Here is a 144,179-nt window from a genome sequence, read left to right as displayed (position 1 = left end):
GTGTGTATGTCAAAGCAGGCTCTATAGCGAAATGAGTTGTTTTCTTTCCTCTTCTTCTTCTTCTTCTCCTTCTTCTTCTTCTTCTTCTTCTTCTTCTTCTTCTTCTTCTTCTTCTTCTTCTTCTTCTTCTTTTATTTATTTAATTTTTTTTGCTGACACTGTTAGCTGTTTCCACACATCTTGAAGTAAGGAAAAAAAATCTGTGGAGCTAGACACTCAATCAAAATAAGATTTGAACTATTTTTTGAGGAAAGAACGAAATCACTTCTCCCCAATTGGTTTCTTAACTATTCAGAGGTTATAAAAGAGAAACAATATCTTGTATCTGTCTCTCAGGTGGGCTTGTATTTCTGTAGTGCAGTCAGTTGTGAGTATGCTGTAGAAAGTACAGCTGTGGGCGTCAGGTGGTAGTGAAGTGGGTTAAGCGCAGGTGGTACAAAGCACAAGGACCGGCATAAGGATCCCGGCTCCCCACCTGCAGGGGAGTCGCTTCACAAGCAGTGAAGCAGGTCTGCAGGTGTCTGTCTTTCTCTTCCCCCTCTGTCTTCCCCTCCTCTCTCCATTTCTCTCTGTCCTATCCAACAACAACATCATCAATAACAAGAACAGTAATAACTACAACAACAATAAAACAACAAGGGCAACAAAAGGGAATAAATAAATAAATAAATATTTTTTAAAATTAAAAAAAAAAGAAAGTTCTGCTACTCAAACACTAAATTTTCATGTCCTTTCTATCCTAGGAAGGAAGTAATTCTCAGTAGCACCTGCCACTTTCAGATGGGCAAGTAAAGGTCACAGTTGCAATGACAGTAACTCTATATAAAGTCACTAGCCTGTGACCTCAGGACCCACACTGTTCAGCTCCGTCACTTACTAGCTAGTGCCCTGGGGTAAGCTCTTCACCAACTTGTGGCTCAGTTTTCTACTGTCAAATAGAGTTAATGGCATCCCCAACCTTATTTCAAGATTATGCCTACTGACTAGAGAAAGCAGATGAAGAGTCAGCACAATTTCTAAAGTGAAGATTCCACTTTATTGGAATTTTGAATGTCTTCAATTCACAACAGCCCCTCTCACCTTCTGAAGTAGTTACGCTTAACAGTGAGAAGGAATTAAGAAAGTTTTGAATTTTATGGAAAACCTATCACACTTAGTGGTGAAAGTGAAGGCCTCTTTCTAAGACTTGCCAGGAGATAGCAATGTTTATCAATTCTATTTACCATTGAATTTGCGGTCTGAAGTGTTGCAACACAGCAAAAATAAAATAAGGATATATATATATATATATATATATATATATATATATATATATATATATATATGAAAGAGAGAGGGAGAGAGACAGAGAGATAGAAATCTTTCCAACTTCCAGACTCTTTTCTCCCATACTCATTTTCTGTCACCTACCTCCACACTCACATGCCTTGACCTGAATGTAGCAAGAGTTTGTGTCTTCCTTTCACTCTCTTTGGAACACTCTTGTCCCACATTCCCCACAGGCCATGCATCCATGCACACCCACATGTCTTTGCACCAAAAACACTTACCCTAACACTCATTTCTTTTTCCTTGTTTGTAAGTCATCAGAACATTAATTATGCCTGAAATTAAACTGCATATTTATTCACTTCTTTCATGATGCCCTCTGGACCTGCAGTTTCTAGAGAGAGACTTAGTCTTGCATTTCCAGGCTTCAGACCTACCAAGCGTGTGGAAGATGTCGTCATATGTATACATGCTGAATGCATAGTGGGCAATGCCACATAATGGCAAGATCTTTTCAGGTTATCATCAAGTGATTCAGTTTATTGCTGGAAATGTGAGCTGCTAGATATCTCTACATATATATTTTTAATATTTGATTTATTTATTACTGGAGAGAGACAGAGAGAAATTGAGAGGGGGTGGGAAAATAGAGAGGGAAAGAGACAGAGAGACACCTGCAACCCTGCTTCACCACTTGTGAAACGTTCCCCCTGAAGGTTGGGACCAGAAGCTTGAACCTGTGTGTTTAACCAGGTACACCGCCACCTGGTCCCATAATTCTACATATTAATTTTTGTGGATAGGCCTCTAATTCTTCACACAGGTTTTTTAAATTTTTTCTGTGTTCATAGAAATGTGCTATTCAGTGTTTCAAAGACAAAGAAGAGTGTCGAGTGCAATAACTCTTGACCTCATCTAGGAGTGAAAGTACTTATCAACTAAGATATATCTGACTTGGGTCATTTTCCTTGGAAAATTAAAATACTGTTTAATTTTCAAGAATTCCTCTAGAAAGTTCAGAGGGCAGGCAAGTTGTAAAGATGCCAATGTCATGTTGATTTGTCTTATAGGTAAAATGTACCAGAGTTCAGTTGGTAGCAATCTTACTAACTCTCCATTTATTAACGATATGCCTTCTCAGCAATCCCCAGGACCATTTCCACAGCCAGTTACTGCATTTCACAAAGAAATAGCACACTTTCAAATGGCACTCCCAAGATTTGACAAGTATGTAAGAAAACCTAACTCCCAGACATACTTCTAAATGACTGAGGGGTAATGAGAAAGAATATTGGCTTCCACAACTGAACACCGATGTAGAGATGCAGTTTGAAGCAGCTAGAAAGCCCTCAGTTTAAATGATGTGTAAAAGGCTTCCTCTCATTTCTTTGCTCCATTCTCCCATCTCTATCCTTTTTGTCTTTAGTTGTTGATCTCATCCCCTCCTATCTCAGACAGGCTTTTTTCTGTTAAGATAAGAAATATGACCCATAGTTTTATAGAGCACAATGCAACAGGAAGAAAAAAAAAAACTCCTCTTCCCCAGGACCCCTAGGCCACATCTCAAATAAGTATATAGGTGGGCCCTGTTTTTGTCACGTGTCCTTCAAAAGAACAAATGAAGCCCAAAGTTAGCACAAAGAAGGGAATCATTTTTAAAATAAGAGAAACAAACAAAATATAGATTAAAAAAATCAGTGTAACTAAAAACCTTCCCCCCACTTATGGCAGGGTGGTCAAATTGTTTGCAGTATGGTTGTTAACACATGGGTACAGCTTCTTACCTACCCGTGGTAAGTGTGAAGACCTTTTTTGTTTTTTTACAAAACAAAACTGGTATACATTTACCTAAACTAAGAAAAACGAAAGGAGCCAAATAAACAAAATCAGAAAAGGAAGAGGAATCATTATAAAATATAATATAAAATAGAAATAAAAAATAAGTTACAAGAATACGCTAATAAATTGGATAACCTGGAAGTGTATATATACTTCTGAAAACACACAATTTACCATGACTAGATCTTGAATAGAAGATCCTAAGAGATTAAATTGGTAATCAAAAATTTTCCATCAAGAGGAACAGCCTCTACAAACATTAAGACATAATAAAATATATAGATAAGATAATCAAATGTATGTATGTATGTATTTATTTTTGAGAGAGATGCAGAGAGAGAAAATACAGAGAGAAACACTAGAGCACTGCAGAGCTCTGGCTTATTGCGGAGCAGAGGATTGAACCTGGGACTTTGGAGCCTCAAGCATGAGAATCTCTTTGCATAACCATTATGCTATCTACCCCCAACCCAAATGTATGTTTTTTATTTGTTTGTTATCACTGGGGCTCTGTGCCTGCACTACAAATCCACTGCTCTTGGTGGACATTTTTTCCATTGTTGTTGTTGGATAGGACAGAGAGAAATTGAGAGAGGAGGGGAAGACAGAGAGGAGAATTTTTCTTGTGAAGCGACCTCCCTGAAGGTGGGGAGCCAGGGACTTGAACCGAGATCCTTGAGCCTGTCCTTGTGCTTCTTACTATTTGTGCTTAGCCCAGTAAGCTACCACTCAACTCCCGTATGTGGTTTTCTATTAACTCCTACTTTCAACATAATACCTGTAAAACAAAAGCTTTTGGAAATAATTTGCAAAGTTTGGGTGTGAATTGAGAATTAAATGGTAATAGGGAATTATTGAAAATTCTGTTAGCTGTTATAATGACATTTTGACTATATGGAAAATATCCTTGTTTCATAGAGGCATATTTCAGCATTTGTAAGTAATCTATACTGTTCATCAGTTACTTCTAAATACTAAAAGAAGCAAATATGGAAAAAAAAACAGTAATAACAATTTAAATGATCAGGGTACAAACATTTTCTATGTACTAGTTGGCTCAAGTATTTTGTGTTTTTTTTCAGAATAAGACAGTAAAGTGATCAGATTTGAATTTCATAAATCTCATTCCTTAGTGTATTTGGATGGGAAGAGTGGAAACAGCAGACTAGTTCTTTAAGAGGGAAAACAGAAACTAGTTATAGATCAGTAATTACCACAGTAATTTTGATGAAAGAACAAAGTGCTTTAGATAGGACAGTAAGTGTGGGGAGAAGGTCACTGAAGGGAAGTGTTTTGCAAGTTGAAAGCATAAGACTGAGACTCACAATAGAAAAAGCAAGAGTGTCGTCGAGGTCAATAGCAACAAGAAAGCCCAAGTCAAAAAAAAAAAAAAAAAAAAGGAAACTACCTAGCAACAAAAACCCAGAATTAGAAGTTTTCACAGGTGAATTACATCAAACATTTAGTTTATAATTAACATCGCTTCTCAATTCTTTCCAGAAAACTGCAGTGGAGGAAGCACTTTAAACTTATTTTATGAGGCCAATAACATTGCTATCAAAAGCAGATAAGATTTGGTGTATTGCACCAACGCAAATGACTCTGGGGGGAGTGGCTTTCAGGTCCAGATGCATGATGGTGGAGGACCTAGGCTAGGGGTGAGAGTGTTTTGCAGAAAATTGAGAAACTTTACCCTTGTAGCAACAACCATATCTATTGTAAACCATTAATTCCCCCTTCAATAAAAATGATTTTAAAAAGACATATAAGGACATTATGAAAAAAGTATACACCAAAATTCCAGATGAATATAGATGAAAAATTCTCATCGGGAGTCCGGCAGTAGCACAGCGGGTTAACCACATGTGGCTCAAAGCACAAGGACCTGCGTAAGGACCCTGATTCGAGGCCCCAGCTCCCCAAATGCAAGGGAGTTGGTTCACAGGCTGTGAAGCAGGTCTGCAGGCGTCTGTCTTTCTTTCTCCCTCTCTGTCTTCCCCTCCTCTATTTCTCTGTCCTATCCAACAATGACGACAATAATAATAACTACAACAATAAAAAACAAGGACAATAAAAAGGAATAAATAAAAAATTTTTTTTAAAAAAAGAAAAATTCTGATCAAAATATTAGCACACCTAATTATTTAATTAGTTAATATTAGCATACCTTATTAATTAATATTAAGGTGATAAAATGGGTTGCAGGAATGATTCCACATCTGCAGATCAATCCACAAGACCCATCACTTAATAGAATAAAGTATAAAATTCATATGATCATCTTAATAGGGCAGAAAAAAAACATTGGACAATATTGAGCATGTTTTGTCTAATGATAAAAGCATTCAACAACCTAGAAATTGAAGAAAATTACTCCCACTTACATAGGGTTGTATATGATGAGTTCACAACTAACATCATCCTCAATGGTGAAAAACTACAAGTTTCTCCTCTAAGTTTTGGAGTAAGGCGATGCTGCCCTTTGTTAACATTTCTACTCACTGCAGTGTGCTGGAAATCCTCAAGAGAACAGCTCAGAGTCTGTGCTCTCACACAGTTCCAGAAGGCAGCCTTAAGAGGAGAAAAAAAAAAATTCCTAGGAAACGAAAGTGTTGATCAGTATGAAACAGAAGTTGGTAAATGTTGGTGTTGTCCAAACATGGTGGAGAAATTCCAGCACTGTTCTGATCCTAGCAGCAGCTCCCTAGGACTAAAATTGCTGAGTGTACCTCTGACTCCATATTTGGAAAAGAGCCCCAGAGCAGAGCAGAGTTCCTAAGGAATCTCTAAGTGCCCACTACTGTGATACACAAGTAGAGATGCAGTGTCTCCCAACCCTGAACTCGAAAGCAGTTCACTCCACTAGGGCTAAGTGAAAGGATGCAGGATGGGGCTAGGCAGTGGCACACCGGTTTAAGTATACACATTACAATGTACAAGGACCCATGTTCAAGTCCCTGGTCCCCACCTGCAGGGGGAAGGCTTTGCCAGTAGTAAAGCAGTACTACAGGTGTCTCTCTGTCTCTGTCCCTCTCTCCCTCTCCCTCCCCCTCTCAATTCCTCTGTCTCTATCCAACAATAAATAAATGAAAATATGATTTAAAAATAAACTAAATAAAAGACTGCATAAGGCAGTCTCTCTCTTCACCTGTCACTTTTTAAAGGAAAATTCTAGGCTCATGACGTCAATTTCTAAGCATCTGCTGCTAACCAAACTCTTGTCCTTTCATCACTAAGCTACATTTTTTGACATACAACTATTGCCAGCAATGAAAATAAGCTCAGGGAAGCAATGGGCCCCACCAGTCAGGAGAGCCTCACCCACAGATTGGAGAGACCAGAGCCTCCCATGAGGCTGTCCTCCTGTCTCTCCTGTCACAGTTTGTACATGGCACTGGACTCTTCCTCAGCTTGTTGGTCACCAGAATGCACAGATATACACATACACCCCAGGTTTCAAATTCTTAAAACAAGCTAAGCCATACAACCATATATATATATATATATATATATATATATATATATATATATATATATATATGTCTGAGGTAATACATTGTTGTTGCTATTAATAGGCTGCAATGGAGGGATTTAACTTGAAATTTAGGAAGAACTTTCTAATTATGAGAGTTGTGTATTTCTAAGAAAAATGACTCAGGGCAGTTCTGGTTTCTCTCTGTCAGCATGAGAATAGTCGACTATCCAAAAATCCTTGGTTACACAGAGGCACTTCCATGAAGCAAGGGGATTTTAAAATTTTTTTATCTATGTTTCTCTTGTGGTTTTTGTGTCATAGCATCAAAGAAAATTATATCTGCAAGGAAGCTATAAAAGTGAAAGGTCTAGGTTTCTTGCTTTAGAACATAAGAGTTATTTTTGCCTATAATTTTCTTGGTAGTGAAATTTAAACAATGCAAGAAAAAGGCACTGGATCCTAAACTGGTTCCCAAAAAAAAAAAAGGCATTAGGGCTGACAGTCAATACAGTGGTGGACACGTGCAAAATTTCTCGGTTTTCTGCATAACACTCTAGCCCCCCAAATAGGTCCTCCTCCATCATCATGCTCCAGGACCTGAGCACTCCTCAGCCTCAGAGGACTTTACTTTGGTGCAACACACCAAGCCCAGTCTACGTTCTGCTTTGTGTTTCCTCTTCTGTTATTTCTCAACTTCAGTCTATGAGTGAGATCATCCCATACTCTTTCTGCTTTAACTCACTTAAAATGATTCCTTCAAGCTCCATCCAAGATGAGGTGAAGGTGAATTCAGCAATTTTTCATAGCTGAATAGTATTTTATTGTGCATATAGACCACAACTTTCTCAATCACTCATCTGTTGTTGGACACGTGGGTTGCTTCCAGGTTTTGACTATTACAAATTGTGCTGCTGTGAACACAGGTATCCATAGATGTGTTTGGCTGGGTATGTTTGGTACCTTAGGGCATATCCCCAGGAGAAGAATTGCAGGATCATAGGGTAGGTCCACTTCTAGCCTTCTGAGAGTTCTCCAGACTGCTCTCCACAGGGGCTGGATCAATTTATATTCCCACTAGTAGTGCAGAAGGGTCCCTTTGTCTCCACAGCCTCTCCAGCATTCTTTTTCTCTCTTTATTGGGGGATTAATTATTTACAGTTGACAGTAAAGTACAATAGTTTGTACATGCATAACATTTCCCAGTTTTCCTTTCTTTCTCTCTTTCTTTTTTTTTCCCTCCAGTTTTCCACATAACAATTCAACCCTGACTAAGTCTTCCTCTGTCATCATGATTCAGGACCCAAACCCTCCCCCAACCCTCACCCCCACCCCAGAGTCTTTTAATTGCAGGGTCATAGGCTAGGTTCACTTCTTGCCTTGTGAGGGTTCTCCAGGCTGCTCTCAGGGGTTGAACCAATTTACATTCCCACCAGCAGTGCAGTAGGGTTCCTTTGTCCCCACACCCTCTCAGCATTTGTTGCTGCTGCCTTTTCTGATGTATGACAATTTCACAGGAGTGAAGTGGTATCTCATTGTTGTCTTTATTTGCACTCCTTGGGCAATCAATGACTTGGAGCATTTTTCCATATGTTTGTTGCCTTTTGAATCTTTTCTTTGGTAAACATTCTGTTCCTATCCTCTCCCCATTTTTGGATGGGATCATTTGATTTTTGTTGCTAAGATCTTTATATATTTTGGTTTTAGCCTCTTGTCTCTTGCTTGTGTATAGCAAGTAAGGATTTCTCCTATTCTGTAAGGACCTTCTTTGTTTGGGTGGTAGTTTCTTTTGGTGTGCAGAAGTTTTTTCCATTTGATACAGTCCCGTAGGTTTATTTTTTATTTAGTCTTCCTTGCAATTGGATTTGTATCATTGAAGATGCCCTGTAGATTTAGATTGGCTTACATCAACAAATCAAGAGATGACAAGTTTTGGTGTGGATAGGGAGATAAAGGAAACTCTGTTATGCTGTTGGTGGGAATGTAAACTGGTGGAGTCTCTGTGGAAAACAGCATGAAGAGTCCATAAATAAAAACAGAAATACTCATGATCCAGCAATATCATTTCAAAGGACATGCTAGCACTTACTTAAAGGCATATATGCACCCTATGCTTATTGCAGCTTTCTTTCTGATAGCCAAGGAGTGGAAGCACTCTAAATGTCCCTCAACAGTTGACTGGATGGCAAAATTATGGGACTGTAATACTGTATGGAGTAGTACAGTGCAACTAATGAAAAGATGACATTGTGTCCTTGACAAAATAGATGGAACTTGAAGTAATTATGCTTAGTAAAGTAAGGAAGTGAAAGATAACTACTGAATGGCTTCACTCATATGTGAAATATAGAGAACAGAAACACATAAACTTGAGGTAAAAAAAAAAAAAGGCAGTCAAACTATCTCTGACACATTGTGAGAACTACTATAGTGGTTTTGGCAACAGAGGTGGGTACAGAACTTTGGTGGTGGGTGGAGTGTGGAAATATTTTCCTATGATCTTATTAACCTATAAGCCATTCTTAAGTCACTAACACTGAAGGGGGGAGGCTCTGGGGGGTGGTGCACCTGGTTGAGCACACGTGTTATAATGTACAAGGACTCAGGTTTAAGTTCCCGTTTCCCATCCGCAAGGGGGAAAGCTTTGCTGGTGGTGAAGCAGTGTTGCAGGTCTCTCTGTCTCTCTCCCTCTCTACAACCACCTTCCCTCTTGATTTCTGACTGTCTCTATCCAATTAATAAATAAAGACAAAGAAATTTTAAAAAAAAGAAAGTACTTGATCAATAGTTCAAAGGTATCTTCTTCTTCTAGCGTTTGCCCTTCTTCCGTAGCCAGTCAACAGCGTCAGGTTGAGCCTGATGTAAAGTTTCGAGACCTCCTTTGAATCTGGAGAGGTGGCAGTCGTTGGCTATGTGGGTCACAGTCTGTCTGGAGCCGCAGGGGCAGTTTGGGTCGTCTCTGGCTCCCCAGCGATGGAACATAGCGGCGCACCGGCCATGGCCTGTTCGATAGCGATTGAGGAGGGCCCAATCATAACGTGCTAGGTCAAAGCCGGGTTGACACTTGCAGGGGTCTGTGATGAGGTGTTTGTTCTTTACCTCAGCTGACTGCCAAACGGTATCATCTGTTTTCCATCTACACCATGCCTCAGCCTCGCGTGAGCTTAATGTGCAGCTTGGCGATACGAGAATCCGGCATGAAGCCCAGCCAGTCTATCTTGGCGTTACTCTCGATCGCACTCTGTCATTTCACAAACATCTCATAAAAACTGCAGCAAAGGTGGGCGCGAGGAATAACATCATTGCAAGACTGGCCAGCTCCTCATGGGGCGCGAGCGCTTCCACACTACAATCATCATCTCTGGCATTATGCTATTCCACTGCAGAATACTGTGCCCCAGTATGGTTCCGTAGCCCCCATGTCCACTTGGTCGATTCCAAATTATATTCCTCCATGAGGATCATTTCTGGAACCATCCGTTCCACCCCGGTTCCATGGCTGCCAGTTCTTAGCAACATCGCCCCGCCAGATATTCGTCGGGATGCGGCATCATCTAAGTTCATTTCCCATGTCTACGCTCGACCGGACCTGCCAATATACACGGATATCTTCGCCCACCCTGTCCAACGCTTGATGTCTCGTCACCCAATCTGGTCCCCTATGCCTACACTGAACTTCTCTGTTCCAGTCTCTTGGAAACAGAGTTCAAAGGTATAAAATATCTTAGATCAAGAAATTCTTTATTTAAAAGATATTGTGGTATAACAGACATATGACATTATATTGGCATCAGGTATAGAGTATAAGGTTTTGATATTTCTATTCATTGCAAAATAACTAACACAATAGATCTATCATATGTCACTATACAAAGATAACCTCAAAATCTACTGTTTTAGGAACTTTTCATATTGTTGACTAGAGTCACCAGTATTATACATACCACATTCAGGATTTACTTACAATTGGAAGCTTATACTTCTTGCCACCCCCTTAACTCGTAATGTTCAGCCTCAATATTTCTCCCCAGTGGCAATAACCATTCTGCTTTTTATACTTGAGGGTTTTTTATTTATTAATTTGTTTTATTTTTAAGATTCTATGTAGAAGTGAAATTGTATACTGTTTATGTTTCTCAACCAGACTTATCACTCTTAACATAATTCTCTCAAGGTCTATTTGTGTTGTTACGAAAGGCAAGATTGTTTTCCATTTTTAAATAGCTGATAGTACTATATTGTTATATGTATATAAATATAGATTTACACATTCTGTCTCCTTTAACCATTTATGCATCAATGAAGATCCAAGATTGTGTACAGATCTTGACTATTTTAAGTAATGTTATGATGAACACAGGGGTTTATCTATCATTTCAAATTAGTGTTTTCATTTTCTTAGGATAAATACCCAGAAGTGGGATTGCTGGCTGGTATGGTATTTCTAGTTTTAACTTTTTGAGACACCTCCATACTGGATTGACCTGCCAGTGTCCACTGTCAGCAAAGAAGCAATTACTGAAGGCAGATCTCCCACCTTTTGCACCCCAAAAAGAATTTTGGTCCATACTCGCCACACAGAAGAAATGATAGCAGAAAGAATACCAGAGGGCTGTCAACTCCAACTCTATCAAGACCCAGAGAGAGAAGAGGAAAAGGTGAGGGACATGTGAATGTAGTAATAGCTATATGTGTGACTTAAAAAAGGAAGACAAGACAGGACCATGGGGGGAAAGAAAAAGGAGGGCAAATATATTCAAATATACACAGATAGTTGTAGAAATAATAGTTAACCCATATCTGCAGCCTAGGAACTGCTATAGGTTCCAACAGAGGGAATGGGAATACAGAACTCTGGTGGTGGGAACTGTGTGGAATTATACTCCTGTTACAGTTTTCTAAATCATTAATAAAGCCTTTTAAAACAATGAGAAACTTCTATACTGTTCTCTACGGTAGCTTTACATCCTCACCAATTATATAAGTGGTTCTCCTTTCCTGGACATACTTATGAAAATGTGCTATTAAGCTACTGAGTTGCCTTTCCTTTTTATAGTTTCCTATGCTATGCATAGCATTTTTATTTTGATGTAGTCTCTATTTTTTTTTTTTTGCTTATGTTTGTATTTGCTTTGTATTATTTTTACCAGAGCACTACTCCCCTCTGATTTAGGGACCTTTTTGGAACCTTGCTGATTTAGGCATGAAAATCCATTCACATAGCCAGGAAGCTATCTCCATGATGCCCCCAGCTGTGGACTTGTATTTGAATAGTCAAGCAACTTACCACCTATGTTTTTTTCTTGGAGCCTTATGGCTTTATTATTAAGCCTTTATTCTGAGTTGATTTTTTTTGTGCGCAATATAAAATAATGGTTTAGTTTCTTTTTTCTGTGATTGTCCAGTTCTCCCAACATCATTTACTAAAGCGACCATCTATTGTATTTTCTTGGATCCTTTGTCATAAATTGATCATACATTTGTGGATTTATTTCTCAAATCTCTCTCCTGCTCTATTGATCTATGTGACTGTTTTTATGTTAATAGAATATTTTATGACTGTAGTTTTGAAATCAGGGGCCTCTGTATTCACTTTTCTTTTGATTTATTTAGCAATATAGGGTCTTTTGTAGTTTAGTTTATATTTAGGAAAGTGTGTTCTATTTTCATGAAAAAATATAATTGAAGATAAAGATCACTTTATATGGATATATTGTCTTGAGTAACAAATATTTTGATAACATAAATGCTTTCAGTTCATGCACCAAAATGTCTTTTGCTATGTTAGTATCTTCTTTGCTAAGTACATTTTATCAGTATAATTTTCAGTGAATAAGTCTTTCATATTTTTGGCTAAATGTATTCCAGTTACCTTATTCTATTATGATGTAGTTTTTTTTTCCCCCTGAATTGGGACCTTATGCAATTTCTTTTTTCTTTTTTTTTATATTTATTTTATTTATTTTTTCCCTTTTGTTGCCCTTGTTTTATTGTTGTAGTTATTGTTGTTGTTGTTGGATAGGACAGAGAGAAATGGGGAGAGGGGAAGACAGAGAGGGGGAGAGAAAGATAGACACCTGCAGACTTGCTTCACCGCCTGTGAAACGACTCCCCTGCAGGTGGGGAGCCGGGGTTCGAACCGGGATCCTTATGCCGGTCCTTGTGCTTCGCGCCACCTGCGCTTAGCCCGCTGTACTACAGCCCGACTCCCATGCAATTTCTGTATTGCTTTTTCATTCAAATGAAGAAAGAGACATCCAGAGGCCAGAACTTCCCTCACTGCTGCCATGGCATTCCCATGTGGTGCTGGGACTTGAACTTGGGTCACACGCAGAGCAATACAGTTATTACACCCAGGGAACTACTATCTTTCTGATAGTTTGCTGTTCTTGTTTGTTTAGTTACTTATTTCATTACTGGGGCTTAAGGCCTGTACTACGAATCCACTATTCCCAGCAGCTTTTATTATTATTATTATTATTTTGATAGGACAGATAGACATTAAAAGGAGAGACAGACATAGAGAAAAATAGACACCTGCTGATCTTTGCAAATAGGAAGTGGGGGCTTAAGCTCAGGTCCTCAAGCTTAGGAGTGTGTGAGCTTAACTGGGTGCACCACCCCATAGCCCCCTGCTATTCTTATAATGTAGAAGAGTAACTTATTTTTCAATATTGATTTGATAACCCTGCAACTTTACTGAATTAATTTATTAGTGGGATCATAAGGTTTTCTGTTTATACAATCAAACCCTCCATAATAGTGATAATTTTTGGAGTCAGATGGTAGCGCAGCAGGTTATGCACACGTGGCACAAAGCGCAAGGACCAGCATAAAGATCCCAGTTCGACCCCCAGGCTCCCCACCTGCAGGGGAGTCACTTCACAGGTGGTGAAGCAAGTCTGCAGGTGTCTCTCTTTCTCTCCCCCTCTCTGTCTTCCCCTCCTCTCTCCGTTTCTCTCTGTCCTATCCAACAATGGTGACAATAATAACTGCAACAATAAAACAAGAGCAACAAAAGGGAATAAATATTTTTTAAAAATAGTGACAATTTTGTTCCTTTCCAATTTTAATGTACTTTATTACTATTTTTCTTTCATTCCTTCTTTTTCCTCTTTCTTCCTTTTCCTTTTTCTTTCTTCCTTCCTTTATTTTATTCATTAGATTTTTCTCTTCAGTTACTCTGGTTGTGTTTCAGACCTGTGTCAGATAGAAGTGGTGAGTGTGAGAATCTTTGTATCCTAATTTTAAAGAAAACTCTTTCTTTAAACATTTTATTTTATTTATTTTAGATGTTGTAGAAAGAGATAGTCTCACCTGAAAGAAGATGAGAAGTAGTGCACCACTCAAGCAGATGGGGTGTCAGGAATCAGACCTCAAACCTTAGGCAAGCAAATTCTGCAAGCTGCAGGTTGATCTATGTTTCCAGTCACTGAGGAAAGACCTTCATCCTCTCACCATGTGGTACAGTGTTAGCTGTAGGGCTTGTAATATATGATCCTTACTGTGCTGAGCTACAGAAGGTCAACTAGTTTTTCTATTTCACCTGATAACTATTATTATAGCATGATTAAACTGTATACTCTGATTTCTTCTTCTATTTACACCACTTGAGAGTGGTGCATACTATTTTGAAGTACTGTTATCATATATCTCTCTTCTGATGTGCAAAATTTTTACTGAAAAATATGCTCATAGACTTACAGGGAGTTCTCATATAGGTAATAAGTTACTTTTCTCTTGCTACTTTTAATTTTTCTTACTTCATTCAGCCTGTTGTTAGGCCCAACGAGGGTATTTGAGGGTATTTTTCACATCAGTGGTTATTTTCATGAGTTTTATAACTTCCATTTGTGTCTGTCTTTAATGTCCTTGTTAAATCCTTACTGTGTTCATGCATTCTTCTCCTGGAATCAATAAGCATGACCATTACTTTGATTTACTTAGCATAGCTGTTTTTTAAAAGTGTCTTTCCTGATATTTTTGACATATTCCTTTATTTGGAACACAATCCTCCGTTTTTTTATTTTTGTTTCACTCTATTTGTTTCTGTATATTATGCAAAGCAGCTACCTCTTTCAGTTGTGAAGAAGTGGCATTGTATAATAGGTAATGAAACTTATCCCTGAGTCTTTCCCTTGCTCTAGTATGACTCTGAAAGCTCTATGATTGAACAGACTGACTTATTCTTGGTTGGCCACAGGGCTCAGGCCAAGCCAAGACTTGTCAGCATTCCAAGGAGAGGAATTTGAACCTCTACTGCCAGACAGACTAGAAGCCAGACCCTCAGGCAATAGCTTTTATAGAATGAAAACATATAGTCCTATAGGGTTCTTTGGAAGCCCTCTTGGCCCCCTAGGACAGGAGATCTGAGGGTTTCCTCTGTGTGACAATTGAAGGGGAGAAAAAAAAACTCTCCACCCTTCAGATGAGTATATACATTCTTCTCTAGGTGCTACCAGCAAGCTATAGCAAGACTACCTCAGAGCGCATGGACAGTGTCCCCCTGATTTACTAAGAGCTTCTCCAGAGTCATTAAATGAGTGACGAATCTTTGGTGGTTGGGTCATTATGGAACTACACCCTGTAACCTTACACTCTTGTAAATCACTATCAATAAAAAAAATTTTTTTAAGAAAATTTAAGAAATTCGAGGAAAAAAAAAAAGAAGAAAACTAAATCTAAAGACTTTAAACTGAACCACATTGGCTTTTTTTTCTTTTAGGAAGACCAGTGGTTTGTTTCAGTCTGCTGTCTGAACAGTGCTCTGCAGGTGGTAGTCTGCCAGGAACTGGCAATTTTTTTTTTTAGTCCTGTGAAGCCTAGGAGAGCAAGCTCCATTAGCCTCCAAGGTATCAAGGGGGAAGGGATAACCTGTGTGAACTTTGTGCCCCGTAAGGTATACAGTGGCTCCCGGCAAGCACAGAGGGCAGGAGAAACCTGCTGGAATTAGCAAAGAAGTAGAATAAGGCCTCAGTGAGTCAACAGGAGAGTGCTGTTCCTGTATACTCTGGTTTGAGCCAGCTGGATAAATGGAGAAGTGGAACAACTGAGGTTTACCAGGAGCTAGAAAGATATTTCATGGGTGTGTGCTCTGCCATGTGCACAACACAGGTTTGAACCCTGGCACCACCTGCGAGATGTTGTGTCACTGTGGTATTTCACTCTCTCTACTTCTCTCTCTATAGCTCAATAAAGACATGGTCCAGGGCTGGGGTGGGTAGCATCATGGTTATGGAAAGTGACTGTCATGCCTGAGGTTTCAAAATCCCAGGTTTGCTGCCCCACACCACCATAATCCAGAGATAAACAATGCACTGGTAAAAAGCAAACCAAAACAAACAAGCAAAAATGGTGAAATAGCAAATGCATTACACCCCAGCTCAAAAGGAATTAAAAAATAAGAAATCTTTTTAAAAAATGTACTCAACTTTCTGAAATGACAGTCCAGAGGATCTTATCCAGCAAAATTACTGTTTTACTGGTGAAAAATATATATTCAAATCTTCGGAAATTGTGTGTGTGTGGAGGGGGAGGGGATACAGAAGGAAGGGGCAGATAACATTTTGGTTATGCAAAGAGAGTTCTGTGCCTGAGGCTCTGAATTCCCTAGCTCAATCTCCCACACTGCCATAAACCAAAACAGTGTTCTGGTAAAAATAAGTAAATACAAGGGCAGCAAAAAAGGAAAATAAATAAATAAATAATTTTTTTTTAAAAAAGTAAATAAATAGTCCTAAGGACAAGTAGGTATCTCTCACTTTTAGAAAAATCTGAGTTTTGCTAATTTACTTTTACAAAGGACCTATATTTGTACTGTTTTGCTGACTCAACAAAATTCAAAGAGGACTTCCACATCCATTACAAAAGGCACAAAGCAGACACAGTTCTGTAGCGGCCATGCTGGAGGCCAGAGTAACTGAGTGGTGAGGGTTGGGCTCACCAAGCTTCTCCTTAGGACTGTTGTTCCCAGGTCCTCTACACAGATGTATATGCATCTTATCATTTCCTGCTATCGTCATTGCTGTTTTAGGCTTTATGTGCTATTGAACTTTGATTCAGCAATTTATTTGGGGGGGTATGGAAATGTTCAAAAAGGTCTACACGGTTAATGAAAATTGCTTCTTTTCTTCACACCATCTGGGCTGATGAAAGATTTCACAGGAACACTCCACTTACAGATAACAGGGAAAACCTGTATGACCAGTAGAAAAAAAAAGTCTATTCACAAGAAATGACAAAATTAGAACAGGGTGTCACTTGAGACAGGACCCACTTTCTTCTCCTCCCCAAACTCAGTAGGACAGAAGCTTTTCTCTAGGTGAATGTTGTCAAACTCCCCCGACTCTCGACTCTAGCTGTGCTCACCAACTTCTCCCCAGTTTGGGATCAGTACAGCAGAAGCTCAATACACTTCAACCAAGTAGGAGGCCAAGACTACCATCCCCTTCCATTCACCATGAAGAAGTACCGGCTGAGAAGGAGTAGATTATGCTCTTCAGCTTCTCATTTTCAGTGTAGGAGCAATTTCTTCCCAGAAGAGAGGTAGGTTGTAAGAACAGAGAGCTCCCCAGCCATCTCAATGTGCGCTGATATGTTGGTAAGAATAGAGTTTCTGGAAGTGAGCAGTTTAATTCATTATGATCTGTTATTTATTATTATTGCTACTACGGTTATTTGCTGAGGTTCAATACCTGTGCAATAACTCCTCCATTCCCAGTAACTGATTTGTTTTGTTTGTTTGCTTGTTTTTTTTAACAGGAGAGAGAGAAATTGAGAGGAGAGGGGAAGGTAGAGAAGAAGAAAGAAAGAAGACAGAGAGACACCAATAGTCTTGCTTCACTGTTCCTAAAGCTTCCCCCGCTGCTGCTGGGGACCACGGGCTCGACCTAGGACCCTATAACTTGAGCATCCAACCAGAAGAGCCATTGCCAGCACCCCCTCCTGTTTGTTTTGTTTTGTTTTTGTTTTAAATAACTGTAGCACTGCTCAACTCTGGTTTATGGTGGTGCCAGGGACTCAACTTGAGTGAAACCTTGGCAACTCAGACATGAAAGTCCTTTCGTATAACTATTGTGTTATTTCCCCCTGCTAGACCAGCAGTTGAAAGGAGTCTGGTAAAGTTGATTCTAGTCTGGTAAAGTTATTCTGTGCAACAAGCACAGCATAAACCAGCAAGGAGATTAGCAGAGAGAATCACAGCAAAGGGTAAGCTAGAAAGGATCCTCCTAAGTAGATACAAGCAATTTCTACCTCAGGGTAATACTGAAAACAAAGGAGAAAAGAGTGGGCAACTGAAAGAGGCAAAATAATAATAATAATCAGGCAAGAGCAAAAAATTAAAGGGAAGATTGGAAGAGAAGAAGTCAAACTGTCACTATTTGCAGATTATGCAGAAAAACCTAAAGACCTGCAGGGGGAAAGCTTCATGAGTTGTGACTGCAGGTCTCTCTCTCTGTCTCTTTCCCTCTCCACCTCCTTCTCCCATCTGAATTTCTCTCTATCTCTACCCAATAATAAATAAACAAAAAATATATAAAAAAGAAATACCTAAAAGGTTCCAGCAGAAAGTTCCTGGAAATTATTAGGCAATACAGTAAGGTGTCAGGCTATGAAATTAACATACAAAAGTTAGTGGCATTCCTCTATGCAAACACTTAAATCAGAAGAAGATGAAATCCAGAAATAGTCCCACTCACTATAGCAACAAAACCAATAAAATTTCCTAGGAATAAATTTAACAAAAGAAGTGAAAGACTTACACACTGAAAACTGTGAGTCACTATGCACATGGTGCCAAGAGCAAGGACCAGCCTAAGGATCCAGGTTCAAGCCCCCCTCCTCACCTGCAGGGGGTTGCTTCACAAGTGGTGGAGCAGGTCTGCAGGTGTCTATCTTTCTCTCCTCCTTTCCGTCTCCCCCTCCTCTCTCAATTTCTCTTTGTCCTATCCAAAAACAATGACAGCAATAACAACAATAGTAACAACAACAACAACAATAAAACAACAAGCACAACACAGGGGAAAAAATGACCTCCAGGAGCAGTGGATTCATAGTGCAGGCACTGAACCTCAACAGCCTGGAGGCAAAAGGAAAAAAAGAAAGAAAGAAAAGAAAAAGATACAAAGAAGTGGAAAAAAGAAGGCATCATAAATTCTGTAATTAATTGGATTTAGACCAAATTAGCAGGACAGCTTAGCAGAAAGGCCCAAAGAAGACAGATCCCCAAAACCTATCTCAAGTTGAGCTAAACAAATGATACTCAATGCCTAAACAACTGAGAGAAATCTCTAAGATAATCAGATAAAGAAAGGACTATAGAAGTTGGATAAGGGCAAGAGACTGGCCCACTTAATAATGACCTATTTGGTCAATAACACACCACCTGATCACCTTGGGCCCTAGTTAGGGAATCCTTGGATTTCCATACACATATGATGGGCCTTGACCTTTAAAGGGTCCCTGTCTCCACTACCATTGGTTGTTTTCATAAGGAACAGCATCTTGTGGGTCCTCCCAGGACCTTGGCTCTACCATAAAGCAGTGACAGCAGGGATAGCCCCAGTCTTCAAAGGGAGGCTGGGGGTATCCTGCCCTGCCACTTGAAAAAGACTGGTCCTGAAATGAGTGCAGCCTGCAATGTTCCTCAGATGTGACCATGAGCTATAAGCTCAGACTAATAGGGACTTAGAGGTTACACAGGCTCTGGCGCTAAATATAAATATGCATTTACATATTTCTTTCTGTATTATCTAACAACAATAAAAACAACAACGATAAATAATAAGGACAACAAAGGGGAAAAAATGGCGGCCAGGAGCAGTAGATGGTTGTGCAGGCACTGAGCCCCAGCAATAACCCTGGAGGAGGAAAAAAAAGAAAAGAAAGAAAGCTTTCCTATTCTTTATCTCTCTCGGAGTATGGACCCAGAATCATTATGAAAGTGGAAGGTCTGGCTTCTGTAATTGCTTCATCGCTGAACATGGGTGTTGGCAAGTCCATCCATACTCCCAGCTTGTCTCTCTTACCCTAGTAGGGCAAGGATCTGGGGAGGTGGGTCTCCAGGACATAAAGTGAGGTCGTCCACCCAGCTGTAATTGTGATTTAAAAAATAAACAAGACTCTTGGGTGTAGACATAATAATGGTTATGCAAAGAGACTCTCACGTCCAACTCCAAAGTTCAATCAGAGTCCCAGGTTCAATCAGCCAGAGCTGATCAATGCTCTGGTAAAAAAAAAAAAAAAAAAAAAGAAAGGAAGAAAGAAAGAAAGAAAGAAGAAAAGAAAAAAGAAAAGAAAGAAAGAAGAAAGAAACTTAGTTTAAAAATAAAGATCTTAAAATGGGGTGGGGAGAATAGCATAATATCTATGCAAAAAGACTCATTTCTAAGACTCCCAGGTCCCAGGTTTAATTCCCTGAACCACCATAAGCCAGAGCTGAGCAGTGCTCTGGTTCTTCTTCTAGCATTTGCCCTTCTTCCGTAGCCAGTCAACAGTGTCAGGTTGAGCCTGATGTAAAGTTTCGAGACCTCCTTTGAATCTGGAGAGGTGGCAGTCGTTGACTATGTGGGTCATAGTCTGTCTGTAGCCGCAGGGGCAATTCGGGTCGTCTCTGGCTCCCCAGCGATGGAACATAGCGGCGCACCGGCCATGGCCTATTCAATAGCGATTGAGGAGTGCTCTGGTAAAAAATATATATAAATGAAATGTTCATTAATAATTAAGTTCACAGTGAGGCCGTGTGGTGGTGCACCTGGTTGAGTGCACATGTTACAATGTGCAAGGACCCAGGTTTGAGTCCCAGTCTCCACCTGCAGGGGGAAAGCTTTGCAAGTGGTGAATCTGTGCTGCAGGTGTCTCTCTCTGTCTCTCTCCCTCTCTATCGTCCCTTCCCTCTTGATTTTTGTCTCTATACAATAAATTATACTAATAAAATAATTAAGTTCAATTAATAATTAATAATCATTAGATAGCCAAGATAAATACTCTGATCTAGAGTCAACCCGACCCTATCAGAATCCTTTGTGTGTATATATGTTTACATAAATTGACAACTGATCCTAAAATTCATATGAAAAGGCAAAGTCTATTTTCAAAGCAAACTCATGTTGAAGAATAACAAAATCTAAAAGACTCAAACTTCCCAATTTCCAGGCTTACTATAAAGCCACAGTAATAAATATTCTGTAGTTCCTATGTAAGTATAAATAAGTCAATCTGTGAAATGAAACTGAGATTCCGGAAACAAATCTTTACATGGATCTTCAATGTGAATGTCAAGCTGATTTGATTATGGACAGAATAGTTATTTCAGCATCAACTGTCTTTATGAGTATGTGCATCTGAAAAACTAGAGGTGGACTTTGGTCTCACACAATGAATCTAGAACATAAATGTGAAAATCTTCATTACTTTGGCAATGATTTTTCAGATACAATACCAAAATTTAAAAAAAAATGAGTATTATCAAATCCCCTTTATCCTACAAATGAAACCAACACGAAAGTGAAGATAGCATTTAAAATTGGAGAACTGATTTGTAAATCAATATCTCGAAAGGGACTTATATTCAAGTTATGCAAAGAATTCTGAAACATATCTCAGTGTCAGAGCACAGATTCAAAAGGCCTAAGTCCACAGAGGTCCCCCTAGGTTCAATCCCCAGCCACCATATACCAGAGTTGGAAAGTGTTCTGGCCTATCTGCCCGTTGGCATTCCTCATAAAAATAAATGAAAAAAAAAAATCGTAGGGAAAAAAAAAACAAACTTGGGAGTCGGGTGGTAGTGCAGCTGGTTAAGCACACGTGGTGTAAGGATCCCAGTTCAAGCCCCCGGCCTCCCACCTGCAGGGGAGTCGCTTCATAGGAGGTGAAGCAAGTCTGCAGGTGTCTTTTTCTCCCCCACTGTATTCCCCTCCTTTCTCCATTTCTCTCTGTCCTAACAACGACAACATCAGTAACAACAACGATAACAACTACGACAACAATAATAAAAAAAACTTTTATAACTCAATAATAATATGTGAGACAACTGAACAGTGAGCAAACGACCCTAATTTCTCCAAAGAAGATACACAAATAATTCTTACACACATCCACTTTATTAGTCACAAAGGAAATGCAAATCAAAACTGTGGTATGATTCCACTTCACAGGTACTAGAATGGCTGTAATCAAAATGACATGAGATTGTGAAGAAATTGGAACCCTCCAACATAGTTGGGAGAAATCTGGAAAAAAAAATGGTGAAGCCAATCTGAGAAACACTCTAGTAGCTACTCAAGATGCTGATATTTTGTTAGCATGCTCAGACAACCCAGTAGTAACACTCCAGGTATACTTTCAAGGAAAATGAAAACACTTTCACCCAAAGGTTTATGTACTGGTATTTATGGTGGCGTTACTCATAATAGCCAAAGAGAATATACCAATGAGAGGAGAAATCAAGCCAGTATTTCCATCCAGCGGAAAACTCTTTGGCAATAAATGGGAATGAAATGTTACATGAGCTACGTAAATGAACTCTAAGAACATAATGAATGAGAGAGGTCAGTCACATAGGGTATGGACTAATATGCTATAATATAAACAGAATGCTCAGGATGGGCATAGTTATAGAAAGAGAAAATAGGGTTGAACACCTGGTTGAGCACACATGTTACAACGCATAAGGACCCGGGTTTGAGCACCCAGTCCCCACCTGCAGGGGGAAATGCTTTGCAAGTGGTGAAGCAGTGTTGCAGGTGACTCTCTGTCTCTCCCTCTCTATCACCCCCTTCCCTCTTGATTTCTGGCTGTCTCTATCCAATAAATAAAATAAAGATAATAAAAAGTTAAAAAAAGAAAGAAATAGAAAATAAATAAGGGACGGGAATAGATAGCATAATGGTTATGCAAAGAGACTCTCATGCCTGAGGCACTGAAGTCTTAGATTCAATCCCCTACACCACCATAAGCTAGAGCTGAGCAATGCTCTGGTAAAATAAAAAAAAATAATAATAATAATAGTATTGCCCCAGGGCTGCAGTGGTTATGGTCAGGGACTGTGTAACCTGTAGAGGATGAAGTTCAGGATTACTTTTTTGTAATTAAAAAATCAATATTAAAAAAAAGTCAATATTAAAAATTCTAATATTGACTGTGGTAATAGAAAAATTTTTTATTTATTTTTTTTATTATCTTTATTTCAGCCAGAAATCAAGAGGAAGGGGTGATAGGGAGAGAAACAGAGAGACACCTGTAGGCCTGCTTCAACACTCATAAAGCTTTTCCCCTGCAGGTGGGGACAGGGGGCTCAAACCCGGGTCCTTGAGCATTATAATACATGCACTTAACCAGGTGCACCACCACCCGGCCCCAGAAAAACATTTTGAATACATTCTCTAAAGCTGAATTATACACTTGAAGTGGGTAGATTACAGTGCAAATTCTATTAAAAGCAGATACTAAAAATTGAATCACAGGCTGAAGATAGCTTGCTGAGTAAGGTTAATGCTATGACATGTGTGAGGTCCAGGTTTCAACCCTGACACCATATGAGAAGTCCACTGCAGCAAGGGAAACTATTTAGTATTTTTTCTTTTACCTCCATCTCTCTCTGTCTATCAGAAATAAAAATATTGAAAATATCCAGGGTGGTGAAATTGCCATGAGCTAGGTCTTGACCCTGCAAGAAATAAATAAGATGCAAGATAATGCAAATTAAATTGTACTTAAAACAATATCATAATATATGGTATGAGAAAGATCTCTTGATTAAAGTGATTTTCATTAAGACAAAGTAATCATCTGAACAACTTTCCAATTAAGTAATGAATATTCTTTGTGTTTTTACCACTGGAGTTATCATGACTACTGTTTTCAGTGGCTAGTTTTGTTGTTGTTTGGTTTTTATTCCTTTTTGATAGAAGCTGAGAGACAGTACAAGAAAGGGTTCCACTGATCATAAAATTTTCCCCCTAGAAGTGGGGAATGGGAGTTTGAGCTCAGGTCCTTGTACATGGGAACATAGGCATGCCACTGTGTGAGTCACCACCAGCCCCAGAAATGATATTTTTAAGGGACAATCTCTTATTGCAAATGTATAGATATATATTGAATTATATATGGGAAGTTAATATTGAACATGTAGCATCTCATCCTTTTTAATTTTCAGTGCTTGGGATCATGTTTGGAAATAAAAGATGCAAGTAATTATTTACAGATGGAAATATTATTAAATAAGAAGACAAAAGGTCCCAGAACAGACATCAATTGCTAGAAGCCAAGTGCCCACAAATGGTGCAGGCTTGGGACCATAGCTCCTTCTTTCTGACCCCCGGCCAGTATTCTTACCACTGAGTTTATATACATGTGGTCCATGTTTAAGTCCTATACTTGGTCCTTAGGTCTTTCTCTCTTTCTTTTTGTCTCTCTCACACCTGCCCCCCCCCCCCACTGAGACAGTCCATCATTTATAAGTGAAAAGTCATTTTTTCCATCATGGATGACTTGGAGGGATGATAGGAGAAAGTCATTCTTCCTCCTACTACATCCTCTGACCATTTGGCAGATAGTTGTGACTAGGTCATGTGCATAACAGAAAGAAAACAATTCCTTTTATAATTCTGTCAGGGATCTCTGTCTATGAAGATTAACTTCTGTTTTAAAGAAAAGACAGTGTTATGCCATTGGTTTTTCAAAAGGTAGATCTAGAGCTTTTAAATGGTGACTACAAAAGCCAGGGAGGTAACTCAGTGGGTAGAGCATGACTAAAGCTCTAGATTTGATTCCTATCACTCCATGACTCAGAGTGGACTTTTAATCTCTCCCTCCGACTCCATCCCAGCCCCTGGGTCATAAAATAAATACAACTTTACCAAATAAGAAGAAAGTGGCTTACTTTACTTACTTTACTTTTCTTACTCAAAGTAAACGGAGTTGTGTGGCTTTAATTTTTACTTAAAGTTATTTGCATATAAGTATACCTGATGCTAGCCTAACTTGATAGTTCTCTCCTTTGCCAGTGAGATTTTCTTATTTCAGTAGTTAAGCTACATATACTTTTAGCTGTAATTTACAGGATCCTAGCAAATATAGCATATGTAATATTTGCATCTTAATTTGAATGAAGTAAAAAAATGAAGATATTGCATTCTGTTTTTTTTTTTTTTATCTTATTTTTTTTTATTTTTTATTTTTTTTTTATTTAAATTTTTAATTTAAGAAAGGATTAGTGAACAAAGGCATAAGGTAGGAGGGGTACAACTCCACACAATTCCCACCACCCAATCCCCATAACCCACCCTCTCCCATGATAGCCTTCCCATTCTCTAGCCCTCTGGGAGCATGGACCCAGGGTCGTTGAGGGTTGCAGAAGGTAGAAGGTCTGGCTTCTGTAATTGCTTCCCTGCTGAACATGGGTGTTGACTGGTCGGTCCATACTCCCAGTCTGCCTCTCTCTTTCCCTAGTCAGGTGTGTCTCTGGGGAAGCTGAGCTCCAGGACACATTGGTGGGGTCCTCAATCCAGGGAAGCCTAGCCAGCATCCTGGTGACATCTGGAACCTGGTGATTGAAAAGAGAGTTAACATACGAAGCCAATCAATTTGTTGAGCAAACATGGATCCCAAGATTGGAATAGTGGAGAGGAAGTGTTGGGGAGGTACTCACTGCAAACTCTAGTGTAATCCTGCTTTCAGGTATATATTTTGCAGTAGTTTATGGATACGTGTGCACATACGCTCTCTCTCACAGAAACTGGTGTATGTCTAGGTTATGGGACTTTGTTAGAAAGTGAACTACCTGAGATGAAATTAGAGTGTACTATAAAAGGAAAGGTCTCACCCGAGTAATGAAGCTGAAGGGTTGTCATTCCACACGTGAAGTCTCTGGATACACTCTGAGGTGAAGCATGTTGAGATGGCAATCGTTGCTTTGGTTAGGTTGTGATCGGCGGATGCAATATTATTTGGTATGGATTGGGAGAAGCATACGGGAAAGTGAGCCCTATCCAAGGGTGCCAGGACTGGGGGAAGTAGGGGCTCTATAGTGAAGATGTGAGGTTCCTGCTGTCTTAGGGTTCAAAAAGACAATCAATAGTTAATATTACCCACACATTATTTGTTAATTGGGTTAACTTTGAAAAGTCCCTTTGTTATGGTTTGCTGTACAGTACCCAGTATCTTGTATATAGCTGTGCTATTGGAAGCTTCTAATCTACTTGGTCTAGGCTTTTGAGAGAGTCCGCATATCAAATACGTAGCCTATCTATTAAAAAGATTCAGTTTGTCTTTTGAGAACCTTTGAGACATACAATTGATTTCCCCCTCTCATATTAATTAACTACTGATTTATATGTCTACATTTTGCTAGGAGTGTACATAAACACCATTCCCATCACCAAAGGACCGTGACCCATCCCTCCCGCCCATTCCCACCCCCCACTGGCCCAGGAAGCTACATGTCTACCCCTCACCACTGGGTTTTTACTTTGGTGCCCTACTTACAATTTGATCAGGTCCTGCTTTTAGTTTCCCTTTCAAATCTTCTAAGTCAGCTTCTGTTGATGAGTGGGATCATCCCATACTCATCTTTAACTTTCTGACTTAGTCCACTTAACATAATTCCTTCTAGCTCTGTCCAAGATGGGTCAGAGAAGGTGAGTTCATTGTTCTTGATAGCTGCATAGTATTCCATTGTGTATATATACCACAGCTTTCTCAGCCATTCATCTGTTGTTGGGCACCTGGGTTGCTTCCAGGTTTTAGCTATTATGAATTGTGCTGCTATGAACATAGGAGTACACACCTCTTTTTGGTTGGGTGTTATGGAGTCCTTGGGGTATAACCCCAGGAGAGGAATTATTGGGTCATATGGAAGGTCCATGTCTAGCCTTCTGAGGGTTTTCCAGACTGCTCTCCACAGAGGCTGTACCAATTTACATTCCCACCAGCAATGTAAAAGGGTTCCTCTGTCCCCACATCCTCTCCAGCATTTGTTGCTGCTGTCCTTTTTGATGTATGCCATTCTTACAGGAGTGAGGTGGTATCTTAGTGTTGTCTTAATTTGCATTTCTCTGACAATCAGTGACCTAGAGCAGTTTTTCATATGTTTGTTAGCCTTTTGGATCTCCTCTGTGGTGAGTGTTTTGTTCATTTCCTCTGCCCATTTTTGGATGGGGTCATTTGCTTTTTTGCGGCTAAGTTTGCTGAGCTCTTTATATATTTTGGTGATTAGTTTCTTGTCTGATGTCTGGCATGTGAAGATCTTCTCCCATTCTGTGAGGGGTCTCTCTGTTTGTTTAATAGTTTCTTTGGATGTGCAGAAGCTTTTCAATTTGATGTAGTCCCATTGGTTTGTTTCTGCTTTGATCTTCCTTGCAATTGGGTTTGATTCATCAAAGATATCCTTGAGGTGTAGATGGGAAAGTGTTTTACCAATGTTTTCCTCTAAGTATTTGATTGTTTCTGGTCTGACATCTAGGTCTTTGATCCATTTGGAGTTGATTTTTGTTTCTGGTGAGATAAAGTGGTTCAATTTCATTCTTCTGCATGTTTCAACCCAGTTTTCCCAGCACCATTTATTGAAGAGAGCCTCCTTCTTCCATTTAATCCTTTGGGCCCCCTTATCAAAGATTAGATGCCCATAGGTGTTGGGATTTACTTCTGGGCTTTCAATTCTGTTCCACTGGTCTGTGTGCCTATTTTTGTTCCAGTACCATGCTGTTTTGATGATGATGGCTTTATAATATAGTTTAAGGTCTGGGAGTGTGATGCCTCCATTTCTGTTTCTTTTCCTCAAGATGGTTTTGGCAATTCTAGGTGTTTTCAGGTTCCAGATAAATGATTGTAGTGTTTGTTCTATTCTCTTAAAGAAGCTTGGTGGAACTTTGATGGGTATTGCATTAAATTTGTATATGGCTCTGGGGAGAATGTTCATTTTGATGATATTTATTCTTCCAATCCATGAGCATGGGATATCTTTCCATTTCTTGGTATCAGTTTCTATCTCCTTGAGTAGCGACTCATAGTTTTCAGCATACAAGTCTTTCACTTCTTTGGTCAACTTTATTCCTAGGTATTTGATTGATTTTGCTGAAACAGTGAATGGGAGTGATTTCTGGATGTCTTCTTCTTCAGATTTAGTGTTTGCATAAAGAAATGCCACTGATTTTTGTACATTGATTTTGTAGCCTGATACCTTGCTATATTGCCTAACAACTTCCAGTAATTTTCTACTGGATTCTTTAGGTCTTTCTATGTATACTATCATATCATCTGCAAATAGTGAGAGCTTGACTTCTTCCCTTCCAATCTGTATCCCTTTGATTTCTTTCTCTTGCCTGATTGCTATGGCAAGAACTTCCAATACTATGTTGAAGAGTAACGGTGACAGTGGGCAGCCCTGTCTAGTCCCTGATCTGAGGGGGAATGCTTTCAGCTTCTCTCCATTGAGTATGATGTTGGCTGTAGGTTTGCTATATATAGACTCCACTATCTTGAGGAATTTCCCATCTATTCCCATTTTTTGTAGAGTTTTGAGCATGAATGGGTGTTGGATTTTGTCAAAGGCTTTCTCTGCATCTATTGAGATAATCATGTGGTTTTTGGCTTTGCTTTTATTGATGTGATGAATGACATTGATTGATTTACGGATGTTGAACCAGCCTTGCATTCCTGGGATGAATCCCACTTGGTCATGATGAACAATCTTTTTGATGTGTTGCTGTATCCTGTTGGCCAAGATCTTGTTTAATATTTTGGCATCTATGTTCATCAGAGATATTGGTCTGTAGTTTTCCTTTTTTGTTCTGTCCCTATCAGCTTTTGGTATCAGGGTGATGTTGGCTTCATAAAAGGTGGAAGGGAGTATTCCTGTTTCTTCAATCTTATGGAATAGCTTAAGAAGTATGGGTATTAACTGTTTCCTGAAAGTTTTGTAGAATTCGTTTGTGAAGCCATCTGGTCCAGGACTTTTGTTGTTGGGGAGATTCTTAATAACGGTTTCAATTTCTTTGTCTGTGATTGGTGCATTTAGATTTTGTAGTTCTTCTTGGTTCAGTTTTGGAAGTGCATAGGTTTCTAGGAATTGTTCCATTTCTTCCAGATTCTCTAGCTTGGTGGCATATAGTTCTTTATAGAAGTTTCGCAGAATTCTCTGGATTTCTGTGGTGTCAGTTGTGATATCTCCTGTATCGTTGACAATTCTATTAATTTGAGTCTTCTCTCTTTTTTGTTTGGTGAGTCTGGCTAGGGGTTTGTCAATTTTGTTTAATCTTTCAAAGAACCAACATTTGGCTTCATTGATCTTTTGTATGGTTCTTTTATTTTCGATGTTGTTTATTTCTGCTCTAACTTTAGTGATTTCTGTCCTTCTGGTTGCTTTAGGGTTCCTTTGTTCCTCTTCCTCTAAGTCCTTGAGGTGTGTAGTAAGTTCGTTCATTTGGGCTTCTTCTTGGTGTTTAATATGTGATTGTATAGCTATAAGTTTCCCTCTCAGTACTGCTTTAGCTGTGTCCGCATTCTGTTTTTAAAACTACTTATTTAATTTAATGAGAGCAATACAGAGAGAAAGACAGGTACAGGAAAACCAGAGCACTTCTCAGTTCTGGTTTATGGTGGTGCTGGGGATTGAACCTGGGACCTTTGTCATGAAAGTATTTTTGTTCTTTTTTACTATTATTAATTTATTTACAAAATAAAAAATATCAACAAGATCATAGGATAAAAGGGTTACAATCCCATACAATTTCCACCACCAGAGTTCCATATCCCATCCCCTCCCTTGAAAGCTTTCCTATTCTTTATCCCTCTGGGAGCATGGACCCAGGGTCATTGTGGGCTACAGAAAGTAGAAGGTACAGAGTCGGGCGGTAGCGCAGCAGGTTAAGCGCATGTGGCGCAAAGTTCAAGGACCGGCGTGAGGATCCCGGTTCGAGCCCCTGCTCCCCACTTGCAAGGGAGTCACTTCACAAGCGGTGAAGCAGGTCTGTGGGTGTCTATCTTTCTCTCCCCCTCTCTGTCTCCCCTCCTCTCTCCATTTCTCTCTGTCCTATCCAACAATGATGACATCAACAACAACAATAATAGCTACAACAATGAAATAACAAGGGCAACAAAAGGGAATAAATAAATAAATAAATACTTAAAAAAAAAGAAAGTAGAAGGTCTGACTTCTGTAATTGCTTCTTTGCTGGACATGGGAGTTGGCAGTTCAATCCATACTACCAGCCTGTCTCTATCTTTCCCTAGTGGGGCAGGGCCCTGGAGAGGTGGGGGTCTAGGGCACATTGAAAGCCCAGAAATAAGTGCCTACACCTATGGACACCTAATTTTTGATAAGGGGGGCCAAACTATTAAATGGGGGAAGGAGGCAATCTTCAATAAATAGTGCTATAGGAAAACTGGGTTGAAATATGCAGAAGAATGAAACTGAACCACTTTATCTCACCAGAAACAAAAAGTCAACTCCAAATGGATCCAAGACCTGGATGTTAGACCAGAAATTATCAATACTTAGAGGAAAATATTAGCAAAACCCTCTCCCATATAAATCTCAGGGCATCTTTGATGACACAAACCCAATTGCAAGGATAAGTAAATCAAAAACAAATCAATGGGTCTTTATCAAATTGAAAAGTTTCTGCACAGCAAAAGAAACCATCACCCAGACAAAGAGACCACAGAATGGGAGAAGATCTTCACATGCCATACATCAGACAAGAGACTAGTAACCAAAATATGGAAAGAGCTCATCACACTCAGCATCAAAAAGCAAATGACCCCATCCAAAAGTGAGGAGAGGATAACAGAATAGTCACTACAGAAGAGATACAAAAGACCAACTGACATATGAAGAATTGTTCCACATCACTGATTGTCAGAGAAATGCAAATAAAAACAACAATAAGATACCACTGCAGCCCTGTGAGAATGGCATACATCAAAAATGACAGTAGCAACAAATGCTGGAGAGGCTGTGGGGACAAAGGAACCCTCCTGTACTGCTTTTGGGAATGTAAACTGGTCCAACCCCTCTGGAGAGCAGTCTGGAGAACGCTCACAAGGCTTGAAATGGACCTTTTATATGACCCAGTAATTCCTCTCCTAGGGATATATCCTAAGGACTCAATCATGCCCATTCAAAAAGAGATATGTACACCATGCTCATAGTAGCACAATTTGTAATAGCCAAAAACCTAGAAGCAACCCAGATGCCCAACAATAGATGAGTGGCTGAGAAAGTTGATATCTAGATAGATAGATGATAGATAGATAGATAGATAGATAGATATCACTCAATGGAATACCACTCAACTATTAATCCACTTTCTGTGACCCATCATGGATAAAGTTAAGAGGAATCATGAACCATTACTCTGTCTCACTAGCCCAGGATATTGTATCCTAAATGCTAACGTGTACAATATATAGTCTATAGTGTAAAATGGATCCTATTAAATGTTGAGTAAAGTGATGTGCTATTCAGAGATACCCCTAGAAAAAGAAAGCATCCTTCCTCATTTCCATTCTAAGAAAAATAAAAAAAGGAAGGGTAAAAATTGAAATGTAAAAGTTACCAGTGGTAACCAAAAAGAAATGGAGAACCCTTAATGAGATGAACTTGGAAATGTGCTGGGTCATGTGAAAAACAGAAGTTTGCGAGTATCACAGTGAGGTCACTCTCTCAACTCCCAGAAACCCACATCTCATGAGTCCACAGAGTCCTGATGATTCTCACTCAGCTTTTGAGGGAGGGGAAAGGAGCATTTGCTTATTTGCAGCATCTCTCCTTTTGACAATGGGGTAGTGAAAATGGCTGCAGCGGAAATGAAAAAGGAGTGGGATCAGCTCTTTAGCAGGATTATGTCACTTGTGTAAAATTCTAGGAACATATCACTTGGGGGGAGCTGAATAGCGCAACTGCTTCCTTTCCCACCCCGAGGAGGTGGGGAGCTTGTATGTTCCCTCCAGTCTCATGTGTAAGAGAGTGTATTGAGAGAAGTAAGAGTCCAGCTAACCCCTCCCCAATAACAGTTCAAGCTCAGAGGCCATAGACAATTAGGCATAAAGAAGTTGCTAAGGTGTCAAACTAATTCTGAGGAAGGAAAGATTATGATCTGCTATAAAGATTTAGGAGTTGCCACCGACGGAGAAGCAGAGGAAAAAGAGGTCTGGAAAAAAAAAGGTAAAAGCAATAAATAATTATATTTAAAAGGGGGATGAATAATCAGAATCCAAAAAGAATGCTTTGGATTTCTCAACAGCAGCACTTAAAGCTAGAAGAAAATATTGCACAACGACTTAAAAATCAATGAAAAGGGAGTCGGGCGGTAGCACAGTGGGTAAAGCGCAGGTGGCACAAAGCGCAAGGACAAGCACAAGCATCCCAGTTTGAGCCCCCTGCTCCTCACCTGCAGGGGAGTCGCTTCACAGGCGGTGAAGCAGGTCTACAGGTGTCTGTCTTTCTCTCCCTCTCTCTGTCTTCCCCTCCTCTCTCCATTTCTCTCTGTCCTGTCCAACAACAACGACATCAATAATAACTACAACAATAAAACAACAAGGGCACCAAAAGAAAAATAAATAAATAAATAAATAAATATTTTTTTAAAAAATTGATGAAAAATAATACCTGCCCTAGAACTCCATGCTATTCAAACTACCAATCAAATTTGAACATCGAAACTGTTTGAACATAGAAGTTCTTTAAATTATTGACTTGCATTTCTGGGGAAACTCCTAGAGATTTTGGTGGAGTAAAGTAAGAAACACTTAGGGTGCTGGAGACACAGACTCTAAAATTAAAAAAAAAAGTGAAAAGAAGTACAGAGACAAAGCAAATATTTGAAAAGCTGTCAGCACAGATTGACCAAAATTGTGCCCAAATGTACAGTCCAAATTCATATCACCTTGGTAGTCAAGGGCACATTAAGCTGAGAATTCACCTTAAATTGGGCAAATACAAGTTGCACCCTAGGTCTCTGACAGAAGTCAAAACAAATTCTCTCTGAGAAAGAATTTATTATGTCTAGGCCTCCACTAATCTCCAAAAATAAATTGTTCAAGGGCAATGAGTAACTCAAAGTGGGGGGGAAGCCAGTGCACAAGGAATCCAATAGTTTCCATGAATAAAGCCACTGGAAACAGACAGGAGACTTTAGGGGTTGGAGCTAACACAGCAAATCCAGGGACAGGAATATAAACAACGTGCAGGAAGGGGCCCTAGAGAAAGCACACTGGGGTCACAGAGGACTGGCATGCAAAGATCTCAGGTTTACTTCCAGGTATTACCAATAGGCCTAGCTAAGTGTTGCTCTGATAAAAAATATAATAAAAATTGAATTAAACAAAACAGGCGGGAGTCAAGTGGTAGCGCAGCGGGGTAAGCACAAGGACCAACATAAGGATCCCAGTTCGAGCTCTGATTGCCCACCTGCAGGAGAGTCGCCTCACAGGCTGTTAAGCAGGTCTATAGGTGTCTCTCTTTCTCTCCCCTTCTTTGTCTTCTCCTCCTCTCTCCATTTCTCTCTGTCTTATCCAACAATGATGACATCAATGACAACAGTAATTACAACAACAATAAAAAACAACAAGGGCAACAAAGGGAAAAATAAATAAATATTAAACAAAAAAAAAAAACCAGGCTGCCTGGAAAGTTATACAGTGTATAAAGCGTTCGCCCCTCAAGCATGAGATCCAGAGTTTGATCCCCAACACCTAATATACCCAAGCACTGTTTTCTCTCATAAAGAAATACATCTTTTTAAAAACGAGAAGGAAGAAGGTAAAGGAGAAAGGAAGACTTAAGAAGCCACAGGGAAGACTGGGAAAAAAAACATAATGGTTATATAAATGACTTTTATACCTGAGGTTCTAAAGCTCCAGGTTCAATCCCCATCAACTAGAGCTGAGCACTCTTCTGGTCCCTGTATCTTTCTCTCTGAACCGCTCTCATTAAAATAAATAGATTAAAAAAAAAAAAAGAATCCACATATGGGGAGCCTGGAAGTGGCACACCTGCTTAAGCGCACATAGTGCTAAGCACAAGGACACACAAGGGGGCGGGGGAGACAGCATAATGGTTTTGCAAACAGACTCTCATGCCTGAGGCTCCTGAGTCCCAGGTTCAATCCCCCGCATCACCATAAGCCAGAGCTGAGCAGTGCTTTGGTGTTTCTCTGTGTCTTTCTCTGCATCTCTCTCAAAAATAAAATAAATAAATAAAATATTTTTTTTAAAAAAGGACACACAAGGATCTGGGTTTGAATCCCTGCCCCCCATCTACAAGGGGGAGCAGTAGATTCAAGTGCAGGCACTGAGCAAAAAAGGAGGAGGAAGAGGAAGAGGAGGAGGACAAAATGGAGAAGAAGAAGAAGGAGAAGAAGAGGAAGGAGGAGGAGAAGAAAAGGAAGAAGAGGAAGAAGAAGAGGATGAAGGAGAAGGAAGAGAAGAACCTAAATAGGAAACTTTAAAATGTAACTGTGTTGAAGTCTCCAAGACCCGGGGTTCTCTACAGGGGCTCAAATTACCTGTATAGTCACAACTATGAGCCCCCTTTTCCCCAGACTGATAGAGAAGATATACATTACTGTAAATATATCTAAGGAATACAGCATGTTTACTTGATTTATATATAATATAAAATCACTTGCTAACACTTGTCAAAGAATGAAAAAAATGTCCCCCATGTGATGATAGCTCTCAGGATTGAATCTCTTAATTTTCCTGTATGTCATGCAGTAATGTGAGTTATGGCCATTGTATTGTACTTACTTATCTTATAACAGGAAGTTGCTACCTTTTATCTGCCTTTCTTCAATCCACCGTTTCTCCTGGTAGCTACAAATTTAATCTTTCTTTCAATCGGTATTTATTATTTGTATTATTCTACACAGAAATGAGGTTGTATAGTACTTGTCTTTCATGGTCTGACTTATTACAGTGAAAGATAGAAAGCAAAGTTAACAAAGGACAAGCACAAAGAAAGACCATAAAGACAAAGCAAAATGGGTTGATTTTGGAAGTCCCCCTTCCTCATATGCCCCTCTCCTTCCCCAGACCTTGAGCAACTATATGACATATTTTAAACAACAAGAGACATAGTATTTTTCAAATGTCTCAAAGATAGGCAACAGCACAAGGAGGTCACCTGCAGAGGGATATACAGCCCCATCTCCACTAGTACCTGCTAAGGAAAGAAAATCTTAGTACATTTTAGATCTGTTGTTCACACGTAGATTCTAGATGGACTGGCCATCCAGCAATGACTCCAACCCTGAAAACCTCTGTGTAGAATTCTCCAGACACTCTTCAGAGAATGCTGGCTCTTTTGTCGTCTTGTAGAATCACAGTTGTGTCCAGTGGTCAACAAATGTAACCATAATAAAAGTTCTTCACTTGTCCAAGTAGAAAAGTCTGTGCAGTGAAATGGCCCTGCCTCCAAGAACCTGTTGTACCATTAATGGATCAGACTAAGTAAGGTGAACAGTGCTCCTGCTTTTAGGCCCCTCTCCGTGAAGAAGAAGGATAGAGCCTTCATTCACTGTGACTTGCAGCCCTTCTCTGCTCCCACCTTGGTCAGCTCCACCCACCCATCCCTGAACTCTCAGGCTGCCAGTGCCGGCCCTTCTAGGTGCTTGGGGGACTTGGGGGTCCCTGAGCTCTAAGGATCACCAGCGGGCTGGCAGTCAGGGGGTAGCGTTGGGGGCTCTTCGAATGCATCACCATAGGCAAAGGGGTCACTTAGACTCAAGGGTGAAAGGGTTGAGGGCGCACGGACTGCAGGTACTGCAGGTGCATGGGTGCATGGGCCTGGGGTGTTGGGGACCTGAAGAGCAGGCACAGCGGTCAGGCAGAGGACTGGGGGGGGGGGGGGGGGGAGGCGGGTCTAGGCTACAGGGTGCGGCGGCCGGGAGGAAGTGCGGGTGCCTGCCCGGGCTAGTTAAGGAAGTTGCCCAAAATGAGGAAGCGCCATACACACGGCTGCAGAGTCGCCTTGGGGGCCTGAGGAGCGTAGGGGACAGGTCATCCTGCTCAGGGCCCTGGAGCTGCCTTGGCGGGACCTCCCAGGCCCCGAGCCCGGCACCCCGGCCCGCCCAGAACCCGCGCCAGCCCCGCCCCGACAGCCTCACCTGGTGCAGGTAGGTGTGGCCGCGCGCGCGCTCCTTGTCCCGGCGGGACCTGGAGCCCGCAGGCACCTAGGCTGGAAAGGAGGTTAGAGCAGAAGCTAGAGCAGAAGCCCTCCATAGTCCTTTTCTGTGTGTTCAGACTCACCATGGCAGGTACACTCTGGGCTCTTGAACTTTTAACAAAAGTCATTCGAATAGAACCGGGTAGATCGTGACCTTGTTTCTCTTAAATCCGGTGCTTCTTGGTTCCAGCACCTGCACGGGAAGAGAGGCTGGGGCCGGCCCAGGGGATCAGAGGAGGTCGCGGGTGACTGCTGCGCTGCCTGTGTGGGCCGGGCTCACTAGGGTTGGAATGGTGGACGGGAGAAATTCAGTCTTGTTTGGATCCTTGGTAGGAATCTACTGGAAAATTACACTGTGTTTATCAAAGTGACTCAATGTAGACTCTCCATAAGCCGGCAACGTTTTATTTATTTATTTATGATTTTTTTTACTATATTACAAGACAATGATTGCTTACAAACATGAGACTTTCTGAAGCCTTAGCAAAACGGGTGCGGTCGCTTTTTATTTGGTGTAGTTTCATTGTAAATTTACTTAATTTGCTAAGTAGTGAGTTGGAACAGCAAGAAGGTTTTAGTCAGTAAAATGTAAGAGTTATTGTACTTTTGCAATAGGGTTACAAAATTCTAGGCATTTCTAAATAACATTTTAAGTGCGATGCCTTTATTGTTGGTTCGAATGTCCAAAGTAGATAATATTGAAGAAGTTAAGCGTCTTGAGTTTTTTTTTTTTAATTTGTAAATGATTAGAGATTATCCTCAGTGTGTCTGGGTGCACTTTTTTCCTTAACTTCTTATATTCATGTGTGTGGTTTAGAAAAAGTTGAACATATGGCACATCAGATTATTTTTTTAAATTTATGAGATGACTGAGAATTCCTAGAGAATTGATTCTAGTATCCACTTAATTTTTTTGTAAGAACAGACTAACTGCAATCACACAGGTAGCCTTTTAAAAAGCAAATGCCAAAATACATAGATGTGTCCCGCACATCAAAAGCCCAGATGATGCACTGATAAATTTGTATTTTAGATAACGTCAAAATGCTTGTAGCCTTATACATGTTCTGAGCATATGGATTGAAATAGTTGTATCAATTTGCAGTAAATTAGGAGTTTATTTCTATCATTCTTTTCATTTGGGCTGCCTTTCTGTGTAGGGTTTTATTCACAGCTTCAATAACTAAAATGGTTTTTAATGTTTTAAGTTAGGATAAAACTGATCTCTATTTTAGAACTTTACCTTTTTCACGCTATGTAGCTGCCAGAGAGGTGGTTTTACTACTAGGTTTGTTTTTCAAAAATAGCTCATCCTAGGCTTTCTAGATGCCTACTTAATAGGCAGGTCGGCACTTTCTGGTTTTCAAATAAAATGCTTCCTAGCAAGACACCAAGTATGTGAGATATGGCATGTGCAGGTATATATAAATACTTGGAGCAAAGTGGGGTTTGAAATTTAGCGTTATTCAAAATTTAGAATTCCAGTTCTCAATTCAGCATTGAGAGAGGCATCTCTAAGAATTTATAGTGTCATGTCTGGATACGGATACTGACACTGTCTGAAACAAATGACTTCATTATGCTCCAGGCAGCAACCTGGGGTTCCATTTGTTCGTGTTACTACACAAACAGTGCGACTATCCTCACTAAGTAAAATAAAGACTAAAATAGGTATGTGTTCGATCCTTGCAGCTGTTGCCACTAAATGAGGCCTCCTAAAACCTATCACACAAAAAATAAATTTTTCAGAGCTTTGGAGTTCGACTAAATGGTCACCTGTTTTAAACATCGTGGCACTAGTGTTTGCTTTCGAAAGCAAATTTCATTCCTGTTGCCCAATAACTCACACTTTGCAGTAATTATTATATGGGCAAGTCCCCACTCCTCCTTTTCAGGGTTTGAAATGGCAAGAGTTCACTGAAGTTTCAATGATGTTTAAAATATAGGTCCTCCGACCCCACCAATGTGTCCTGGAGCTCCACTTCCCCAGAGTCCCATCCTACTGGGGAAAGAGAGAGGCAGGCTGGGAGTATGGATGGACCAGTCAATGCCCATGTTCAGCGGGGAAGCAATTACAGAAGCCAGACCTTCCACCTTCTGCATCCCATAATGACCTTGGGTCCATACTCCCAAAGGGATAAAGAATAGGAAAGCTATCGGGAGGGAATGGGATACGGAGATCTGGTGGTGGGAATTGTGTAGAGTTGTACCCTTCTTATCCTATGGTTTTGTTAATGTCTCCTTTTTATAATATATATATATATATGTCCTCCAAGTGAAACCAGCACCTTTACTGATAAACTCCCAGACAGCAGTTCTGACTAACATTGATCTTAGTGTGTGTGGGGGGAGAGTGGGGGTGGCTGGGTGGGGGTGGAAGTAGGTGTGAGAGAAGGGAGTGTACCCACCCATCACAGCTGCATGTATTCCTGGGACAAGTGCTTCCTGTTCAAGCTATAGATGACTATCTCCCTCTACTAAGGAACCTAAGAAATGGCGGGGCATGCTTTATAATGAAAGCTAAAGTTCACGTTCTCTGCTTTTACTGCACTAGATTTTCTTCCAACTCCCCTAACTTACCTCTTCCCTGTTCTTCTTCCCTTGTTGATAGTTTCAGCATTTTTTTCCTTTTGCCCTAGGTTTATAACTAAATGCTATAAATGATGAGGGGAAAAAATTTAGTCAGTAGGGGGAGAATGCTTGTACATGTCTACTTACTGGATTTCCATTATTATTTTTTAAAACAATATGAAACCAAAGCCAGAATCTTAGAGACTGGAATCAAATTGCCTGACTTGTATGTCTTTTTCACTCATACGAACAAAAGGGTTTTGTTTATTTTTCCTTCTTATTGAAGAAGGAAATTTTTTAAAAAGTCAAGTTTAAAAAAAAAAAGGTAAGCTGACTGGATTTTAAAGGAAGAGCTCATTCATTTTCCCTCATATACAACACCCTGCTCAAAGTAGGAATATCTTTCCTACTGACACAGGGGGCTTGACTCCAGAAGCTGGAAGCTGAAGGCTGTGCCCCTCACTGATTTCTGGATCCCTGACGAGGAGTGTGTGTACCTGCGCACGTACTCACCTTCTAGGCTGGCATGCTGAGTGGGAGAGGCTAAGGAGGGAGTGGGGTCTAAGAGCAGTAAATCAGAGCATCTGTGTGAGTGAGGCCTGGATGTAGTCTCACTGAGGCAATGGATTGGAATGGACAGGACCTAGGAGAGAGGTTTAGGAAAAGCCCTCATTTAAATATTGGCTTCATTATACTCTGCATGGCTATAGATTATTTAGTGCTGAGCAAGTGAGATTCTACTTTTGACTCCATTTGTTCATCTTAACGTGGTCATTCTTCATTTTGATAAGCAGCCTGGCAATTCATTAAATTGCTCTCTGTTATGAAAAATATTTTGGTTTGACCACAGGTAGATTTTTTTGTTCTCTGATTTAATTCTAATTAATGCCCAGTTTCTTAATACTCTCCCATCATCTAGTACTTCTCTTCAAAAGCATTACTGTCTCAGTTTGCTTAGCTATGTTATCTAGGATTCCCCTCTTGATTTCCTAATAATAGGCTTATTTACTTGATTTTAGATGTATCAGCTATTTATGTCGCGTACAGACTCTCCACTCTGAGAAACCATCTTTTTTTTTGGGGGGGGAGGTAGGGGGATCCTATTCTACTCACCACCTAGGTGATCATTCTGATAAGTGGGGCTTAGACGCTGTGCTGGAACCTGTCATGATCATATTTGCAGATAAGTGTACGTGCTTTCATTTTCTTGCTTGTACACCTCTGTTTCTTCTTGGGTTGACTCATTTTGTTTCTGTGTTTTCACAGTTGACTCTACTTACTATGATTTTCTTTCTACCTCTCTGATACTCTGACTCAGTTGATCTCAACAAGTCAAATATCTCAAACACTCTGCCATTCTTCCATGTCTCTGACTCCTTGTTGTCTTAGGGAGGAAAATCTAGTGTGGAACCACTGTGCTAGCTTCCCAGCCTATGCTGTTTAATTTAAAATAATATTCCCAAGAGACTTTCAGTGTTCCCATAAATGAGAAATAACTGTTGGGGTAAAGTTAAGTAGGTAGAGATAAGTATTGTGGACTTCTTCAGGGCTGTTGTACAAATGATGTACATGGAAAGATCAAATGATAGCATGATCTCACACCTCTGGAACATGTTGGGGACCATACTCCTGAAATTGTCTTTGGAATACGCTGGATGAGGCAAGAATGTTAGTTATTTTTGTTTTCGCTACTAAGAATTCTTGAATCGTTTAATTGAAAGAATACCTTAAAGTCACATTTATTGAATTCTTCTTCTTCTAGCGTTTGCCCTTCTTCCGTAGCCAGTCAACAGCGTCAGGATGAGTCTGATGTCTGCTTGTTTCTGGCTTTGAAAGTGACTGGGATCCATGTGCATTCAGTCGGCTAGGAAGGATCATCAGTTTCCCCAATAAATGGGTACTCACGGGATGCACCACGAGAAGGTCGATCCAATGCATCCCATTTATTGAATGATTTTTATTGACAACATTGAGAGTTAGAATTTGAGTTCCCACCGTGTTCAAGCCCTGCTCTGTGTCTTTAAGCTGTTCCTTTATTCTTAGTAAGTGGAAGGATCACAGGGCCGTCTCATGAGGCACAACAGAGACCACGTTTGCAGTGCCCAGACCTGCCTGTGGTTAGAACTGACATAACTGTCACAGTCTTTTCCAGGTGGGTGGCTCTGGATATCTGCCCCTGAAATCTGCTTGGTGGCTAATAATGGTGGCATTCCTAAATAGACTGCTATGAGTCAATACTATCTCTACAGTTAGTTCCTCAGGCCTCCAGGATGGGAAACATTTCTACATCTACTTTTTGAGACATGTTCAGTTGCATAACTGATGTACAGGTATTGTCCTTTAGTAAAGAATTCAGGTGTGATAGGCAACTCTGAACCTCTATGATTACAAACTTATCCCACCCCTCGACTCCCACCCCACACCTACCTACACCAGGCGACTGATTTGTTGTATTTTCCTCCAGCCTTTCATTCTGTACATTCAAATATGTGTGTATATGTGCTGATACCAGTATCATCCTGTAACTTTACTTTTTGAACCATCAATAGACCAATATGATTATCAGTGATCAATGTACTTTCCTCAGCAGAGTGGGAAAACATGATATTTTATTGGCAGGTGTTTAGTGTTTTCTTATTTATGATGTAAATATTGCTGGGCTTTTTCTCTTGTTCTTTCTCTCTTTATCACCCTCTGCACTGTGTTTCATAAAACCAGCACACTGAACCCCATGTTTCAACATTAAGTCTCTGGGAGCTGGGCGGTAGGCAGTGGGTTAAGCGCAGGTGGCGCAAAGCACAATGATCTGTGTAAGGATCCCGGTTCCAACCCCCGGCTCCCCACCTACAGGGGAGTCACTTCACAGGCGGTGAAGCAGGTCTGCAGGTGTCTATCTTTCTCTGTCCCTCTCTGTCTTCCCCTCCTCTCTCCATTTCTCTCTGTCCTATCCAACAACGACGACATAAATAACTACCACAATAAAACAACAATGGCAACAAAAGGGAATAAATAAATAAATATTAAAAAAAAAGATTAAGTCCCATCTATCCCATTAGTGGTAATTTTTCAAGCAACGAATCCTGCTTTTTTTTTTTTTTTTTTTGATTCATTAAGCAGTTGCATTCATTCCTGGGTGCACTGAAGACATGATCTTCTTGCACCATGATTTTTATCTGCGTTGGCATGGGCTCATCTACTTGTGGGTGCTTTCCCTTCTGGTATCAGTGTTTCTAAGATATGTAGTAGTTCTACAATGTGTACTGGACTTTTTTTTTTTCAGATGCCTTAGGACTTAGTATTTTCAGACTATGTGTGTTATAACACCTTCTTATAATAGCTTAGCCTCATGGTATAGGAGGAGGGTGAAACGTGCATTGAACAAGATGAACAGTATCCAATGCATGGGCTGCGGGGGTTTCCTGGTCTTGGTAAATGTGGTCTTGCTCCGCCTTTCCCAACACCTATCTTTCCTGAAGAGATATTTCCCTCCCTCCCTCCCTCCCTCCCTTTTTTCCTTTCTTTCTTTCTTTCTTTCTTTCTTTCTTTCTTTCTTTCTTTCTTTCTTTCTTTCTTTCTTTTTCTCTGAATGCTAAGGGCTGAGGAGTTGGATTGTTTTGCTGCTTGACTCTCCACACTTCCTTGTTACCTTACCCAGGCTCTGCCATTTCTAAAGTCCTTGAACCTTGGGTCTTCTCCCACCTTCCCAACTCTACTTGCTTCCTGCACTTGGGCTTCTTGTTGTACATTAAGTCTTTCAGTTGTGCCTTTCAAGGATAGCACTAACTTCTAGCCTATTCCTGAGGTGTCTGCATTGCTGCCCCAATGGATTTATATTGTGCTATTATTTTTTTAATACTGTTTCTTTCCTTTCTCTGCATTTATAGCTACTGCAAATGTTTGAAGCGGAAGTCCACCACTTCCTTTTTAAGAAGTAACATCAATCAGCTGATGGTCACAGCTGTGTGAAGGCAGTTACAGCAGGAGGAAGGCCAAGTGCTCCCTGGACAAAGGGCAGGTCACAGACTTAGGGCTTCTATGGTCTCCACTGTCGTCCTCGAAGCTGAGTCAGTCAGAAGCTCAGGTAGCAACTATGTCCACAATGAAAGCCACATTTCCAGACCCTACTGGTTATTAGGAAAGTGCCTGTTCAATGCCTTACATGTATTAGAAGCATGTTTAGGAAGCATAGGACATTGGAGGTGAATATGGCACCTGAGGGGTCATCTGAAGTCATGAGGCCCAAACAGAGAAGGTGATTCTTAAGATATGGAATTTTGAATGTAGGTAGGTACTTTGACCCAGAGCCAGAATTCATATCCCCTCCTCTAGTAAGAACCAAGAGGGATCTGCTATCATGCTGTGCTGAGAAGACTTAAATTGACTACAGACATAGGGAAGTCTGAGGAGACAGCTGGTGAGCATGAATACAGGTTGACTTGGTGATTTCAACCTCTTACCAGTTGTTCCAGAAAACTTACTGTAATCTTTATAGGTGTGTGGAGACATTAAGCAAATTCACTGGAAATGGGACCAAAAGAAAGAAAGACCAAAGTCAACAAAGTCAATATTGGAGAGAACATTTGATGCTTTTCCACTTGTCTCCTTCAACACTGTTTAGACTTATTCCAAAATGTTCCATCTGGAGTGTTCTGGAGGAGTATGGGAAAGGGGCTTAGAAGGACTCACCAACCACACATCCTTTGAAACATCAGGCCTTCATGTCTTGAAATAATCTGTAAACTGGCTTAATTGTTGCTCTGTGGTTTGGTTAGAGTGGCAGCTTAACAACTGTAGAGAAAGACTGCATTCTATAAAAAAGAGATACTATGTTCAGTTCCCCTGAAGCATCTACCAATGTCTGACAAAACTCTGGAATCTGTATCAGCATCCATTAATTGAAGACTGGTTTAGTTGCTTGCTTAGGTTGTTAGAATGAAGTGCCACAACCTGCTGGCTTACACAGGTATGTATGATCCTCACATTTCTGGAAGCTAGAAGTCTGACATCAAAGTGGGTTTCTCCTCTGGGTTGCCAATGGTGTTCCCTTAGTTACCTCACATGTTTGTCCATGTTTGTCTGTACCCTGGCATCTTCTTATTATAAGAACACCAGTCTGATGACCTCATCTGATCAGCTCCATTAAAGACCTCATCCCCAAATACAGTTCCATGCTGAGGTACTGAGAGTTAGAAATTCAACATATAGGGAGTCAGGAGGTAGCGCAGTGGGTTAAGCGCAAATGGCACAAAGCGCAAGGACCGGCTTAATGGTCCGGGTTCAAGCCCCGGCTCCCCACCTGCAGGGGAGTCACCTTCACAGGCGATGAAGCAGGTCTGCAGGTGTCTCTCTGTCTCTCTTCCTCTGTATCTCCCCCTTATCTCTCAATTTCTCTGTCTCTATCCAATAACAAACAAACAAATAAATAAAAAGATTTTTTAAAGTATTAAAAAAAAAAGAAATTCAACATATAAATTTGAGGGACACAATTCAGCCCATAGGGGACAGTTCAGTGAAGTCTGACTTCTCCTTACAGTGGCCTTTCTGTGGTGTTTTCCTAATATCACAATGGAGAGAGACATCTAAGCCAGCCAAGGTGCCCATGATGCTGAGAGAGACGTCTAAGCCAGCCAAGGTGCCCATGATGCTGAGATGGATACAGAACATTGTGTCCCTGAATAGCAACAAAACTAAGCAAGTTAAAATACTTAAGAGAGGGTCTAGTGATATAGTTCATCTGATAAGTGTCTTGCCATGAGCTTGGTCCAGCACCACATGGGAGAGCCATGCCATGGGAGGAGCCTTCAATGTAGTGGTGTCTCTCCCACTCCATGTGAATGAAGAAAATACCCTGGAAGCAATAAAACTGTACATATGTGATGCTTCAACTCTGTAAAAATAAATACAACACATGCAAAAAAAATAATTTTCAGTTTCCAAGTCAGTGAGTTAATTAAGCACAGTTCAGTAGAAAGCTAAATCAAGGGCATGAAAATCAATTTAAATAGATTATATTTAAAAATAAAAATACTCAAGATGCAGCTTTTATTTTTTAATATGTTTTATTTATTAATGAGAAAGGAGGATAGAGAGAAAGAACCAGACATCAGTCTGGTACATGTGCTACTGGGGATTGAACTCTGGACCTCATGCTTGAGAGTCCAATGCTGTATCCATTGCACCACCTCCTGGACCACTAGCTTTTAGTCTGTCTTAGATTAGCACAAATTAAAGAAAGAAAACCTACTGAGAAGATAGAGAGAAATGATTAAGGTGCAGGTGATAAGAGTAGAGAAATCCCGTAAAATCTTAAGAGCTGCAGGTGAGTGGGCCACAGTGCTAATTCTTTATGTGAAGTTAGTGCATTTCCCATAATTGCATTAAACATAGTCACATGATCACTGATGTCTATTAATTACTCAGACATGAATTAATGGCATTAGGAAAACTGGTTAATAGCTTTTAAAAAATGTTATTTTTATAGATATAATGGTAAAATTGTACAAACACTAAAAAAAAATTGCAGAATTTCAAAATAATTGTGGGGGGCTGGAGAGAAACCATACTGGTTATGAAGTCTTTCACACCAGAGGCTGCAAAGACCCAGGTTCACTTCCCCATACCACCACAAGAACTGAGCAGTGTTCTCAAAAACAAAGCAAACAAGCAAGCAAGCAAACAAACAAACAAAAACAACTGTGAAATGAAGGCCTTTCTATGATAGAAAAAATGAAAATATAGTAGAAAAATACTGATAAGTATTATATCCTCAAGTTTTAACCATGTTCTTAAAATTTATATATATACATATATATGTGTGTGTGTGTGTGTGTGAGTATGTATATACATATACACACAAGTTCGAGAAGATTCCATAAGAGATATTTATTTTCAATATTTGTAGTAAAGGACTAAAAGCCTTAATATGCAATGAGTCCTTTGAGATCATTGTGATACACACAGTTCCATAGCAAGTGGAACTCAAAGGAGTCAGGCGATAGCGCAGCGGGTTAAGTGCACATGGCACAAAGCACAAGGACCGGCATAAGGATCCCGGTTCAAGCCCCCTGCTCCCCACCTGCAGGGGAATCGCTTCATAGGCGGAAAAGCAGGTCTGCAGATGTCTGTCTCTCTCTCCCCCTCTCTGTTTTTCCCCTCCTCTCTCCATTTCTCTCTGTCCTATCCAACAACGACATCAATAATAATAATAAATCAAGGGCAACAACAGGGAAAATAAATATTAAAAAATTTTAAAAAAGAAAGTTATATCAAGGACAAGGACATCAACATCAAATGACTGAAAACACACACACACACACACATACTTAAGCTATTTTGGATTATTTACTACATGTAGATGTGAGTCAGCCTATAAAATGTGTGTACAAATATAAAGAGTCATCTGGGAAAATAAGCCAGCAAACTATGCAGCCTTTATCTGAGGCTAGCAGTAGGAGTGGTTTAGAGAGAAAAATGACATACAGATTGTCACTGGCATACCTATGTTTCTGATATTTACAGTGCTCAATAGAAAGTAAGAAGGTTTGTTTGAGGTGGAGGAGTAAGCAGAATGGGACAAAATTAACTGAGAAACAGAGCATTTGTCATGGCTATTGGAACCTTCAATCTGCAAACCAAACGTTAAACTTGGTGAGGGTGTCGATTATGTAAAGAGATGCAATTAAGTTCTCTAGTGGCCTGACCTCTAACCTTCATCCCACCTTGTCTCAACTAACTGTGCCACGCTGCCTCCCTTGGTCCTGATGTGGTGTGTTATGTGATGGCTGTCTGTAGACATTTACTGTCTCCCCCCAGCTGCTTCTGGAGAGCTCTCACTCAGGCTCAGCCACTGGTTTAAAGTGATTTAGTAGAGTCTTTTTTAAAATTTTAAAAATTTTTTTAGATTTATTTTTTATTCTATTTTGTTGCTCTTGTTTTATTTTTGTAGTTATTGTTGTTGTTCTTGATGTTATCATTGTTGGATAGGACAGAGAGAAATGGAGAAAGGAGGGGAAGACAGAGGGGGAGAGAAAGACAGACACCTGCAGACCTGCTTCACTACCTGTGAAGCGACTCCCCTGCAGGTGGGGTGCCGGGGGCTAGAACCAGGATCCTTCCGCTGGTTCTTGCGCTTTGCACCAAGTGCACTTAACACACTGTGCTACCGCCCAACTCCCTTTTATAGTATACAAACATGCCTTTATTTTTTTAAATTTATTTTTATAAGACTCTTAAAAAAATGTATTCATTTTTATTTGAAAGGACAGAATAATTGAGAGGACAAGAGAGATACAGATTACAGATGGAGAGAGAGACACTTGCAGCACTGCTTCACTGCTTGTAACACTTCCTCACTGCAAGTGGAAACTGGGGGGTTTGAAGCCAGATCCTTGCTGATGGTAGCATATGCACTCAGCCAGGCAGGCCACTGCTCTGCCCCGTAAACACATCTTCAAAGTCTAACTAAACTTCTTTAAAGTTGGAATTTGTTAATGTGCCTTGTGTACCTTTGATTGCATATATGCCTCCCCCCCGTGTGTGTGTGTGTGTATGAGAGAGAGAGAGAGAGACAGAGAGAGACAGAGAGACAGAGAGAGACAAAGGTAGCGAGAGTTCACATACTCGTGTGTTTTCATGTTGTGACACTCTTTCTCAGGAACTGGCATTCAACTTCATAATCCGGAGGCCTTTGGATGTTTGAGAGCTAGTTTCTGGGTGAGAAATTGGAGTATCTGTATGCTGTATGCTTTTAGATAAAGACACAAAGTAATTGTCGAAAAGAATATGTACCACTGGTCTGATAGAAATACCCCACTTGAAACATGTCCTCCGCAAGACGCTATAACTGGTTTCCATCTTTAAGATGACTTTTTTTCAGTATTGTTTCATGTCCACTGAACTTCTATTCTGTTGGGCTGGGGGCCCCTCATCTGTGCCTGTCTGATGTGAAATGTTTTTCTCATGAGCAGGGCATCAAGCGTCACTCCTGGTGAGAACTGGGGCCTTGGTTTCTTGGTGTCTGTGGCTTGGCCTCTGGGCCTCACTGCTGCAGCAGTGTGATATGAAGAGCTTCCCTGACCATGGGACTCTGGGGCAGTTTAAGGCTTTGCTCTCCACCGCAACCCGGCCCCCCACACGTATACATAGACACACTCACATATATACATGGGAACACTGGTATCCTCGCACAGAGAGACCCAAGGACTCAACCTCTACCTGTCTTTATTTTTCATTTTTTAAGAGGCTACATATATATTGAGAGGGAAGGGAACATAGCGAGAGACTGAGAAACACCAGTGGCACTATTTCACTGCCTGTGAAGCTCTCCCTTTGCAGGTGGGGACTGGGAACTGGAGCCTGAGTCCTTGCTAACCGTAAAGTGTGTATTCTAGCAGATACACCACCCCCTTTTTAAATTTTATTTATTTATTTTAACTTACTATTTCTTTTTAACCAGATCACTACTCAGCTCTGGCTTATGGTGGTGCTAGGGATTAAGCCTGGGAGTTTTGGTGCCTTCAGGCATTTAAAAGTCTTTGCATAAACACTGTGCTACCTCCTCAGTTCTCTTGCACCTGTGTTTATACTTTACAATAAAACTCGTAAGTTTCAGTTCTAAGAAGTACCTCTCAGTGACTCTCTTGGGGACAGTGTGGTTGGCAGAAGCTGGCTGGGCACATGGGTCTGGATTGTGTCATCCCTTGAAACTGCTTTGATTTTTGGTTCTTATCTGCAAAATACGATACAAATGCTTATGTGAAGCAAAGGTCTCCCCCTGCAAAGTCCTGAACAGATTATCTTACAAAGAGGCTCCTGCAAAATAGCTATGGCCTAGTGCAGACATTAAGGAGCTCAGCTGCTTCAGGTTACCTGAAGACTGAACAAAAGGAGCTTTTAGGGGCAAGATGACTAGGATTTAACAGAAGGTTTCGGAAACAGGGTCTATGACCAACAGTACGTTTTGTAAAGCAAAAGTGAACTCGTCGTTTATACCTTAGTTATCCATTTGAGGTCCCTGTTCAGTTTTAATAACAATACTTAGTGGGTATCTTCTTCAATCTCTTGTTCCAGCCGTTGCACGAGGATACTCCTTCTCTTACCTGGAAATGTTAATTATGTGACATTAGTTTGGCCCCAATCGTGCACTTTTGGATTGACCATGTGGAGACCAAGGTATAGGCGTATCTGACTCCAGCAAAGGCACCTTGCCTTTGTAAAGTTTCTCCCTTACTTTTCAATATGTCAGATACAATTTTGGGTAGAATGTGCCTCTGCTTGCTTAATGAAGGGAAAGCAATCATATATTCGGCTGAAGTAGGAGAAATATCTAGAAGGGAGAGGTGTTTGAACCACACAGCCTCTTTGTTCAGATGAGTTTATCAGACTTCTTTTGTCCACTTATTGGCCAGTCTCATTCTCAGGGGTTGCTGCATGCTCTGACTGCTCACACAAGTGTGGGTGTGTGGACAGACCTTTACCTCTGCCACAGGTTTCTAACTGTGTTGCTCCATACATCACTGCTGGCCATATATACATTGCACCTACTTGAATAAAAGGTGAGATTCAAGTCTTGGTTTCACTAGCTACACTGCAGGGCCACTGATCAAACATGGTCAGTGACTGTGTGGAGGGTGGAGCAGAATAAGCACTTCTGTCATTGCAGCAGTGTCTTCAGAACAGATCTAGAATTCCAGGTTCTTCCTGGTACACGAAGCAAACAAACTCCTACCCACCCTAACATTGCTCATTGCTGGATCTTAGTGCCAGGCACGCGTGCATGTGAGTGTGTGTGTGTGTAACGGTGAGGCCAGAGGCCCTCATCTTTCATGTGAGAGGTTGTTTGGAGGTTCTAGCAGGGAAGTGCTGCACCTTGTATATCCTCCACCCAAAACTCTATGGCCTTGACTGAAGACCCACCCGTCTCTATTCCGGGAAGGTCGCCCTATTTGACCAACTGTGTAGCTTTGGGATGGATGCGCCTGGAGCAGTGAGGGAGGAAGGTGACACCTGCCTACCAGCCAGATGAACCAAATCAACCCTGGCCAATAATGGGGTGAAAGATGTCACAGCCAGATCGGCCTCACACCCTCACCTTTCACTTGGGGTCCCGGTCTTGTCTGCAGGCTCTGACCTACTGCCTCCTTTTTCTTTTTTCTACCAGAGTGATTGCTGTGGCTAACTACCTATATGCAACTCCACTGCTCATGATGGCTACCTTTTTTTTTTTTTTCCCCTTTTTCTTTGGCTGCTTTTGCCACCTAGTAGGATCTCAGTCTTGGAGATAGTCACTATTAAACATACCTTGAGTTAGGTACATTTGGTTCAGGATGGTTTCTGGAAGAATGAGCTAGATTTTTTTTGTTCAAGAGAATTTTGAGGTCATAGAGAAAAGCTTAGTGTGGGGGAGTGGTGCATCTGATTAAGCACACATGTTACAGTGTGCAAAGACCCTGGTTCATGAGCTGTGAAGCAGTGCTGCAGGTATCTCTCTTTCTCTTTCTCTTTCCTTCCCTATCTCCTCCTTCCCTCTCAATTTCTCTCCGTCCTTAAAAAAAAATGACCTGCGAGAAGTCTAGAGACGACTACACTGTAGTCTCTAGGAGTAATCTGCAGTGTAGTCTAGAGACGCAAATATATATTCACTTTACAGTGAATCGATTTCAAAAACTACTTAGTGAATATAAAAGCAAAAAAAGGAGCGGAGTTTCATCTGAAAAGAGAAGGTTAAGAGGTTTTCTGTTTACATTTGTTTTATTTGTTATGTTCTAACTATGCACGACTCACCTGTCATTTCATGATGGGGCAGTGTTGTGTGGCACAGAAAGCAGTCTCATTGAAGTCTCTAGAAGTCAGATTGGGGCCAGGCTGCCAGAAGTAGCGGCTTCAACACAGAGGCATTAATTTCTAGCATCAAAGCTGTTGGCAATAAAAAAAAAAAGATTAAAAGTAAGCTGGTTCTTTTCTTTGGGTTTCCTCTTATCTTGGGTTCAAATTGAAATTTGCCTGCAGTCCCCGCCTGCAAGGGGAAAGCTTTGCAAGTGGTGAAGTAGGGCTGCAGGTGTCTCTCTGTCTCTCTATCACCCCATTCCCTCTTGATTTCTGGCTGTCTCTATCCAATAAGTAAATAAAGATAATTAAAAAAATTAAAAAGAGAAAATCTCAGGTATTTATTTATTTAAACATGTTCATTTTTATTTTACTGGGCAGAGACAGAGAGAAAGTGAGAGGGAAAGGAGAGCTTGAGAGGGAAAGAGTGGGACCTGTGGTGTTATTGCTCCATCACTCGAGAAGGGTATGATACTTTCCCCTGCAGGTAGGGACCCAGGGTTTGAACCTTGGTTTTTGCACATGGTAACATTGTGTCAAATCAGGTACATCATTGCCCATTCCAGGTTTGTTACTATTATTATTATTATTATTATTTTATTTCTCCGCAGGAAAGAAAATCCAGTATCAGTTTCTCAAAAAACAAAAGGAACCTGAGGTTAATATCAAGAAAGCATAGTTCTGGTTGTGTGTATTCTGTTCTTTAAAATATGAGAACAGAAGACTTTATTTCTGGGAATGCTCACTGTGGGCCTAGAAGCAGAAGCATCCTGTGGGCAACGTAATTGTGAATGAGGATGTGGAGGGATCCCTACAAGTTCATGGGAACCTGCCTTCAGGTGCCTGTGCTTTTTCCAAGCTCAGCTCAGCTTGTGTTCTCTTAGAGGCTGGTGGAGGACAGACACACAGAGTTTGTCTCTCTGCAGAATTCCTGTGTTGCTTAACCGGGAGAGAGATAAAATACCACAAGGGGAACAGCTTGGGAGCCCAAGTGAATTCTTGCACTTCCTTTCATGATTCAGCCTGACATCAGGAAGTGGAGTAACATGTGCACTGTTGTCCTGTGCCTGGGGTGGCCTCATTCCCCAGCCAGCATGTCCACAGCTGGAGAGACCCCACACAGGCTGGTTTCTTTTGCTTTCACTATTAGACTATAAAATTGTATGTCCAGACATGAGTGTGAGTGAGGAAGTTTATTTAATTAAAAATGCTTCCTTGAATGATGTCCTTAATGCTACTTCTTAGGATTCTGTGTGAAACTTCACATTCTTTTTTTTTAATATTTATTTATTTTCCCTTTTATTACCCTTGTTGTTTTTTTATTATTGTTATACTTATTATTGTTATTGATGTTGTTGGATAGGACAGAGAGAAATCAAGAGAGGAGGGGAAGACAGAGAGGGGGAGAGAAAGATAGACACCTGCAGACCTGCTTCACTGCCTGTGAAGCTACTCCCATACAGGTGGGAAGTCGGGGGCTTGAACCGGGATCCTTACAGCGGTCCTTGTGTTTGGTGCCATGTGCTCTTAGCCCACTGTGCTACCGCCCGACTCCTGAAACTTCACATTCTTTGCTCCCATCTTTACATTTCCCCTCCATTTGGTAGCCTGTACTACTGCCCCTTTCAGCAGCATGATCTGTTTGCATCAGTTCTTGATCCTAGAATCTTCCCTACAGAAAGTGATCTCTGTTTGGCTGCAGGACAGAAGCACCTGGACACCTTCAAAAAATACTGCTGTCCACCCTACCCTTATAGGTTCTGAGTTAGTTTGGAGCAGGGTCCTGTGTCCTGTGTCTAATATTAAAAAAAGGAGGGGCGGTGGTGGTTCCTGAGTGATAGTTCACCTGGTAGATCACATGACTTGTTATACTCAAGTTCCTGGGATCATCCCATGGCACTGAATTTAAAATATTAATTTTAGGGAGTTAGGTGATGACTCATCCAGTAAAGTGCACCTGCCAATGTGTGTGAGGACTCGGGATCTGAGTCCAAGTCCGCAGCCACAATCTGTAGAGTGAATCTTTGTGAGTGGTGAACCATTGCTACAGGCGTCTCTCCTCCTCCTCTTCCTCATCATCATCTTCCTTCTCCCTTTTCTTTTACATAGAGACTGATGGAGGGGAGAGAGAGAGAGAGAGAGAGAGGCATAACATTGAAGCTTCCTTCATTGCTGTGGATGCCAGGCTCTGGTGTCTTGACTTCTTTGTTTCCTCTCCTTCTCTATCTCTATTATCTTTATTTAAAGAAAAAAAGGGGGGTCAGGGGATGGTGCACTGGGTTAAGTGCGCATGGCACAAAGCTAGGACCGGTGTAAGGCTCCCAGTTCGACCCCCCGGCTCCCCACCTGCAGGGGAGTCACTTTACAAGTGGTGAAGCAGGTCTGCAGGTGTCTGTCTTTCTTCCCCCCTCTGTCTTGCTCTCCTCTCTCCATTTCTCTCTGTTATATCTAGCAACAACAACAACAATAATAATTACAACAATGATGACAACAACAACAACAAAATGGAAAAAATGGCCTCCAGGAGCAGTGGATTCATAGTGCCAGTACTGAGCCCCAGAGATAACCCTGGAGGCAAAAAAAAAAAAAAAAAAAAAAAAAAGAACCTGCATGGAGTCATGTAGGCACCAAGCCCCAAGCAATAAATGTGGTTGTAGAAAGAAAGAAAGAAAGAAAGAGGAAGGGAAGGAAGGAAGGAAGGAAGGAAGGAAGGAGGGAAGGAAGGAAGGGGAGAGGGAGAAAAGGAAGCTAGTTCATTGAATCTTACCCACGCCCAGGGTGGAGATTACTGTTCCGCTCTAGAACATTTTTTCCCTTGTTACTGTGCATGAGGAACAGTCCATCTTGGGCCAGATATTCTGCATGAACTGATGGCATCCACTTAACTGTATTTTAAACAATCACCCCCCGCCCACTGAGTAGGGGAAAAAAGAAGTATTCGGTATATAGTATACAGTGTTTCACTCTCTCGATCTGACTTATTGCACTAAGCATAATGCCCTCTAGGTCTCCAGTATTACAAATAACAGAATTTCATCTTTTTTATAGTCAAATAACATATACTGCTGTCTGCCAAGCTTTCTTCAGCTGGGCTGTTGTCACTGGGCTGGACACACTTGCTCTTTGAAGATGGTGCTGCCCTGTCTTCTAGCTTTGGAATGTAGGCAAGTCTGAGGCCCAGTAATATATTTTACTTTATTTATTTTTTTAAACATTTATTTAATTCCCCTTTTGTTGCCCTTGTTTTTTTTTTTTTTAATTGTTGTTATTGATGTCATTGTAGTTGAAAAGGACAGAGAGAAATGGAGAGAAGAGGGGAAGACAGAGGGAGAGACAAAGATAGACACCTGCAGACCTGCTTCACTGCCTGTGAAGTGACTCCTCTGTAGGTGGGGAGCCAGGGGGTGGAATCTGGATCCTTATGCTGGTCCTTGTGATTTGCGCCACATGCGCTTAACCCTCTGTGCTACCGCTCAACTCCCTGTATTTTACTTTATAAGCACTTATATAAGTCTTCTAATCTCTGGAAGCAGGTCCTCTTTTATTTCTGGATATTTACTTTAGATATAAGTCCAAACATCTGCCTCACTCCTTTATTTCAGTGCTCTAGTTCAGGGACATTAAACTTGCATATTTTGGGTCACTTTTGTCCTTCTATTTTTCTTTTTTTTTCAGTTATTTCTTATTTTTAAATTTTTAAATTTTAATTTTTATTTATCAAAAGGCAACAGTGACAAAAACCAGAGAATAAGAGGGGCACAACTCGACACAATTCCTACCACCAGAACTCCATATCCCATCCCCTCCCCTGATAGCTTTCCTGTTCTTTAACTGTCGGGGAATATGGACCTAGAGTCATTATGGGATGCAGAAGGTGGAAGGTCTGACTTCTGTAATTGCTTCCCCGCTGAACATAGACATTGACAGGTCATCCATACTCCCAGCCAGTGTCTGTCTTTCCCTAGTGGGGCAGGGCTTTGGGAAAGTGGGGCTCCAGGACACATCAGTGGGGTTGTCTGCCCAGGGAAGTCCGGTTGGCATCATGTTAGTATCTGGAACCTGGTGGCACTCCATTGCCCATGAAGGGCATCTTGTTTACTTCCCTGGTCTCCAGTTTCCTTGTTTGCAAAATTAAAGATAGATCAGAGAAGGTGGAAGGTCTGGCTTCTGTCATTGCTTCCCCGCTGAACATGGGCATTGGCAGGTCGATCTATACTCCCAGCCTGCCTCTCTGTTTCCCTAGTAGGGTAGGGTTCTGGGGAATCGGAGCTCCAGGACACACTGGTGGGGTTGTCTGTCCAGGGAAACTGGTTGACATCATGCTAGCATCTGGAACCTGGTGACTGAAAAGAGTTAACATACAAAGCCAAACAAATTGTTGATTAATCATGAACCTAAAGGCTGGAATAGTGCAGATGAAGACTTGTGGGGGGGTCCTCTTTTATAAATAGCCATTTGTTTCTCCTAATTATTCTTTTCTCCTCCTCCTCCTCCTCCTCCTCCTCCTTCTTCTTTTCCTTTTAGTATCATTGTTTAGAGTCTGAGGGTTGCTTCCTCAACGTGTAAATGAATTAAGACAAGAAGAATCTCAGGATGTGTTCTAGTCTAATAATATCCTCCTCATCCTCAGTAATGCAATGTGGGGAAGAGAAAAAGCTGGGTGACTTTGACAAGAAAGCTGCTGGCCATTCTGAATCTCCTCTCTACCCTTTAAAGATGATTGTGAACCGCAAAGGGCTGGTTACCTAGTGTGGTGAGCCTTAATGCCTGAGGCAGCAGAGGTTTGAGTTCAAACCCCAGTCCCACCAGACTTTGTGCTCTGGTTTAAAAAAAGAAAAGAAAAGAAAAGAAAAGAAAAGGAAGGAAGGTAAGAAAGAAAGAAAGAAAGAAAGAAAGAAAGAAAGAAAGAAGACAAAAGGAAGGAAAGAAGGATGGGAAGAAACAAAGAAAGAAGAGAAGAGGAAAAAGAAAAGAAAAGAAAATTAAGCTCATCATATAGGCACATGCCCTACCACACACTCATACAACCCAGGCTCAAGCCCAGGCACTGCATAGGAGTGCCATGACACGGGAAAGCTCCAGTACCTTAGAGTGTAACATATCACTGTTTTTTGCATAGCTTTCAAAACCATCGTAGAACGAAAGTCTCCTAACTGAGAATTGTTGCTAACTACTACTACAAACTTTTATTTATTTATATTTCTTTAACAAAAAAAGAATTTTGTTGTGAGAAATCATGATTCATAGGACAGTTGTTGACAGCCTTCTTGTTCTTGTATTCATGTTTCTATTATGAAAGAATACTTTTTCCATGGTTGATAGTTTTTTTTTTTCCCAGTAAATATCTTTCTTATAACCAAAGACTGGCTTCAGGGCAAGTTTTTATTTATTATTTATTTATTTATTTATTTATTTATTTATTTCACTGCACAGCTGGAAATCAGTGATGCTACAGTGATACTCAATGCACATCCACTTGGAGATCCCAGGGTTCATGATACTTCGACTCCCAGGTTCTCCCACTTCCTAGTAGGATAGGGTTACGTGGAAGCTGAGCAGGTGCCAGCAGCCTTCTCCTGCAGAAGGTCATTTCTGTAGTGCAAGAAGATAGAGATTGTCCCTGGAATACGCACAGAGAGCCAGGTCTACTTTTGAATGATGTCAGGGCAAAACCTTTAGTTCCCCATCAAAAGTAGGTCCTAAGAATTTGTTTATGTTTTTGACCTAACGTTTGTATTTCTCCTTGTCTGAATACAGTATATACTTTAAGGATTCTAGGTTAAGAATTGGCATCACACTGTAGATAAATCACAAAAAGTATCTCCTGATGTTACCAGTCATCTCTTAGATTGGAAATGTAGAAACACACACACACACACACTTTTTTTTTTTTTTTTATAACCAGAGAACCAGTGAGCTCTGGTTCTTGTTGGTGCTTGGAACTGAATCTTTGTTCTCTTGTATGCAAATCTCATCCCAAATTAATTCTTGTAATAAAGAGGGACATGCCTAGCAAGGTAAACTGTTGTTCATTTTAGCAGTGGGGTTTTTCTGTTAGTAAAATACTTTAGACACTGTATATATGAACCATCATCTGATAGAGAGTTCTTAGTCACATTTCAGTTAATCATTTACTTATTCATCTGGCAAGTACTTGTGGACCAGCTCTTTTAGGATAGATATTAGCTAAGACTGACTAAAAAGAGTCACAGTCTTCCAGTGTCAGCTCCAACAAGTGAAGAGTGTAGAAGTCACCACATCTGTCTTTATAAGAAGCATCTGGACCAGTTGAAATCAGTGGCTTTTCCGAGACTACCAAAGAATGGATGTGTCAGGATACATGGTCATCTGAAAGCTGTAGCCACCACGACAGGTGTAACTAGGGACACCAAACTGCAGTTGTTAGGAGTTGAAGTTGGTGGAGCCTGGTGGAGCTTTTTTCTTACATTGCCCTGGGGCTGTTTTATACATAATTATCAAGAAAATATCAGTAGCAATTCAAGGTCAAGTTCATTTAGTAGAAAGTCCTAGGAGATGTCTTTCCAGGCTGACTTAGCTCCAGTAGACTCAGCCATGTCCACTGACAGTCTGAGACTCAAGTCTGTTCTAGTGGGGCCCATGTCTTTGGGGTGTTGCTTCATTTGGATGTGCAATTAAAAAAAAAAACCTATCTGGCTGTTCGTCTTTACTTCTGCTTTCTGGGTAGTTTTGCTTGCTGAAGCAGGGGAAGAGACCCACTTCCCTAATTGCAGACACCGTTGGTCTACTGCCGTGTTCCAGTTGTAGGCTATACTAAACTTGTGTTGGGATCTAGGGGAGGAAGGTAGATCAAATGTGTGGGAATAAAATAAATTTATCTCTGTGATTCAGAACTCTATACCTCTGTGGATAGGCAGGATCCTGTGCTGATGTTTCAGTGAATTGCCACCTGGCTATGTAAATTCTTTCTGTTTTATCTACAGCTCATCACCTACCAGCTAGTGGCCAGTGGTCGTTATGTGGCTAGCCTACTTGCCTTCCTTTCATGTAACTTTTCACAAGGTACTTTTAAGAGTAGGCATTTTAATGACAGAGTTGTATGGTTACCGTCATAAGCTTCTGTAATATTTTGCAACCATGTGTCACCCACAATAAGAACTGGTGAGAAAAAGAAATAATGGTGATTTCCTATGCACATTCAGCATGTTCTTTTTATTCACATTAGATGAAATGGTTTCACCAACAGCTGCAGGGTCACTATAAAAAGTGACCCCTTCACATGTTGGAGCTGACACTGCGAAGACTGTGGCTCTTTTTAATTAATCTTTGGGTACGAATGAGTTGGAGGGAAGAGTTGGCAAAATCGTGTCCAGAAACTGAAAGCTATCAACCATTTCCAATACAAAAGCACTTGTCTATGACTTCATTCTTTATTATCTTTCCCCAGAGTAGATAAAGAAATGGATGACTTCGGGGACACAGATAATAGTTGAAATTCACAGGGGAGATGGCCTGCTAATTTGCTCCAGGCTTCAGTCCTTTTCTCCTCTGCTAGAGAGAGAACTGGAGGGACATTTCAAAGTGATACCATTAGAGATCATTATTAATGGTTGATCATGACTAAACTTTACTCTTTTCTTGTTTCTGCGTAACTTTTTATTGGGTTGCTGCTCAAATCTGGCTTATAGTAGTGCTGAGGGCTGAGCCTGGGAACCCAAAGCCTCAGGCATGAACATTTTGTATCATCATTATGGTATCTCTCCAGTCCCATAACTCTGTTTTAAACGACTAGTTCTTTGTACATCCCTGCCACCTCATGGTGAGCACTCCCCTGTACTGCAGTGCCTTGGTGTAAAGGTGCAGGGTGATCTGATGCCCTCCCTGTGTATCCAGTTTCAACCTGCTCCCACACTCCTTTTCTGCTACATTCAGGCTCAGCACATGATCGGTGAGCTCTTCTCTCTGCTAATATCACTTGTGGAGTGATTATGGCAGAAGTTTTCAGAGTGCCTGAAAATCTCCAAGAAAGCTGTTTAAAATTCAGACTTCCTGTGACTGAGGAGGTGGTTTAGGAGATAAAACATAGGACTTGTATGAATGAGGTGTTAGGTTTGATCTCCAGCACCCCATAGATGAGAGTGATGCTCTTGTCTTTCTTTATTTCTTACTATCTCCCAGACTCATACAAATAAGCGTTTTAAAACCCCAGACTTTCTGTCTCTTATACTGTGTCCACTGGCTCTGGTCTGCTGGCAGGACCCGTATGGGGCTGAGTTTCGGGAGGGACTCAGTATCTAGGAGTGAGTTTGAGGCAGGGCCCCCATTTCCATGGCAGGATCTGGGTGATGCACTAAGAGCCATACCCAGGAAGAGCAGAACTTGGTGAAGAGAATGCAGGCCAAGAGGCTGAATGTGCCATGATTCTGTTGGATCATATTGAGGGACAAGCAGAATTTAGATAACCAGGGACTCTGTCTTGGCATGTAGAGCAGGGCCACCTAGCCATTGTCCAGAGGCAGGGCTGCTCTCTTTCTGCCCCACATCCCACCCAATAAGTGACTTAACACTCATCAACCATACTGAATGGAATATAGAGTCTGTATTTTAAAGTTAAATCCACTTATTGTGGATAGGCTGCTTATCTGTAGTCAACTAGTTAAATAGATTGATATGTTGATATCCAAACATAATATTTGTGCTAATGATTTTATGGAAAAAATAATAGGTGAGGTAGGGTTTTTTTAATTATTTTTTTTCTTTCTTTTTACCAGAAAACTGCTCAACTCTGATTTATGGTGATACAAGGGATTGAACCTAGGACTTTGGATCCTCAGACATAAGAGTCTCTTTGCATAACCTTTATGCTATCTACCCCCACCCAATAGGTGAGTATTTTTAAGAGGCTCTTAAAAATATCTTATAGAAGCTGAAAATGTCCAGATATTGGTTGAGGTACATGTACTTTTACCAGATACATTTCTTAAAACTTTCAAATTTTGAAAGCTTGATGAAAGAATTCTATTCTGAATGATTATACAATATTTTTAAGTATTGTAATACACCTTAATTTCTAAATAATTAGTAAAAAAAATCTCATTCCTCAGACTTAGATGAACTTTTTGTATACTAACGGAACTTCACACTACTTTTTGTTTATAAAATGTGTTCTTCTGTATCATAAGAAATTCCATTCATGCTCTCAGTGGGCTAGGTTGTTTCCTCTTTTTTTTTTTTTTTCATGAGAATGAATGAAACCCACAGAGAGAGTTTTTGCTCTTACTCAAGTTTGGACACTTAATTTTCTTAGCTTTATGAAAAGGAAATTCCCAGGCAAATTTTATCAGAGCTGTTTTGCATGGAGAAGACTGTGGCTTTCAGCTTGACAAGTTGCTATATCTTGTTTGCATCTTCCAGATTTTGTTCCCCTAAATTGGAGGGTGATGACAGAAATTGTCCCCAGATAGGTTTTGACAGATGATAGGAGGCTCGCCTCTGTGGCCCAGAGATGTGAAATCAGTCACCTTAACATGTTGAGCAGTGGTGCAAATATTCACTACAGGAAGTTGAATAGACTGTGGGAAGACAACACCTGCAGGAGCCATGGTTCGACGAGTCTTAAGAAAAGCAGAAGCTCACTCAAAGGCCTGGGCTGCTGATTACCAGGATAAACATTTTTTTTTAATTAGTGATTTAACAAGTGATGTTTTCTAAAAGAAGAAAGAGGAGGAGGAGGAGGAGGAAGGAAGAAAGCACAGTCTGACTCTTCTGACTCCATGGCTGGCTTACAAGTAGTGAACTGCACACAGACTTAAGGGATAAGCATGTTATGTTGTCTTTAATTACAGTCTTATAACAAGATAACACTGAGTATCTCCATAAAGAAGTTTGGCCATTCAGAAGATGGATGGCAGGGAAAATCCACAGTTAATATTTATTATTCACTGATTCCATGTGTCTACAGGTTGCGTGAAATGTTTTTCTAACCCCCAGGTCAGTACTCATGGCATTTATAGGCATGTGCAGAATGATGAAATGTTTAAACTACTCAACACATGCATCTCCAATTGAAGTGAATCAAACTTTGCCTTCCTGTCTCAACTATTACTGCAAGCTAGGCTCTTTTTGTGATCTGTTGAGTACCTTGTTTTCTACACTTTTGTGCTTTTTCTTGGTGATGCCACTATTCAAAATGATCCAGGAGCATAATACAGTAAGTCTTCACTTAACGTCATCAGTACGGTTTTTGTTTTTTGGGTTTTTTTGTTTAAATGATTTTGATTACTATGAATAAGGTTCTCAAATGACATCCATTGTTGGTCAGGATTCTTCTATATTATAGCAACATGAAGGAAAGATATTTATTTGAAGACTTGTTGTAATGAGCGCTGTTTAGTATCCTTGAGTGTAAGAAGAATGTGCATGGCTTTATAGAAAAGATGGGCTAGATATGCTTTGTTCAGGCATTAGTTATTACTGCTGTTGACTTTGCATTTAATAGTATAAATCAAAGGCATGTATGAAACAGGAACACGCTTATAGAATAAGATGACATATTGATTGGTTGACAAAAAAATGACTAAAGGCTGGCAGAGAGTTGTTTTCCCAATATTCCGGAATGCAGTGTCCATGTGATTTGTTGAACACGACTGTGATGGATAACAAGTCTCCTTTGCACTTTGTTTCATGCAGATGATGAGAGAGAATAGAGGCTCGAGTAGTGAGTAATATTGGCACAGTGAGAGAGGAAGGAGAAAGGGGAAAAGACCGTATGATCAAGTTAAGACGTTAATAACAGTCACATGAATCTCAACTTTGGAACCTGTCTCTGATCCTGGTTCCCAGGCTGGGATATGGTGATCTTGCAGGGCTTGGGGGAAGGCCTGTGACTCATCCATCATACAGGGCTTGAAGCAAAATGACAAAGTGACACACTTAGTGTGCCTCTGGGCGAACAGGTCTTCTCCTCTTTTCCTGACTATAACAGTTTCTTCCTTCCTCCTTCCTCAGACCAGCAAGTTTTATTTTGCCAGAGTCAAAGCCTTTAGTTTAAACTCTTCTAGAATTCATCCTCTAGTTTTCTTTCTCCTGTCATTTGGGACCCTCATTTGCCAACACTTCATTCAGGTATTTCGATGTACTGTTTGCTTCTCTCACATGGCTCTATGCCACATATGTGTTTATACAACAGGTTGCCCTACACTCAACGACCTAACAACAACAACAACAATAAGCATTCACTGTCTTTTCTCATTTATTTATGTGGGTCAGAATTTTAGACATCTTGGCTCCAGTCCATGTTTCCTTAGGCTTCAGTTATACCAAGGCTCAAAGGGTGTGCGACACCTCTTCTCCCAGGCTGGCAAGTCCCTTTTGGTTCTTGGCTGGAGACCTCTTCCCACAGTGATCTGCTTGGAGGTCTTCATGGAACAGCACTCGACTTCCCCCAGGGTCAACAGCCCTCAGAGCCCTTTGGGAAGTTGTATGGACCTTTAACCCACACTGTTGCCATGCAGCTAGCCCTCAGGAAAACTAGCAAGGGGGCTACGCAAGGGTTAGGATACAAGGAAGCAAGGTCCCTCCAACTATCTGGGAGACCTCTTACGCCCTGAGCATTTTACCTCTCCACCAAACTCTGCAGGACAGAGGTAGGTCCATCCTTAAGAGTGGCCTGCGTTTTAGGGCAGAACAGTAAATGCTTATCGGGATGGAATGTCTATTAAATAGTTTGGGAGGTTATGTAGAGGAGGAAAAGCAAAGAGGAAAGTTACAAAACTGAAGGAGGCCCAGGATCAGGGTGGGCAGGTCCAGTGGGAGAACAGAGTTCAGCCCACTTCTTCAAATTGACTTTCACTCTTGTGGTTCTTCTGCAGGGGTGAAATTTCCTTCCACCAGAATTGAAGGTTCCAAATAGCTTAGGCTCCCCCTCAGGCTATGCTTAGAAAGATGACTTTTAAAAAAATGTAGTTCAAATGCCATCTGGAAATAGTGTATTTATGATGTTAAGCGAGTGTAGTAGTGTAATCTCTTAGTCTATGGAACTACTGTCTGATAAGATAGAACGACCCAAGAGATATCTTTAAGCCAAATGTATTTTATAGGGCAAAGGTTGTGCCTGCAGCCTACTTAGTGCTGGGACTGGGGCAATGTAGTTGGAAAGAGACACTGTGATGGAACACAGATTAAGCAAAGTGTGTGGAAGACCAGAGAGCGCCTACTAGATGCAGCGTCATTAGATTTTCCACAAGGTCTTTTTTTTGAAGGCTCCTAGAGGCCTGCTAGCAGTGCTTTTTGGGATAAGGCCCCAAGAAACCAAGTGCATAAGGAATTCTATAGTAAGGGCCAGGTGGTGGCAGCGCCTGGTTAAGTACATATATTACAATGTGGAAGGACCTGGGTTCAAGCCTCCTGTCTCTCCCTGCAGGAGGGAAGCACTGTTCAAAGTGTCTCTCTCCCTCTTTATCTTCCTGTTCCCTCTCAGTTTTTCTCTGTCTGTACTGTGTGTAAAGTCATGACCCATTTTTCTGTGGAAAAAAAATACATCCTGACTTTTCTGGCAACTCAAATATCTTTTTTTTTTTTTTTCCTAGATGTAACTCATCAGAGTGTATCAAATACAGAATGAAACCTCACCAGCATTAAACATAAGGGAACAAACATTGTCTCTGTTTTGGTCCAAATCATGGTTGTCCATCCCCTCCCATCCCCTCCCCTCCTCTCCCCTTTCCTCCCCTCCCCTCCCTTCCCCTCTCTGCCGCTCTCCTCTTTCCTCCCTTCCCCTCCCCTCCTCTCCCTTCCGGTCTCCTCCCCTTCCACTGGTGAGATATTAGTTGCCATGGGCAAACCACCCCCCCCCCCACACACACACACACACTCCCACCTGACTACAGGAACTTTTGGTTTCCCCTTTTCCCTTCTAAGGATGCAGAGCTAAGGCTCTAGCATTCTCTCTCTCTCTCTCTCTCTCTCTCTCTCTCTCTCTCTCTCTCTCCCTCTCTCTCTCTCTCTCCCTTTTTTTTCTGTCTCCAGGGTTATTGCTGGGGCTCGGTGCCTATACTATGAATTCACTACTCCTGGATGCTACTTTTTCCCTTTTGTTGCCCTTGCTGTTTGTCGTTGTTGTTATTATTACTGTCATTGTTGTTGGATAGGACAGAGAGACATTGAGAGAGGAAGGGAAGACAGAGGGGGGAAAGAAAGATAGACATCTACAGACCTGTTCCACCGCCCGTGCAGGTTCGAACTGGGATCCTTACGAGGTCCTTGCACTTTGAGCAATGTGCACTTAACCGGCAGTGCTACCGCCCGGCCCTGGCCACTAGCATTTCTAGTCACGTGGAACAGGGATGGAATGCCAGCCTGCCCAAGGCCCTCAGTACCTGCTGTGCACCCCTGGCCTCCATGGACTCTGACCTCCCCAGGGTTCCTTTCCTCTCTGACACTTCCTGCTCCTTGTCCAGTGACAGTGATGTTGATGAATTAGATAAGGAGACGTTCACATGCCTTATTTATTGGGGAGATGAAAGGGAATTGGAAGTCACACATCAGATTAGTGGCACAGCTAACACAGCGGTTTCCAACCAGGGCTCCTTCTGCCTCTTCCCCTTCCCCAGGGAACATTTTTCAATGTATGAGGATGGTTTGGCGTTGTCACTACTGGGGATATAAAGCTGCTATTGGTGCTAGTGGATGAAGGGAGGGGATGCTGCTAAACAGCCTGCAGTGGACCAGACAGTCCCTACAATGGAAATGGCCAAGTGCCCGAACTGAGAAACCTGAACCAATGTCATGAAAGGAGTGAAACCAGCAAATGCCTGTGAGGACATGCAGCTGTCTGAGGATGCAAATCCAGGTGGGCATGTTCTGCCCCTGTGTGACCCTAACATTTCACTAACCAGAGTGCAAAGTAGACGCTGGGGTGCTGGGGTCTTCCAGAGCATGTCCGTGGACCACCAGGCAGGGAATACCGAGTACTGATCTAGAAAGGCTGTACGCACACACACACACACACACACACACACACACACGTAATTAGGGTTTTACTATACTGGGAAGACTTTTTCAGATAGATAGATAGACAGACAGACAGACAGACACTGAGAAAAAAGAGGAAAAGAGACCACAGCACTAGGGGGCTGGGTTGGAACCCAGGTATTGCACATAACAAAGCAGATGCACTATCCACTTGAACTTATTTTGCTGGCCTAACTGACTCAGCTAACCACTATATTTTTTTCCTTTTTGTTGCCCTTGTTTCATTGTTGTAGCTATTATTATTGTAGTGATTATTGTTGTTATTGATGTCATTGTTGTTGGACAGGACAGAGAGAAATGGAAAGAGGAGGGGAAGACAGAGAGGAGGAGAGAAAGACACCTGCAGACCTGCTTCACCGCCTGTGAAACGACTCCCCTGCAGGTGGGGAGCTGGGGGCTCGAACCGGGATCCTTACAGCAGTCCTTGTGCTTGGTGCCACGTGTGCTTAACCCGCTGCACTACAGCCCGACTCCCACCACTATTTTTTTAAAGACAACCTGGCATAAAATAGAAATATGTCGGGCTAAGACTAGTACAGAGACTTCTCCGGAGATAATGTCATGTGAGGGCAGATGAGCTCTCATGGAGCAGAGCCATGAGCAAAAAGTTGAAGTAGGTTTGGGGGAAAAAAACTGGATGTATTCTGTACTGCCTGTGGACAGTAGAGGGTGAGGGCTGGGGGAGGACAGGCAAGGCTAGGGTAATGCATCACCTCCCACACTGGGTGGGTCCCCTGAGCAGATGAAGTTTGTGCAATCACTGTACTCCATCAGGGGCTGGAGAATCTAGGAGTGCTCTCTGGAACTTTCTATCTCTGAGCTGTGTCTACCACCTGGGCAAAAAGCAACTATATTAGGAGTCTTTTTTTTCCCTTCCTTCCTTTCTTCCTTTTTTTTTTTTTTTCAGAAGCAGGTACATTCACTGCAGAAACTCACAGACGATGGGGCCAGGACGTGGCACACCCAGTTAAGCACACATAGTACTATATGCAAGGAACCAAGTTCGAGCTTGCTCCCCACCTGCAGCAGGGATGAGTGGTGAAGCAAGTCTGCAGATGTCTATCTTTCTCTCTCCCTTTTTCTTCCCCTTCTCTCTGTCCTATCAAATAAAAAAAGAAGAAAAAAAAAAAAGGAAAAATTGGCCACCAGGAGTGGTGAATTTGTAGTACCTGCACTGAGTCCCAGCGCAGCAACTGGAGGCAAAAATAAAATAAAAGAAATAAAGAAAGAAACTCAGAGAGGGCACATCAGTATGCTTTCATTTATAGGTATTTGTAGGCACCTGGGAAACTCCTAAGCACTGTTGAGTGCATCTTTTGACTATGATAAAGAAAATAAACTTTTAATTCTTGTGTGCCTGCAATGAGTAGGCAAGCCTGCTTAGATGGGTCCTCAGCCTATGCAGCTCAGAGGTGGTGACATGAACTGAAACCACAGGACTGAGGAGGAGGAAACTAAGCAGGAGACAGGCTGGCAGCCAGGGACAAGAGAGATTCCAGCGCATCCCAGCAAGAAGAAGTGTGGTGCAGTGGTGTGGACATGCGTATGCGCGTAAGCAGACCATCCTAGTCGAAGGGGCTTAGGCCAGACCAGCCGGGGGTCTATTACACTGGGAGAAGAGTGTTTGGGATGTGACAGGAAGATATTCAGATGGGGCTCCTAGCCTGTTGGGAGGCAACAGGGAGGGTGTGAGTAGCCAGGGCCTTGGGTTCACTTTAAGAAGAAAGAGGATGTGGTCATGGAGGTGGTGCAGTGGTAAAGCTTTGGACTCTCAAGCATGAGGTCCCAAATTCGATCCCCGGCAGCACATATGCCAGAGTGATGTCTGGTTCTTTCTTTCTCCTCCTATCTTTCTCATAAATAAATAAAATCTTAAAAAGAAGAAGAAGAAGAAGAGGAGGAGGAGGAGGAGGAAGGGGGAGGGTGAGGGGAGGAGAGGAGGAGGAGAAGGAGGAGGAGGAGGAGGAGGAAAGGAGAAGGAGAAGGAGAAGGAGAAGGAGAAGGAGAAGGAGAAGGAGAAGGAGAAGGAGAAGGAGAAGGAGAAGGAGAAGGAGAAGGAGAAGGAGAAAGCTGGTGAGAGGACCCTGGAGACCAGCTGGTGCAACCTCTTCCCTTACTCTCCAATCCCATTGGCTCATGGTTCTCACCTGGAGCTCATCTCCTTTTAGGACGACCTGTGCTGGTGTGAGGGGAGCAGGAGGGGACAGCTGTGCTAAAAGCAAACTCTGGTAGGGTTGACCTGCAGTGTGAGTCAAAGGGGTGGGGCATCCAGTAAGTAAGGTCTCATCCTGAACCTCTAGGTGGAAACATTGAGTCAGTGGTGATTCAGATCAGGCACACTGTGGAGTCAGGTGGATGTGGGACCGAAGGACATGCTGTGCATGCTGAAATCCAGGTGTGGTGCTCCATGGAGTGAGAGTCTGCAGCTAGAAAGTCAAGGTTGGGTAATAGAATAAGGAAGGAAGCAGTAAAGGAACAAAAGGAAGGAACCTTGAAGACAGAGGGGGTTGCCAAAGATGAGAGGCTGATCATATAAATAGGGGGCTTGACTTTAAACAGTGCTTCAGTGGGGCTGGGGGTAGGTAGGGCAGTGGATTAGGCGCACTTGGTGCAAAACACAAGGACCAGCGTAAGGATCCTGGTTTGAGCCCCTGGCTCCCACCTTCAAGCGGGGGGTGGGGAGTGGGGTTGCTTCACAAGCTGTGAAGCAGGTCTGCAGGTCTTCTTCTAACGTTTGCCCTTCTTCCATAGCCAGTCAACAGGTCAGGTTGAAAGCTGTCAGGAGCTGCTTGTTGCTGGCTTTGAAAGTGACTGGGATCCATGTGGATTCAGTCGGCTAGAAAGGATCGTCAGTTTCCCCAATGAATGGATACTCACGGGATGCACCATGAGAAGGTCGATCCAATGCATCCCAGGTCTGCAGGTGTCTACCTTTCTCTCCCCCTCTCTGTCTACCCCTCCTCTCTCCATTTCTCTCTGTTCTATCCAACGACGATAACATCATCAACAACAATAATAAATACAACGACAATTTTAAAAAGGGCACAAAAGGGAATAAATAAATAAATATTTCTCTCCTCTCTCGATTTCTCTCTTGTCCTATCCAAAAACAATGACAGCAGCAATAACAACAATGACAAACAACAAGGGCAACAAAAGGGGAAAAAAACAAACAGTGCTTCCAGGAAATAAAACAAGGACAGGCAGGAAGCAGCACCTGTTAGTACACATTGCCCACCCATAGAAGGGAAGTTTCACCAGAAGTGGAGCAGTGCTGCAGGTGTCTTCCTTTTTTTTTTCTATTTCCCCATCCCTTCTCCCCATCCATCAAAGGAAAAGGGGTAAATGACTGTCAGGAGTGGTGGTGCACAGGCACCAAGCCCCAGTAATAATGCTGATGATAAAAAGAAAAAGAAAAGCAAAGCCAGTGGAGTGACCTTGGGTTAAGCACTTAGAGGTTAGTGGCATTGCTCAGAGCAGATTCCTGGAAATGAGAAGCAAGGCCAGGAAGGTGACTTAAATGGATGAGCCAAGAGCTGAGACAGTGGTGTCTGAAGAGCACACAGCACAAGTCAATAAAACTGTCCACAGCACTTCCCCTACACCCACTTTCATCCAAATTTTTGGTGTGTGTATTTTTATATATGTGTGTATATATGACCCTCTGAAAAACCTACATTTGATCTGTGTGTATTATTTTAAGACCTGCTTTTACTTACACCCATTAACTGATATTTTGGATTGCCTGCCATATCCCAGGAACTGTTTCCGGTATCAAGATTTGACGCTTGTGGGAACTGAGGCAGATTAAATGCCACAAAAAGTCCTGATATGTCTCCATATATCTAGTTTCTATTGCTAAACTCACATTTAACCTAAGTCATGAACTGCCCAAAAAGCAAGGGCTGATGTCCAAGAACTCAATAAAGGGCCTCCTTGGACATTGTTCATATTTGAATTCAATAGTCTAAGGATGTGCTCTAAGCCATTGTGATTTATAATCAGAAGTATCATTTCTGCCTTCTATCCCTGCTTCTGGCAGCAAGTTCCTAAAGCTCTTGGAACTTACTGAACAAAGAGCTGTGAAACTGTCTCTTGTAATGTTAATGAGTGACTTTTCAAAAGCCTTGCAGAGCTGCTTACCAATGAAGCCAACAATGTGATTAGAAGAACTACTCAGTTCCAAACTCTGACCCTCCAGGGAGCGGAGAGGGCTTGTGGTTTGAGTGAATCAATGGCCAAAGATTTAAGCAATATTCTTAAGTAATAAAACCTTCATTAAAAAGAGAAAAAAGCAAACAGATAAACCCAAAGAGCTAGCTAGGAACAGTGGTTGCCTTCGCTCTCTCTCTTCCTCTCTGTCTCATGTTTTAACATGTGAATGTTCTCAGCTTTCCCAAATAAAATTTAAAATTCCTGAAAGTCATCCTCTCTCCTTAATTCTTGGTTCAGATAATGTGTGCTGAACTTTTTAAATGTTGACGAGACAAGTGCCAGTCCCCTTCTCCCCAATACAAGAGCACCTGGGAGTTCTGTCCTTTCACCCCTTATCTTGCCCTAGGAATTTCTTGCACTGAACGCTTTCTGAGTAATAGCCTCTTATAATAAACTGGTAACCTAGAGAATTGAATGTTTCTCTGCATTCTGTGAAATGTGCGGCAACTTATTTGATCTAAGTGGTGAGCCATGGGGATCTCCAGACTGTAGCCAATTGGTCAGAATCACCTGGGCTTGTGATTGGTGTTTGAAGCAGTGCAAGGGCCACTTAATGTCTGACACTGTCTCCTGATAGAATTGAGCTGAGTGAAGCTGAATTCTGAGATCCCCTGCTGATAGCCAAGAACTGTTTGTTGGCATGGGGAAACCACCACACTTGGAACTGGACCCGGAAGTCCATTTAACTACTATCTTTGTAATGAGCTGTATCTGCAGTCCAAACCGCTACCACTACCAAGGGCTGAATGTGTCTTCTTTTAGACCTGTGCCTCATGTCACATTAGCACAGGAAGTCACACCATCAGCAGAGAATGCCAGACCTACTTCTCCCAGGGAGACTGAAAAGATGACACCTTGCAAATGAGTCTGAAATCTGCCCCAGACCCATATTAGAGTGCCTCTAGCATGTGTCCAGAGGATGGGTCCTGGCAGGCTGACCCAGAGAGCCTTGTTGCAGTCTGTTTGGTTATGTCCATTTTCCTTGGTGTTTTGCCTCCAAAAGTGCCAGCACCAGTGTAAATGTCAGTGGCAGATCTGTGAGTTGGAAAAAAAAAATGATAGTGGGCTGGGAGATTGCTCAATCAGTAGAGCAGGTACTTGACCATGAATGAGGCCTTGGGTTCAAGCTCATTGTTATGTAGCAGTGCCAAGGTCAACACCAGGAAAGCTTCATGAATGATGGAGCAGTGTTCTCTGTGCGTGTTTTTCTTCCTCTCTCTATATCTACAAAATAAAAGAAGTGAAAAAGTCAGTCTGTGAGCCCTGGAATCATGTACTTGCATGGCCAATGTGCTACAGAAGCAAATGAACAACAACAAAAAAATGTGTTATGACATATACAAATAAGGGCCAGAAAAATATCTCACATGGACTGTGCATTGTTTTGCCACGAGTATGATTCTGGTTCTAGCCCAGCCCTTACTGGATTGAAGGACTCTCTGTGCTATAGTTCCTCTCACTCACTCTTGCTCTTGCTTTTTCTCACTCCATCTCTCTCCTTTTTAATCTGAAAAAGTCAGTCTGGAGTGGTAAAGCTCTAGTGATGACCAAAGAGTGTACATAAATAAAAAAGTATTTGTTAGAGGGGCCAGGCGGTGGCACACCCAACTAAGTGTGCATGGCACTAAGTGCAAAGAATGCGTAAGGATCCTGGTTCGAGCCTCTGGCTCCCTACCTGCAAAAGGGAAAGCTTCTTAAGTGGCAAAGCAGGTCTGTAGGTGTCTCTTTTTCTCTCTTCCTCTCTATCTCCCCCTCCTCTCTCAATTTATCCCTTTCCTTTCCAATAAAATGGAAAAAAAATGGCCGATAGGAGCAGTGGATTTGTAGTGCCAGCAGCAAGCCAGAAATAACCCTGGAAGCAAAAAAAAAAAAAAAGTATTTGCTAGTAACTTAAAAAATTTTAATTGAGATTAATTGGGACCAGTATGTATGGCAGTGTTTATAGTTGCCGTAGTGATATCTGAGGTAATTTCTACGGGACATGGATCAAGGGCATCAGTGCAGGTCAGCTGTGGTCCAGAGTAGCCTGTGGACTGCAGATTGGAAAGTAGATGGAGAAATAAGAGGAAGGGGACACAGACCAGGAGGTCAGGGCACTGCTGTGCAGCTGGTCACCTTGCATTTAGAGCAGGCAGTGGTGATGGGTATCAGAAAAAGGAGCACAGGACTTTGATTATTTGGAAAGGGAGCCCTGATGTGAGCAAGGACTCTCAGGTAACTTCCAGGCTGGGGGAGACAGGCAGCAGAGAGTTCATCTTCTGATAGTGTGGGGATCCCAGGGTTAGCATTCCTGAGGTTGTTAGCAGGGTTACTTGGAAGGTTGAGAGGTGCTGGCTGAAAAGAGATATGTTAGTGGCACAGAGCAGGGCAGCAGTCCAGCACTAGAATACCAGTTAGGGCTGCAGGAACTGCAAGAAATGAGAAAAGTGCAGGGGGATGGCAGGGCGAGGCTACACACTGAATCACAGACAGAGAAGTTAAAAGACAAATGAAAAGTGGATTCTGTATTTTAGAAATAGTATTCTTTTTAAAAAAAAATGTTTTTATTTACTTTTTACTTTTTTTTTTTTTTGGATAGAGACAGAAAGAAATTGAAAAGGGGAGGGGAGATAGGGAAGGAAAGAGACAAAGAGACACCTGCAACCCTGCTTCACCACTTGTGAAGCTTTCCCTCTGCAGGTGGGGACCAGGGGCTTGAACCTGGGTTCTCATGCACTGTAATGTGTGTGCTTAAGCAGATGTGCCACCACCACCTGGCCTCCATAAATAGTAGTTTTAGATTTGAAAGAAAATGTGAAACTTGGGGGAGGGGAACCTTTTACAAATCTCCACAAAGAAGAATTAATCATTGGCAGTCAAATGTTAAGCATTGTAAACAAGAAAGTTCTTTATATTTTGTGAACGTATAATGAGACATATCATATTGGGTTCTAACTCAGGAGCACTGATTTGGCAGTGTTGCCCAGAGAAAATTCTATTACCTGATCAGGCAGGTATGCTTTGTAGTCACTTGCAGTAGAATTCATACTGAAAAATAAAATGGTTTTACATAAACATGCATGGAATAGCAAAGAGGATCACCTGAGGACGTAACAAGATAAGAGTAGGATCGGGAGTCAAGCAGTAGCGCAGTGGGTTAAGCGCAGGTGTGGCGCAAAGGATCCCGGTTCGAGTCCCCTGCTCCCCACCTCCAAGGGAGTCGCTTCACAGGTGATGAAGCAGGTCTGCAGGTGTCTATCTTTCTCTCCCCTTCTCTGTCTACCCCTTCTCTCTCCATTTCTCTCTATTCTATCCAACCACGATGACATCAACAACAACAACAATAAATACAGCAACAATAAAAAAGGGCAACAAAAGGGAATAAATCAATAATTATTTAAAAAAAAGATGAGTAGGATCACACCAGGGACCCACCAAGCCACAGGTGAGTGCAAACACGTGCAAACACATCGACAGAGGGACTTCAGGAGAGACTCCTGGGGCTACACGTCCAACCTACTTGGAGCGACCTATACCAGTCCGGCGGTCTGCCAGTTGAAACACCACCTCCCCGGTCTGAGTATAACCAATAAAAAGACAGCTGAAGGGAGGAGAATTTAAGCCTCACCAAGTGACAAGTATGGGTCCCACTGCTGTTGCCCCTCTGGGTCTGGAACAGCATCAAGGAAGCCCTACATCAACATGCAAGCAGGTGCTGGTATGTCTGTGCATGTCTGTGTTAGTGTGTGCATGAGTGTGTATCTGTTACATGGAAGCTTGTGCTCCTCTTCTGTTAGCTGCACTAATGACTAATGTCATCATCTTAGACAAGTTTCCAAGGATGACAGATCCCTTTTGGTTGAGGATATACATCCTGTGGATACTGTTTTATTCTGACAGTATACATCTTTTGCCTATAGTCACAACAGAAAGCAAGATCCCTGGTAAGCAGTTGACTTCTCTCTTTTCTTCTGAAATAGGTATCTGTTCAGTGTGAGAAGTATCTTCTTTGTGTGTGGCTGGTGTCTTCATAAAATGTGAGACTATATTTTGTCTGTCTGTTTTGCAGTACCAGGGTCTTAAGCCGGTGTGACAACACCACTCCTAGGCTGACTTTTTTGCTTGTTTGTTGTTTTGTTTATTTTTACCAGAGTACTGTTCAACTCTGGCTTATGGTGGTGTTTGTGTATGTTGGGGGGATTTGGGGGGTTGAACCTGAGATTTCAAAGCCTCAGGCATGTGAGTCTGTTTGCATAAACATGGTGCTATCTACCCTTGCCCCTGACTCTTTCATTCTTTTTATTTTAAATACAGCAAGAACTAGGTGTGTGTGTGTCGGGGGAGACACCACAGTGCCACTCCACCATCAGTGGGGCTTCTCCCAGTATTGTGATGCTCTTATGTTGTGCCCACACTCAAACCTGCTGCCTCACACATGGCAAGGCGTGTTTTTTTATCAGCAGTGCTATCCCCCAGACCCTATTATCTGACTCCCTCCAGCTATGGTGACTGGTGCCTAGGGAATGGTCTAGAGAAAGAGAGAAGACAACATGCTGCTTTGAAGTCCAGCCTCTGACAGAATGTTACTTTTATTTTATTTTATTCTTATTATTTTTTTGCCTCCAGGGTTATCGCTGGGGCTTGATGCCAGCACTACGAAACCACTGCTGCTGGAGGCCACCTTTCCCATTTTGTTGTCTTTGTTGTTGCTGTTATTGTTATTGTTGCCATTGATGTTGTTGTTGGATAGGACAGAGAGAAACTGAGAGAGGAGGGGAGATAGGAGGAGAGAAAGTCAGACACCTGCAGACCTGCTTCAGTACTTGTGAAGTGAACTCCTGCAGGCAGATAGAACTGGTACTCTTACTCCAGTCCTTATGCTTTGCGCCATGTATGCTTAACCAGCTGTGCTACCACCCAACCCCCAGAATGTTACTTTTTATGCTCCAGGAAAACAGCCTATTGATTCTGTCTTTCTGCTAGAAGTATGCACCTTGGATCACAGTGTTAATGTCGTCTGTACTCACGGTCAGCAGCTTAGCTTTCTAAATCTGATGTCAGCTGATGACTAGGTGTAGCTCCTCTTGATGATCAGGTAGAATTGATTCAGAAGTGTTTCCACTGAAAACTGAGAAATGTTATGCATGTATAAACGATTGTACTTACCGTCGAATGTTAAATATTAATCCCCCCAATAAAGTAAAAAAAGAAGTGTTTGCCCTGCTCATGTAATTCAGACTAGCAGTAAATTGTATATAATTGTCTCTTTATTTATTTATTTTTCGTTTATTATCTTTACTTATTTGCTAGAGACAACCAGAAATTGAGAGGAAGAGGGATGTAGAGAGGGAGAGAGACAGAGGGACACCTGCAGCACTGCTTCACCACTCACCAAGCTTACCCCCTATAGGTGGTGACCAGGGCCTTGAACTCAGTCCTTGTGTAACATGTGCACTCAACCAGGTGTGCCACCAACCAGCCCCCAATTCTCTCTATCTCTAGAAATGTTTATAGCTCTCCTCTACCCACACCCCACCAGTAACAACAACAACAACAACAATAGTAAGAATAAATAAAAATTTGGCTATGTTTGTCTTATGCTCATTTTGGTTCAAATTAGGAGGGTGTGTGAGAAAATCATATAACTATGTGAGTAGAAAAAATGACAGCTTGTTAGTTTGAACTTGACACTCAAGTCCCAAGTGGGAGAATTTGCCATGTGCACAACCTGGGTTTGGGCCTGACACCCACTACACTGAAGGAGGCCTTGGTGGTGTGGTTTCTTTCCTTCTCTCTCTCTCTCTCTATTCCTTTTTGTTGCCCTCATCATTCTTGTTTAATAGGACAGAGAGAAATGGAGAGAGGAGGGGAAGACGGAGAGGGGGAGAGAAAGACAGACACCTGCAGACCTGCTTCACCGCCTGTGAAGCAACTCCTCTGCAAGTGGGGAGCCGGGGGCTTGAACTGAGATCCTTATGCCGGTCCTTGCGCTTTGTGCCACGTGCACTTAACCCGCTGCGCTACAGCCCAACTCCCCTCTCTTTCTCTCTCTGACTCTTTGTCTCTATCTAAAAAAGTCAGCCCCCCAAAACAATTAAACCAAAAACCAAGGGAGAAGGGCACATCTCCAATTTTGTTCTAGCCAATGTCCTATTTGTTTCTCCCCAGACAGACCTTCTTACATCCTGGACCCCTGAGGAGAAGACATAGGCATGGCTGACAGTGCTAACCACCTGCCCTTCTTCTTCGGCAACATCACCCGGGAGGAAGCAGAGGACTACCTTGTGCAGGGGGGCATGAGTGATGGACTCTACTTGCTGCGTCAGAGTCGCAACTACCTAGGGGGCTTTGCTCTGTCTGTAGCACATGGAAGGAAGGCGCACCACTACACCATTGAGCGGGAACTGAACGGCACCTATGCCATCGCAGGTGGCAGGACCCATGGCAGCCCTGCAGAGCTCTGCCATTATCATTCCCAGGAGTCCGATGGCCTGGTCTGCCTCCTTAAGAAGCCCTACAACCGACCACCTGGAGTGCAGCCCAAGACCGGACCATTTGAGGACCTGAAGGAGAACCTCATCAGGGAATATGTGAAACAGACTTGGAATCTGCAGGTGGGTCGTGAGTAAGCAGTTCTGTGAACACATGCTCTTTTTCATTATCACATGTGAGGGGAAGAGCTGCACATGAAAAAAGAGAGAGGAAGACACACCAAAGCAAAACTCTAGTGTATGTCACTGGAGATCAAACTACGACTTCAGACATGCAAGCCCAGTGTTCTTACCAGCTACATTATCTTCCAACCTAAATGTGTGCTCTTATGCTTATGAGACTGTAACTCCACCATAGACGGACAACCATGTCCTTGTCTATCAACTTGGACCAAGAAAAATCTTGCTCTAAGAAGATAGCACATCCTTTTTTTGTGGGCATGTTCAAGAGGCAGTCTCCTGGGCCACTGATGGTTTCTCCAGTGGAAGAAATCATTGCCACAAGACATTCTTTCAGAAAGGCATCAGCAGGTACCTGCTGTTTTCATTTACCTAAGGGAATTATAGCACACAAAATGGCCTTTGATGTTGTAACATAAATTTCCACAGCTCTGTTTTTGAGAACACATATAATCTCACTAGCCTCTTTTGGGATGCTTCTTATCCTGTCTACTGTGTGCCATGATTTACCTAACTAGTATCTATTGGTTAAACAACTAGTTGAAACACTTCTTTGTTTTCAAATAATCCTGCCAATAGCCTCTCTACTAATTAAGCTTTTATGTACCACCTATAGGATTAATCCTGAGCTGGTTAGGTTTGTAACAGGCAAAGGATGTACATACTTGACCTGGATGTATTGACAATGTCCTATACAGAAAGTGTCCAGGGGATGAGAGTTTAGATCCCTGTGTATACTCAGTCGTCCTAATGTCAGACACCAAGAGGCTAATTGGCAGTCTTCACTGAAAGCATATCTTCAGTCATTACTCTTCATTTCCTCAATGTGTACCCCCCTAGATTTTTTTGTTGAGTTCATTTATACACATAGATGCAAGAGAGTATAATTTTTTGAGGATGATATAATGGATTCTTTTACATTTTTAATTAAAATTTTTTTACCTACTTATTATTGAATAGAGACAGAGAGAAATTGACAGGGGAGGAGGAGATAGAGAGGGAGAGATACCTGCAGCTCTACTTCACCAATCTTGAAGCTTTCCCCCTGCAGGTGGGGACCAGAGGCTTAAACTTACCCTCCCTCATGTGATGTCTGTCTCTATCATCATTTCCAGAATGTCAGGTATAAATGATTACACATGTGTAAAATGTTCAGGATGTCTTCTCTACTCATTGTAGTGGACTTTTGAGTTGACTGCTACTGTGAGTACGGTGGTGATTAGATATTTGTTATAGCTGGGTAATGTTCTAAACCCTCACTCTAACCTCCATTCACTGTGTTTTGGCTGCCTCTCTGGTATGGGAAATTGTCTTCTGCCTGTGAACATGCTAAAATCCACCACACTGCCTCCTCTATGTTCCCTCTTTCTCATCCCTGATTATCGGATGATTATTTTATAAATTTTCACCTGTGGTTCTTTTTATAACCTCAGATTATAAGATTTTAGTTCATCGTTTGCCAGCATGGAGAGTTCTCCCCTCTAAGAACCCCTCCATCAGTCTTGTTCCCATTTTTGCTTTCCATGCTGCTATGTCTATATTGCCAAGGTTCACTTTACTTCCTTGGTGATCACCTCTTGCGCTTACAGCCAACAGACTTAGGAGTACTCAGAGTGAATTCTTGAAGAGAACAAATTTTAAAACACACAGATTCTTTGTTGTTCATTTAAGCTTTATTAGTTATAAGAAATAAGTCCAACACAATATGACGAGTTCTACTGATAGTTGACAACCATGATACTCAAGGGCAGAAGGTTCACCTCTAGACCTCATGAGGTATACCAGATGGTTTTTAAGGCCCTACCCAGCTTTTAGATGCTGTATCTCTGCAGTTTCAAATGAATTTGAAGGTATTTAGTATGAAGATCTCATTGTTTTTTAATTATTGAAAAATGATATATATATTTAATTTTATTAGTGGTCTAATATTGATTTACAAAATTATGAAATAACAGGTTATAATTCCATACTGTTCCCACTACCAGAGTTCTGCATCCTCATTCCCTCCAATGGAAACTGCAGTAGTTCTCCCAAGGTCACAGATATGGATTAACTATTATTTCTATAACTATCTATATATTTATATATTTGCCCCCTCTTTTTATGATCCTGCTTTTTCTTCCTTTCAGAGTCGCAACGGCACTTATTACTACTTCTGAATGTCCTTACTTTTTTTACTCCTCTTTCTCTGGGTCCTATTGGAGTTGAGGTTCAGAACCTTCTGATCATCTTCCCCTAATATTTCTCTCATGCTGGGGATAGCGACCAAAATTATTTATGGGGTGCAGAAGGTGAGAGTTCTGGCTTCTGTAATTGCCTCTTTGCTGGACATGGGCAGGGGCAGATCGATCCATACCCCCAGTCTGTTTCTGTCTTTTCCTAGTGGGGTAGGTCTCTAGAAAGGTGAGGTTCTGGGATACATTGATGAAGTCACCTACCCTTGAAGTTCAGGATGGAATCAGGAGCATTTGCAATAAAATATGAAGCAGGACAAAAATGTTTAATAGGCAGGAACCAAAAAGTGGGATAGAGCAGATGAGAATAGGGATCTTATGGTGGAAACAAGCAAGGAAATTTATTTTAGGTTAGGGGCCCATGAATTTAGTAATTTTTGCTTGAGTTTGATAGCTGACATGTAGGTGGACTAAAAATATTGTCTGGGAAGATGGTGTCAGACTTGAGAATAAGGCTAGAAAGCTGGATTAGTTCAAATAGTAGTTCCCAAACTTAAGGAAAATATATAAATACAATTAAGCATTTACCCCATCTATCTTGCCCAGGGCCCATATATATGTGAATATATGTATTCAATCATATTTTGACACATAAGAACTCAGGACAGATTGCGAATAATTTCTACACTGCTTAATTAAAGAAAAAAAAATAAAGCTATCATCTCTCTGCTCTCCTCTCCTCCTGGCAGGGTCAGGCACTGGAACAGGCAATCATCAGCCAGAAACCTCAGTTGGAGAAGCTCATCGCCACCACAGCCCATGAAAAAATGCCCTGGTTCCATGGAAAAATCTCTCGGGATGAGTCTGAGCAAATTGTCCTGATAGGATCAAAGATAAATGGAAAATTCCTGTAAGTATAGTGTCATTTCCCATTAAGGTGCCCCCTCATCCCCGCCCCATCATGGGGAGCTAAGAGACACTCAGCTACCTTATTGCTAAACTCCACATGATACCAGGGAAGGGGTCATACAGTCATCTGACAGAACACATGCTGACCTGCTGTGAAGGCACTGGGAATCACAACTCTCATCTGCAAGTCAGCATTTGTGTTGCCCAGTTTGATTCCAGAGTGGACATTTCTCTTGGTCATTGAACAAGGCAGTATTTAAAGCAAACATTATTCAGCTATATATTCAGCTTTTAGTGGAAAGCATAAGATGCAGGATAATATCTGTGACTATTCATCTAGAATCAGCACACTAAGTTATCCATTCCCACACCCCTTAGAGCTCTGATTTTAAGTGCCAGTGAGGATGATATTCTCAATGGAGTATTATTCATCAATTAAAAAAATATGCTATTGTGTCCTTTGGGATAAAGTGGATGGAAATGAAGAAGATTATGCTTAGTGAAACAAATAAGGAGGTAAAGGACAACTTTATAATGGTTTCACTCTTATGCGGAATATAGAGAACTGAATATGAGTGTGAACAAAAATGTCAACCTATTAAGACTATGAGAGAACTATAGTTCTGCCCCATGGGAGTGGAAATGGGGATACAGACCTTTGGGTGCAAGAGTGGTGGAAAAAAAAAGACTACACTGTAAACCATTACTTAATAAAAGCTCTGAAGTTGAGAGAGAGAGAGAGAAAAAAAACAGATGATAGGAAAAAGAATTTGCTGGGAGTCATTTTTTGTTGTTGTTGTTTTTTTTTTTTTTTTTTTAATTTTTTTTTTCCTCCAGGGTTATTGCTGGGCTCCGTGCCTACACCATGAATCCATCGCTCCTGGAGGCCATTTCCCTCCCCTTTGTTGCCCTAGCCTTGTTGTGGTTATTATTATTACCATTGTTGATGTTGTTCGTTGTTGGATAGGACAGAGAGAAATGGAGAGAGGAGGGGAAGACAGAGGGGGGGAGAAAGACAGACACCTGCAGACCTGCTTCACCGCCTGTGAAGCGACTCCCCTGCAGGTGGGGATCCGGGGACTGCTGGGAATCATTTTTATGAATAATGGTTAGTGTAGCTATTTGATCAAAACAGGTTTGCACCTCTAGCCTCATAATGTCAGAAATGAGATGTGTGTCAGTGTCACTGATTTCCTTGGTGCTAAATCTGAATCTTAGTATTAGGCCTTGTGACAAGCCACTTCAGGAAAGAATTAGTGGGCAGGAGAAGATGAGAAATCATTCTGGATAGCGGACTGATTTGGCTAAGGTCACAATGAGGTAGACCACTTGTCTTTGTCACTCACTGTGCTATGATATTCCGGATAAAGAGTCAACCTCTCAACTTACTTTGCATGCTTACAAACAGCAGGCATGTGGAGTCAAACCCAGGTGATTCTAAATTAAAAATAGAAGTGTTTACTGAATAGCCATCTATGTAAAGATTTTTCTATTTTACCAAAATGGCTCTTATTAGAGAAGTTTTTTTAAACCAAATACTCTAAAAGAAAAGAAAAAAAAAGTGGTTCTGGAAATAAGGAGAGACATCCTGAATGTTTAGACAGTGATCCCATGGTGGAGAGAAAACTTTTTTTTTTTCTGCAATGTTGTCAGCTCATTTTCCCCCTGAGGTTTGAATTTCTGTGAACTTCTTTAGAATAACTTCCAATACAAATGTCATGGGACTGTCTATATAACTTCCTGGCATCTCAGGAAAGGCCTGATTGCATAATCCAAATAACCAGTCCTTTCCTTCTTGCTGATGTGGTCGCCCGCTCTTAGATTTGGTAGGGGACATCTATGGTCATTGAGACCTGCCTGTTCCCCACTTCTGCCCAGAGCCACTCTGGGGCAGCTGGGAAGTTCAGCTATATGTTGGTTCCTTCCCACTAAGTCTTATGTTACCCCACTGAATGTGTCTCCTGACTACATTCTAGTCATTTAAACCAGTTTATCCAACCCTGGGCCAGCATTCACTAGTATCCATGGTTTTATTGACACAGAATTTTATCCTGGACTTTGGAGATGGAAGCATGTGCTATGCAAAAAACCTGTCTTGTGGGGGTCGGGCGGTGGCACAGTGGGTTAAGCGCATGTGGCGCGAAGCGCAGGGACCGGTGTAAGGATCCCGGTTCGAGCCCCCGGCTCCCCACCTGCAGGGGAGTCGCTTCACAGGCGGTGAAGCAGTTCTGCAGGTGTCTATCTTTCTCTCCCCCTCTCTCTCTGTCTTCCCCTCCTCTCTCCATTTCTCTCTGTCCTATCCAACAACAAAGCAACGTCAATAATGGCAATAATGACCGCAACGAGGCTGCAACAACTAGGGCAACAAAAAGGGGGGAAAATGGCCTCCAGGAGCGGTGGATTCATGGTGCAGGCACGAGCCCAGCAATAACCCTGGAGGAAAAAACAAAACAAAACAAAACAAAAAAAAAACCTGTCTTGTGGAGCTCACATCCCCAGAAGAGAATTAGACTCTTAACAATGAAGCAAAATTTGCACAGCACATTGAAGAAACATAATAGAACATGCTTGGTTGTGGTGGTGGTGGTGGTGGAGGGAACATGCTTGGTTGTGGTGGTGGTGGTGGTGGAGGAGGAGGAGGGGTGTGTGCGCGCCAGGATTCTGCTTTTTGTTTGGTGGCAATGCCCTCCCTGTGAAGGAGACATTTGAGCAGAGACCTAGAATCAGGTGGGAGCCATCCCAGAGAGAACAGTGTTTGTATGTGTAAGGTTGAGAGAGTTTGCTCTGAATCAGTGTGCCTGCAGGCCAGCCACAACCCTAGATCCCTGTAGTTAGTGAAGGGGGAGGGGGCAGGTATAAGAGTTGGGCCTCTGAGGCTTCTCAGGTACTGAGAGAACTTTGTTTTAGATGTGTCGGTTCTCATCTTTGGGAAAATTAGGTGTAATGCCTATAGCTGGGTATAGAAAAGACAGTATGGGGCTAGGCCTGGCACACCTGGTTAAATGCACATGTGCGCAAGGACCAGGGTTTGAGCCCCCACTCCCCCGCCTGTAACGGGGACGCTTCACAAGTGGTGAAGCAGGTCTGCAGGTGTTTATCTCTCTTCGTATTTATCTCCCCTCCTTTCTCAATTTCTCTCTTTCCTATCAAATGTAAGGAGAAAGAGGGAAGGGTGGTGGATATCCACCAGAAGCCATGGTTTTGTAGTATGAACATCGAGCCTCAGCCATAACCCTGGAGACCAAAAAAGGAAAGAAAAAGAGAAAAGACAAGACAATATAGAGACTATGTTATGCACATCCTTATGCACAACACTTGAATCCAATCACAATACTTACTTCTCTGTAATTATCTCTGGGATTTCCCTGTCTCGTGCCTGAACACAAGAGTTATGTTTAGTGGCCTGAGTGCTGTACAGCCCTGCTGAGTGGCTGTGCACTGTCTACCTCTGGTGTGGTTGCTGCTGTATAGACATCCTCCTCTGTGCATGTCTGTGTCGGGGTCATTCGTCTGCATCCTCCACTGTCCTCTGCACATTGCAGAAAGGATAAAGCAAGAATTTCAGGGCCAAGGCTATCACAGAGATGCTGTTCTAGGATGGGTCTCCTCACCTTAACCTTCTCAGGTGATATTTATAGTTCTTTGTCCAGTCTTGTTTTGCCTCATGACACTTCCCCTCGCCCTGCAAGGACTGCCTCATTCTTTTTTGCTAATGGCTTCCTACACTAGTCTGTTTCCACCCTTTTCCGGATATACTGGTGCCCACTCTTCTGTCTCTCATGCCTCTGCTGCTTTCTTCACCCTACCATGTGTGGGGACAATGGCTTCCCTTGTGACCCCATCAGAGACTCATTGAGGCAGCTTGCCTTGCTCCTCCGGCAACATCTGGCAGAATGATAAGAACCCGGGACCCTCTCAGATCCAGAAATAAGAGTCTAATTTCTGTGACTCCTGATGCTGGGCTTCATTAGCTTGAATTAAGCCCTGCCATGAATCATACCAAGCACTTTGTAGAAATTAATTAGAAGCTGCTTTCAAGTCATTAATGAACACAGTTAGCAAGGCCATGGAACACCAGCCTGAAGAGATTGAGTGCTTATAGCTCTTATTAAGAGGGGTCATGGTATTTGTTGAGAAATCTCTGGCTTACATTATAGTTCAGAGTAGCAAAGACCTTGAATGGAAGTGGGTGCTCTCTACTGTTGGTCATGGGTCCTTGCTGTCATGCCTCTGATGCGGCGGCTGAAGCAGTGGAGAGGCCCTTCCCAACGCCCCAGCACCTCTACCCTGTTTCCACTGTAGTCCTTGTTTGGACATACTCTGTAATGGTAGTGTGAGCAAGCCTTTCCTTTCCCATATCACAAATCTGTGAAGACCCTGGAAATGAACACAGATTATTATTTCTAAATAAGCAACAAAGTAAAATAACATGGAGAAAAAATAGATCCCTCAAACTTCAAATTGCCCAACTGGATGGTGTCCTGGAAATAGTGGCTGACTTTGCTTCCAGTCTTCTCATAAAGGAGGTGTGAAATCTATTTCTATTTCTATTGACAGAAAAACTGAGCTAATGTGTCTTTATGCCAATGGGTTCAAATTTATTTTGTTTAATTTCCTTCAAGCAAGAATTGAGGCAGGCACAGCGGAACTTATCTAGAGTTGTCAGGCAAGTGAGAGTTAAGAGTTTGTAGTGTCTGATCATAGCAGTTGAGCTGAGACATCTGTTTGTGTTAAGGCCTAATTAGCCAGTCGTTTTTCTGTTTTTCAGTCTGCTGTTTGTTTTAGTATATGATTGCAAATACATAGATTCAGAGTCTCTGTTCCAGATATAAAACTGTTCAACTTTGGTGTCAACACTTTATATGAAATGGACGACTTAAATAAAAATTCATTATTTCACAAAGGGTGTTTTTACTTTTGTATTTCATGTTTATAGTCTTAAGCTAACCAGTCCTCCCAGGGACTGTTTTTTTTAAATATAAAGATAGAAGGTGAAAGACAAAGGGTGAAAGAGAGTCAGAAAGAGGAGAAACACAACACCATAGCACCACTCTACTGCTTATCAAGTTACCCTTTTGTATGGTGCCTCATGTAGTGGTTAGGGTCTTGAACCCAGACCCTCATACATGGTAAATTGTACACTCCACTGGGTGAGAAATCTCCTGCCCCTCAAAAGTTAATCTTGATAGATAATCTGATTAGAAGGAAAATACTTTTTTTATTATTGATAGATACTATTGTGTCAGCTGGAGAATACTACATTAGAATCAACATTTGTGGAAACTGGATTAAAAAAGTTAAAAAGAAAATTGTTAAAACAGAAATGGTAACATGGCCATTGAGAAATGTCTGTTATGTAGTAGATGGAGAGAAAACATTGGAAATACAGTAGAGTAGAAAAAAAAAGAGTATGAGACTGTATTGATAAAACTGTAACAAAGCAGTTTAAAATGCAGAAGATAGAGGGCAGGGAGATATCACTTCAGAGGCTTTGAGGTTTCAAGTTTAATCTCTGGAACCACCATAAGCCAGAACTGAGCAGTACTCTGGTAAAAATAATAAATAAATAAATAAAGCAGACAATATATCCCCAAATTCAAAAAAAAAAAAAAAGGTTTTTTAAGGCAGATCGGACTGCCTGTGGGTACAGCCCCTGCCTGTTCATTGGCTATATGATCTATTTTTAAAAAATTCTTTTTATTGGCGGTCAGGCAGTAGCACAGCGGGTTAAGCTCACTTGATGCCAAGTGCAAGGACTGGCGTAAGGATCCCGGTTCGAGCCCACCGGCTCCCCACTTGCAGGGGCATAGCTTCACAGGTGGTGAAGCTGGTCTGCTGGTGTCTGTCTTTCTCTCCCCATCTCTGTCTTCCCCTCTTCTCTCCATTTCTCTCTGTCCTATCCAACAACAACATCAATAACAACAATAATAATAACCACAACAATGATAAAACAACAAGGGCAACAAAAGGGGAAAAAAATAGCCTCCAGGAGCAGTGGATTCATAGTGCAGGCACCAAGCCCCAGCAATAACCCTGGAGGCAAAAAAAAAAAAAAGGAAAAAATTTCTTTTTATTATCTCTATTTATTTATTGGATAGAGATAGCCAGAAATCAAGAGAAAGGGGGAAACACTGGGAGACAAACAGAGGGATACTTGATGCTCTGCTTCACCTCTTCCAAAGATTTCTCCTTGCAGGTGGGGGCCGGGGGCTTGAACCCAGGTCCTTGTGAATTATAGCATTTGTGCTCAAACAGGTGCACCACCCAGGCCCCAAATTTTCCAGATGGATTGTGTCTTAGAAATATTAGCCAACTTTGATCCCAGTTTTCTCATAAAGGAAGTACGTATCTATTTGCATTGGCAGAACATCAGAGCCAAGGTGACCATATGTATTGGCTATTATATCTATAACTGTCTCTCTCTCTCTCTCTCTCTCTGTATATATTGGAGGATAGCCCTTAACACTTGCCTTCACAATGCTTACAGTGTAGAGGAACATAAAATTCAAAGTGCGTAACCAAGGACAGCACATCCCATTCTTTACAGTCAGCCTATCTAAATTAATGATACCATGACTACCCCAGTATTATTCTAAATTTTTGTGTTTATTTGGTTACTGCCAGCCTCCTTGGTTCAGAATGCCATGAGTGTGTACTAAGGAAAGGGTGGTATCTACACAGAATCAGGGCTGTGTAAACCAGAGTGATGGGACCACTGTCTTGACTGGCATCTGCTGGAGGTAACAGATGGTAACAGATACTTGTCACCCTGAGTCACTAAGACAATCCCTTTCATCAGTATTATATTAAATACCTTCCCCACTCTCTTTGCACCTTCCAGGGGGATTGGATGACAGGGGTATTCTTTATTTACAAACAGGCTTTAGTAATCCTTTTCAATGAAAATCACCATCAAATGTATTCACAAGGCAGCACAGTTCTTCAGACACAGAGTTAGCTTGTAAGAATACACGCTTGCATTCTCATGAGAAGGGAACGACTGTGAATTAGGAGAAAGAGTGAGGAATAATTTCAGTACCTTCCAGTCAGTTCTGTAGAGCATATGCAGAGTCCAGAGGTGAGGTATCAGCAGTACTATATGTGTGTGTGTGCGTGCGTGTGTGAATAAAACCCTAGGATAGGTCACAGCACTGGAGTCTACCCCTGAATTTTTTGAGCTCACAATGTCTGGTATATTCGTGTGCATTTCTTTCTTTTTTATTTCTTTTAATATTTAGTTATTCCCTTTTGTTGCCCTTTTTTTTTATTGTGGTAGTTACTATTGATGTCGCTGTTGTTGGATAGGACTGAGAGAAATGGAGAGAGGAGGGCAAGACAGAGAGGGGAGAGAGAAAGATAGGCACTGTAGACCTGCTTCACCACTTGTGAAGCGACTCTCCTTCAGGTGGGGTGCCGGGGGCTCGAACCGGGATCCTTACTGCAGTCCCTGCGGTTTACGCCACATGCGCTTAACCTGCTGCGCTACCACCCGACTCCCAGCTTAATGTGCATTTCTAACAACAACAACAACAACAACAACAAAAATCTCTATGTGATGTTGATGCTGCTGTTCTGAAGACAGTCATTTGAAACCTTCTTAGTATTTATCACAGGGTCTGCAACCATGTATATAGTTGGGAATATTACTGTAGTATGTCCCAAATGCTGTATTGTTTGACTGGTGGGATGGAATTCACCTTAAAATAACTTCTATTGACAGAAACCTACGTAAAACCATTAATAAAGCTCAGTCATTTAGTAACTATGACTTAGACCTCAAGTCATCCCTTAGAATCTGGATTTGCTCAGTGACAAAGTGGGGAAGTTCATCTTTATTTCTTTGCCTCCAGTGTTATTGCTGAAGCTCCGTACTGGCACTACGAATCCACTATTCCTGGCAGTCATTTTTTCCCCATTTTTTTTATTAGATAAGACAGAGAGAAATAGAGGAGGGGAAGACAGAGGGGGAGAAAAAGATAGACACCTGCCGACTTGCTTCACCACCTGTGAAGTGACTCCCCCTGCCAAGGGCTCGAAATGGATTCTTTACACTGGTCCTTGTGCTTTGCACCACGTGAGCTTAACCCGCGGCGCTACTGCTGGACCCCCTCATACTTTGTTTCATTACTTATTCTTTTTCCTTTATTTTTCTTATAACACTGTTTAGCTTTTGCTTATGGTGGTGCTTGGGCTTGAGCCTGGAATCTTAGAGCCTCAGGCAATAAATAGTCTTTTGTCATAATCACTATGTTCTCTCCCTACCTTTACTTTGTTTCTTTAAACCTTTTACTTTTCTATTTTTTTAAATATTCTTTTTTAAATTTTATTAGTGACTTAATATTGATTTACAGAATTGAGATGACAGCAGTAGAATTTTGCACCATTCCCATCACCAGAGTTTTGTGTCCCTATTCCCTCCAATGGAAACTTCAGTAGTTCTCCCAAGATCACGGATACGACTTGACTATTATTTCTATAACTATCTGTCTATGTTTATACATATTTGCCATTTTTTATGGTTCTACCTTCTCTTTCTTTTAAGTCACACCTTCCATTTTTTCTCTTCTCTCTCTGGGTCCTGATGGAATTGGAGTTCAGAGCCCTCTGGTCATCTTTACCCAACATTTCCCCCCCCTCTGTGAGTATGGACCAAAATCCTTTAAGGTCTGCAGAAGGTGGGAGTTCTGGTTTCTATAATTGCATCTCTGCTGGGCATGGATGTTGGCAGGTCGATCCATACCCCCAGTCTATTTCTTTGAACCTTTTATATAGGGTCTTTGAGGGTATAAATCTCTAACCCTCCCACCTCTCTTATTCAAGTTTTCTTATGTTTGGGGGACTTTCCTGAGATTCCATTTGACTAATAGTTATTTATGGGAGTGCTGAATCTCCTATGTTATGGTTGCACTTAAGATATCCTTCAAACTCAGAGAGGCTTTCTTCTTCATGGTCTTTGCTTGAGTATGAAAAATCTCTGTTCAGATTTCCTCATGTCTTGCTGCTGAGGCAAGATGGTGCCTCAGGCCCCATCCACTAGAGTGTTCATGTTGGTGTTTGCCCTAAGGTCAAATCCATATGTTTTTGTTCTTATTTATTACTCATGCTTCCTGCTCAAAGATCAACTCAGTTTTTTTTTTTAATAAAGTTAAATTTCAAATGAAATTTATGGGTTTAGAAGAATAAATTTTTTAAAAAGCCTTGTCTTTGTTCGCTAATGAATGAGACTGTATTTGGTTATTGGGAGAATTCCCTGCCACATGAAAAGCACACTTCTATCTGTACCCTCAGATGCTGGCGTCACAGATCAAAGTCCACCATATTATTTGACATCTGTGGTTTTCAGCTGTAGGTCAGCGTAGAGTCATGACTTGTCTGAAGTGAAATTTTCAAAGGGGGCTGTGCTATCAGTAGCCGTGTATTGTCTGATCAAGGTCTCCAAGATGCAGGAAGAAATGAACCATGGCCTAGTTTCACAGGAGCTAGAGCAGAGGAATAAAAAGGGGGAACAGCTGAGAACGTTTTTCAAAGCACTGATGTGTAGAGGAGCAGTGTAGCATGGCTCCAGATGGAGATTCGTGCTCAGTACTGATCTTGCTTCCATTGTTTGTGTGGAATGTGTTGGTGCCTGCATTTATGGTGCAAGGCGGAAGTACCTAGGTGTGGCTTTTTTTTTTTTTTTTTGTCTCTTATGCACCTTTAAGCTGATGACTGTCCTGAGGGTTCTGAAATGAGCCCTCCACAGTCATGTGGTCACCCCAGACCTCTTCCCTCACTAGCTTTCTTTCATGAGAAGGCATTATTGTGTTTTGACTGAAGGCTAGACTGATGTCCCATGGGACAATATCTTCCTTTCTACCTGGATAGTCCATAAATCATGTGAACATATGTACTCTCTATTTGGGATATGTCTTAAAAAAAATCTTAGTAAGTGCACATGGTGTGAAGCGCAAGGACCAGATTAAGGATCCCAGTTTGAGCCCCCGGCTCCCCACCTGCAAGGGAGTTGTTTCACAGGCGGTGAAGCAGGTCTGCAGGTGTCTTTCTCCCTCCCCCTTTGTCTTTCCCTCCTCTCTCCATTTCTCTCTGTCCTATCCAACAACAATGACATCAATAACAACAAGAACAATAAACAACTAGGGCAACAAAAGGGGAAAAAAAGGGGGGGATCCATCACAGGTGCCTCCTGCCCCCACATTCTGCCCTCCCAGTCCACAATGCCCTCATTTGCCATTAGGAAAAAAGAAAAACGTGCTCAGGAAACCAGAATACGAGACGGGTTAGAATGCATTCGTCTGCAGCCGATGCAACACAGTGTCCCTGGACCTTTGTATGAGGGTCCCACCTCTTGCTGGGTCCAAGCTTCCCTGTTAGTGTCAGAGTGTCACCACTGTGTATTCTCTCTGGTCCTGGAAACCAGAGGAAGGTGGTGAAGTGAGTCATTGCTTCTCTTAAGCGTTGGCATCTGTGAAGTACAAGGGTTCACCTCCGGCTACCTTCCCTAGGAGACAGGTGGTCTTCTTGCCCTTGGGCCAAGATGAGTCACCATGCCACAGGATATCAAGAGCCATTTGTGACAGCTTCATGGGCCACCTCCAGTTCAAAACGCTGGAACCCCATGCTCTGTGACACGAAGACACAAATGTATTGTGAACTTCTTGCTAACAAGAGACTCATTGCGAAAAAAATAGTCAGGGGCTTCTGTGAACATGCTTGTGCCCAGCTGACCCCAAGGGCAGAAGACAGAAAATCTGCCAGGAGCAGAAGTTTTGTTCTTATTCTCCCTTCTTTGGGTATCTACATATGATACGCTATGTACATATGACACCTGGTGTGTGTGTGTGTGTGTGTGTGTGTGTGTGTGTGTGTGTGTGTGTGTGTTGAAGACCAGAGGGGAATGCTTTGCATAATACGAGGGGCCAACAAGTAAAGCAACATTGTCTGAATATTAAATTAAAAATAGCCCAGTTGCTGCCAGGTCTTTGCCACCTACAGATGTAGAGCCTGTGGGTTTCTCTTCCCTGACCTCATTTCCTGCTAACAGCTCTTGGAATTTGTGTCTCTTGCCCTGACTTCGGGCCTGCCAGTCCTTGGAGTGTGCTCATGGGTAATTGGTACTTGACTAGAACCCCCGGAAAGAGGTGTGTATGTGTGTGTGTGGTGGTGGTGGTGGTGGTGGTGGGGTACTTCTCCAGGTCTTTTTCTGGAGTGTCAAGGAAGCTTTGCAAAATGTTAGTGTCGAAGAAAGAATGTTATATTTCTGCCTTGTGTCAGTTCTTTATTTTTTTTACCTTTTATATTATTTTATTATGAAATATAAAACAGGTTTGTTGTTTTTTTTTAAAAAAAAGCCTATTACTCTGTATGTGCAGCTTCATGGCTAATCATGAAGAAAACATCACTAGAGTCAAGAGATAAAACAGAGTCAGCATGATGGCTCACCTGGGAGAAAGAGTACCTGCTTTGTCATGAATATGGCCCAGGTCTGAGGCCAGCCCCCACTGCAATGGGGAAACGTTAGTGCTGTGCTCTCTCTCTGTCTCTACCTGAAAAACTTGGTCCACAGTGGTGATGCCCTAGTGGTGATGATGAAGAAAGAGAAAGATGAAGAGGAGAAGGAGGAAGGAGAGAAGGGGGGAGGAAGAAGAGGAGGAGAAAGAATAGAAAGAAGAGGAGAAGGAAAGAAAGAAAGAAAGAAAGAAAGAAAGAAAGAAAGAAAGAAAGAAAGAAAGGAAAGGAAAAGAAAGAAAAATACCACATTGGGGGACCAAGGGTGATGCACCTAACTGAGCACACATGTTACAACAATGCTCAAGCACCCAGGTTTGAGCCCCCGGTCCCCACCTGCAGGGGGAAAGCTTTAGGAGTAGTAAAACAGTGCTGTAGGTGTCTCTCTCTCTCCCTCTCTATCTTCCCCTACCCTCTTGATTTCTGCCTGTCACTATCCAATAAAGATAATAAAAAGATTTTTTTAAAAAAATTTAAAAAAAAAAGAAAAATACCACAATGAAGAAGGTTCTCCCCACTCAGCCACTCTCACTAGAGTATACTACTTCCTGGATTCTGTGTCCAGTATATCCTTTCTCTTTGCTTTTGTCTGTTTATTTTTACTGCCCGGGACTTAGGTATATGTCCCTAAGCAAAGTCATTTTCTTTGTTCTACTTGGGTATATAGAATTAGGCAACATTTTATTATCCTGGGGTCTTCAATGCTTGGTCTCCCTGCCATTGGTTCATTTTATTGTCCCATGACTTACAGTCCAGTGAATGAATATCTATTTCTACTCTTGAAACTTCCTCCTGCCTGTCCCTCTCCCCTATGCTCTATAGAGTTTTCTGATGGAATTTGCCTCTCCAAGTCGAATCCTCCTTTTCCCTTGTAGTAATGTATTATAGTATCTGAATTCTGTGCTTGTTATCGGACCAGCCAGTTTCATTCACCCAAAGGAGGGAGAGGGTGGACCTCAGGATATCCCATAGACATAATGATTATAGAGGCCTGGTTTTGACATAATATAGCACTCAGTGAGTGATACTTCCTTCTCCTGGTGACTTCATCAGATGCTGTCATATGGAACAATATTTTAATCCTCTACACCCTCCCTGTATTGGAACCATGTGAGGGAATGACAGAGACCCATAGGAATTGGAGTTTTAATACCTTTCCCAAAAATATGGTCCAGAATGTTCCTACTCAAAATGCCCATCAAACACCTCCCACAATCCCTTGGACTAAGTGGTGGAGCAAAGCTGTCTTGGATCTGACCTTAAGGCAGACCTCTGTGAAGAGAGATTATGAGTGCAAAGGTTGGCTGATATCTTCCCAGCTCCAGGATCCTTTGGCCAGGGGCCATGTATTACACAAATTGGTGCTCGGGTTGGTATTGCTCATGTGAGTGAGCTAACATCTCCTCAGATGCTTCTTCAGGCTCCCATTGCTGTGCTGGGCCACCCTGGGCCTGGTGGGAAGAGCCCTTCACCCTGAAGTAGGGACCTTGCCCAGCATACCCTCAGGATGCTGCCTCCTGCCACAGTGTGATGACCATGCTGTCTCTTGTCTTCCAGGATCAGGGCCAGGGATAACAATGGGTCCTATGCCCTGTGCCTGCTGCATGAAGGGAAGGTGCTGCATTACCGCATTGATAAGGACAAGACGGGGAAGCTCTCCATCCCTGATGGGAAGAAGTTTGACACGCTCTGGCAGGTACATTCTGACCTTAATTGAGAAAAGCGGAGCCTGGAACTCATACAACTTTGTCAGAGTCCCTGCCTGAGACAGGGTCCTTGCCCTAAACTGACCCCCTCAACCTCCAAGTGCTCCTTAGAAATGTTCAAGTTTGAGAAGCATAAATTTAGGGCTCCTGTTAGGTAAACAAAGCTCTGGAACATTCTGTACTTGTTCTGGATCAGTCAGAAAGAACTGTACCCACAAACCAGTGCCAGTCAGCTGTGATTGGAGTTTAACCAGAGATCCCAAGTTGGGGAATTATAAAACATGCCTTCAAGGATATTTATAGCTAGAACCCTTCAGACAAATAAATACATGAAATAAGGGCATGGCTGGCAGAGAAGGAAGGGTAGAGATGTTTTATCAGATGCTTCTTCGAGTTAAGAAGCAGAATTGAATACACAATGCCAGGCAGGCGCTGTTCTAGTTGCAAAGTGAGTCTCTGCGAATATTAAAGTGATTTAGGGCAGGGCGGTGGCGCACTGGGTTAAATGCACATAGTACTAGGTGCAGGGACCCATGCAAGGACCCAAGTTTTTTTCTTTTTTTTTAAATATTTATTTATTTTTCCTTTGTGTTGCCCTTTTTTATTGTTGTTATAGTTATTGTTGTTATTGATGTCGTCGTTGTTGGATAGGGCAGAGAGAAATGGAGAGAGGAGGGGAAGACAGAGAAGGGGAGAGAAAGATAGACACCTGCAGACCTGCTTCACCTCCTGTGAAGCGACTCCCCTGCAGGTGGGGAGCCAGGGGCTCGAACCGGGATCCTTAGGCCGGTCCTTGCGCTTTGTGCCACCTGCGCTTAACCCGCTTCACTACCACCCTACTCCCAAGGACCCAAGTTTGAGTCCCTGCTCCTCACCTGCAGCTGAAACTCTTCACAGGTAGTCAAGCAGGTTTGCAGGTCTCTCCCTCTCTCTATATATTCCCTTCCTTCTCAACTTTTCTCTGTCCTATTGAATAAAATAGGAAAGGAAAAAGAAAAAGAAAAAATGGCTGCCAGGAGCACTGGATTCTTAGTTGCTACACCAAGCTCCAACATAACCCTGAACACACACACACACACACACACACACACACTGAATCAAAGTGATTTAGAAAGTAGGTCAGCATTTTTCTGGGCTTCGATTGTTGCCTGTCCAGGCTATTCCAACCCTCATCTAAAAAAAGGCTTATTCTTCTCCCAGCTGTTGGTAAACCTGAAATAGTTCACATTGCTGAACCTCCTTGTTTTTTTAGAACCCCAAAACCTATGCTTTCCATGTTGTTAACTGTGAAATCCTGCCAAGTGAGCTGACAAAAGTGGTGGGACTTGGCGACAGAAGCGTTGTGTGCATTTGCTTTGGTAAAGCATAAGTCAGAGTGGCTCCAGAGAGTGAGAGGACTATGGACCCTACCTGCTGAAAAATAAAAACTATGTTGAATGTTTGAGAGAGAGAGGAGGGTATAGCCAGGGATGTGTTCAGCCAGCCCCGCCTGAATCTGACCAAGAACCTCAAAAGTAGTAAGAGAGAGAAAGGACCTAACCTCTAACCTAGGTTTTCAAACACTGAGATGAATAGTCCCCCTTACCTCTGAGACACATCAAAGCACCTGTTTTTTTGTTTATTTGTTTCTTTTGTTCTTTATATCGTAGCAGGAAAATAATCCCCCCCCCCAACGTTGGGTGTTAATTGTTTATATTCACCATAATGTTGGCATTGACTTTTGGCTTGTGGACCACCAGCAAATTGCTCATTATTGACCACTGCTTTTCTTTCTTTTAGTGGTATTGATTTGCAAGAATATTTAGCCTGACAACTTTAGTGGCCCATGTCAGTCAGAGAGATGAGATGGATTGTTGCCTTCCAGTGTTAATTGCCGTCAAAATCTCTCACCTCCTGCAAAAATTGTGAGTGGCGTGTATTTAAAGACACCTGGAATTCAACTGCCAGTTTAGCCCATGAGGTGCTTAATGCCCTGGAGCCCTGGACTCTATCCAATTTTCCTGAATGAGCCAGTGTCATGATCTTAAAGTCTGTGTACTCACCATTGTGCTAAATGTTTTCAGTTTTTATGAAAACTTCCCATGAGTTTTCAACACTTATTGTTTCATCTATCATCTATAGACTTAATTACATGTTTCCCCATTGTTTTCTTATTCAGTCCTAATTAAATATTTATCTGTTGTATATTGTGTTTAAGGAAGCTCATTAGAAATAAACTCGTCAGTTCGAACCCCGGCTCCCCACCTGTAGGGGTGTCGCTTCACAGGCGGTGAAGCAGGTCTGCAGGTGTCTATCTTTCTCTCCTCCTCTCTGTCTTCCCCTCCTCTCTCCATTTCTCTCTGTCCTATCCAACAACGACAACAACAATAATAACTACAACAATAAAACAACAAGGGCAACAAAAGGAAATAAATAAATAAAATAAATATTTAAAAAAAGAAAGAAAGAAAGAAAAACTTAAAAAAAAAGAAATAAACTGGTAAGTCCACTGGTTTTTCTTGACAGTAGTGTAGGTAACCATGTCTTCTAGTCCCACTTAAAAAGCTGGTGCTACTTTTTTCTGAGAGTTGATTATCACTGTGCTACTGTGATGTTTTTTTTACTTTTGACAGGGATCAGTAAGCCCGCTGACAATATCTAACCCCCAGCTTTTGTTTAGTCCTAGAAGAAAATGGTTCTTAAACTTTTTAAAAAATATTTTATTTATTTATTAGATAGAGACAAAGAAAGAGTAAGGGGGAAATGGGAGGCAGGGAGAGAAAAAGAGAAACAGACAATTGCAACACTGCTTCACCGCTCTCAAAAGTGTCCACCCTACCGGTGAGGACTGCAGGGAGGGGCCTTGAGCCCAGGTCCTTGCTCATTGTAACATGTGTGCTCAACTGGGTGTTCCACTGCCTGGCTCTATTTTATAGACTTTAAAGGAAAGGGCCATTTATTTATTTATTTATTTATTTATTTATTTATTTTTAACCAGAGCACTGTTCAGCTCTGGCTTACGGTGGTACGGGGGAGACTGAACCTGGGACTTTGGAGCCTCAGGCATGAGAGTCTGTTTAACCATTATGCTATCAACCCTCCGCCCTAAAGGACCATTTTCTAAAGAAATACATAAAAGTGTATGTGACAGAGATGGTGTTTGGTCTGACAAATCCTAAGATATAACTTTCTGACTTTTTACAGAAAAGAACTGCAGTTTGTTTGTTTTTTTATGTCCAAAAAGGAAATGCTTACCTGAAAACTCAGGTAACCCCTGTAGAGGAGATTGGAAACACAAGCATTTAAAGAAACATTTGAATGACAATGGGAGGGATAATTAAGATGAATCAACTCCTTTAGGGAGCCTTATGCTATGTGCCCAAGAATACACTATTCCATCACTGGATGAAACTGGTGTCCACTTCAGTACTGTCTTAGGGATGGTTAGTTGAACATGTGTTACAAGGCTAGATCTTATTCTCTATGTTCTTACCAGAATAAAATAAATTGTATAAAAAAATAGAATGAGGGGATGTGCAGGTGATCACGCACCTAGTTAATTAAGCTCATAGGTTACTATGCACTATGCACAGGTTACTATGCACTATGCACAGGTTACTATGCTATGCACTATGCACAGGTTACTATGCTATGCACTATGCACAGGTTACTATGCACTATGCACAGGTTACTATGAACTGGGATTCCAGCCTGCACTCCCCACCTGCATGGAGGAGGCTTCACTAGTAGTGAAGCAAGTGCTGCAGGTGTCTGTCTGTCTCCCTCTCTATCTCCTGCTCCTCTCTCCATTTCTCTCTATCCTATCAAATAAAGGAAGAAAAAAAAAAAAGGAAACGATGGCCACCAGGAGTGGTGAATTCATCATGCTAGCACTGTGCCCCAATGATAACCCTGGTGACTATTAAAAAAAGTACATAAATAAATAAAAGAGAATGGGTTCAGATCCTGGAACATGATGGCAGAGGACCTAGTGGGGGTTGTATTATTATGTGGAAAACTGGGAAGTGTTAATGCATGTACAACTATTGTATTTACTGTCAATTGTAAAACATAAAAATAAATAAAATAAAATGGAAAGCCATAATATAGTCATATAGCAAACACTTACCCAAGCAAATGAATTTTGAGATGAAAAAGGGATCAAGAGTCTTTACATGGAAAGGAGGTATCAATAAACATAAGAAATAAGAGAGAAAATAGGGAAGATATTAGTTTTTCTAAAGAGGAAATGTCTGTGAGAATAGAGTCTGGAGAATAACAGCACCATTTTCTACTGTAACTGAAGATGTCTACATTTTCTCCACACTAAGAACGTGTATGTTTTGTCCACATAAATCATTCTCTAAAAGTTCAGCTTCCCCTTAGTCACAGCTCTTATTCACCTGTGCAGAGGTTTCTTCCCTTTGAATTCTTCAGCTGAATTGTTTGACCCCTCTAAACTTTTAGTCTATAGCATTGTTACAGCCCTAATCACTTTAATTGTGATAACCTTACCTGTCTCTCCTCAAAGACCAGAGTGTGTTTCAGTCATCTTAGTTATAACAGTTTACATTGTGTCCTTTATTTAGTGCTAGCACGCAGCAGAGCAGCAAAATGAACATTTGTATGCTGCATCCATTTGTATAAAATCACATCGTATAAGAAAATATTAATAAACAGTGCAACTTGCTATGAAGAAGAAGGAGGAGAAGAAAGAGAAGGAGGAGGAGGAAAAAAAAAGAGAAGGAAAGGAAAGGAGGGAAGGGAAGGGAGGGGAGGGGAGGGGAGGGGAGGAGAGGAGAGGAGGGAAGGGAAGGGAAGGGAAGGGAAGGGAAGAGAAGAGAAGAGAAGAGAAGAGAAGAGAAGAGAAGAGAAGAGAAGAGAAGAGAAGAGAAGAGAAGAGAAGAGAAGAGAAGAGAGAATGAATCAAGAGTGAAATAAGGTTAAAAGGAAGGAAAGATGGTGTGTGTACTTTTCTGTCCTGAAGTCCAAGAGTGGGACGGTTCAGGGAGACCATCCAGGGAAGCATGCCTTGTGGTTCAGGTTTAGCCTTGAATCATTTTTATCAAGTCTGAAAGAGATTTAATAGAAACTGTTCCAAGTAAGAATTTTTCAGTTTTTTTTTTTTTACCACTTTCTACCTCAGTTATTTATCACACCCTACTTTCTTCTCTTTCAGTTAGTTGAACATTATTCTTATAAGCCAGATGGTTTATTGAGAGTCCTTACAGTTCCATGTCAAAAAATTGGTGGGCAAGCAGGTAAGTCACCAAGATATTGGAATCTTGCTCTTTCAGTGGTTGATAATAATCAAAATAGTTTTAGATCTGAACCTGTTGCAGATTGAGGTAGAATGAGTGAGGTCTTGTTTTTAAGGACTGATTAAAACTGTCAGGTTACTCCAATTTTATATACTTCACTAACATAACTTATATTTTAAAAATAAGTTTTAATTGCATGCTTGATAATTGTATATAGAGAATGTATCGACTTTCAGGACATTAATATTTTATAATCATATTGATTATTGGCAGTCGGGTGGGAGTTGACTGGACAGATGTTTTTCACTGAGAGAGCAGTAATTGCATGTGCTTTTTCTAAGCAGGAAATATTACTTTTGGAGCTCGTCCCCAGCTTCCAATCTCCCATCCTGCGGTAAGTAGAATGCTACTGAGGACAAAACAGTGTAGCACAATGAAGAACGTGTTTTAGTTGAGAGGGGTAGTGGTCATTGTCACCTATGATCAGAATTAGATAAATTGAGATTGCAGGTGGGTGTCAGCGAGAATGAGCTTGTTTTCAGTTTCAAGCTAGGCAAGTTTTCTGCATTTCTGGGCTAGGTTAGATTCTCCCCACTGTCCGAAAATACACATAGTTGAAATCTGATGTTAAGTCAGAGATAGGTATTCTGCCTAATTCTGAGCTGGTAGCCTCCTCTTCAGGCTTTATCTTAAACCTTCCATATCGAGTCATGCCCACCATCCAAGTGACCAATTACATGATCCTTATAATGAGTCTGACATAGAAGATGTCTCTCCCAGATTGTCACCCTCTTGTCTTTAGTGAAATCTAGCCAGATATGACTACCCAATGATCCAACTTTCTGGGGTAGCTAGTTGGCTAAAAGCCAGATAGAAAAAGGTTTGGGGTGAGGGTGACTGGTGGTTTCAGATTAGAGAAGCCCCCAGAGAAGGATTGAGTTGAGGACTTTGGCAGAATCTACTTGTAGATCCATGTCAGTAGCTAAAGAGATCATGGACTGGTCACACTTTTTGGGTGGACTTGCCCAATGTCTGTATGATGTCCCTAAAGAGATAGTTCTATCTCTTACCTTCCTTCTAGACTGTAATGACAGGTTTACACTCAGAGTAAGAACTAGGCTCCCTACTCCTGTAAGACTTTGTTGTGAACTTTTGTATGCTTTTTAATGCCACCTGAGAACTAAAATAATTCTTCAGCATAAACTGTGCCCTCTACACCTCACTTTTTGCCTGTTAGCCCTTTAAACTAACTTGTAGAAATCTGAGTGCAGCTTTGCCTCCAGCAACAGAGAAGTCACCCCGAAGCAGCACTTGTCACCAGCTGGTAACAGACCAGTGACCTTGGGGATCCACACTGACATAGAGACCTTTCCTCGAGTCCTGTTTTCATTTTCTCTTTACAAGGGCTCCATTTTCCTGAGGTCAATAAGGACTTTGAATTGAAAATTCTCAAAAGTATATCAAGCGCTGTAGACACACACACACACACACACACACACACACACACACACGCACACACACATACACACACACACAATCTTAAGAAGTTACATATTTTAGGAAAACATTTTATTGAAAAAAGTAAAAGGGAAACATGCCTGTGAATTTTAGAAACACCTTGGAACCAACATCTTAAAGAAGTAACAAAATCAGGTGGTTAGATTTACTTCTCATTTCTTTAAGACAATTTGTCTTGAGTTTAACTTCAATTTTATGTGAAACAGAGACTATCAATAATAGTTCTAGTTTTGTAGCCTCCTGTAAATGTATTAGCCAGGTATTTGTTCTGATCCTTCTGCTCAGTTAGTGGACTTTGGGGGAAGACTTTCTAATAGCCTATGTTTCCCATAGTGAATTCCTTCAGAAGTTGTATGTCAGGTTAAGATAGCTTGTCATGTAAGATACCTATGTTTGTTTTCTGAAAGATTTACTGTTCCTCTTTGCCATTATGGTTTCTAGACTTGGTCAGCGGGTGGAATAATCTCAAGAATCAAATCATACTCCTTCCCCAAGCCTGGCCACAGAAAGGTGCTAAAGACCCCTGCTTGCTGTCCCTAAGTGGTAGGACTTATCCGCCCTCAGCCTATGCTCACACTCAGTCCTATGTTTGCACAGCCCGCCACACTCTCTGCTTTTCTCTGTGTCTCTGCCGTGTGCCACCCTTATGGATGACCCACACCAATGCTCACTGTGCTTTCCATGTGGGTCCCAGTCACTCTGCTACAAAGCCCATGACTGTGAGTGTTCTCTCTGCTAAAGTCTGTACCTGAAAATCTTTGCAGTCAGATTGTGGATGGTGTAATTCTCATATGAGTAAAGTCTTTTCCAAGAGACTAAAGTAACTGTTGAGTTATCGAAGTCACATATTTCAGTGTTATGGTAATTGATTATGTAAGTTACATGCTGATGGAAGGAATCAGGTTTTGTGGGTATTTCCAGATAGTACTGAAGGAACCAAATGTCACAATGACTTCAACTATGACTGTTGGTTTTCTATTTATTTATTATTTTATTTTCTGATCTGTATTAGTGATTTAATAATGATTTATAAGATTGTAAGATAATAGGGGTATTGTTCTATATAGATCCCACCGCTGGAGTTCTGTTTTCCATGACCTCCATTAGAAACTTTACTATTTTTTATCCCTCTAGAGCATGGGCTAAAATTCTTTTTTGCCGTGCAGAAGGTAGGGGTTCTGACTTCCATAAATGCTTCTCTGGGGATGTGGATGTTGGCAGGCTGATTCATACTCCTACTCCTACTATGGGGCTGGGGGTGGGGATGTGCTGGGCCACCCACTGCCGCCCTTGTATCCTACTGGCCCTGAACCTCCATATGTATATATGTATATATATACATATATTTATGTTATTTTCACAGAGCAAGAATTTTTCATTTACTAGTCACAAGGAAAGTCTTGTGGGAATAACATTAGCTATTATTCTAAATGTATTATTTCTAAAATGCAAATACATTTCTTGAATTTGTTAGTTTTATCAACATAAGTAGTTGTTTTAATAACTCGGACTCAAATAGTATATATCAGAACTTGAATTACCTGTAGCATGTAGTTGATGAAAAGTGTACTTTGGTGTGAATTTTATTAATCAGATTATTTGAGAATTTACAATAAGTGTAAATAGTTAAATTTTTTGTAGAAAGTAACAACACTTTAATACTTAAAAATATGTTAGTTTAACTGAGAAAAATACAAGTGCTATTAACTTTCTATATATTCATTTAAGGAATGGTAGTCCTGGGGCTGGGTGGTGGCACACCTGGTTAAGAGCACATGTTACAGTGCACAAGTACCCAGGTTTGAGTCCCTGGTCCCCACCTGCAGGGAGAAAGCTTCTCGAGTGGTAAATCAGTGCTGTAGGTGTCTCTCTCCCTCGCTGTCTTCCCCTTCCTTCTCAATTTCTGGCTTTCTCTATCCAATAAATAAATAAATAAATAAATAAAGATAATTCATTTTAAAAAATAGGAGTGGTAGTCCCTAAATGAGTAAAATTCTTTCTATGAGTAATGGAATACTTCTCTGTACCCTTTAATGTACATAACCCTACTCTACTATTAAGAAAGTATTGGCAGAGTTTGAACAATTAAATAATTTTATTTTATTTAATTTTTTCTTACCAAAGCACTGCTGAGCTCTGGTTTATAGTAGTGTTGGGAATTAAACCTAGCACCTTTCATACCTCAAGCATAAAAGGTTATTTGCATAGACTTTGGGCCATACCCCTCATCCCTGTTTGCCTCTCTCCCCTCTCTCTTTCTCTCCATCTCTCTCTCTCTCTCTCTTCCTCTCCCTCCCCCCTCCCTATATATCTTACTCTTCCTCTCTTTTTCTTTTCTTTCATTTTGTTTTAACTAGAACTCTCCTCAGCTATGGATTTTGGTGATGCCAGGAACTAAACCTGTAACCTCAGAGCCTCAGACATGGAAGTTGTTTGCATAGCCACTGTATTGTGTTCTAGCCAAGTGCTTCAGTTTTAAATTTTAAAAGTGCACTCTCCAAGATATAACATCCATATTTGTCTTAGTTGTGGAAATGTATTCCAGAATTTCAGAGTACCACTTACTTCCATGTTGTTCCAATGCATAGACAGGTGATTGGAATACTTTAAGACTTAGGTTTAAATCTATAGATCTCAAGGTTTCGGCCTAGAGAGAGAGTCATTCTCTAGTCTAATACACCAGTGAAGACATGATAAGATTGTTTTCACGTTATTAGAAAGTGCCAGGCTTTAGATCGTTGCTGTTTTTATGGATCTGAAGCTGACCTCCTTATCTCGGACCCTGGCTAAAGAGGTCCTGCCTTAACTATGTTTGGTCTTTTTGCAACCAATCATTCCACTGGAAACTAGAAAATATATATGGTTGACGATAATCGCTATTTCTAAAACGTCTCTTAAGAAGTCTTAAGAATAAAAATTTAAAGACAGATGAGGACGAGCAGCCATTCTTTCAGATCAGAAAGGAGTCAGTTTGCTAATTTTTTAAGATCAACTTTCTCTATTGTCCATTTCTGAACCCCCAGTTCTTTAACATAGAGACTCCAAGAATATCTGTCATATAAATTTGATTTAGCCTTGGCCAATAGAATATAAGAATAATAATATGTAGTTTTCATTTAGTGATCCTTTTTACCTGAACTGGTAACATTTAAAGAAAAATCACAAATTGGTACTTTTTAAAAAAGCAACTTAAGGTAATTAGTGCCATCTAGTGGTATCTCTGAAACTCAGCCTTTTTTTTTTTTTGTCTATTTTTTTTTCATTAATGATTTACAAAATTAGAAAATAACAAAGGTATAATTCTACCAGAGTTCTGTCTCCATTCTCTCTATTGGAGACTGTTGTGGTTCTCCCAAGGTCACAGATATGTATAGTTTGTTACCTCTGTAACTATCCATCAGTCACTATATATTTTGCCGAGTTTTTCCTATGGTTCTACCTTCTCTTCCTTTTTAAGTCACACCTACACCCATCACTACTTCCCACTGTCATTCATTTTTTCCCTCTTTTCTCTCTGGGTCCTGATGGAATTGGGTTCCAGAGCCCTTTAAGCATCTTCCCCTAATATTTTTCCCTCTCTGGAAATATGGGCCAAAATTCTTTTTGGGGGTACATTGGCAGGTGGTGCTACAAATATGCTTAAGCAGAGGCAGGGCTATAGAGTAGCAACAGCTGCATTTCTCTCCTCTCCTCTCCTCTCCTCTTCTCTCCTCTCCTCTCCCACCTCCAGCCTATTTCTGTCTTTCTCTAGTTGGGTAGAGGTCTGGGGAGATGAGGTCCCAGGACACACCTGGGTCATCTGCCCATAGAGTTCAGGATGGAATCAGTAGCATCTAGCATCAGTAGCATCTAGCTTGGTGTCTGAAAGGCAGTAAGTTATGAGGTAGGACAAAACATTTAGTAAATAGGAACCAGAAAGTAGGAATAGATCAAGTGAGAATAGGGATGTGTCACCATCGCCGGCTCTTCCAGTAATTTTTACACCCCCATCCCCATCTCTGCTTCAAAATTCTTCCCTGAGGCATCTGTGTGTATCAAGTGATTGCATATTTCATTGCAATAGCAATTGTATATAGCGCTTGTGAGAGTCCGCACTAGAGACCACTCCTTCACAGGGGAAAAGCCGCAGCCTCAGCATAAGCAGGATAAGGACATAGGAAGCCATCCTGGAGGTGTGAAGGTCAAGAGAAAGGGTGTGGTGCAATCTTTTGTCCATTGCAACTGGTCTTTGTGTTTGGAAATTGTTCTTTGCGTCTCAGAACTCCTGTCTCAAGGAAGATCAGAGAAGGGAAAAATAATAGTGCTCAATTGAGGGGAGATTTCCTTTTTTATTTCAAAACTTTTCACCCTGGAGTTTAATTGTTGGTGAGAACCTAGGAAAGATCCCAGTAGGAAGCCATGGAAACGGTCTCACTCGTCATAGGATAGTTCTGTCAAAACAGTACGATCAGAAGTGAGAAGTGAATTTAGAGTCCATCCCATAGTCTTGTAATCTTACGTGGAGCTCTCATGATGATAGGTTGCCATTGGAATTTGCCAATACCTATTAATCCCTCCAGTAATGTAAAGACTCGAGACAGACCTCATATTTCTTTTTTTTTTAAATATTTATTTATTCCTGTTTGTTGCCCTTGTTTTATTGTTGTAATTATCATTATTGTTGTTGTTGATGTCGTTGTTGGATAGGACAGAGAGAAATGGGGAGAGGGGAAGACAGAGAGGGGGAGAGAAAGATAGACACCTGCAGACCTGCTTCACCGCCTGTGAAACGACTTCCCTGCAGGTGGAGAGCCGGGGGCTCGAACCAGGATCCTTAAGCCACTGGACCGGACCTTGTGCTTTGCACCATGCGCGCTTAACCCACTGTGTTACCGCCTGACTCCTAGACCTCATATTTTGATAACATTAGTTTTCTCTTCACACGTCCCAATTTACAAAGCATATTAATTTCGTCGCATAGTAACTTACTCATTTCTGCATACGTCATGTGTTTGTTTATCACATTTTTTTGTTTGTTTTTACTGAGCATCAACAGAGTGGACTTAGCCAAGTTCAAAGTAGTAAAAACCTGCATCCCTTAACCTTATATTCCACTTATGTTCTTGGTCTAACATAGTTCCTACTATGATAGCCGTAGCAGTCTGGTAATGATTCTGAGGCAATCTGTGAGGCGATAATCCAATGACATTTTAGTTGGCATTAAGAACTCTGGTTGTCTCCCAGCCTTGTCAGAGACTGTCTGTGTCAGACTCCTAGGATGTCTGAGGAAGAGAGTCAAGGTTTTGAACATACATGACTGATAGGTACATTGTGGCTTCATGATTGTGCTTTTGGTTCCTAGGTCTAAGGTGTCAGGAAAGCAGATGAGATCTTGGGTGGGGAAGAAGTGTTTGTTTAAGAGAAGGCTTATTGTCTTTATTTCTTTCAGTTTCTCCTAGATCTGGCATATCTCATTCCTCATGGTCACTAGTTGGACTCAGAAATAAATAGCAATATAAGATTTGCACTAAGCTCACTCCAAAACAGAAACATGATTTGAATTGTGATTTTTTTTTTCTCCACGAGCCAAATTTAGTAGCAGTAACCATATTTTTAGTTGGTATTGAAGGTGTGTCAGAAAGACTTCAGAAGGGAAAGTTTATAGGGTGATAAGGAATAAGTATTATTACTTCATGGCATCTTTTTTTCTTTTTTTTTAAATAGTGATTTACAAGGTTATATGATACTAGGGGTATAATTCCACACCACTCCCATTGCCAAATTTCTGTACGCCACCCCCTCCACTAATAAGCATCACAGTTCTCCCATGATCATAGATATGGACTGACTTTTTTTTGGCCAATTTGTATTCACTTTTGTGACCCTGCCATCAATTTCTTTCTAAGTCACAGCTCCACCAGTTACACCTTCCAGGTTTCTTCCTTTTTCCTCTTTCTTCTCAGATAAGAGAAACACCACTTCATGCCACAATTTGATGTTCATGAAGTAAATATTCAGAAAGGGAGTTGTTTACAACAGTCAAAGTGTGTGACGGTATGCTTTTTTTTTTTTTTTAAAAAAAAAAGAGAATGTACTTATTTTAAAAATAAATTTTATTTATTTTTGGATAGAGACAGAAAGAAGTTGAGAAGAGGGGGAGATAGAATGAGAGACATCTCCAGCACTACTTCACTGTTTGTGAAACTTTCCTCCTGCAGCTGGGAACCAGGTCCTTGCACATGGTAATGTGTGTAGTTTACCAGGTACGCCACTGCCTGGCCTCACAATATGCTTTTATTATCTGCCCTGTGTACAGGGAAGAATTATCTTCCTCCAAGGCTTCCACAGCTCACAGGAGTCATGGTGGTGCTAATGGTGGTGCTGATGGTGGTGCTATGAGGATTAGTGGTCACTTCCCTCTTGGGACCTTTAACTCCCAGGCCAATGGACCCTCTGGCATCTGTTCAGGTGCTGCTAGATCTGCCATGAAGAGAACAATACAGATATAGAAGAACTCTGTATTTATAAAATATATATATATATATTATCTGTACACATGCTTTGAAATTGGAGAGTGAGTGGAAGTAGCTGTGAATTTTTAATTCTTCCTTTCAAACAACTTGCATATAAAGTAAATTGGAAAAGCATTAGTAGAGGAAAATGAGTCCAGAGGGATAATGGAAACCCTTGACATCCTTTGTCGGGTGGAAGCAGTTATTATGCACAGCACCTCTCCCCCAGTCCCCAAGATGTTGCCAGGCCCCTTGCACAGCTGGAGTTTGAGCTTTGTGGAGTCTTCAAAGGATCCAACCTGTTGCCTGAAGAATGAGATACGCCACACTGCTGCTGTTGTTGTTGTTTTATCCTATCTTTCCTCCTAATTTTGTCCTTTGTCCTTCCTGCGTAAGTGATAATGTGATTGTTTGAAAAGAAAAATGATGGTGCAGAACCATCTTCACAGTGTGCCAATGAGAAGTGACCTGTTGTTCTCTCTCTGCTCCAGACCACCTCCACCCAAGGTAACCGGCCAGAAAGCACATTTAACCCCTACGAGCCAGACCGAGGACCCTGGGTCACAGACCGAGGTGAGACATGAATTTCTAGTTACTGGATATAGATAGCATAGGGATATTTCCCATGGTCACCTGGAAATTGTAGTTGACTCACTTCTTTCTCTCCACTGTTAGTAGCTACTACATGGTAATGACTAGTGGAGGGACCCTATTAGCTGGTGGTTGGAGCAGTTTTCATGTCTCTGAACCACACTATATAGCCCTCCTCACAAACCTACCACCTGGAAGATATTTTTCTGGGGACACACCTGAGTGCATGTACCATGCGTAAGGACCTGACGTCCAAGTCTCTAGTTCCTACCTGCAGAAGGTGCGCTTCATGAGCAGTAAAGCACGGCTGCAGGTATTAATAGCTTTTTTTCTCTTTCCCTGTCTCTTTCTCCCTTCTCAATTTCTCTTTCCTATCAAATAAATAAAATAATTAAATTTAAAAAAGCAGCTACTAGGAGTTAAGGAATCTGTGTAGGCATCAAGCCCCAGTGATAACCTCCATAAAGTTGCTTTTAGACTTCTTTTCTCCTGTGACAACTGATGTTACCCAAAGCTCAGATTCTGGTACCTGCTAATACTCTCCAGCAGAAGGTATATTACTGAGTGACTGGTGAAGCTGAAGAGATGTGGGAGTTGCTGGAATTCTAGACATGCGCAGGGAAGTTGCTGATTCCAGACAGACCTCAGTTCAGGAAACTACTCACTGAGCTCAGTTGCGTTCTGGGAGACTTGGTTCTTAGAAGTGAGACTTGCCTAATCGTTTTGATTCTAGGTCACCCCAGTGGATTTTTTTAAAGATCTATTTGTTTGTTTGTTTGTTTGTTTGTTTTGGATAGAGACAGAAAACTTGAGAGGGAAGGGGGAAGTAAAAAGGAAGGGGGAAAGAGAAACCCTTGAATCACTATCTTACCACTTGTGAAGCGAGTTCCCCCTGCCCCCTCCTGCAGGTGGGGGTCAGGGACTTGAACCCAGGTCCTTGTGCATGGTGATGTGTGCACTTAACCAGGTATGTTACAACTTGTCCCCTATCAGGATATTTTCTTCCTTTTTTAAAATTTATTTTCCCTTTTGTTGCTCTTGTTTTTCATTGTTGTTGTAGTTGTTGTTGTTATTGATGTTGTCCTTGTTAGATAAGACAGAGAGAAATGGAGAGAGGAGGGGAAGACAGAGAGGGGGAGAGAAAGATAAGACACCTGCAGACCTGCTTCACCACCTGTGAAACTAGTCCCCTGCAGGTGGGGAGCCAGGGGCTCGAACCCGGATCCTTTTGCCAGTCCTTGCCCTTCGTGCCATGTGCGCTTAACCTGCCACGCTACCGCCCGACTCCTAGGATATTCTCTTAACTGAGGGATTCAATTAATTTCTAGCAATTAAATTCAAATTGAAAACTTAGTGCCCTAAAATTGCAATAATCCCTTAATCGCGCTTTCATTTAATTCTGCCTTGCTTAGTGGAGACTTCGAGAAAAATTCAGACTGGTGGGGCTGTGACTTGGGGCTAAAGTAGAGTGAGCTGGCATGGAGCCAGAGTAAGACTGAGATGGGTATTGTGGGCAGCCAGCATCTCTGTGTGCCCTCATCCTGTGCCTCTCTGTCTCCACATAGATTAGTGTAGGAGCTATCTGGCTAACTAGACACCTTAGATGCATCTTATGCCAGATGCATGACCTTTTACAAGCTCACCTAAGCATTTCACAAATATCCTTTCTGATACACACTATTGGTTGACAGAGTTACAAAAGTCACAGAAGGGAAGAGGCGTAGATACTACTTACCGAGCAGAGGAGAAACTTCAGAGTATTTTCAGACTTAGACTAAACACCACAGCCCATTAGGATGTCCCCATCCATCTGCTTCTAGTGTGAACAACCCTTTCGCAGGGCCCTTGAGTACAAGAAGAGGGGTTCTGCATTTTGCTTTCCCTTCATGAGTTGGGAGAGATCTCTCCATGAGTATTCATTGCACAGTCACTGCTCAAGGGGACTTGGAAGGCAAGTGGTGACACAAAAGGTCGGTGTGCCAAGCCAGGCGATGGAATCTTTGTGAAGATTGTGTGTTTTCTGACTGCACTACAGATGCCCAGAGAGAAGCCTTACCCATGGACACAGAGGTATATGAAAGCCCCTATGCAGACCCTGAGGAGATCAGGCCCAAGGAGGTCTACTTGGACCGGAAGCTGCTGACTTTGGAGGAGAATGAGCTGGGCTCTGGTAACTTTGGGACCGTGAAGAAGGGCTATTACCAGATGAAGAAGTAAGTCACATGGTGCTGTCACATGATGCTCATGCTCTTGTTAATAGTACATTTAATCCCCAATACAAAAGGTAGCCTAGCATGACTGTTCTTTTACTAACATCATCATTTTGTTCATTTATGTCTAAATATAGTAAATAAAATAAAAAATAAAATACCGGGGCCAGGTATTGAGCTCAACCAGATACGAGCCCCTGGTCCCCACCTACAGGAGGGAAGCTTCACGAGTGGTGAAGCAGGGGTGCAGGTGTCTCTCTGTCTCTCTCCTGTATCTTCCCCTTCCTACTCGATTTCTGGCTGCCTCTATCCAGTAAATAAATAGATAAAAAATTTAAATGCCCATTGTGTGTATTAATTAGTCATATAATAATTATACTAGGTTAGATGTAGTATTGTGCCTCGTAAAGAATTTAAAAAATGGGCTGAATGGTGGTATACCTGGTTAAGCACACATGCTACCATGAGCCAGGTCCTGATTTCAAGCCCCCCGGGCCTCACTTGCAAGGGAGGTGTCTCTCTCCCTAGCTATCTCCCCCTTCCTCTCAATTTTTGGCTATCTATCTATCTTTATTTATTTATTTATTTATTTATTTATTTATTTATTTATTTACTTTATTTTTACCAGAGCACTGCTCACTTCTGGCTTATGGTGGTGAGGGGGATTGAACCTGGGACATGGGAGCCTCAAAGCAAGAGAGTCTCTTTGCATAACCATTATGTTATCTACCCATTGCCCAAGTTTTGGCTATCACTATGCAATAAATAGATTTAAACAATTTTAAATTAAAGAATTAGAAAACAGAAACAAAAAGTGAAAAAAAAAGTAAAATTCCATCCTGGTACCACTCACCTTAGTATTTACATTTTCAAGATTTTATATGGACAGACATATGGGTATACATTTAATTGTGATAGTGAATCATTCAATGTTAACAATATAGTATTCTCACCTCATTTCTTTGGTTTTTCAGTTATGTCTTATTTCTCTAATCCAGAAAAAACTTTGATATTACATCATTCATACAATTATTTGCTTTATGCTGTAATTTCAAATGACAGTACACATTAGAAATAATTAGAATAGGGGCCGGGTGGTGGCACACCTGGTTGAGCGCATATGTTAAAATGTGCGAGGACCCAGGTTCAAACCCCTAGCCTCCACCTGTAGGGGGAAAGTTTTGAAAGTAGTGAAGCAGGGCTGCAGGTGTCTCTCTGTCTCTCTCCCTCTCTACCACCCTTTCCCTCTCGATTTCTGGTTGTCTCTATCCAATAAATAAAGATAATAAAGAAGTTAAATTGAAAAGAAATTCTTTGTATTTCATTTGGTTTTTAGAAAGCTTCTCATGTAGTATGTTCAGTTAAAAAGATTGATTTTTTAAAAAATAATTTTTCAGGAGTTTCTTACTGGATTCTTTTTGGATGTTCTATGTATACTATCATATCATCGGCAAGCAGTGACAGTCTGACTTATTCTCTTTCAACTTGTATCCCTTTTATCTCTTTCTCTTGCCTAATTGCTACAGCTGGGACTTCCAAGACTATGTTGAATAAAGATGTCTTGTGCCTGGCCACAGAGGGAAAGCTTTTAGTTTCTATTTATTAGTATGGGGTTTGGTTGTAGAACTGCTGTGTATAGACTTGACTAGTTTGAGGAATTTTCCATCTATTCTCAGACTTTTTAATGTTTTGACTATGAAAAGATATGAGATCTTATCAACAGCTTTTTCTGCATCTACTGAGATAATCATGTGGGTTTTGGATTTTCTTTGGCTGATACAGTGAATCACATTTACTGATTTACGTATCCTGAACTAGTCCTGCATCCCTGGGATAAAACCTAATTGATCATGGTGTACAGCTGTTTTAAATGTACTGCTGTAACCAGGTTGCTAGTAAATCCTGCTTTTTAAAAGTGCTTTGGAGGCTAGGCAGTGGTGTGCCTGGTAAAGCATACATGTTACAATTTTCAAGGACCCAGGTTCAAGTCCCTGGCCCCCTCCTGAAGGGGGAAAGCTTAATAGGCGATAAAGCAGTCAGTCATGCATGATGCACATGTCTCTCCGTCTCTTTCCTTCTCTCTTGACTTCTCCTTATCTCTACCCACTAAATAATAAATTAATAATATATTTAAAAAATAAAAGTTCTTTGAGAAAAGCAAAATTTTAAAGAAATTTGTACAGGTTTATTTTATTATTATTTTCTGAGTAGGTAATTTCCATGATTCAGAGGGTGAGGAGAGTATGCATAGAAGCTCTTGCTTTCAATTCTGCACTTTCTTTTTTTTTTTTTTTGTACTTATTGTTGTCATCATTGTTGGATAGGACAGAGAGAAATGGAGAGAGGAGGAGAAGACAGAGAGGGGGAGAGAAAGACAGACACCTGCAGACCTGCTTCACCCTGCAGGTGGGGAGCTGGGGGCTCAAACCCAGATCCTTAATCCAGCCATTGCGCTTCATGCTGTGTGCGCTTAACCCGCTGTGCTACCTACCATCCGACTTCCCAAATCTGCACTTTCTACATACGTGTGTAAATATGTACATCTAGTAAACTGATATACTTGTTTGAAATGTATTTGCATAGTGGCTTGAAAAGTGGCAGAGGCCACAGTGTTTGACTTTGCAGCATGAGGTCCTGAGTTCAATCCCTAGCATCACACATTTCCTTATTCTCTCTCTCTCTCTTTCTCGTTAGTAAGTAGAATATTTAAATGTATATACAAATCATTTCTAAAAGTTATTTTTATTAGTTGAGCTCATAGTAATTTATGAGATGACAGTGTAGTCAGGGTGTACACCACACTTACCACCAGCATTCTGTGCCCTCATCCCCTACCCCCCAATAATAACCATTAGCATTCTCCTAAGTTCTTAGAGAAAGGCTGACTACTTCTGTTGTTGCTGTTTGAAATTCATGTGTTTCAAATCTCTATCTAGATTTTACTCACATATGAATAACTGTCTTTCACTTCTGATTTAATTCACTGAGCATAATCACCTCCATTTATATCCTTTTTGTTCGAATAGACACAATATTGTCTTTTTCATAGCTGAGCAGTACTCCATTGAGTATATGTCCCAAAACTTCTTAATCCAGTTTTCTTCTGAGGAGTATTTAGAATGATTCCATATTGTGACTATTGTAGTTATGAACATGGGGATGCCTATGTCCCTTCAAATTACTCTTTTCATGTCTTTTGGATACATGGCTAAGAGTCGTTACTATCATTTTTTTAGATGAATATACATTTCCCTGTCTCAGAGCATAAATTTTCTTGACTGGTTTGCAATATTTAAATTATTTTTAATGAAATATGTGAATTAACATAGATATAACTATAGATATATGATTTTAATTATAGATATATGGAATATATATATAGAAGCGAGAGAGTCTATAAGTCAATTTAGAGTAAATAGTTGTCATTACAATAATTTGATCTTACAATTTATACCCACAGCCCTTATTTACTTAGACTATCTTCTCTTTGTCTCAAGTTTCAGTGACACTTTTTTAAATTTTGTGTAAAGAGGTTTGTCTATACAAGTGTTCTTACGTTTGTTTGGTTGGTTGGGTTTTTTGATTTGTTGATAACTATTTGGTACTTTCAATGCTAATATAGTTTATATAATTTTAAATTTTTCTTCCTTTTTAAAAAACACTTTATTGAAGAAATATTTAGGCACAAAGTTGTTATCACTGAACTACAGTTATTTATCTCCCAAGATGAGTGTCAACACATTTATTTCATTTTATCTTTTTTTTTTTGCCTCCATGGTTATTGCTGGGGCTCAATGCCAGCACTACGAATCTACTGCTCCTGAAGTCTATTGTTTCCATTTTGTTGTCCTTGTTGTTGCCCTATGTTGTGGTTGTTATTGTTGTTATAGCTGTTATTGTTGGATAGGACAGAGAGAAATCGAGAGAGGAGGGGAAGACAGAGAGGAGGAGAGAAAGACAGACACCTGCAGACCTACTTCACCACTTGTGAAGTTACCCACCTGCAGGTTGGGAGCTGGGGGCTCGAACCGGGATCCTTATGCTGATCCTTGTGCTTTGCACCATGTGCACTTAACTCATTACACTACCGCCTAGCTACACATCCCCCCCCTTTTTTTAACTAGTGAACCCTTTAACTCTGGTTATGGGTGGATTGGTGATGGTGGGGACTTAATCTAGAACCTCTTTCATGCAAGTCTTGTGTGTAAAAAAAAATGTTACCTGAGAGATTTTCTCCATAATTTGGTTTTAACATATACTAAAGAAATATTATATTCAAATACAGTATATGTAATTAGAGACATAAACCACATGATGTTAAAGGAATTCATGGGGAACCAGGCAATGGTGTACTTTAAGCGCACATAATACAAAGTGCAAGGACCCGCACAAAGATCCGGGTTCGACTCCCACTTCCTACCCGCAGGGGGAAGCTTCCTGTGCAGCAAAACAAGTCTGATTCTCTAACCTACCCAATAAAATGGAAAAAATGGCCACCAGGAGCAGTGGATTCGTAGTGTAGGCACCGAGCCCCAGTGATAACCCTGGAGGTTTAAAAAAAAAAAAAAAGAAGAAGGAGGAATTCTTGTATGCCAAACTTCATTAGACTTGTTTGAAAATTATTTGTGTACTCTCTGATTTATGCTTTTGCTTGATTCAAATATCCTTCAGAACTACCCCCATTACTGTGAATTTTAAGTGTTATTTTCTTTGTCTATAAAAATGAGAGAACGTGTTTGAAAACAATTTAAAATATGGTTTCTAAAGATGCATTTTCATTCTGTTGCAAGTATTTCCATAAGCCCATTTTTGTGTAGGAATTATATGTTGTGGAAGATAATTATTTAGAAGTGAGCCACTTTGAAAAGATTTATGTGTTATGACTCCTTTCTTTTGCAGAGTTGTAAAAACAGTCGCTGTGAAAATTCTGAAAAACGAGGCCAATGACCCTGCTCTTAAAGATGAGTTATTAGCAGAAGCAAATGTCATGCAGCAACTGGACAACCCTTACATTGTACGCATGATTGGGATTTGTGAAGCTGAGTCTTGGATGCTGGTTATGGAGATGGCAGAGCTGGGCCCACTCAATAAATATTTACAACAGAACAGGTATCCTTATATTCTCCCAAAGCATGTGATGTGAGGGGCAATTACATATATTCCCTTCAGCACATAGTGCTCGGGAAAGACTTCTCTCTTTTAAAGCACTAATGCAATCATTGGTTTTTATTCTCCTTCTTTGCTCAAATCACATAGACTTGGTGGTAGAATTAACCTAAGAGTGGCTTGGCAAGCAATCACCACTCAGAAACAGAACATGCCTTTCCTAAAAAAATATATTTGAATAGGTATTTTGTGAGAGACGGTAATAGTATCTTACATGTTTGACTCCTCTCTCTGTTTCTGCGAGTAACTACATCTAAAAGTATACTTTTCTCTTTGTGAATTACAGCCATTGATGAAATAATAATGCTGTGCTTGTCCACAACTAGTGCTGATATGAAGGAATTCACTGGGAAGAAGTCACAATAGTAGTGACTGATTGGCACATGCCATGGGACCTGTTATGGTTGCATTTTATTTAAGTGTTATAGAAAGGGATTGCTGTTGCCTTCCCCCTTTATAGGAACGAAGGGGACTTATGGGTGTTTCATTGCTTGTTAATGTTGAATTGAGAACTCTATCTGAAATCTGATACTCCAGCTTGACACCCTCATTCTTCTTTGAAAATCATAGCAATTAAATGCTGGAGAACTGGTATTTAATAAGGCTAATGCTATTACTTGCCACCACTCATGATTCTATTGACAGGTAGGATTAAGATATGAGAGAGGGTGCCAGGTGGTGGTGCACCTGGTTGAACACACATGTTACAAGGTGCAAGGACCCAGATTCGAGTCCCCAGTCCCCACCTGCAGGGGGAAAGCTTTACGAGTGGTGAAGCGGTGCTGCAGGAGTCTCTCTGTCTCTCTTCCTCTCTATCCCCCCCCCCTTCCCTCTTGATTTCTGGCTGTCTCTATCCAGTAAGTAAATAAAGATAACAAAAAATTAAAAAAAAAAAAAAGATATGAGAGAACTTAGCTTCTGCCGGCATTAGGAGCACAGTTGGTGTTTGGAAATGGACATCTGTCCATTACTACTAATGACACATTTTTGGCTTCCAGGCATGTCAAGGATAAGAACATCATAGAGCTTGTTCATCAGGTTTCTATGGGAATGAAGTATTTGGAAGAGTGCAATTTTGTGCACAGGGATCTGGCTGCAAGAAATGTCCTGCTGGTTACTCAACATTATGCCAAGATCAGTGATTTTGGGCTTTCCAAAGCACTTAGTGCTGATGAAAACTACTACAAGGTAGGAGCAACTTAGATAATATTCAGAGCAACAGCAGTTAAAATCTAAAATGCAAATGTATTTTTCTTTATTATGCTCGGGCTTCAAGAAACAATTTTCCCATTTAAAGTGATTATGCAAAAACGTTCTTCTTAAACTTTGCTTCTATTTTTTAAAAAGATGAAAATTATTATAATTCACTGTGCCTTCATATCATCTCAGAAAAGTATCTTTCAAACTATGTCTTTTAGAATGATAATAGAGAATCAAGGTATTAGCTGATCATTCATTTAAAACAACAAAAAACAAACAAAAATGGAATTTTTTCATGCAATTTGAAAACTATGGGTTGGTCAGGTTATCTCATGAGATTTTTTTTTCAGAACTCTTTTCTGATGATCAAAGTAATATGATGTTAGATGTAGCCACTCTCTGCTTTCAAATGAACTAGTAGCCAGCTAAAAGAAATAAAGAAAAAAAAAAAAAGCTAAGTCTTATTTTCATATCAACTGAGTTGCAATGTGTATATGGAGTTGGCGCTGACAGACTGGAAAGTTTAATAGGACTGAGGCCCAGTTAGTGGAAGAAGATTCCAAGAACAGGTTTCAAACTCTATACAGGTTTCTGGGAATTTTTTGGAGTCTAGAAACACATGTAACACTCTGAACCTCTAACTGAAGAGTGGCAAGATGGTGGAGGCTGTGGTACTTACTGTCCCTGGCTTCTACACCATGAAGGAGTTAAAGAAGCACTTCTAAGGAGCTTCTTTAGGTTTCAACCTTTCTTTGGGAGGCAGCCAAGGCACAGAGGGAGGAAGGGATAGTAACTCTTTCTTCTCAGAGTAGCTGACCCAGACCAAACATGAACCTTTTTTTTTTTTTAATTCATGTGTTTCAAATCTCTTTAGTTCACATGTGAGTAAAATCATCCAGTAGCTGTCTTTCACTTCTGTATTTAATTCACTAAGCATAATCACTTCCAGTTGCATCCATTTTGTCCTAATGGACACAATATTGTCTTGGGGGGCGTGGTTCAAACATGAACCATTATTTAAGTCTTGTCCAGAGGGGACTGAGACAGAGCCACACCCCCACACCCCCAAAAATGGTGGTCTATAAAGATGACCACAACTACACACCACAAAAAGAAGTTTGGAAAGACAAAGAGATTTGGGGGTCGGGCATTAGCACACAGGGTTAAGCACACACAGTACAAGGTGCAAGGACCTATACAAGGATCCTAGTTCAAGCACCTGGCAGTGAAGCAGGGCTACAGGTGTCTATTTTTCTCTCCTCTTCTTTGTCTTCCTCACCTCTCTCAATTTCTCTCTGTCCTATCTGATCAAATGAAAAAAAAAAAGGCCCCCAGAAGCAGTGGATTCATAGTACCTGCACTGAGCCCCAGTGATAACCCTGCAGGCAAAAAAAAAAAAAAAAGGAAAGAAAAAAGATAAAGACATTCTGGAATACACATTTCATCATGATAATTAGATACTTAAGGACTCAATAAAGAGATGGGGAAGTTGAAATCTGAGATATTATTACTGCTGCATCATAAATCACCCCCAAAACTAATGCACTAAAACAATGCCGAGCATTTGTGTACTCATAGTTTTATGATGTGGATAGGAATGGTGAAAGTGGTGCTCCTACACCAGAGGTGTTTTGGGGGCTGGATTCATGACCCATGGGGATAAGAGGATCCAATTTGGGGGTAGTGCAGTGGGTTAAGTGCAGGTGACACAAAGCACAAGGACTGGAGTAAGGATCCTGGTTTGAGCCCCTGGCTTCCCACCTGCAGGGGAGTCGCTTCACAAGCAGTGAAGCAGGTCTACAGGTGTCTATATTTCTCTCCCCCTCTCTGTCTTCCCCTCCTCTCTCCATTTCTCTCTGTCCTATCCAACAACAATCACATCAATAACAACAATAATAACTACAACAAAAAAACAAGGGCAAAAAAAGGGAGTAAATAAATAAATATTTTAAAAAGATGCTAAGAGACTAGATAACAAATGTTCTCAACATAACAACAACCACAAAATGATAATTATGTCAGGTGAAGGATGTATTAACTATCTTTATCTTCAGAAATATTTTTCCATATATATGTGCATACAATCATATAGTACCACACACACACACACGCCATGTTAGAAGTGCCAAAATGGTGAATCACTACTGAAAATATGGAATCAGAGATTTCTTTATGGAAATATAACAAAGTAAAATGAAAAAGAATAAAGTTAAGTCGCCAAGGAGGTTCTTGGTGGCAGCACACAGGAGTTACATGCATAAGGCCCAAGTTCAGTTCCCTGGAACTGCGAATGCTGGAGCAGTGCTCTGGTCTCTCTTTCTTTCTCACACACATATAGTAAGAAGATATTTTTAAAAATAATAGTAAAGTGAATGTAGGTGAAACTCAATAATAAACAACAGTAGCAGAGGACATAAGAGGAAACTTGGCCTGTGTATGGTGTATTGCACCAAAGTAAAGGATTCTGGGGAAAGAGGGAAAAAGACCCAATGAAGGGACACTAGGGTCCTGGTGTGTTTCTGAGACACCAGTCAAGGGGAGATGAGAGGTTTTCCCTCTGTACTAAAGACTATAACCTGATGCACTACTGCCCAGCCCCCGACAGTGTGAATTTTTGGGACACAAGACTATAAATATGAATAGCACAAATGCTCTTTCATCTAGCCACTCCTTATAAGCACCGCAGAGACAGGACATGTGCATGCTCTCAGTGACAACCATTCTGGTATTATGTGTAATAGGAAAAATCAGGAAGCTACTTAATGGCCTCTTAGTAGGAGGTTAATTAAATCAGTCACAGATTTGTACAGAGAGTATGCAACTTAACCCTAACTCTTCTAAAAGTAACTTTATTTACATACACTGACATAGAAATATATCTCGGACAGACGGTTAAGTAGAAACATTAAATTGTAAAGTATAGAAATTATATATTCCTAGCTCTATCACCTCCCCAACAGTATATATTACCTATTTAGTTGATTTATAGATTTTTCTGGAAGAAGTCAAGTAAAACTATGACATGACTGTCTCTTTGAACAAGGATTTGGTGGAGCAAGATTAAATTTTGGATTTGTCAAAGATCATTTGTACCAGTTCAAATTTCAAAATAAACCTCAAATAGCAAACAGAATCACACTGTTCACAGCATTTGATTTTTTAAATCAAAATAATAATAATAATAATCATGCTTTACTATTTACTATTTTTTCTTTTATTCCTTTCTTTTATTTGATAGAGCAGAGAGAGAATTTGCGAAGGAAAGATGATAGATAGATAGATAGATAGATAGATAGATAGATAGATAGATGGGTTGGTAGATAGATAGATAGATAGATAGATAGATAGATAGATAGATAGATAGATAGATAGATAGATAAGTTCCTGCTGCACAGCTTCATTTCTCATGAAGCTTCCCCCTGCAGGTGGGGACCAGGGTCTTGAACCCAGGTCCTTGCTCATGGCAACAGGTGTGCTCAACTGGGTGTATGCTCCGTGACTCCTTGTTCATAGCACTTGAAGTCAAAAGTTTTAAACTATGCATAACACAATTGAGAGGCAAGACTATGAGTGTGGCACTCGGAGGAGTGCACGTGCACATGCACGCGCATGCACACACACACACACACACACACACAATTATAGTAAAATACATGTAACAAACTTTTTTGTTTTGGCCTTTTCCTGCCAGGTTATTGCTGGGGCTCCCCACCAGCACAATCCCACCACTCTGGGATGACTGGTATATAATTTTTAAAAGTAGATGGTGAGAGATAAAGGAATAGACAGGGAAAGAGAAACAGAGAGAAAAGGAGACACATTCTAACAGGCAGGTGTTCCCATGTGATGACCAAGGGCTCACACCAGGGTCCTCATGTATGGCAGGCAAAGTGATCTATCTTCTGGGTGATCTATCTCTCATCTCTCACCTCCCATCACCATCGGAATCATCTTTAAATATATACTTCGTTAATGTTAAGTGATTTCACATTATTAGCAGTCTCTACAATTCTTCTTCCCCACCAGCAGCTCTGTCCCCTTTAAACAACCCTCCCCCCACACTTCCTTTGTCCTGGCATGTAGCATTCTTCCCACACTGCACCACTCTAGGGCCCTCAGATGAGTGGACTCATACAGTGTTTGCCCCAGAGTGCTTGACAGGTTTCTTTCACACTGCTTAATGACAGGTAACATCAGGGTTCATCTATGTTGTAGTGCATGGCAGAATTCCCTTCAGTTTTACGGCTGGATAATACTCTGTTGTACACACCATTTTTGATCCATTCATCCATCTATGGAAGCTAGATGGCTTCCACCTTTGTACTATGGTGAATTGTGCTGCCATGAACTTGGGTATCTATACTACTATTTTTTCATGGGATATTTGTTTTCAGGCTCAGACACACGGAAAGTGGCCAGTAAAGTGGTATGCACCAGAATGCATCAACTACTATAAGTTCTCCAGCAAGAGTGATGTCTGGAGCTTTGGAGTCTTAATGTGGGAAGCATTTTCTTATGGGCAAAAACCATATCGGGTGAGTGGCTACCACTTTCTTTCTTTTTCTCTTTTCTTTCTTTTTCCTTGGTTTAAAGAATTATTATTATTTTTTTTTGCCTCCATGGTTATTGCTGGGGCTCAGTGCCTACACTATGAATCCACTGCTCCTAGAGGCCATTTTTCCCATTTTGTTGCCCTTATTGTTATTGTTGCCATTGATGTTGTTGTTAGATAAGATATAGAGAAATGGAGAGAGGATGGGAAGACAGAGAGGAAGAGAAAGATAGACACCTGCAGACGTGTTTCACTGCCTGTGAAGTGACCCCCCTGTAGGTGGGGAGTCAGGGGCTTGAACTGGGGTCCTTCTGCCAGTCCTTGCGCTTTGCGCCCTGTGCACTTAACCTGCTGCGTTACCACCTGCCACCCCCCACTTTCTTTCTAACTTTCTTTCTAACTTTCTAACTGCCACCCCCCACTTTCTTTCTAACTGCAGCCATCAGAAGACTTCACTGAACCCTAAAAAAATCTTAGAATGTGAGCATCCATTCTAAGTTTTTACAGTCTTTTGTCAGTGGACAATGAATATAACCAGTTTGTTCTAAACTGAAAAAGGAATATTTAATGCTAGCAGTTGTTTTTCATTGTGCAGTGGACATATAAGTATGCATGGAGTATGTGCCCAAATCAACATTAATTATAGTTGAAATAGAAATAATGGCTACTTACAGAATCACATTTGTAGCTATTATATTCATTTTGGGTTTTGTTGATCAAAATAACATACTAATAAATGCACAAATTCTAGGATACAATTTAATGTGTTTTCACAAATTGAGCAGCCAGGAAACCAACCCCCAGATGAAGAAACAGAACAGAACGTTCAAGCACCCCATTTCCACTGCATAAGGGCAACCCCCTTCTAACTTCTAGAATATAGATTTGGGGTTCTCATTCTATGTGTTAAATAATAGCAATCATACTTCCTATACTCTTTGGGGGGGAGCTTTGGGAGTAAGTTATTTGTTGTTTGTTTATTCGTTGTTTGCTTAATATTATTTTGAAAGCTCTGGTATATTTTTCATTTTTTTAGGGAATGAAAGGAAGTGAAGTTTCTGCCATGCTGGAGAAAGGAGAGAGGATGGGGTGCCCCCCAGGTTGTCCAAGGGAGATGTATGAGCTGATGAACCTGTGCTGGACGTATGAGTGAGTACCAGGCACCCTGCAAAGGTGTCCACGTAACTCACAGTGAGATGGGACAGTTAGACCCTAAACAAGCCCAAAATTCTACCCTTTTATGAATAAGCAACGTACTTCCTTCTAAACAAAGTATACAGAACCTGGCATGCTTGTTGAGCCTTCCACTTGTATTCTTTAATCTAGAGAGTTATAGAGAAAGAAAAAAATAGTAACTAGACATCTACTTTAACCCAAGATATTGAAGCTTAAATATAGAAATAATAGTAAGAACTTAGTCTGGTTCTTTATGCCATATTTGGTGCCTGGAGGTGTGGAGAACAGTTTACTATCTCAATCCCCTATCTCTTTGCCTAGTGATGCAGGAGCACAGATGCTACCCAGCTCCAAAATGCATTGGACGGACATCTTAGAAGGGACTCAGGGCAGCTCAGTGGGCGTATGGCTCCTCAGATCCAGAGAAGGACTTCACTGGAGAATCACAGAGGCATCACTTTTGAGAGATAGAGTAGTATCCTGTGACCTCACCAGGGTCAGTCTTAAAAATGAGTTACAGGGAAACTTTGGGACCATAGTCATGTCGTATTTGCCACTGATTTCATACTTGAAGCATTTGCTTTCATGTGTGATAGCCAATGTTAATGGAACATCTGAATGGAGAAGTATATTCTAAATGTTTCCAGGTGCTACTGGGGTTCCATGACTCCTTAAGGAGCACCATCTGCCACAATTGGGAGTGCACTTAGAAAACATTATTGTCAGGGAGTCCGGAGGTAGCACAGCGGGTTAAGCGCATGTGGCGCAAAGCGCAGGGACCGGCATAAGGATCCTGGTTCAAGCCTCCGGCTCCCCACCTGCAGGGGAGTCTCTTCACAGGCGGTGAAGCAGGTCTGCAGGTGTCTATCTTTTCTCTCCCCCCTCTGTCTTCCCCTCCTCTCTCCATTTCTCTCTGTCCTATCCAACAACGATGACATCAATAACAATAGTAACTACAACAATAAGCATCAAGGGCAACAAAAGGGAATAAATAAATAAATATTTTTAAAAAGAATTAAAAAAAAGAAAACATTATTGTCTATAAGCAACACAGAGTCAACCCTAAAGACAGAAGGCAGATAGTTCCCTTTAAAAAAGGTGTCATCACTATCTAGTGAAGGGAACTCACTGGATCCTGGGGAACATCTATAACCTGGCTGTTAGTGCTAAAGAGATATCAGAATGCAAGCAAGAAAGAAAATGTAGTAAGAGATTTGAGGTAGAAAGTGGGATGACCATTCCTTGAAGTCTTGATTGAATTCTTTCCTTGCCCAAACTGGTATCACTATAACATTGGAGTGGTAGGGCTCAGGCCTTCTCAAAACTAAAAATGAAGGTCTTGGGCTAAAAAAAAAAAAAAAAAAAAAAAACAACTTAAGGTCTGATGGGATGTAAATAGGAGATGAGACAAATTACTCCAAGATGGTGTTACAGAACTTAGTATGAACTATCCAGTACTCACCTGTGCATAAAACCTATTTCCCTCTGGGCAAAGGGTAGAGGGTAATAAAAATATCGGCTCTGAGTTTTCTGAGAGTCCCATATAGTACATAGATCATTAACTTTTTCCTTGAAACACAGTTCCAAAGGACCTGTAAACCTGTGGGAAGAGTACAGGCTCTTCTTGGATTTTTTTTTTCCCCTCCAGGGTTATTGCTGGGCTTGGTGCCTGCACCATGAATCCACCGCTCCTGGAGGCCATTTTCCCCCCTTTTGTTGCCCTTGTTGTTGTAGCCTCATTGTGATTACTATTATTGCCATTGTTGATGTTGTTCATCGTTGGATAGGACAGAGAGAAATGGAGAGAGGAGGGGAAGACAGAGAGAGGGAGAGAAAGATAGACACCTGCAGACCTGCTTCACCACCTGTGAAGCAACTCCCCTGCAGGTGGGGAGCCAGGGGCTTGAACCGGGATCCTTATGTCAGTCCCTGCGCTTTGTGCCACATGCGCTTAACCCACTGCGCCACCGCCCGACCCCCTCTTCTTGGATTTTTATAAGCACTGTACCCCTCTCAGAGTTTGGATACCCCACCAGATGGATTCACTGGCTGTCTAATAGCCACTGCAGTCAGAGAGATGATCCTCAACCCTCCCTCAGTGCACTTTGTCTCCTGCCCCCCATTCCCAAGAGAAGCTGGGTCAAGACCCTATAAGAAATGTGAAGCCCCAGGGTGCAGCTACCTTGGGGAGAGTGGTCTTGGGCTAGTGAGGCTGTTAAGCATTTACTGGAAGAGTGTTTGACTCTTGCCCAGAGCTTCTTGTAGAAGATTTCATCGACTGAACTTGAGTTCATTCTGCAATGCATAAAAAAGACTGAAATCAAAATGAACTCTTGGGGAGGAAGTTACACTGAAAGTTTTTACAGTTGATGTTATTTCTGTAAGCCTGTTCTGTATGTTTGACAGTGAGGGGTGACAGGATGAGCAGGGGCAGAGACTTTGAGTGGAGACAGACTGTTAGGACAAGTACCTATTGAGGAGCTGCCCATCTAACTGGGGAAGAGGAACTCGGTGACCCAGAAAAACACCCTTGGCACCTGTGTGTTCTTCTTCGTGTGCCTCAGGGAATCAGGACCAGGCCTGTGTCTGTCCGCCTTGTTCTGTCAGGATGGTCCTCTAGGGGAGAACAAGTAGGGAAAACATATTCCTGAAGTTACAGTCCAGTAGAGCATCCTTTTAAAATCATTTCCAAATGTATTTTCACACCTGGAGATTTAAGTTCTAATCCCAGTAGACACCAGTATCATTTTCATCCCCAGAACAATTTCCAATGAGTTTCATGCTGGTGGCTAGAAATAAGCACAGGTTACAAGCTCTCAGTCAAGTGGAGGGAGTGATGGCAGGTCAACACCTAAAGTTGGAAGTTTCTCTTCATCAAACTTTGATATTTTTTTCCAACAAAACTAAGTTTCTGAAGGTTAATTTTTTTTTTTCTGAAAATGAACCTGAAATGGGGAGGGTGGGAGATGTTCAGAGATTTGATCAAAATATGTAAGTAGCTTGAAGTGTCATTGAATGAACACAAAGAAATAATCAAAAATACTTTCCTGGGAAGGAACTAAGACAACTCAAAAGTTGCAGGTACTAGTCCAGCGATCTCGGGCCCCTTAGTAAGACAACCCTTAGGGCAGCCAGTGTCTTCGTGTACCAGGTCCAGGTGTATTTGGACTAGACTTCAGAAGGAATCTCAGCTTGGATGACAGAGTCCTGAGAATGTGCACATGATCCCTGGCCCAGTTGATTTATAAAGGTGACACAGGACCCTGAGAATGGTACCTGGAGAGGTCACAGGACTTGGGCAGGGCATCATCAAAGCAGGTAGGTTCTGAGAAAAAGAGAAACCATCAGGGGACTTCAGAGGTGTTTTCCAGATGCAAACATTTGGTAACTTGAGATGGCAATGGGGAAAACCCTTACTAATCGAGACTTTTTATCCTGGAAAATGGGGCTACTGCCTGACATTGAAAAGTCAGGGACATTCTGTATTGTCTAAGAGTCAGAAATGATCTAGAGAGCGCTCAAAGTCCTGCTCACTATTGATAAATGCATGACACAAGCTACTACACTCAGACTGTGCTAAGTGCTGACGTGGTTCCTACTTTCCTCTTGCCAAAGTCCTCCTCTTCCATTCCTTCAGAACCCAGGCATTCACATGGATATACACATGGCCCTCCCCTGTGCTGACCCCATCCCTGGTTCCACAGAGGGCCCATTCACCTTCTAAGGACCTACAGCTTAGGAGAGGAAAAAGTGGACAGTAAGCCAGAAAGTAAATGTTCTCTATACTGTGTTCTAAGAAGACAGCTATTCCCATGTCAGCTCCAAGACTAGATGAGCACAGACCCCCCCCAGGAGCATGGGTAGAAGAACTCTGTGTTAAGATGTGCAAGAGGGGGAGTCGGGTGGTAGTGCAGCGGGTTAAGCGCAGGTGGTGCAAAGCGCAAGGACTGGCATAAGGATCCTGGTTCGAGCCCCCGGCTCCCCACCTGCAGGGGAATCGCTTCACAAGTGGTGAAGCAGGTCTGCAGGTGTCTGTCTTTCTCTCCTCCTCTCTGTCTTCCCCTCCTCTCTCCATTTCTCTCTGTCCTATCCAACAACAACGACAATAATAACTACAACAACAATAAAAACAAGGGCAATAAAAGGAAAAAATAAATATTAAAAAAAAAGATGTGCAAGAAGAAATTTCTTGTCAGGCACAAAAAAATGAATGGAGCTTGCAGGACCTGTGAGGGTCAATGATGCAAATGGCCCCTTTAATTTCTCTAAGCTTTTTGAACCTGTTTTTGTTTTTCTCTTCATTCTAAATAGTTGTATATTTTTTTCCCAGTGTTAGGATTGTAAATATATATCAATAGATAGATGGATAGAAGGATCAGTATAGTGGTAGATGATGGATACATAAGAAATACCTGATGGGGCCAGGCGGTGGCACACCTGGTTAAGCGCACACATTACAATGCACAAGGGCCCAGGTTCAAGCCCCTGGTCCCCACCTGCAGGAGGAAAGCTTCATATGGTGAAGCAGGGCTGCAGGTGTCTCTTTGTCTCTCTCCCTCTCTATCTCCTCTCCCCTCTCAATTTCTCTGTCTCTAGCCAATAATGAGTAAATAAATAAATAAAAATTTAAAAACGAAATAATCTGACTGAATAGTGATAGATTGATAACAGTAGATATTGTTAAATTAATACATGATGGATGACTAGATGAGTGGCTACATGGATGATAGAGAGAAAGATTAACATGGACATACACGTACACTTTTAGCTATATCATGGGCATACTCTATGGCTTGCCCTCTAAGGCCACTAGGGGGCACAGCCTTTGCACTTGGCAGTGAAGGGTCCAGTTTTGAGCACGTATTTAGTTACATACACTAAAACATCCCTTCCCTTTCCAGGGTGGAGAACAGGCCTGGATTCGTAGCAGTGGAACTCCGACTGCGTAATTACTACTATGATGTAGTGAACTAAAGAATGGCTCCTGCATCTGTCTGTGACTGCCTTCAAGCAAAAAACGATCCATGGAAAAGGTATTCCAGCGCATGGATTTGAGACTCTCTCTCTCCCTTTGCCCATCTGGGAGAGTATCAGCCTTGTGTGGGGCATTCCTATGACTCTTTATTCCCCGGAGCCTGCTCCAGATCATCACCTCTACAAAGCAAATGTGTCCCAGAAGAGCCATGGAAAGAAAATGGAAAACCGAATCAAAGAGACTATGCATTCGTTCTCTGTATGGTTTTCATGCCAGATTATTTTCAGGATGGATTTTCCAGACTCCTTTCCTGTTTCATTTTTCTGCTGCTGGGCTGCTTTGGCTTCTGCTGGCTGGCCTGGAAGCCTTGCCCAGTGATGCCGGACTCACCAGCGCTGCGTGTTCAGTGTCTAAAGGGTGCAGTTAGCTATAGGGCTCAGAGTAAGGAGGAAACATGGAGGAGAAGATAACTTGACCATCTCCAAGACTTGACTCCAACAGACAGCAAGATGGTGCCCTGCCTGCCACTGGAAAGCATTCCCAGTGATACAAGTGCTTTAAGGCTTAAAAACTATAAGAATAAAAGAAAATAAAGCTGGACCAGTGTATTTTCTAAACAGGTGGCTGGTAAGGACTGGTGGAGTGGAGTGGAGTGGGGTGGGAGGGGAATGTGTTTTCACTTTGGCTCTTGTGTGTCTTGAGGTCAGTGACTCATGTCTGCGTGAAAAGTGGGCCCTGATGGCAAGGATTGCCTGCCTCTCTATCCTACACACTCTACGAAGACTCTTTGAATGGAGACGAGTAAATAAAGCTCGTCACGGGAGCCCCGTAAGAGAACAGCATCTCAAGTCTGACCAAAGCTGGAAAGCAAAGAGTTACAGACTATCTTCTGCTCAACATAGCCATTCTTCCTCTCCCCTAACATGAGATACAGTTAGAAGTCTCTATATTCCTGGGAAGGAAAAACTTGCTTCCCAGAGCATGTAATGGTGCATTTATGAAGAGAATATCAGTTCATAATAAATCCACAGAGTCTGACTTTTGCTACACATAGGCCTTAATGAATATGACACTGGTTTGAAGACATATATGGCCTAGGAATTTTTGTCTGGTTCCCCAGACTTAGCTAACCCTTGACTAGTGTTTCTTTCTTATACCAGCCATTCTCCCTTTAGTGACAGTTTTGCTCCGAGCCCTGAAAATTAAGAGCTATTTAGCCATCATTATTAGGTCAGTTGATTCACATAAGCTCAGACTATGTCATCTTCAATTACTCCTATATGATTCTAGTGCATACACACACAGAGAGCCAGCGAAAGAGGATCACCTGCTCCCAACAGAGAGCTGCCAGCTATTGGATAAAGAACAGCCATCCCTTTTGCCTGAGCCAGAAGATAGGAGTCGCTTGAAGAATTCACATTAACACAGTCTTAAAGCCATTCACTCATTTGGGCATCATACTCACTGCTGGGTTAATCATTTTGCTAAAGAGAGGAGTTTTGTGTGCTGAGTAAATCCTCAGAGTAGCAATTATAATATTGAGAATCCCTAAAAATTAGGAGATGGATGACAACATCTTTATTGGCCAAGAATATAGAAAGTTGAAACCATAGAAGGGAGTGTTGACAAGATTGTATTTGGGAAAGCAGCAGAAACCTTGGGGAAAGAGCTCCTGGTTCTTCCTCTGCCCCTAGAGGTTTTGTTTGTTTTGTTTTTAAGAAAATATAACAGGGGGAGTCAGGCGGTAGTGCAACAGGTTAAGCACACGTGGCGCAAAGCGCAAGGAGCGGTGGAAGGATCCCAGTTTGAGCCCTGGCTCCCCACCTGCAGGGGAGTCGCTTCACAGGCGGTAAAGCAGGTCTGCAGGTGTCTGTCTTTCTCTCCCTCTCTCTGTCTTCCCCTCACCTCTCCATTTCTCTCTGTCCTATTCAACAAGGACAACATCAATAACAACCATAACAACAAAGAAAAACAATAAGGGCAACAAAAGGGAATAAATATATATTTTTTAAAAAAGAAAATATAACAGGGGTGCTGGGCAGTGCACATCTGGTTAAGTGCACATATTACCAGTCAAGGACCAGGGTTCAAGCCCCGGCTCCCCACCTGCAGGGGGTCCTCTTTATAAGCAACCAAGCAGCTCTGCAGGTGTCTGTCTTTCTCTCCCTCTCCCCATCTCCTCATCCTCTTTCAATTTCTCTCTGTCCTATATAATAAAAAAAGGGGGGGAGCTAAAATTTAAAAAAAGAGGAAAAAAATGGCCACCAAGAGTGGTGGATTTGTAGTGTTGGCACCAGCCCCAGCAATAACCCTGGTGGCAATAAGAGAAAAAGAGAGAGAAGGAAGGAGAAAGAGAAAGGAAGGAAGAAGGGAGGGAGGGAGGGAGGGAGGAAGAAAGAAAAAGGGAGATAGAGAATACATAACATGCTGCATGGGAATGAGTTAGTATGCCCACCGTAATTACGGAGAGAACTTTGCCTTCCTTCAGCTGGAATTTTCCCCAGACTCTTCATAGTTCCCTTTCTGGGACCTGAGAACGAAGGACACCTAGAATATGAGTAGACAGGAGGGAGAAGAGGTGACTTTTACACCGTGCAGCCACAAGGCAGCCACCCTCTCCCCTTGAGTCTTTCCTGTCTCTTCCCTGGGGGGAGAGAGTTCCTGCCTATAGCACCCCCATTCTGGTCATTCTTAGTTGTCTGTTGAAATCTCATAGGATCAGAGGAGGCACTTATGGAAAGACAACATAATTAAGGAAGGATTTAAAACATGAATGAGCCACACGTTTTAAAGGTTGGGAACTAGTTTTCAGGGATTCTTATGGGACATCAGACTTGGGCTAGATTAGCACATGTCAGGGGCCCCTGTCGTTCTGCTAGGTCTTCCCTTGATTTTTTTTGACTTGTTTCATCAGCTTCACCTTCTAATTTTTATTTAGTAGAGAGCCAGTGGGCCTTGCAGGCAGACAGCTGACACCACTTGCCCCTAGCAGTACTGAAGATTTCTGTAAGAGAAATGTAATTACCATTGTCATTAAAATAATTGCATTTATGTTTTTCACTGGAGTGTGTACTTTCCCCACCCTTGCTGTCACCAGTCTTGCTTTTATCTGTTGAAGGGTGACTTCACAGTTACAACAGCCTAATGATGTAACTCTACTTGGATTTTCACAAGCACAGGCAATCCCTGGACCTCAGACCTCCTAACGCCCAACGAGGCCACTTGGCTGTTAGGAGCACTGTGTTCTACATCGATTTTATCACTGAGCTTCTTATTTCCCTTTGATATTTCTAATAAAAATTTAAAATTAGTTCTGTGATGACTGTCATGGACGTTATTGTAGTGTCATAGGTTGCATTGTCAAGCAAACGGTATTAACAAGCATTATCCTTTTTTTCTAAGGTTGTGTTTTCATTCCTGATCTAAAAAGATGGATATTCGCAGGCCTCCCAGAGACAATCTTTCTCCTCCTCCTCTTCTTGTAATCACTAGGCTTCACTGCTCCAGGTTTACATTTTCACCTAGAAAGACAGAGATTGGGGGCCAGGCAGTAGCACACACAGTTAAGTGCACACAGTACTAAGCACAAGGACCCACACAAGGATCCGGATTCAAGCTCTGACTCCACACCTATAGTGGGGATGCTTCACAAGCAGTGAAGCAGATTTGCAGATGTCTGTCTTTCTCTGTCCCTCTCTGTCTCCACTTCCCCCTCTTAATTTATCTCTATACCCTCTCCAATAATAAAAGAAAGAAAGAAAGAAAGAAAGAAAGGGAGAAAAGAAAAAAAAATTGCCAGGAGCAGTGGATTTATAATGCTGGCACTGAGCCCTAGTGATAACCCCAGAGGCAAAAAAAAAAAAAAGAAAGAAAGAAAGAGAGGGAGGGAGGGAGGGAGGGAAGGAGGAAGGAGAAAGAGACAAAGATAGAAAAACAGAGAAAAAGACACCACAGCACCTAAGGTTCCTTCATGCAGTGGGTTATGCTCAAACACACTATCCAACTGAGCTCTTGTGTCAACCCTAGAGCCAGCCTTCATGCTTCTGTTGGACACAGAAGCCAGAGGCCAGCCTAGAAGAGCCCTGGCCTGCTAGAACAGGTCTTCATCTGCTGGGCTAGCCAGGAACTCGTGGCGGTGTGGTAATACAATTCTTTATTCACACAGGAGTGCCCCAGAGTTGGGTGTGAGCACAGCAGGTTAAACCATGTGGCGCCAAACCGCAATGGCCGCCTCCTGCTCTGCACACCAGCCCTTCTCCAGGTCGGGACGGGAGAGAAAAGAGCAAAACCAGGAACATAAGTGGGTTTTATGGGATAAAACCAGAAGTGGCAAGTTGGGATCAGAGATGGCTAGGAAAGGGCGTGGAGAAAAGAAAAAAGCATGATGGGAAATTCCTTAGCTACTGTTGCTATGGTTTTAGCTGGCGGGAATTAGCAATACCCTGAGGGGATAATGTGGTGGGGAGACCTTTAGTCATTTATAAGACAAAGCAGAAGATTGGTATGTAGAGAAAGGGACTGGCCATGCTAGCATAGGGTGGTTTGTGGGCCCTCCTAACTCAACCACATCTGCACAATTTCCCAACATTCATCTTCTGCCCAGGGGCAGGTATCTGGCCAGTGGTAGGGATGGAAACCCCACCACACCCTCCCAGAAGGTGGATAGACAGAACCTCAAAATTAAAAAAGAAGGAGGAGGAGGGGACCAGGGAGGAGGAGGAGAAAAGAAAGGTCAGAGCAGGGTTGTGGATGAGTACTGTGAAGATAGCTTGTGGAGCATTAGGGAGCAATAAGAGGAGAGGGCAGGAACAAAATCCAGAGCCTCTATTTCTTCCTGTCCTAAAGGAGATGAGTTGTACAAACATGCACACCTACATACACATACATATATACCACACCTCTAACTACACATAGCACATGCATTTACCATGTCCATAGAGCATATGAACACACGTGCACATGTCACGTTCTGTGAGAGCACTTCACTGTTAACACGGGGCAGCTGTCACTGCAGGTGGACACAGTCTGATGGTCGCATTCACTTCCTCCACTCATTCTGGCCTGGGTCAAACATGAAAGACCCATCAGACCCTCCTCCACTCTCAGGAGGCCCCACTAGGGAGCAGTGGATGGAGACCCAGGATGGCTAGCCTTGCATCCCGTTGGCAAGCATTAGACTGGGGTGAGACTGGACATGACTGAAAACAGCTCACTATCTGAAACAGCAAGAGCAGTCAGGCAGTGTACAGACACAACTCTCGGTTCAGTGCTGACCTCAGCCGGTCTCCCATCTCCACATTTAACCTTCACTGATACACGGTCAGTGTCAAGCATGGAGAGCTGGGCTGGGTTGTGACCAGGTCAGTGGAAGTAACCTGGGTCACAGAATACCTCATCAGTAAGTATTTTGAAGGACACACTACATACATACACATGCACACATCAAAGATGGCACCACAGAACGTCTCCTAAAGTGAACATAGGACACAGAAACCACAGTGGCCATATGTGGTGATTGCTGGGTTGTGTGAGATGGTTTTATCACTAAAGCAAATTCGGGCAGAGAAGACCCATGCTTGACTGCCCACATCTAGGAGGAGGAATTCAGAACCATACAATGCATGGTTATTACTCCAGACAAAGAAGGAAGCACTTTGAAAGAATCGGGGCAAGGGAGGGCAGGCGGTGGCACACCTGGCTAAGTGCCCACATTACAGTACAGAAGGACTCAGGTTCAATCCTCTTGTCCCCACCTGCAGAGGGAAAGCTTCATGAGTGGTAAAGCAGTGCTGCAGGTATCTCTCTGTCTCTCTCCCTCTCTATCTCCCCCTCCCTTCTCAATGTCTCTATCCAATAATAAGTTTAATATATATACATATGCATACATACATATATATATATACATATATATATATATATTTAAAAATTAAGTTGGGTTTAAAAAAGAAAGAAAGAAGGAAAGAAAGTCACCAGAAGGAGATTGTGTGTATGTGTGTGTTTTCAAATTCTCTTCCACTTTGAGATAAACGGTGCTAAGGCTTCCCACTTTAGAAGCTGTATCTTCTAGAAACCAGTGTGTGACCTCAGGATGGAAATCTGTCCCTACTGCAGGGAAAGCAAGATGTCCTGCAACGTGGTGTCTTCTCAGTTGTTATGAACCCAGAACAGACACAGCATCTCAGCCCTCAGCCCCTACTCCTATTTCTTCTCTTTGCTGTCCATCCAAAGAGGAACCCCAAAAGTATCTCTCTGTGTCTTCCAATGAAAATGAGGCTGGAGGGCAAAGCCATGCTCCTCTGTCCAGGTGACTTTGGTAATACAATTGAGTATTAGGTGTGGAACACACCTACAGCCCCCAGTGCCCTTCAGGCCTCCAACACACATGCTCAGGCCTCCAACACACACGCACGCATACACGCATATACGCACGTGAGCGTGTATACACACACACACACACACACACACACTGAGCTCTGTAACAAAAAAAAAGTCCTTTGTCCTGTTTTTCCTAGCTCAACATCTGTGCAAACTTTTCACACACAGAACCATTGTAGTGTTCATATCTGTTAGCAAGATAGAACTGGACATATATACCTCCACACAGACTACAGGGAAAAGCCACCCTGCCCTCACAAAGCAGGAGCTCTAAAGGCGTGTAGATCCTTTAAGAAGGAAAGCACAGGGGTTGGGTGGTAACACAGTGGGTCAAGCGCATGTAGTGCTAAGTGCAAGGACCAGCTCAAAGATCCCGGTTCGAGTCCATGGACCCCCACCTACAGGAGCGTCACTTCACAGGCGGTGAAGCAGGTCTGAAGGTGTCTGTCTTTCTCTTCCCCTCTCTGCCTTCCCCTCCTCTCTTGGTTTCTCTCTGTCCTATCCAACAACAATAGCAATGACAAAAATAGTAATAACAACAATAAGGGTAACAAAATGGGGAAAATAACCTCCTCCAGGAGCAGTGGATTCATAGTGCAGGCACTGGGCCCTAGAAATAACCCTTGAGGCAAAAAAAAAAAATCCAGAAGGAAAGCAACTCTGGAACTGGCCTGTGGAGCAGCCACCTCTATCCCACAAGCCAGCTGTGGCCTGTCCTGAATGCCAGACTGGCTGTTCACACACCGTGATCTCAACCTCTCTTCTGTAGCTCTCTTCCTCTATCTGTCTCTCTAAGACCCCTGTCTTTGTGTCTCTTGCTTTCTCTCTCCCATCTGTCTTTCAGACACACCCACCCACACCAGGACACACCTAGTCAATCATTCCTTCAGACACAAAATGATAGCATGTTGACACAGACTGGACATTACTTGATGTTTCATTACGGACAGCTCTTACTCAAAGCCACTTAATTATTATTTTGTGGTCTTACAAAATTTACTTAGAGGAATAAATAATACTTTTATTTTAATTAAGTAATTAATTTCGCCTCCAGGGTGATCACTGGGGCTCCATGCCGGCACTACAAATCCACTGCTCCTGGAGGCCATTTTTCCCCATTTTATTGGAAAGGACAGAGAGAAATTGAGAGAGAAGGGAGAGACAGAGAGGGAGAAAGAGAGACACCTGCAAACACTTGACGCATCAATCATGCAGGCGGGAAGCCAGGAGCTCAAACCTGGATACTTGTTCAAGTCCTTGCACTTTGTACTATGTGCACTTAACTGCATGTGCCACCAACTGGTCCCCAAGATAATACTTTTAGAAAGCCAGTGAGGGGAGCTGGGTGGTGGCGCACCTGGTTGAGCGCACATGTTGCAATGTACAAGGACCCAGGTTTGAGCCCCCAGTCCCCACCTGCAGAGGGAAAGCTTTGCATATGGTGAAGCAGTGCTACAGGTGTCTCTCTGTCTCTCTCCCTCTCTCTCTCCCCCTTCCCTCTCAATTTCTGGCTGTCTCTATCCAATAAATAAATAAAGATTAAAAAAAAGAAGAAGAAAGCCAATGAGTTTAGTCAGGATACCCCTTGACACCGAGCATTTCCCGGGACCCTCTGATCACACCATCCCACTACACCTTGTTGTGTAGTACACAGTGGTGTTGGGGGCCAGGGAGGGGAAGGGGTGGAGGCACTTACGTCCCACATGCTGCTCAGTGAGGGACATTTCCAGGAGCTATTGTTTTTAGCTTGGCATTCTTTTACCACAGCTATGAGTCATAAGTCTTTACACCTTTGCCACCTTGAGGCCTTTTGATGACTCACTTTTCCACAACTGTCATTAAACTGCAGAACAATGATTCAAAAATGCTTGTTGTACACAGGCAACTCTTCCTCAGTCATAAAATAAAGATTCAGTGTCTGGCACCATTGATTTCCCACAGTGCATATCAAGTGGTGTTACGAGTTTCTGTGATGAGACCAGGACAGTACAGCTCATCGGAGCATGGTACTGTCGGTCTTCAGTCATGTTGGTCTCAGGGAAGAGCAGAAGGGCATCAAAGGGGCTGTGAGCAGGCAAGAAACCCAGAAAGAAGTTGTTTGTTCACAAAGCAGAACTTGGACTGGGTTTTGGTATATTGCACCAAAGTAAAAGGTTCTGGGGTTTGGGGGGAGGTTGAGAGACGTGTCCAGGTCCTGGAACATGATGGCAGAGGAGGAACTAGGTGGGGGAGGGTTAGATTGTTATGTGGAAAACCAGGAAATGTCACACACGTACAAATTACTGTATTTTACTATCAGCTGTAAACCATTAATCTTCCCAGTGAAGGAAAAAAGAAAAAAAAATACTAAAAAGAAGAAGGAGAAGGAGGAGAAGGAGAAGAAGAAGCAGAAGAGAAAGAAGAAGAGGATGAAGGAGAAGAGGAAGAAGAAATTGTTTTTGGAGGGGAGGGGAGAGATTACTTGCATCTACTACACATGAAGGAATTTGAATTCAACTGAGTCTTGACAATGACCTAGCACTGAAGATGCCTGGCAGACACTGCCACTAGGTCATTGGACACTAGTTGTGTCGCTAGTGATGCCAGCAGCACCCAGGTGGACGGATATACTGCCCGGCACAGTGTCCTCTAGTCTGTCAGGATCTAGGGACATGTGCTGCCTGGGAAAGCCTCACCCACTCTCTCCCTATCTACCCTTCTTGCTTCGGTCAATACTGATGTCTGAGAGGAAAGAAAATGAGCTTTTGATGAAATCAATCCCATCAACCTCCCCGTGTAACATGTGTGATCTGGAGGAAGGAAGCTCGATGCCAAGGAGATAATCTAAGTTTGAAGAGACCCCGCAGGTCTAGATTTAAGCCCGAGACACAACTCAGAGAGCAGATGGCTCCTAGGATGGACAGAGGAATACAGTTAAGGAGGTTCCTTCAAAGAAAAGTACTTCCCAGCTGAAGCATACAGCTCTGACAGATGGTCATTTAATCAAGTTTGCCCTAAAATCAAGATTTTTAGTCACTTGTTCACTGTAAGACACTCTTCATGCTGGTAAGTTGAAAAATGAGAAACCACAAAGCAGAACTTGGACTGGGTTTGGTGTATTGCATCAAAATAAAAGACTCTGGGGTGGGGGGAGGGTTCAAGTCCTGGAACGTGAGGACAGAGGAGGACCTAGTGGGGGTTGAATTGTTATGTGGAAAACTGAAAAGTGTTACACATGTACAAACTACTGTATTTTGGCTTTTGTTACTGTATTTTATTATTGTCTGTAAATCATTAATCCCCCCATAAAAATAAAGAAAAGAAAAAAAAGAAGTTCAAATTGCATGCTGTTTTCTGTTTGTTTTCTCGTCATCCCAGAACTTCATTCATCACACCAGGTAATCCTCTCCACAGATGACTTCCATATGGCTTCCAAGGCCCAAGTCACACACCCATTCCTCAGAGACTCTACTTCTGTAGGTCAGGATTCAAATCCCGTAGTCCAGGAGGTGGCGCAGTGATAAAGCTTTGGACTCTCAAGCATGAGGTCCTGAGTTCGATTCCCGGCCCACATGTGCCAGAGTCTGGTTCCTTTTCTCTCCTCCTATCTTTCCCATAAATAAATAAAATCTTAACGAAAAAAAAGATTCAAATCCCATAGTCCGTAGCTGGCTTGTGGGGCCTGTAGTCTTCTTTAGTGTTCCTCTGAGATTGTGTGTGTGTGTGTGTGTGTGTGTGTGTGTGAGAGGGGGGGGGCATATGAGTGAGGTGTGTGTGCCTAAGTGTGAGAATATAAGTGTGCGAGTGTTCCAGGAATGTGTGTGAAAGAGTAAAAGGGTGACTGGGGATGTGAGAGTATGTAGAAATGGAAACACATGTTCAGCGGGGAAGCAATTACAGAAGCCAGACTTTCCACCTTCTGCATCCCACAATGACCCTGGGTCCATTCTGGTGGTGGGAATTGTGTGGAGTTGTACCCCTCTTATCCTATGGTTTTGTTAGTATTTCCTTTTTATAAGTTAAAAGAAATAAAGAGAGGGAAGCAGGAAAAAATGTGTATATATATATATACAGATTATATATATGTATATATATATATATATATATATATATATATATATATATATATATATATATACAGATAATTATAGAAATAATAGTCAGCCCATATCTGTGACCTTGGGAGAACCACTGCAGTTTCTAATGGAGGGGATGGGGACACAGAACTCTGGTGGTGAGAACGGTGTGGAATTGCACCTCTGTTATTTTTGTGATTTTGTAAATCACTAATAAAAAAAGTTAATAAAAGAAAGAAAGAAAGAAAGAAAGAAAGAAAGAAAGAAAGAAAGAAAGAAATGTGAATGCAGGAGGGTCTAGTATGTGTCTCCATGTGTGAGAATGTGAGTATCCACACTCCCCCTGTAAGTGAGACCGACTTGTAACCCTCCTCTCAATACAGTGACTTGACTGCTTGATGGCATTTGTTCGATACCTTTCCTGTGCATAGTCCTGTGTGCCGGGCCACTTGTGGTCATCCATAGCAGTGACCCTCCGCTACCCTCTGCTACCCTCTCCTACCCCTCCCATCTGAACCAATGGCCGCTGGCTGTGATATGCATGTCTGTGTTGTCACAATCAAGAAAGGCCACGGACAGCACATGTTACTACTTGCAAGGACCTTGATTCAAGCCCCATATCTTTTTTTTTAAATTTTATTTATAAAAAGGAGACATTGACAAAAACCATAGTATAAGAGGGGTACAGCTCCACACAATTCCCACCACCAGAACTCCATATGCCACCCCCTCCCTTGATAGCTTTCAAATTCTTTAACCCTCTGGGAGTATGGACCCAAGGTCATTGTGGGTTGCAGAAGGAGGAAGGTCTGGCTTCTATAATTGCTTCCCCGCTGAAAATGGGTCGAGCCATACTCCCAGCCTGTCTCTCTCTTTCCCTAGTGGGGTGGGGCCCTGGGGAAGCGGAGCTCCAGGACACATTGGTGGAGTTGTCTGTCTAGGGAAGTCTGGTTGTCAAGCCCCATATCTTATCTGCAGGTAAGAAGCTTCACAAGCAGTGGAACAATCTGCAGATATCTCTCTGTTTTTTTTTTTAATCTCTCACTTTTTCTTTCCCTCTGTAACTCTATCTCTCACACTTTATCAAAAGTAAAGAAAAAAAGGACAGGACAGTGGCACACCTGGTTAAACACACATGTACTAAGCACAAAGATCAGCTCAAGGAACCAGGTTCGAGCCCCCCTCCCCACCTGCAGAGGGGACACCTCACAAGCAGCAAAGCAGATCTGCAGGTATCTATCTTTCTCTCTCCCTCTCTATCTCTCTCCTCTCTCTGTTTCTCTCTGTCCTACTGAATAAAAAAAAATGAGGGGAAAAAAAGGGGGGCTATCAGAAGATGTGGATTTGTAGTGCCAATGCCCAGTCCTAACAATAACCCTGGAGGCAAAAAAATAAAAGAAATAAAAGAATAGAAACACTGGCCACCAGGAACAGTGGCATTATAAAGGCATGAAGTCCCAGCAATAACATTGGCTATTTGTTAAAAAAAAGAAAAGAAAAAAAAACAGACTGCAGAGAGATCACTCGAGTCCCAAGTATGCCAGTACACTCACTCAAATCTTCCGATGAGTCGCGAATTTCAGTTCACAAATGAAAAGTCAAGCTGCCCTTTAGTCTGACCCCTCTTGGAAGTGGAAAGCGTGCAGAGATACCAGGAAGCAGAAGCTTCCAGACAGAGTGTAGTAGGTTCGAAAAGACAGATGGTGGGGTAGGGGATGGGATTCTCTTCAGACTTGTAGGTACTTCCTTAGGGAAACTGGGACCTGAACTGTGACCACCTGTCCCAGAGAAAGCAGCCTGACCAGACGAGTGGGTTGGGGGACTTACTTCATCTCTCATGGGGCCCCCTGAGGTAGGCAGAGAAGACGGTCTGCCAGTTCATCGCCACCCAGATCGTGGCAGTCATGGCTGTCAGCAAGGCTGACAGGGCAGAATACTTTCCAGGCCTCCACTGATGCTCCAGGCCACTGCTGGGTTTTAAGCCCTCACCAGGAGAGAAAACAAGTTAGTGTTACTCATCTACATCACTGGCAGTGATGCTGAAATCTGTGGGCGTCAGAGCCTTCCTCTCTGTTCTTTGTCAGTCTGGTAAGCACCCAGGTTAGCAACACAGGTCAGAGAAAGGAATGTTCACATGACAGCCTCCCGCCACACCAGACTGTTCCTCTGACCACCGGGCCGTGCAGAGTGCAAAAGGTCCTGTCAGGAAACACGTGTTTTGAAACACGGCTCACGCAGTGTTTCGGCTGGTTTCCGTAGGCTAGATGTGCATGCGGTATTATTTTTGAATGCTCTGTAAAAGGACTTTTACATCATCATTCCAATAGGAAATGCCCTTTCAGGTATATTTTTAAGTCTTGAAACAACTAACTTTGGAGAGAACTGCTATTATTAACTTCTCACTTTACGTGTGGAAAAAAACCATGACTCAGACAAGTACACCAAAACAGACTGACAGAATATATTTGTTTAAAACCACTGGTTCTCCTGCCCAGCTACAAGATGGACCTGCTGGAGCTTTCAAAATGCTGATTTTCAGGTCCTATGCCCAGAGGGTGGTCTTATCTCCTCTGGGTCTCAGCTGCATCCCCCTGCTCCACCCCCTGAAAGTACCCGGGGAAGGGAAGGTGGTGCAGAAATCCATGTCTATAAGTGCACCAGGAAGCAAGCCTTGCTCTCTGTGGCTGTCATTGGTGCTTCTGCCTGACCTGGGCCATCTAGGAACATTGGGGAACCAGGAATGGAAGCTGAGGCTTAGAGAAGAACTGAATTCTATAGACTTATGTTTCTCCATTCCAGGCCAAATGGTATGAAAACAATGGGGTACTGGATATCTATCAGCACAACTCCCTTGGGGGTTCTGGGTTGGCTCAGTCCAGAATGTGACTCTGAGATTGATTCTCTTGGCTGAGGAAAAAAAAAAAATCTGGCTTATTTATTGGTTTTGTGTGTGTGTGACTACTGGGACTTCACTGCTCCAGGCCTACTTTTTCAGATAGAAAGTCAGAGCTAGGGACAGAGACAGAAAGACAGAGGAGAGACACCACAGCACTGAGACTTCCTCAAGTGCAGTGAGGGCCGGGTTCAAACCCGAGCTGCACACATGGCTAAGCAGGGGCTTTTCTGGGTGTGCTATCTCACCAGCCTGGAAGTTTTCAAGGTCTAAACCGATCACTTTCCTGTGATTTAGGAGACCGGGGAAATCAACAGCCTGGAGCCATCAATACCTCCGCCAGCTCATTCCTGTCTGCTCAGCTGGTCTGGTGAGAGAGCCAGGAAGTGGGCTGTAGTCTTCTCTCGTCTCTAGCTGCAGAGTCTGATGAACTGGAAACAGTGTGTCAGGGATGTGAGAAGGCATCAGGAACCACGTCAACCCAGGGTACTTCAGCGGAGTCTGTAGGACTCCTCTGTTCAGGAGAATCTAAGAGATGGCAGCCTGGAAAGAGGCCTGCCCTCCAGAACCTAAAGTTCATCTGACCCACTGGGGTTGCCTATACCTGTACCAGGACCATCTCAGGAAAAAATTCTGAGAGTAGGGAGTCGGGCGGTGGGTTAAGCAAATGGGGCGCAAAGAGCAAGGACCGGCCTAAGGATCCCAGTGTCAGCCCCCGGCCCCCCACCTGCAGGGGAGTCGCTTCACAAGTGGTGGAGGCAGGTCTGCAGGTGTCTATCTTTCTCTCCCCCTCTCTGTCTTCCCCTCCTCTTTCCATTTCTCTCTGTCCTATCCAACAACAATGACCTCAATAACAACAATAATAACTACAAGAACAATAAAAAAAAACAAGGGCAACAAAAGGGAAAATAAAATTTAAAAAAGTTAAAAACAATTTTTGAGAGTAGGCAAGGGTACAGTTCAAGTTAAAAAACAAACAAACAAACAAACAACAACAACAACAAAAAAAGCCCTTGCCTTGTGTAGCAGGAACTGCCTCTCTGGGTAGGGGTTTCTTTCTTTGTATTACTCCTCCTGCAGGAGGTGAGAGGGGAGGGGGATCTCTAACTTAGGAGGGAATTGCTTTGACTATGACAGAAAAGTCAGTGTTTTCTCTGGGAGCAGAGCTGAGCAATTTGGACTGGTCAAAGTGAGAAGAAGAGAGCATTCACTTCCCCAAATTCCCACTAGGTGGCAGCCTGACACCTGAGTCAGAACAACCTGTCTCAGTAACAGCAATTTAAGTTTCTTATTTTTCACAAGAGTGAAAGATGCCAAGTGGACACACTATTGGAAACCACACTGCGACAGGTGTAAAGAGGCTGTAGAAAGTGACTTATTTCTAAAGTAAGTGGCTGGCAGCTGCATATTCTATTCAGGGAAGTAATTTCCAGTCCTTGCCATTAGAAATTGGCCATTAAATGGGTCTGAAAGGTAGGTGAGCGCTTTGCCCCTGGGCTGTTTCTCCCTCCTGGTCTGAAAGGTTTCTTTATGCCCTGTTTAAAGATGTGCTTGATGTTCCTTCATTCCTGCTGTCTTGAGCTTGAAGCACGCTCATCTTAAGGTCATTGGTTATTGAAGGTAGGGCACTGAGTGTGTGAGCTGGACCGGCTACAAGGACATAGCTGCAGTGCCCAGCTTGGAGTCCTTGGGCAAAGAAGATATCATCACATTCTGGCTGAAGAGCCCTGCACAACAAAAACTACTTAGGTTCCATAATTGAGGCTTAAAATGTTCTACTTTTGATTTAAAAGGAGATGGGGGCAAATAATGGCTTTTACTCCTTAGTCGAGGTGGTTTGCAAGGTAAATCCTTTCTCAATAAAGGACTTACACAAAGGTTCTCAGACTGGGTTAGCAAAATAACTCACCTGGATAGTGTGTCTGCTTTGTATGCACATTACTCCACTGCATTGGAGGAAGCTGTGACATCTTTTCCTCTCTCTCTCTCTCTCTCTCTCTCTCTCTGGAAAAGTCATCCTGGAGTAGTGAAGCCCTTATGTTTTTTTGACAAACAAGCAAACAAGCAAGCAAGCAAAAAGGCCTGATTTTCAGGGAAGGCTAATAAATTCCCCAAAGCCATGTGGATTAAGTGGGAGTGACTGAGACAGGGTCCTTATAACCCCTTACTCAAAGCTCTCTCTAATCCCCCAAGTGTCTAGGCAAAGAGTCTAGCCAAACCTGAAGTGAAGTTATCTGACATACTCACAAAATATCTGAGGTACGTCAAAGGAATGATGGTGACGCTGTGTGTTGAAAAAAAAAATCTTTCTTTTTTTAAAATTTTCTTTTATTTGTTTATTTATTTTTTAAATTATTTATTTTCCCTTTTTTTGCCCTTGTTGTTGTTGTTATTATTGTTGTTGTTGATGATGATGATGTCAAAATTATTGGATAGGACAGAGAAAAATGGAGAGAGGAAGGGAATACAGATAGGGAAAAAGAGAGACACCTACAGACTTGCTTCACTGCCTGTGAAGCTACTCCCCTGAATGTGGGGAACCGGGGGCTCAAACCAGGATCCTTATGGTCCTAGTGCTTCGCGCCACCTGCACTTAACCCGCTGCACTACCGCCCGACTCCCAAAATTTTCTTTTATCTCCAATAAATTTTCTTTTATTTATTGGATAGAGACAGCCAGAAATTGAGAGAGGTGGGGGAGATAAGAGATGGAGAGAGACAGAGAGATACCTGCAGCACTGCATCACCATTTGCAAAGCTTTCTCCCTGCAGGTGGGGACTGACCTGAATGCGGGCTTAAACCTGGGTGGATCCTCGTGAACTGTAACATGTGTGCTCAACCAGGTGTGCCACCACCCGGCCCCAAAACTACATCTTTCTACATGTTTATTCTCTCACATTCTTCCAGTTCACACACCTGATAACGATAGAGGGTCGAGATTTTGACCCTGAATGCGTGAATTACTTTGTTTGTTTGTTTGTGTAGGAGTTTCCAACACAGAGACATCTTTGTGAAGTGTTTCAAGAAAGATGTTTTAAGAGCCAAGTTACAATCCTGTCACCACACTTGCTTCATCCTTGCTCGTGGAAACTTGACCTGGGATGAAAGTTTTAGCTCTCTAACTTATGTCTCCTACTTTTAAAAAATATATATTTATTTATTTATTCCCTTTCGTTGGTCTAACTGTCTTCTTGTTGAAGTTATTATTGTTGTCGTCGTTGTTGGATAGAACAGAGAGAAATGAAGAGAGGAGGAGAAGACAGAAAGGGGCAGAGAAAGACATCTACAGAACTGCTTCACCTCCTGTGAAGCGACTCCCCTGCAGGTGGAGAGCTGGGGGCTGGAACCAGGATCTTTATGCCGGTCTTTGTGCTTTTGCACTTAACCCACAGCGCTTACTGCCCGACTCCCATGTTTCTTGCTCTTAGCATGTGTTTCTGCAGCCTAAGAACAAGAGAGACAACCATCACTGACAAGGAAAAAATGAGTCTTCCGGGCAATTCAAGTGTCATCCAGTCCTGGCCTGACTTCTGGAGTCCCTGGGTTTTCTGGCCTCAGTATCCAGCCTCTAGAGTGGAGGGAACAATGAGTCCTCATTCCAACATGTCCTCACCCTGCAGCCCACTGCCCAGCACTAGTGGGACAGCACAGCCAAGCTGCCTCTCTGCACGTTCCAGGATCCTGGCCCGGCTCCAGAGCCAGCTCTGCCTGTTCTCTGAGGAAACACCCAGGAATTGCACGGTCACAATTCCACTTCTCCCCTCGACCCCCAACTCCAACCTTGGCCACTGGCATTTCCATCTGCCTCTGTTTTCTAGATCAGAGAAGAATACAGGTCTCCAAGGAGGAGGGATTATGACCAGTCAGGACAAAATTCTTTTTTTTTTTCCTTTTCGTGATTCTGTCCTATTGCTTTAAAAAAACTATAAAATAAAAATATCAGGGCCGGGTGGTGGTGCACCTGGTTGAGAGCACACGTTACAGTGCGCAAGGACCCGAGTTCAAGTCCCCGGTCCCTACCTACAGGGAGAAAGCTTTGCGAGTGGTGAAGCAGGGCTGCAGGTGTCTCTCTGTCTCTCTCCCTCTCTGTCTCCCCCTTCCTTCTTGATTTCTGGCTGTCTCTAAAATAAAGATTTTTTTAAAAATAAAAAATAAAAATATCAACAAGACCATAGGATAAGAGGGGTAGAATTCCACACAATTCCCACTGCCAGAGTTCCACACTTCTTCCTCTCAATGGAAGCTTTCTTGTTCTTTATCCCTCTGGGAGTATGGAACCAGAATCATTATGAGGTGCAGAAGGTGGAAGGTCTGGCTTCTGTAATTGCTTCTCTGCTGGACATGGGCGTTGGCAGGTCAATCCATACTCCCAGCCTGTTTCTGTCTTTCCCTAGAGGGGTAAGGTTTTGAAGAGGTGGGGGTCCAGGACACATTGGTGAGGTCATCTGCCCTGGAAAGTCAGGTTGGCATCATGGTAGCATCTGCAACTTGGTGGCTGAAAAGGCATTAAGATATAAAGCAGAACAAATTGTTGAATAACCAGAAACTTAAAGGCAAAAAAATATAGCAGCTGAGATTTGGGGGTCTCCATTTTGGAAAGGGCTAGTAGGTCAATTTCAGGTGTATTCCAAGGGGCCATGACTACTAATTCTTGTCTGAGCTTGACAGCTAATATGCAGGTGGACCAAAAGTATTGTTTGGGGAGATGGTGTGAGAATTGGAAAATAGGGCTAGAAAGCTGGATCAGGGAAGAGAGTAGCTCCCAAACATGAGGAAATTATTTAACTATTGTTAACTGTAAACCCCATCAATTTGACCTGGGGCCTGTATTCAGCACAGGAGCCTGCGTCACACGACCTCTGTAGGTCTGAGCTCCTCGCATTCTGTGGTCACGGTTAGGAACATTCTAGGCTGCACTCATTTGAAGACCCGTCTTCCTCGAGTGGTAGAGTATGTGGATCCAACCTCCCTTTGGAAAATGGAGCAGTCCCTACTATTGTTGATCCGCATTGAGGGCAAGGTCTTTCTTTTTTTTTTTTTGACAAACATGTTGTTTGTTTTATTAGAAGGTTGAAGATTTACAATATAGTCTTTAACACATGGGCACAACTTTTCATCTGCCTCAGTTAATGTCTAGGAGTCACACCAGGATCCTGATGACTCCTCATCCTGTCTCTTTCTCTCCTTCCCTAAAATCCTTTGCTTTTGTGCAATACACTATACCCAGTCTAAGTTTCATCTTACGTTCTTTTTCTTACTTTTCTTTATATTTAAGTTATACCTTGGTATTACTTTTTTCCTTTCTGGCTTGTCTCACTCAAGATGATCCCTTCAAGTTCTGACCATGATATTATGAAGAAGAAAACCTCATTAGTTTTAATAGCTGCATAGTATTCCATTGCAGGATAGAATTGTTACCCTACTCAGCCATCACTTGACATAGTCATCGTTATGTCTATATTTTTAAGGCCTCTTTTTCTCTCTAGATACCTCAGAAAATTTTTCTGTCCTTGAAGTTTCAAAATAAATATTTAAAAAGAACATATTCTATGAATTTGAATGTCAGGCCTCTTTAAACAGGACTTGTTATCTTATGTGTAAAAACTAGGGTTCACAAAGTAAAAAAAAAATCTATATTCAAAAGAACCAAAATATAAAGTTGTTATTTTCCCATACTCCTTTTTTTAATTTTCAAAGGTGTTTTTGTTACTCACAGTCATTCCAACTAGGAAAAGCTAAGCATGTAAATTATGGACGTGAGTTTGAGCACTCACCCTGATACAGAGCAACTTCAGCGTGCAAATAACAGAGCACTTAATGCAGGAGGAACCACGGAGACTGGCTTGCATTTTGCAACTCATCTAAGCCTGGGTATTTTGTTGTTATCATATGTATAACAGAGGAGATACTACATGAAACTCACTTTGTCTAGTTCATGGTGTGTGTGTGTGTGTGTGTGTGTGTGTGTGTGTGTGTGTGTGTGTGATTTATATCATGAAATACCTAAACATTTTCAATGACAGAACATTGGTTTAAGTGGCCTAGCTTTCATGTGTACAGCATTATAAGTCACCATCTGTGTAAACTATGGTATAGTCTTCATCAGAAGTTTAGTTTTTATTCATCCCCAGTTCATGTCTTTACTATGTACCCTTCCCTGAGACCCTCTGATCATAACTTTTTTTTTTTGCCTCCAGGGTTATCGCTGGGGCTCAGTGCCAGCACTTTGAATCCAATGCTCCCGGAGGCCATGTTTTTTTCCCTTTTGTTGCCCTTGTTGTTTATCATTGTTGTTGTTATTATTGTTATTGTTGTCATTGCTGTTGGATAGGACAGAGAGAAATGGAGAGAGGAGGGGAAGACAGAGAGGGGGAGAGAAAGATAGACACCTGCAGACCTGCTTCACTGCCTGTGAAGCGACTCCCCT

General features: G+C 41.9%; 1 protein-coding gene across 9 annotated transcripts; it reads left to right on the top strand.

Moving 5' to 3' along the window:
- Positions 1–35,506: 35,506 nt before the first annotated feature.
- SYK (spleen associated tyrosine kinase) lies at positions 35,507–125,027 on the top strand. 9 transcript variants are annotated; one of them, XM_060200513.1, is made up of 16 exons: positions 35,508–35,697; positions 57,104–57,182; positions 58,892–59,005; positions 74,514–74,959; positions 77,940–78,100; positions 91,162–91,300; positions 96,469–96,550; positions 96,892–96,944; positions 98,510–98,578; positions 105,051–105,132; positions 107,186–107,363; positions 112,260–112,469; positions 113,525–113,714; positions 118,121–118,261; positions 119,315–119,427; positions 124,356–125,027. In XM_060200513.1, the coding sequence occupies exons 4-16, from the start codon at positions 74,558–74,560 to the stop codon at positions 124,426–124,428; spliced, it is 1,893 nt and encodes a 630-aa protein (XP_060056496.1). In that variant the 5' UTR covers positions 35,508–35,697; positions 57,104–57,182; positions 58,892–59,005; positions 74,514–74,557; the 3' UTR covers positions 124,429–125,027. The 9 variants fall into 9 exon arrangements, with proteins under 9 accessions (XP_060056498.1, XP_060056500.1, XP_060056496.1 ...); XM_060200515.1 differs by lacking the exon at positions 57,104–57,182 and having other exon boundaries at positions 35,507–35,697; positions 74,518–74,959; XM_060200512.1 differs by lacking the exon at positions 57,104–57,182.
- The last annotated feature ends 19,152 nt before the right edge of the window (positions 125,028–144,179 follow it).

Source organism: Erinaceus europaeus, chromosome 10 (assembly GCF_950295315.1).
Source record: "Erinaceus europaeus chromosome 10, mEriEur2.1, whole genome shotgun sequence".
NCBI classification, from domain to species: Eukaryota; Metazoa; Chordata; class Mammalia; order Eulipotyphla; family Erinaceidae; genus Erinaceus; species Erinaceus europaeus.
This window is presented reverse-complemented; position numbering and strand designations above follow the sequence as displayed.

Coding starts and splice junctions, on each gene's coding strand:
- SYK (XM_060200515.1), top strand. CDS start 74,558: ATGGCTGACAGTGCTAACCACCTGCCCTTCTTCTTCGGCAACATCACC. Junction 74,960..77,939: donor AACAGACTTGGAATCTGCAG/GTGGGTCGTGAG, acceptor TCCTCCTGGCAG/GGTCAGGCACTGGAACAGGC. Junction 96,551..96,891: donor AAAAATTGGTGGGCAAGCAG/GTAAGTCACCAA, acceptor GCTTTTTCTAAG/CAGGAAATATTACTTTTGGA.